This window comes from Mixophyes fleayi, chromosome 6 (assembly GCF_038048845.1).
Source record: "Mixophyes fleayi isolate aMixFle1 chromosome 6, aMixFle1.hap1, whole genome shotgun sequence".
NCBI lineage: Eukaryota > Metazoa > Chordata > Amphibia > Anura > Limnodynastidae > Mixophyes > Mixophyes fleayi.
In genome coordinates, this window is record NC_134407.1 from 62,959,550 (window position 1) to 63,103,728 (window position 144,179).

General features: G+C 40.7%; 2 protein-coding genes across 2 annotated transcripts; one reads left to right on the forward strand and one right to left on the reverse strand.

Annotated features, from left to right (window-relative positions):
* Nucleotides 1-5,554: 5,554 nt before the first annotated feature.
* Nucleotides 5,555-26,275, reverse strand: DGKE (diacylglycerol kinase epsilon). The gene is made up of 12 exons (XM_075216742.1): nt 25,717-26,275; nt 24,156-24,318; nt 23,067-23,186; nt 20,619-20,762; nt 18,483-18,640; nt 18,127-18,175; nt 17,829-17,942; nt 15,380-15,451; nt 12,339-12,466; nt 11,275-11,386; nt 7,713-7,912; nt 5,555-7,042 (listed from the first exon to the last, which is right to left on the reverse strand). Exons 1-12 carry the CDS (start codon nt 26,142-26,144, stop codon nt 6,958-6,960), a joined length of 1,773 nt encoding a protein of 590 aa, XP_075072843.1. The 5' UTR covers nt 26,145-26,275; the 3' UTR covers nt 5,555-6,957.
* Nucleotides 26,276-42,626: 16,351 nt separating this feature from the next.
* C6H17orf67 (chromosome 6 C17orf67 homolog) lies at nt 42,627-108,454 on the forward strand. The gene is made up of 4 exons (XM_075215213.1): nt 42,627-42,960; nt 64,738-64,838; nt 95,956-96,100; nt 107,720-108,454. Exons 1-3 carry the CDS (start codon nt 42,906-42,908, stop codon nt 96,070-96,072), a joined length of 273 nt encoding a protein of 90 aa, XP_075071314.1. The 5' UTR covers nt 42,627-42,905; the 3' UTR covers nt 96,073-96,100; nt 107,720-108,454.
* Nucleotides 108,455-144,179: the final 35,725 nt, after the last annotated feature.

Here is a 144,179-nt window from a genome sequence, read left to right on the forward strand (position 1 = left end):
TGACTGCAAGAGAAAACTTGATCAAAGGATTGTTGGCGAACGTACCTTAATCAACTGCCAGATTCAAGATGACCTTCAGACACAAGGTATGACAGCTTGAACTGGCACTGTTTGTTGCCAACTCAGCGAAAGCGGGTTATATGGTTGCAGTCCCAGGAGGCCCCAATGCTGAGAGAGACAAACAAAAGAAAGCGGACTGGAGTTTGCCAAAGCACACCTGAACAAGCCCAATTTCTTCTGGGAGAATGCCCTGTAGGACAGATGAGACCAAATTAGAGCTTTATGATAAAGAACATCATTCTTATGGTTACAGAAAGCAAACTGAAGAGGTTTTGGACTGCTGTGCTGCATTTCACACTGGGTGGCTTGTGCCATTTTGGAGCGTAATGTAGAACCCAGTATCAGTAAGCTGGGTCCCCATCAAAGGTCATGGGTCTTTCAGCAGGACAATGACCCCAAACACACTTCAAAAACCATCCATAAATAGTTTGAGACAAGATGCTGGACGGTTCTGCAGTGGTCAGCAATGAGTCCAGATCCAAATCTCATTGCCTAGTATATGTGTTGGAATCTCTTGGTTGTAAAGATGAAGGAAAGTCATAAGGCTTACATTTGTGATAAAATGTTTTTCCAATACCAAGTATAGATACTTTCTGTAACCAGTCTCGCAAAGATATCAAGTGTGCCACATGACTATAGTAAGTTATATTTTGGAAAGTTGATACCCTTAAGAGCCTTAGGTTGTAGCAATTTCACAAAATTATTATCAATGTGTTTTCACCCAAAATAATATAGTATGGAATAAACTGTTATTAGTTGGAACATCATAGAAACCATCAGAGGTGGTAGAGGCTAATACAGTAGAGCAGTTTAAACATGCTTGTGGTAGACATAAGAATATCCTTATAAAGGATCAAATAGGGTTTGAGGTTACCATAGGTTAATAAAACAATGGGCAGACTAGATGGGCCAAGCAGTTGTTATCTGCCGTCAAACTCTATGACAATGTTAAGTTTATAGAGTTTGGCCTTGTTGTTGGGCAGTTGAATCCCCAAGTATTGAATTGATTTAGTAGCCCAATTCAGTGGAAGGTTGGAGACCCATGACTGTCTAGTATGACCTCTCTTTACAGATAATACAGTCTAGTTGTCAAAATTTATTTTGACTGGTGATACGAAGTTAAATTATTAATTTGCTTTCATCATGGGATCCCGAGGGGACTTTGGATTAAAATTATACAGTAAAACATAATCTTCAAAATGTGTTAACAGACTTTCCCTATCCAAATGCCCCTCAGCAATGTCTGTTTTTGTAGAACCTGTACCATGGGGTCCAAAGAAAAAACAAATAGTAGGGTGGATATCAGGCACCTTTTATCAAGCTCTTGTCATTTCCAAGGGTATTACAAGTATATTAATTGAAGAATAGTTAAGGCTCTATTATGGAAATATTTAATTAAGGCTAGAGATAATTGAATTTTAATCTTAATAACAATTTTGTTTAATTTGCATTTTTTTTTATAAGGTAAGTCAAATGGGAATATTGTTTCTTAATCTTCAACTAAAAGGTAATGATTAGTCAAGTAGAACTGGAATGAGCATGTTTCAAAACAATTGACATGAACACATATTTACTGTCAGGGAGCAGAGAGCCATACACAAATTAGATGAATTTGCATGACTCTAGATAAATACCATGAACAATAAGATTTCATATTCAAGAGATTTAGAAATAAATAATATAAAACACAAAGAACTGCAGAAGCAGAAAGGAAGTAGAACAAATGGACACGAATCAACTTATAACATCTAGGACCACAGCGAATAAAGAAATATATGCAAGAAGCTACATTTTTATGCGTTACAACAAACAATAAATAAATAGAACATATTTGTATATTTTGAATTCTGATATGATATTCAAAAGGAAAAATTAAGTCATCTGTAATAGAGCATAGAACTTCAAGCAGCAACTAAGCCCCCACTATACTAATATGTGGCAAAATGATATACCATACTACAATATAAAGAAAAAAATAAGTGCATAGTTAATGCCTCTTGATCATTGGACGGCACACATTTAAATACAGAAACGGCTTCCAGTTTTTTACCTTTCTGAAGAAAGTGTCAATTCTGCACTGAAATTAGACAACTAAGCTCTAATCAGTTACTTGCAACCTGTATCCAGGCAGCTATCCAGACTTCCCCACTCTCGAATTCCGGGTAGGACTCTCGGGAGATCAGGCAATTCTCCCACATTCTGCCTGATGGGAGCCCCAATGACGCGATTTTCCGATAATCGTCATTTTCGCCCCGCCATCCGTGAAAAAAACAATTTTGTCACAGGGGCAGGACCAAAATGACGTGATTAGCTACACCCCCTCCCCCTCTCCAGGACCTCCCGAAGGCCAACAATACAAAGTTGTAAGTTTGAGCTATCCATACTTTTGGGACCGGTCTGTGGTTTTCAACTTTGGTGGATATTCCAACCTTTCATTTTGAAGCATTTGTAGAGCAGGACATTCGTAAAGCTAGACTGAGAACTGAACGCCAGCTACAACTAAAAGCTATTAGACCAGAGGAAATAATTTTATGTTGAAAGTACTTATTGCACTCCTAAATTAGCCAGGCAATCTACTGATATACCTACATCATTTTGGGAAAGTTTTTGATGGATACAATTCACTTATACCCAACGAGCCATCTTTATTTCATACGATCAATGTTACTGTCAGAGATATAATGTGCACATTGCATTTTATTATATGTAATAAATATTTTTTACTTGTTTTCTGCAATATATTTCTTTTAGTACAAATTAAAGTTTTTTACATTTGAGGTAGTGAGTGCAGTCAATTCTTTTTCTTTTCGATTTAGTTTCTCGTGTGTGTGTGTGTGTGTGTGTATATATATATATATATATATATATATATATAATATATATATACACACACACACACACTGTATGAACAAAAGTATTTAGCCACACCTGTTAAATATTGAATTGAGTGGTTTCAATCAGACCCTTTGCTAGAGGTGTATAAAATCAAGCACCTAGCCATGCAGTCTCCATTTGCAAACATTTGTGATACAAAATGGGTTGTTCTGAAGAGCTCAGTGACTTCAAGCGTGGTACTGTGATAGGATGCCACCTTTGCAATAAGATGGTTTGTGAATTATCATCCCTGCTGGATATTCATCAGTCAACTGTAAGTGCTATTATTAGAAAGTGGAACCGTTTAGGAATAACAGCCACGAAACGGAAGACCACGTAAAATCACAGAGCGGGGTCAATGACTGCTAAGGTGCATGGTGCATAACAGTTGCCAACACTCTGCTGATTCCATAGCTGAAGCGTTCCAAACTTCCACTGGTATTAATGTAAGCACAAAAACTGCGACAGGAGCTTAATGGAATGGGTTTCCATGGCGAAGCAGCTGCATGCAAGCCTCACATCACCATGACCAGTGCCAAGCATCAGATGGACTGGTGTGAAGCACACTTACACTGGACTGTGGAAATGTGTTCTGTGGAGTGACGAATCGCGCTTTTGTTTGGCAGTAAGATGGGCGAGTCTGGGATTAGCAAATGCCAGAACGTTACCTGTCTGACTGCATTATACCAACTGTGAAGTTTGATGGATGGATAATGGTATGGGGCTGTTTTTGGGATAGGCCCCTTATCTCCAGTGCACAAAGCAAGGACTCCAAAGACATGGTTTGATCAGTTAGGTGTGAAAGAACTTGATTGGCCCGCACAGAGCCCTTGACCTCAACCCCATCGAACACCTTTGGGATGAACTGGAACGGAGATTGCCTTTTCGTTCAACATCAGTGCCTGACCTCATAAATGCTCTACAGAATGAATAGGCACAAATTCCCACAGAAACACTCCAACAACTTGTGTAAAGCCTTCCAAGAAGTTATTTGGGTGTAGCTCTGGGTCCATTGCCTTTATAGAGGGCCAAACAAAAGCCAGTGGATTCCTGTATAAATTACAAACAACCCTTGTGTGGTGATAGCTAGGGAACTAGGAAACCTTAAAGTGGAAACTATACCATCTCTAAAGGGTTCTTCTGTATTGGACAAGATTTCCATAAATCAGCTGAACATACAATGACAAAAAATAATATACTCATCACAACCTCATTTTAAAACATAATCTTTAGTTTAATCTTTTTTTCTTCATGTTTCTTCTTCCCATCCTCTTACTGTCCTTTTTCTTCTATCTCTTGCTGCTTTCATCACCATTTTTGTATGTGGCTGCACATGAATGCATTTAGCCCTAGCTCCCGATCTACATAGGTTCTCCAATCAGATGTGTTTTAAATGGCAGTTACTATAGCTTATTGAATTAAGCTTTATATTGTTTTAAAATAGAACTGTTTTATATATGCCTTCACATTTAAATATGGTGCATCAGTGCAGTCTAAATATGCAACTAAAGATTGAAAAACATTATTTGGACAGCCAACATAAGAAGCTGGCACTCATCTCATTTAGTTGCACTATTTCTTGTATAATTGCACTAATACACTTATTTTATAAACATTTCATTACAGTCAAACATTTTCAAATCACTTCAGATGCTATATTTGTACAACTAAAGAAGAAGACTCTTGGATGTAGCTTTTTTTTTTTTTTGCAGAAAATTCACAACAGTGGGTATAAACAAATGCCAAGCCTGCTTGAAATAGGTTGTGTTGTAAGAAGACAGAGCAGAGAGGAGTTGGACTATTAGAGTCACTGGGAAGAACAAAGGGGTCTGCAAATATAAAGTTAAATGGCAACAAAAACAAGTAACATTTTTTTTTTTTTTAGTTATTTACACCATAAGGTTTCTTCAGTGCCGAACAAAAAAACTCCAGATTGGAATCAGGTGCTAAGCAGGGGTCATCTGAACCCACCTCAAGTTCCTGTATTATATAAATGCCAAATAAATTAAAAAAAGAAACAGATACCCACTGCCAAGACCTTTGGAGAGGCCCATACTGCTGGCATTCTAGGAAAGTGTTGTCCCCCTTGCCTGTGTCCTAATGTTTGGCTGAAAGGACTTTAATTACAGTTGTGTTCTCATGTGCATCTTGGGCCTCAGTTTGGTCAAATATCTGAACACGCAAAGAGGTACATGTGACAAATAGCAAATGTTTGTTTTTTACTAAAGTGGGTCGCTTGGAGATGATGATGAGGAGCTACTTTCCTGATTGCCATCATTTATTTATAGAGCACCCCTAATTCCACAGCGCTGCACAAAGGATATTTGTCACTCACATCAGTCCCTGCCCCATTGGAACTTCTGGTCTAAATTCCCTAATAGATACACACAGACTAGGGTCAATTTCATAGCAGCTATAATTAACCTACTAGTATGTGTTTTGGTGTGTGGGAGGAAACCAGGGCACCCGGAGGAAACCCACGCAAACACAGGGAGAACATACAAACTCCACACAAATAATCAAACTCATGATCCCAGCGCTGTGAGGCAAAGGTGCTAACCACTAATTCACCATGTGGTATTTCTCACAACTAATAATGAACAGAAAAAGGAATTACACATCTTGTCAGTAGCCATTTTTATTTTGTTGTAAACTTGCAGCACATTTGAATATTTTTGTTAAAAACAAAAATTTCACAGTTGAAACATGATTTTTACAATTTGCTTGATAAATGAAAATGTAAACTGTTCTCACTAGGATACTCAACATGAAATATAACTTGGAAGCATAGACTTTTATAGCTCATGTTACTATTTCACGTTGCAAGATTCACATCTTACTATTATTCACCAAAAGATAGCAAGTGAACAAGTTAAATACAATAGTTATTTCATAAATATCTACTTGTGAGCTGAAGATTTCAAGTGAAATATCAATTTTATTTGAAGAGACTTGGCTGAGTTCACTTTTCTCTTGCAAAACAGGGAAGATGTAGTTTCTCTATAGTCATTAATTCCGTTTCTTCGTTATAGATAGATATTGGTGCACACAGGGGTTGTAATAAAGTGGATGACATTCACCTTGCTACAACCCCTGGGTGCAATGCACCATCATCTCAGAGTTCATAAAAATCTATGGCCCAAATACTCACCCATTAAAAGGACATTAGTTATACATTATAGATAAAACCTTCAACTTGTTCTCTCATTCAAAACACTATCACACCTGCAGCACTGTGTGTGGTCAGAAGCAGGTAAGACATTTCCTGACAAGCACTTGCCAAGTGCTAAAGGAGAATTCCTATAAAGCTCTATTGCACTTTTTATGCTTGTTTCAGGTGCCTGAGCAATGCATACACTGTCATCACTGATGTACAGTAAGAGAACGTAAAACAATTGTATTTTGAAAGGTGTGTGCACATACCGGTCCATGCCGCTTGTTTTTTACTTTTTGTGCCAGTGCCTATAATGAACTTTGACAATGTGCTTTAAACACCTAAAGAACCACAAAAACAAACATCTGTATGCAGTGGGCTAGTATACAGTGATATGCCATACCGCCACTTCTCCTACTGCTTTGATTCCAAATCTATCAAATTCTATTCACTTCCATTTTCCATCCTGCCACTTCTAAATTTCCACTTCAACCACTGCCTGAATATAAAAGACCTATTTGAACTAGTCTATTTTTCTCTTGAGCTGTTAAAAACTGAATGGAGGAGAAATAACATTAACAGTGTACACAGCCTACGTGATACTTTGTTGCAACAACATGAGCATCTTTGCAAAACAGTTAGCCTTACTGCCGAGAACCTGAGAACCATTTTTCGGTCCGAGATCGGCAGGGTGGAGCTTGCAATGAGTATAAATGTCTGGCGTGATTTTACTTTATATTTTTGTTTAGCGATTGGTCTACAGTTGTGCACATACAAAAGCAAAATCTATTACAGAGAGCAATTTCAGTAGTTTCAGAACAAATTGCTACATGCAAGTCCAAAATGACCACCAATCTTCATCAACCAGATTAATGAGACCTCTCAACTGGGAAGGACTTAAAATCTGGTCCGATGAGGTCAGTGTATGAAGTCTTTGGCCCGTTATCACCTAACCTAAAATACCAAGTAACATGTGAGCGAGTCTTGTTACTTGGCCTGATCTCCCTGGGAAACTAGTCATTTATTTGCAAAACTAATCTAAGTGGTCTTCAAATATGGCTTGTTTCTTGAAAAGTACTTAATACTTCCTTAAACATAAAATATTCTCAAATATGGGAATGTATAAATGTACAACCTATAATGTAATCAGTATTAATAGGAAAAAGCACAGTTTTCAACCTGAATTCATCTTAATTTATATACATGGCATCCTATCAGGAACATATGATCATTTAGCCATTAATGTCCAAATGTACATAATTACTAAATATAAAACATCTGATCTTCTAATGAGATCCCATTACTGCAGCCATGTCTGTTCTATGTATAAATTCCCCTATGACATCACTGCACATTGACCTTCTTGTAGCAGAGATTTACTAAGACTATGGCAATACAACATTTAAAGTGTAATTACAGTGTTATGAAGTCCCACTCAGTCGTGAGGGATGTAAACTAATTAGACAGGTCATATAAAAATGAGGCATAATCTCTCGCATCACAAAGGATTATAGATAAAAAAATAAAATAAAGTATAAATAAATAAATAAATGGTGCTCCTCACAGGGATTTTCTGTATATGATAGCATCCAAAAAATAATTTTATGTTGTTTTGATTGCCTACATTTCCCCATCACTAAGATTCCCAGCATCCTGCGGGTCTTGGTCTGATTCACTGGAAAGATCGTCGTCCTCATCAGTTTGCTCTCCTGAATTATACAACATGAGTGCATGTGTTTTGTGAGTTATGGTGACTATGCATGGCCCCTGAGCCCACGGCTCTCCGTCCACCTGCATTGGCATTCTAGAACTCTTCAAAATCAGCTGCAATAAAAAAACAAGATTAAAAGGAAAAAGGTTTAGTAGTGCCAGTGCACAACAAGGTCTTAAAATAATAAAATAATAAATAATAATAATAAAAAAAATAAAATAATAATGTATTATTCATATAGGACTAAAATTGCATTTGGGGTACAATTGTTATAACGGTCACCAACATATTGAATCTCAAAAGGATAAAACCAGTGTCAACCTCTACCACCCCCCCCCCCCTCTTCATTTACCTGTCACTTATTCTTGCTTTGCACCTGATAACTCAGTAGCATCTTACCGGACCACAAAAAGCCCTAGAATAATAGGGGAACAGCAGCGCTCTGTGGTGAGCTTAACCCTGGCAGGATTCAGCAATCAGCAGGAAAAACTGATGGTTGCTATGAAAACCCATCAAACTTAAGTCTCTTACTAAATCATGATGATACTGTAGTCCAACTACTGAGTCTGCTAAGTCCATCTGGTGCTGTGTGGGCCCAGGTTAATACTAAGCACACATATCCCCTTCATGCAAAGGCATGGGTGTCTTCCAGCCCTCTAGTGCAGTGAAGGGCAGGTTAATAAAGATGACCCACCCTAATAGGGCATTGTAGCAGCACCAAGCCTAGTACTGGGGTTCCTTTCTGTTTTCCTCCGATTCCAAGTGTGGGGCAGAATTATGTACCACGAGGTGCCACTAAGGGATAGGTGGATTTAACGTTGCTGTGGAACTGTAAGTCCAGTGTTTACTTACAAGAAAAGGGAAATATATTGTATTGCATTTATTGTACTATACTAAGTGATGAGGATTCTGCTTCAGAGAGCTTACATTCTAATTGAGGTTTAGAATACATACTGAAGGTGGAGGAGTGCAGTAGATGGCTGTGCTTGGATACTATTTGAATGCTTCAATCATTGTATGACTTTAGCATGGACTTAAAGTTGAGGAGAGAAGGTGCTTCAGGTATTCCCAGCGAGAGCATTTCATAGGAAAAATGCAGAGATGAAGAAGTGCTTAAGGCGGGAGAGAGCAGAAGAAGTGAATGGGGAGGTTGACAAGCAGAGAATTCTACAGAGAGCACAGGAGACTGTTGGGGACATAATGAGAAATGAAAGCAGATATGTAAGCACAAGCAGTTACACCTGTTCGTAGCAGCTGCAGTGTCCCAGTGATAGATTCTATTGGTGGCCATTGAGACTAAGACAGAGGGGGGTGTTTATGGAAACAAGTTTACCAGTAAGAAATAAAATGCAATGTCAGTGCTTATTGGCCTAAAATTGCATTTTACTAAAAGGGACAAAAAGGTTTTAGCAAAACGACGCCTCAATCTCATAACACAAAGGTATAGAAAATCCATTTAAGTCCGGTCTGTTTTTGAGCTGGTCCTTTTGGTATTTTCAAAACAAATACATTTTAGTTGTAGCTAAAATGTATGGAATCCCCCCACAGCCTGATGCTTACCCATCCTACCCTAGGGCTGACTGACACACTTGTCACTTCCCCAGGACCAGGTATCCTATTACCTGTTGGTGTGTATTGTAAAGATCCATTCCTCTTGTATGCTAACCTCATCACACATTGGATGTGCACCACAAGACATGCACACTGTCCCACGTGTGCAGGCAGCAAGAGAAAAGGACAAGACTTTGCAGCACCAGATGGAAAAAAAGTTAAGTGTGGGGAGAGGGGGATATTAATGTAATGTTGGTGAGGGCGTGGGCTATTAATTTAATGGTGATGGTGGGGACTAATATTAGCAGGTGGGAGATATTATTTTATTGGTGTTGTGATATTTAATAGTGGTGTATTTATTTAAAGTGGGGTGATGGGACTAATGCTGGGGCAGTTTGGGAACTTATAATTGAATGTGAACCTGAGTTTGGGGAGAAGTAGGGCTATTTATTGAATATGAATACTAATTAATGGCATAATTATTAAATGTGAGTGCAATGGTTTAAACATTGGGCCTGGATGGGAGGGGGGTGTTCTCTCATGTCTAGGCTTTCCATAGATCATTTACCTATCCCTTTTTCCAAACAGAAACAAGCAGCTACTGAGCTTAAGACATGAGTAGCAGCATCAGGTAGCAAAAGCTCCAAAAACAGGTGGAACAGACAAGAACAGTCTGACAACTTCTCTGATTCCGGTGTAGCAGTCCAGATTTTGCATTTTTCCCACCTCTTTCAAATACCATGCTTAAAATATACAATAAGTTATATATACACCTTAGACATACCTAACTAGATGTACAATAAACTGACCTGTAGATTCCAGAACATTACCGGCTTCAATGTGCTTTATATTTTCCCTTAAAGTTAAACATTTTTTGAGCATCGGAACCATATTTAAAGTCTAACATTGGATCTTAAAAATACCAATATTTCATGGTCTTACAGGGAGAGTTACAGTGTTCTCTTAGCTGTGTTGCATCTTTTTTCTATTACGATCCAACTTCTCATTGCAATGGGTTTCTTTACCCATCTATCGTTATATGTGCGGAGCCAGGATCTGGTGCTCAAATTTATTATTGGTGCCCAGATGCTACATACTTACATTGACTGATTCTGTTATAAGAAGTTGTCAGATCATTTAATGCTTCAAATGCCAGAAGCAAGCAAGGACAGGAACACAGGAGCAGGAAAGGAGCCTCCAATGCACCTCAACCTCCATAAGCCTCCTGACTCGCCTCAACTGACCTAGTCTTGCAGGAGTTTACTACGCCCTGAGCATGACACACAGGCAGTGCAGACAGAAGGCAGTAATTTATCACTATACATTCAGGAGAGTCTACCAGCTTGTGTAATTACAGGCTAAAATAGGTCAGTTTCTTTACTGCACTGAACTCCAATTGCCTGTCAGAATTAAGTGCATGACAATAATTCTTTTAGCCTATAAAAGCCACAAATTGGTGGCAGCTTTAGAACAGCAAAGTAGGAAAGGGGAGGGCGAAGGGCTAGGTGGAACATAGCTGCACATACACCAGATTAGCTCACGTCATATTTGTTACCATGTATCTCTCAACTTCACTAAATTGCAATTCACTTTATATACTGGTTGCTTCATTCAACATGTGATAATTACAAGGAGAGAGAGAAAAAAGAAGGAAGTTAGAAGCACTCCAGGTCTTGCAGTCTGCAATGTTTACTGGTCCAACCTCCTTATATTTCACAATTTTAAAATGATGCCAGTAAATAGAGCTTTCCTGGATTATACCGTTTATCACACGGACAACAGTTGATCATTTCATGTCCCCCATTTGTAAAAATAAGTGCCCCCCCTACTCTGCAGGCAGAATTTGAAAAAGAAAAACATACTGCTCTTACACAATGGCAGGTACTACAGAAGCAGCTGTATACTGGACCAATAGGGCACTTACCCTTACAGTGTGCGCTTGGCCAAGACGGACAGGATTCGCCAACTTAACCTGAATCTGAGCACAGTGGAAAGACCCATACACTCCTACAACTTCCAGCAGCCCATCATCGTGTCTTCAGTGCAAAAAACAAACAAAAAAAACACTTTTATATTAATCTATGCAATACTCAAACAGTTCAAGGCAGCTGGTGTTTCAGCAGTTTATTGGGCACCTCACAGCCACCATTAGAAAATAAATTCAAAAATACTGGCATATATACTTGTGTTTTTAACCCCATAATATATTTTAATATCAATTAAAAGTTTGTCTCAACATACACAACAACATAGTTTAATATTTATGTGCTTAAGTAAACTGTAAAGCAATTACAATGATACGGTATTTAAGTCTGCAGGTTAAACATCCTCACACAGAAAGAAATTAACAGGGGAATACCCAGACTGATTTCAGGGTGTTGAAGGTCATTTGTCTGGTTTAAGAAAAGTAAATTCTTGATCTTTAAGTGTTCATCTAAAATACCTGCCAAATGGAATGGACTATGAAATCACATAAATTCAAGAAAATACACTAGGAGATTTATTGTGCAATCACCAAAATGCTGTAATGTATTTATTTATCTTGTAATACACTATGCTGATGTTTGGAGATGAAAAATTGATACAATTGTCACCACAGAGAAAATTATACCTTTACTTTTACAGAGACGTAGAATGATAAATTAAAACTGAAGAAACATGAGCAACTCCAGGGGGTAATTTAACAAGCTGCGTGTTTGAAAAAGTGGAGATGTTGCCTATATCAAGCAATCAGATTCTAGCTGTCATTTTGTAGAATGTACTAAATAAATGATAACTAGAATCCGATTGGTTGTTATGGGCAACATCTCCACTTTTTCAAACATGCAGCGTGATAAATTTACCCCCAGGAGTCTTCGTACTTGGGTAGACACAAAATGAGTATCTATAAAACTAATGCACATTCAAAATTAGAGATTAATACAACAATGGTTTCTCATGGATAGAATAAACATTTATTCTGAGATAATAGGTTACGCAGTCACCCACCTTGATAAAGGATATGGCTCGTCGCCCATCCCTTCCCACAGTCGGCAGCCACCACCCCAGTAGCCAATGTTCAGCACAACAATTCCTTCTAGGTTAGGCAAGGTTATTCTCTCTCCATCCAACTCAAGCTGCAGTTACAAAGTACAATAGGTCAGCACACACAGTTGGCTGCATACCTAGATGAGAATGAACATAGGACATTTGTAAATCTATTTGCTACTTCAGAGGTTTTAAAAGATAATGGCAGTTATCATGCTGAAAATGTTTCAATAAGTAATTTAAGTAGTTGTTCACATTTAAGTTCTTTCAATGTGGCATTTAAGCCATGGAAGTGCATTAACAATTATTTATAAAGCGCCAACATATTACATAACGCTGTGCATTGAGGGGATCATGATACAAACAAACATCATAGGGTAAAGATGGTCCTGCCCAAGAGCTTACAATATAAGAGGCATGTGGAACACTTGATACAAAAAGTAGTGAAACAACAATTGTAGCTGTTGTTGGTGATACATTTTCATGGATACAGGCACCGAGTTAGTTCCCAACATCAGTCACTTGATAACAGATACAGTGCTAGTTACTGGCTCTGGGTAGTTGGTAATACAGCCAGATAGAGACCAAATTCACTGGGCCAGCACCTGGCAAATCAGTAAGTACCGTACTAGATCCTGACTCTAGGCAACTGTTGATTACAGGCACTGTGCTAGTTCCTGGCTCCAGGCATGGGCAATCACAGGCACTGCGCTAGCTCGAGAATCTAGACGGCTGATTACTGGCACTGTGCTAGTTCCTGGCTCCAGGCATGGGCAATCACAGGCACTGCCCTAGCTCGAGAATCTAGACGGCTGATTACTGGCACTGTGCTAGTTCCTGGCTCCAGGCATGGGCAATCACAGGCACTGCCCTAGCTCGAGAATCTAGACAGCTGATTACTGGCACTGTGCTAGTTCCTGGCTCCAGGCATGGGCAATCACAGGCACTGTCCTAGCTCGAGAATCTAGACGGCTGATTACTGGCACTATGCTAGTTCCTGGCTCCAGGCATGGGCAATCACAGGCACTGCCCTAGCTCGAGAATCTAGACGGCTGATTACTGGCACTGTGCTAGTTCCTGGCTCCAGGCATGGGCAATCACAGGCACTGCCCTAGCTCGAGAATCTAGACGGCTGATTACTGGCACTGTGCTAGTTCCTGGCTCCAGGCATGGGCAATCACAGGCACTGCCCTAGCTCGAGAATCTAGACGGCCGATTACTGGCACTGTGCTAGTTCCTGGCTCCAGGCATGGGCAATCACAGGCACTGTCCTAGCTCGAGAATCTAGACGGCTGATTACTGGCACTGTGCTTGTGCCTGGCTCCAGGCATGGGCAATCACAGGCACTGCCCTAGCTCGAGAATCTCGGCAGTTGTTGATTACTGGCATTGTGCTAGTTCATGGCTCTGGGCAGTTGGTAATTGCAAATACTGTACTAGATCATGGATCCAGTGTCATTACAGGCACTACACACACCACTGTGTTCTGGATAGGACATTGGGGCACTCAGACAGCCTGAACACCAGACCACAGGTAAGAAAGCTTTCGGTGGTACTATCCTTTAACACTGCAATGAAGAAGATTTCAGAATATAGCATAGTCTATTTCTGATGCATTAGCACAGGCTATTATATCAATTCATCTGGATTCATACTTAGAGCATTCAGAGAGTATCGAAAGCACATATACCTGAACATAGTCACAACATCAAGTACATACTATGTTATTGAGCAGTTCCTCAGATTTACCCATTACATTAAGCAACTCAATGTATTGATGTATTGAGTAGCCCTCTCATTACAGATTTTCAATTACTTATGATAGGAACACTTTACATTAGGGCAGTTGGCAATGGGTTAAAGCAGGGGTGCAACTATTATGGTAGATCAGCTACAGAGCCGGTCAGGGCCCCTTCAGCTGCGGGGCCCCCTGTAGCTGCTGTACTACTGCAGCCCCTACACCCTTCTGCAGTATCCACAGACTGCAAGGCATTTGAAGAGCTCCCTGATTTGTTACCGCTGACAACACAAGGAATTATCCTGCTTAGAGGGGAAAGAATTTGTGTGTCTCCTTCCTTTCCGAGTAGGAAACTAAATGCAGAGCGGGTACAGCCAGCTTGTTGAAGGGCCTATGAATCCTTGGCAATCCCTTCAAAATATTGCTATGGGACCCGAAAAGTTCTAGCTAACACCCCTGGGTTAAAGCAATATGATGGATAACAATGCTGCAATGCAATACAAAGGGTGAAAAACAATAGTCAAAGTCACTAGTTGATCAACTTACAATTACAAGCTATAAGTGACCATACAATAATAAATAATAGATGTAAGCATAGAAGAAGCATCCTATTCCTGATGTTTAATGGATTTCCTTGAGCATGAGTTGATGTGCCCATTCCATAAAGTATCATAAGTTGACCATATGTGGGCTGAATCGGTCGCTCATTGCAAGCTTTAGGATGTGTTTTCTAATGTCACCTTAGATGTGGGTGACCAAAATGGATCAATGCAGCCATCAGACACTCCGACTAAGTGGCTGGACTACTTGAAGACCTGTTAGTGCAGATGATTACTATGTGGATTTATGGGCATTTACATAATTGAGGGGTCACACACGGAAATATTTGGTCAATTTATTGATATTACGGTATGGCTGGATACCAGTGTTTTGGATAAGAAAATATCTGTTGCTCATTTACAGATGTGAGCACTAGTATATTACTATATAGCTTAAGTGCTTAATCTGCATCCATAAAAGGGCCCTAAGCATATATGTCCTGTGTGCACATGTTTACTGCATACAATTTTCAGTATGCTTACTTCAATTAGAAATCCTTTGCGAGTGAATGAAACATAATTTTCATTCAGGAATACCAAACAATGACAGGACAGACATGGCCTGAATCTGACATTGATTTATTCACTCCATTCTTACTTGTTGGGAGACTTACTGTATTTAGTTCTGTATGTTCTGGATATTACTGTATAATACTCAACCCTCACCTCAACTTTTTTGTCGAGATCTTTACATTCCTGTATTAAGCAATCCTTAGTTCCATAAAACAAATATACTGCCTGAAAAAAAAAAACATATTAAAAATAAATACAAATACTGTATAAAGTCAGATTTTGAACTCAAAGTGCAGTCTGCTAAACCCCATAACAAGTATCAATGACATAGCAAAGCATGCCACAAAACACTTTTACAACAGGAGCTTGATAACAACAGACCGTCAAACCAAACGTAATGGAAGATGAGAGTTTCACAATTTACAATTTTTTTTTTTATAAACATGTTTAATTCATTTTCAAAATGGAAATGAAGACAAATAAAACACGCAATACATTACAGACAGGATCAGACCAAAAAAGAGAATATAATTGGCAGGATACAGACATAAAAGGAATGACATAGTAGCTTTTATATCAAATGAAAACATTCCATTGTGTCCAAACTCTCTCGTGCACAATGCTCCAAGTTCTTGTAGACAGTAATTCTTTTTACATACACAATATAACAGAGGGAGGCTGAAGGGTGATCTGGGGCCTTCCACCATCTGGCCACTGTTAGCACAATTTACTAATCTTTCCATTCTTCATTTTAGAGACAGACACTGTATAAGTAGATGAATGAATCAGGTGGTATGGTGGCCTACAGTATAAGTTTAAAAATGAAGACATTTTAGGGCCAGAATATATGATTTTCCCATTTTGCTTCCCCTCCGATACAATGGATACATTATAATGAATTTAAATAAAATCCGTTTAAAATATCACACACATTCCCATATATAGTCACCGTTGAAGACTGCAGTTTTTAAAGGAGAGCTCCCTCTGAAAAGTATTTCCCAATTCAAAGTCTGATTGGCTTGCTATCAATAGAATATATAAATCTGAACTTATAAATACTTTCAAGCTTAAGGGCAACAAGTGGAGAAGTTAGCAACAGCACTGGAAGAAGTTGCAAAAAAAATAATTTTCAACAAAGCCTAGTCAAATTCAATACCCATAAAATATTTAGTCTAAACTGGTTATTTTCCAAACATATAAGCAAAGTGCTATCATTGTACTATAAATAAATCCATCAGCATTGAATCTACAGTGTACCAACTTTGGAGAATTTGTCAATTGTGATACGTTCTAGTGCCAGAATAGAAGAACACATACATAACAAATTTAAAACACAAAGTCTCTAAACATTTTAAGGAAATACACTTTCCTTGGAGCACTGAAAAAAATATATCCCTACTACAGAGGGAAAACTAAATTGAATGCCTTATTTAGAAGAGAATTACATTGGATTTTAACATTAAAAACAGTACATCCAGAGTATGAATATAGATTTAGATTTTTACATGATTTATATAATTCATCACATAAATTGTATGCACATACCCCATTTCGCTTTTCACCCCTATAGCTATCCATCTCTCTGCGCATAATGGAACCATTATATATTTTTTTAAATTTATTACTTTTAATTACAAGTCATTATTACACTTTCTATACTATTTTTGTACTATTTGTATGAAATGATATATTGTTTTCTTGTTCTAGTAATTGATTCATCTAATATTCCATCACATAGAATTATTAATCTATACAATGGTTAATTTACATTTTAAACCATTGCTTTATGTTCATAATGCAGCTGAATCATCACAGAGGAACTAAATATACATGACATGACGGATAGTACAATGAGGTAACATGACAGATATGGAGCAGCTTGTGAAGACTAGGGATATTATATTTGCAATTACTTTCAACGCTATGATTTATCTCCCCACTGCAAATATACAACAATAAACACGTTTGCACTATGTACCTTTCTCTGCTTCCTTGAACACCAGTGCCATTCAAAAAAAGCCACTAAGGCAGGCCTGGGCAACTTGTGGCTCTCAAGGTGTTGTGAAATTACAAGTCCCAGCATACCTTGTCAGCTACCTGCTGGCAAAGCATGATGGGGCTTGTAGTCTCAACACATGGCGAGCCACATGTTGGCTAGGCCTGCACTAAGGGATCATCACTGGTGGCTGGAGCACTGTGAGAGAGAATGATAATTATACGTAGTCTACACTTTTGAATACAGCAGCGCATTCCTGGGAGTATATTTACTAAACCGTGGGTTTGAAAAAGTGTAGATTTTGTCTATAGCAAACAATCAGATTCTAGTTATCATTCGTTTAATAATTCTACAAAATGACAGTTTGAATCAGATTGGTTGCTATAGGCAACACCTCTACTTTTTCAAACCAGCAGTTTAGTAAGTATACCCCTTGGTACCTTGAAGACACTGCTGAGTATTAACTTATCGTTGATTAGAAAAGCAAGCCCAAGAGCAATCAGAAACATTTTAGTATTGAAGTGCCCAGTTGCATTTTGTATTTGCAGATGTTATTTAAAGATGGAAATATAATTTAAGCTTTGGCAGGCCACTGTGTAAACCTACCTTATTAACAAGTCTGCTTGAAAACAGTGAAGGTGTCTTCTCTCGATGTGTATGGAAATTTAAAGCCATTAGGGCATCGGGTCCTATTGAGAAGTAATTATTCATTGACAGCACCTACAAGAACAATTACAATAAGTTTACAATATGCTTTATCCCAACATTTTGTGCAGGATACATACAAGTTAAACTGGATTTAGTGAAAAAACAGACGTAACAATAAACAATGGAAATATATTGTTTGTGCTTAACTGCAGTATAGTACCCACAAACTAACACTCAAAATAAGAAATATTTTTACCTTTGGTTTCCTTAGACTGTAGCCCTTGTTAGTAACCTGCACTTTCCATCTGAAAAACAGAGATTAAGCCAATGTATGGCTAGGTGTGACTTTTTTTTTGTGCTTACGAACCCTTAAATTGAAAATGACTTAAGTAGCATCTGTAGAACCTAAACTTTATTTGGCAGGTGTCTGATTGTTTTTAACGAGTGAAAAATTTTGGTTTAAAAGAAGGACACACAGGAAAAGGTTCAGCACTATTAGAATGGGAATATTGGCAAGTTGCTGATGGAACCACACCTTTGCATTTTGCTAGAAATCTGTGGGGTATTGTTAATCCAACTACACAACAGATTGTATACAGTTTTCTTGCCCACCTGTCAAGCTTAACACTGTCTGCTTCCATCACATTCCGCAGTATTTGCTCCACAGGCACCTCTCCAGCGTAGCCTGCTCCCCATCCTAATGTATTTGCCAGGTCATTGCCAGTTCCCAGGGGTAATACTGCTACTTGTGGAGCAAAGCGTTCTTGGCCCTGTATACACAAATACACAGGTTCAAAGAAGAAGCTAATAAACATCCGCTCAAATATATAGAGGTGTGTCTGTATTTATCATCAAATACATTTCTAAAAAGTTAGATACACAGTACAGAAAATTCAAACTAAGAAAAGAAATGTGTACAGAGGAGAAAGGTTGCATGTTTTAAAGGTACTGATCTTGTAACTTAGTGTTTGAAAGGTATAAAGAGGACGTGTATATGTGACACATGTTTTAGAATTCTCAGTATTGATAAAGATAATTTATTGTGTATAATATGCAGTGACATATTTATCTCTACCTGTTCATCATACCCTATCCTAAATGTGGGCACAATTGGAGGTGCACTTATGCACCTAGCCTACATTTATCTGCTTAGCCTTTTCAATAAGAAAAGGTTTGCAATATAAATACTTCTGAACCCAAGGAAGACTTCTGCTGATATCACTGCATGCGTCGTCAGCATATTGATGAATCACATTTTCTCTTACATCATGTGGACGGCCGGGTGTGTCGTTTATCTGGGGAAGGGATGCCACTAGGATGCACTATGTGAAGGAGGCAAGCCGGCGGAGGCAGTGTGATACTCTGGGCAACTTTCTGCTGGGAAACCTTGGATCCTGGAGCTCACGTGGATGTTACACGTGCCACCTACCTAAACATTGTTGCAGATCAAGTACCGCCTTCATGGCAACGGTATTTCCCGATTGCAGTGGCCTCTTCAGCAGGATAATGTGCCCTGTCACCCAGCAAAAATTATTCAAGAATGGTTTAAAAGGTACAGAGCTCAAGGTTTTGCATTGACCTCAAAATTCCCCAGATCTCAATCCGATCGAGCATCTGTGGGATGTGCTGGAAAAACAAGTCCGAGACATGGAGGTCCCACCTCGCAACTTACAGGCCTTAAAGGATCTGCTGCTAGCGTCTTGGTGCCAGATATCACAGGACACCATCAGAGGTCTTGTGGAGTCCATGCCTCGACAGGTCAGAGCTGGTCGGGCGGCTCGAGGGAGAACCTACACAATATTAGGCAGGTGGTTTTAACGTTGTGGCCGATTGGTGTATATCCACCGTACCTTTCCATTTAAGCTAAAAACTTTAAGACACTTTGGGGTAAATATATCAAGCTGTGGGTTTGAAAAAGTGGAGATGTTGCCTACAGCAAACAATCAGAATCTAGCTGTCAATTTGTAGAATGTAATAAATAAATGATAACTTAGAGAATAACTATTATTTGACTGTGTTAACATTATGTCTGCTGCATTGCCATTTGCTACAGCAGTAGATGACTGACAGCAGTCTTCCTAGCCACTCAGCTAGGGGAGCAAGGAGGACTTCCAAGAGCTGGTAACTATGCCACCTCTCATGTGTCTGTGTATTGACAAGGCCTCCACAATTATATACAATAAAAACACTCCACACATCACTTGTTTTAAAACATATTTAATTTGTCCGTAATATGTTTCTATTCTAATCCTCCTAATTCATCCCTTTCTATCCTATTACCGCCTTCTTTATCACTGCCCTAACACACATTGAGAGATTTTTACAAGAGATTCTGTAACACACAATCTCTCTGAGCTTTGATTGAAATTGTCAGTTGTGCTAAAATTTAATATATATTACACACTAGTCCAAGTGCAGCGGACTGGTTGACTATGAACTAACCCAATACATGAGAAGTGGTGGAAAACACATTTAAAAGTTCCCATTACACTGATCGCTTAAAGCTATATATTGGAAAATAAAATGTGACATCTGCTACTTTTCTAGAGAGCTCCATAAACCTATACAGTAATAATTTGCTCTTCTTTACTAAGTGTTTTGTGACAAACACTGGAAGATTTTGTTGCCCTAAATCATGATATTTGGCGAAAAGAAATCTCCAAAGCACTAGATGTTTCCCCCATGCATCCCTACCCTCTTACCCTCTGCAAATTACAAAAATCGAACAGCATGGTGGACTATTTTTACCTTTATCTTCATCTCATCCACAGCATCGAGGACCCAACCCACAGTGCCATCCCCACCACAGACAAGCACCTTGGCAGAATTAGCAGGAAGAAGTGTGCAGAGTTGAAATGCTTTTGCTGGAGAGGTTTTGCTCAAGTCAAACACCTACAAAAAGTATTTCCAAAACTGTGAGTAACGGGACAGCACGCACAGAAAATTATTTTCAACGTCAGGTCATTCACAGTTATACACGGATTCATATTGGAGCCTTGCACGGTTAAAGTATTTCACACAGCAAGCCAAAACAATATTCTACAAAAACATTAGTGGTCATAATGGCAGATACACGCTCCCAATTACGTTTCGCATCTTTTTCATGGAGAAAATAAATCGTTTCTGATGCTATACATGACAATAAGAATAACTGACAAGATCAACCATCACAATTACTCTATTAGCGCCATAAAAGTCATTTCCTGTAAGAGCAGCATACAATCAATTTTAAATTAGAATAGTGAATTTGCCATTGAGATGGTTGGGAATTCAGGAGCTCGACTATCCCACAGTGAAGAACTATGTTAGTTGTGTCTTCAGCAAAGGTCTCCTTGTCATTTGCACAGATATGGTATGAACACTCTCCTACACTAATCTACTTACTGATCTTTAATATAATTGTACAGGGGCACATCTTACACACCTTTTTCTAAAAAAAAAAAACCAAAACAAAACAAAAACCAACCAAATTTGTCTACCCTCTAAGTAGTACAACGCCATGCATTCATTTTGTTTATAAAGGTAGATAACCTCTAAACCAGGCCTGTCCAACTTGCGGCCCTACAGATGTTGTGAAACTACAAGCCCCAGCATGCTTTGCCAGTACACAATCAGTTGATAGCTGGAAGAGCATGCTGGGACTTGTAGTTTCACAACATCTGGAGGGCCGCAGGTTGGACAGGCCTGCTCTAAACCCAGTTCTCTTATGTTGTTAAAGGCAGATGCTCCAAAACATATTCAAATTTGAGGTCTCACCAATGAAATGTTGAGGAGGAGTAAAACTATATTTACACTTCTGGCATCTACTTCTCTTTTCATGCATTGCGAAGTTTAATAGCTCTTTCGGAGGCTACCTGGCACAGAGTGCTGTAACTCAGCTCACAGTCTGCTTGTATTTATAAATACTTTTCCATCTCTTATTTCCACAATTGTATGCCACTTACGGCCTCAATCATCAAGGAGCACAAATGTAGATGTGTGCCGTATTTTGCATAAAATTGCACTGCGTATGCGCAGAATACGGACCAGTCCTCAGGGCCCCCAACAGCGCATGCTTTCCAGGTGACAAGGGAAATAATTATACCACCTGTGGATCTGTTAGAATGTGTCAGTCAGTAATGAATACACCTGTGCTTAAGCAAGGAGATATGGATAACTTGCACTGTTAGGGGTCCTGAGGACTGGAGTTGAGGAAACACTGCTCTAGAGCAGGCCTGTCCAACCTGCGGCCCTCCAGGTGTTGTAAAACTACAAGCCCCAGCATGCTTTGCCAGTAGACAACCTGTTGATAGCTGGAAGGGCATGCTGGGACTTGTAGTTTCACAACATCTGGAGGGCCGCAGGTTGGACAGGCCTGCTCTAGAGCATACAGCAGCGTCCGATTCAAGATTTGGGCATCTCACAGGTACGTGTTTTTGGATATCACTTGCACCAGCTAAAGTTAGAGATGATGGTCTTGTATGCTACCTAGAACATGTGTTTGCAATCAGGACCAACTGTAAAAATGTACTTTATGTACAATAAATATTAATAACATCCTAATAAATGTATTTTAGTGGAGGTAAAAAAAAATAAAAAAATCTTTTTTCTATGTTTTGACAATGACTAGAATATTAACCGGTGACAATCGATGAATAGTTTCTTTTTTTTTCTGTGCGTTATTTTGGGACTTCGTATTCCATATATATATTGGAAATATCCTGCAGAGCGCACTTAGACCCGTATTCATCAACAGACGTAATGTTACATCTGCTCCTCGTTGAATACGGAGGTGCATATGCCCAATGTACGAGCATTTTTAAAAAGGCACATTGCTTTCGTTTTGTGTTTATTGATGATTCAGGTCCTTAACGTTTAAGTAACAGACTTGTTACCATGGCCTAGGCCTGTAAACTTAAGCTTAACGTCATGCGACACTCTGTCTCAGCATTTCCCTAGTAAAGTTGTTTAGTCCTTTTGTACTCCTTGTTAGTAACTACATATTGTAGTGTCATATACCAAGGTAATTAAAAAGGTAATAAAAATGTCCCAGTACTGATCCCTGCAGTAGCCCACAAATATAGTTAGTACAGTCTCAATATGTTCTGTTTACTACTACCCTAGTCTTTCTATCCTTAAGTTATCTGCCCATGTGCATATTTGTCTCCACCTCAGAACTAGTAATAAGGTAAGATTAGAACATTCATATACACCCACCTGTACAGGATTTAGAAGACCCTTTAATTCGCTAACTAGAACTTCGCCCATATTGTTCCCACTTCGTGTGTTAGCCAAAACAATCAATGGAGTCCAGTGGCTTCCCATAGAAGACATTAACTAGAAGAAAACAAGATGTGGTTAATTCTAATATAGAGGTAGATTTAATTCCCCTTCGCTGTTCTTTAGAACGTGGCCTGCGCATTACTACCCTTACTAAAGTTATTTTTCTCCGCTGATGTTTGCTCGGAGCTCTGTGAGCCACCAAAAAAAAAATCTGCGTTTAAATTACCTTAATAACGGTAATAGTGCGCAGGCCACGCTGTTCTAAAGAACAACACGAGGAATTGAATATACCCCACAGAAAGCAAAATGTGAATTAGCAGATTCATCTAACACAATTGTTAACTTATTACTTAACAAAATAGTGATGTTTACACTCTTGAGGCAAAAAACTGTTCATTTACAAAACTGGGCCTTATATGAGATAATGTACCATCACCACTGTGAATTATAAAGATTTTAGAAGTCAATGAAGAGTAAAATAATTCTTCCTCAAATTTCCCCAAAACCTACCCGCTCCAGTTTTACTGCGTCTCTTGTTCGACAGTTTATTTTCCTTAATAAGTGGTTTATAGAAACAAAAACCCAAACCCAAACAAAAATATAGTAACATCACAGACATTTAATAAAAATATTTGTGTTGTCTTTTCCCTGCTGTGCACAAACTACTCATCTGGTTCACTTCAATCTTGTGCTGCTGTGAGCACTCCTCACACTGAGCTGACTGCAAGCAGCTGTGTGTTAGTAACACTTCCATGAGGGACACCCATCAGCTGTCAGCAGAGGGTCACAGGACTGGTAGTATTACTACCATGCTTGGGGGGCAAGTAGTATGTAATCGGTGTGATCCGACATCAGAACACGTCAATTGTATAAACATTATTTAGATAAACATCAACAGACAACTGATGTGTATTCTATATGTAACTTTGTAATAAACTCAATCCACTGGATAAATCATTTCCATTGTATTCAAAATTTGGAAAGATCACAAATTTGTTTTTAATTTACTACATATTTCAGTACCTCTTTCATATAATCTGTAGTTTTGCCCTTTTTCATCTGTTTAACAGCCAACAGATAATTTGGTGGAATAATGAGATTTCTAAATTCACCAAGGTCACAGTCCTCGGTCTTCAAATGGCTTTGTATGCAGTCATCATGGACAGTTCGCTGACACCAGATGCATCTATTTGAAAAAGCAAAAACATACTGTCTGTGCTGGAGTAATAATAAATAAAAACACACAATATATATATATATATATATATTTAAAGATAGATTAAAATCTAAAGAGAACATGTTTGTTTCAAAGTCTGATTTACTCATCATCATGTGACATTTTCTAATATAACAGAAAACATTTAAGTCTTAGCGCAGAAATGAATGTACCACTTCAAACACTATAAAAGACACATACAAGTCTGTCTTTCGAAAAGTAAGATCACAGCACTGAAATTAATCTCCCAGCACCATGTCAAACAAGCAAACTACACAAATGTTCTTGCTTTGTGAGAAGTATATTAAGAGCTTGCCAATTCTCTCCATTTAGTGCATTATTTGTTTCAATGGAGACAAAAATCCCTGATGTATGTAAAATGATAACATTTGACAAAAATATATACGTATCAGAACATCTAAAGTATTTTTCTCTGTTTCAGGAGATTATGTTTTATATTTACTATGAATTTTGAACACTATTGTTATTACTATAATGATAGACACTACATATAAAATATTGATATACGCAGTTCAACAGAATACGTTTGCTAAATTACAAATTATAGAGAAAATGCACAACTTTTTAAAAAGGAAAACATGTCAGCTAATTAAGAAGTCCAACTCTAGATAGGAAGGACATCTCTCTTTTTAATCACACAACTATTCCTTTTCAAATACACAAACCTCTTCATTTTAAATGGTATAATGGAATAAGCATCCACAGTAAGACCTAACAGACCATACATTACAAAACCTGCAGTCAATCACTCTCCCCAATAGATCACATGGACTGCGACTTACTGTAGATGGTCTATAATCTGGCTACATTAAAATGGGGCTAACTTCATCCAGGCCACACTATACAGCGCAACCAAGTGCACCATATAACAGTACATAGGTAAATCACTGCAGTCTATAAAGCACACACTAAAGTATGCAATATACACAGAGGAGGGCTTGCAAATTTTAGCCCAGGGGGGCAAGATTCAATTCAGCAGCCTATTAGGAACAAAAAGGGGAAAAAATGAAGGTAGCCCAGTGACCGAGCCCAAGGTAGCCCACAATGGGCCCAAATGCTCCCCTGTGCCTGAATATACTGCCCCTCTCACGCTGTCTCCCCCTCCACTGCCCCTCTCACGATGTCCTCCACTGCCCCTCTCATAGTGAGCACACACTATATAAGTATATAATATACAGCAGTCTATAGAGCACACACTATATAAGTATAGAATATACAGCAGTCTATAGAGCACACACTATATAAGTATATAATATACAGCAGTCTATAAAGAATGCGCTATAGAGCAGTATCTAGTTAGTCTATAATGCACATTCTCCCCGGGAATATAGGAGGGATATGAAGCACCTATAGTCACACAGCTTGGGCTGGCTCCCGCACTGCTGGCCACACACCGCACATTGGCTGCAGAGTGGAACGTTCCCCCGGATCCAGTGATGACTCCGGCCGGCAGCTCCTTGTCCCTCGCTCCTTCCCATCCCGTCCTTGCAGGAGAAGCGCTTGTTGGCCTTCCACACGCAGTTCTCATCTGCGTACAAGCCGCAGCACAGGCAGTAGGACCCCCGCAGGATGTGCAGGCCGCACACCGAACAGTACGTGGGCCGTCCGAACAAATCTGTGTTCTGCCAACAGTGTTTCCCGGCCGGAGACAGGTACCTGCGCCGGGACCGCCGCATACTGCACCACAGTGTGATCAGCACCGGTAACGCCACTGCGCATACCGTCCACACCACCAGGCTCAGCCCGCGCTCACCGATAACCTCCTCCATGTCCATCCTGCCTGTCACACCGACATTACCATACCGGTCAACACCGGAAAACACAACATCCGACTGTCAGTGAGTGCGTCACGGCGACTGTCAGTGAGCTTACATGACGCGTTACCGAGGAAGGCTGGAGACGCCTCTGTTACTGCATCAGAGCTACAGTGTTACATCCTGATGTGCGGGACTTGTCTTACTCTGCCTGAGCGCATCTTACCAGACATTTCTGCTGCAAAGGCTGATCTGCCTGTTGTTTTATTTAATATAAAGTTTATTAGTATTAGGGTAGCGGTGTCACTGGGTAATATGGGAAACTTCGGGTTTTGGTATTGCGCTTGTGGTAGTTTTCTTGGAGTGGAGGGTTTGGGTCTAGTTTAGTCTATTGATAGTTGGTACTCCCTTCCTAAAGTCATAGTAGCCCATGGGGCATATTTAACAATAACTGTTTTTGTTAGCACAATCTTATTGTCGTTCCTTATCCACAACGATAAGGAATGAAAGATCATTTCCATTTATTAAAAGTGTTCTGCTGTCACAATAAACGTCTGTCCCGTTGAACACCTGTCTCCTATCTCTTTTATGGTCACCGTTGCAAAGTGGCAACCTTTGTGATAGTCTCCGGAGGAGAGCAGGGACGCACGCAGTATTGTTGGGGGGGGGGGGTGGTTTCCCCCCCTCCGAAAAAAACCCCCAAAAAAACCAGCGAGAGAGTTGCTGTAGCACCGCCGCGGACGCTTCTTTGACAGCGCCGCGGCTGCTGTATAGTACAGTTCCGTATGTAGGAGCACTTTGTTAGCGGAGGGGAGGGGTTTCTGCGTGCGCCGCTGGAGAGAGCATGTAAGATACAGTGAGGGATCCGAAGATCCTTGTACCGTAATGCAGTGGTTCCCAAACGTTTGCAGTTTAGGGGGGTATTCAATTGTCGCGGAAACGCCGAAAATATTGCGGTCCGCGCACTATTACCGTTATTACGGTAATAGTGCACGGAAAAACCGTTACTGCGGTAATTTTCTCGCTAGGTTTTCAGCTCGCGGCTCAGGGAGTTGCGAGCTGCAATCCTGCTAACTATTACCGTAATAACGGTAATAGTTTTAACACGCAGCAGAAACAGGACAATTGAATACCCCCTTAAAGTCTCCATAATTTTTTCAAGGCACCCCTCCAAAATAATTACTGAGCAGTCCTATTTTAGAAATAGTTGGGTCAAAAAATTGTAATAAGTATTTAGGTCAGGACAGAAATACTCAGTTGTATGCAAAAATGCCCCCTCTGCATCCAGACACTCTGCCCTCAGACACTCTGCCCCCTCTGCATCCAGACACTCTGCCCTCTCTCACGCTGCCCCCTCTCCCCTCTCTCACGCTGTCCCCCTCCTCTGACCCTCTCACGCTGTCCTCCACTGCCCCTCTCACGTTGTCCTCCACTGCCCCTCTCACTCTGTATCTCCCTCCACTGCCCCTCTCACGCTGTCCTCCACTGCCCCTCTCACGCTGTGTCCCCCTCCACTGCCCCTCTCACGCTGTGTCCCCCTCCGCTGCCCCTCTCACGCTGTGTCCCCCTCCACTGCCCCTCTCACGCTGTGTCCCCCTCCACTGCCCCTCTCACGCTGTGTCCCCCTCCACTGCCCCTCTCACGCTGTGTCCCCCTCCACTGCCCCTCTCACGCTGTGTCCCCCTCCACTGCCCCTCTCACGCTGTGTCCCCCTCCACTGTCCCTCTCACGCTGTGTCCCCCTCCACTGCCCCTCTCATGCTGTCCTCCACTGCCCCTCTCACGCTGTCTCCCCCTCCACTGCCCCTCTCACGCTGTCTCCCCCTCCACTGCCCCTCCACTGCCCCTCTCATGCTGTGTCCCCCTCCACTGCCCCTCTCACGCTGTCCTCCACTGCCCCTCACGCTGTGTCCCCCTCCACTGCCCCTCTCACGCTGTGTCCCCCTCCACTGCCCCTCTCACGCTGTGTCCCCCTCCACTGCCCCTCTCACGCTGTGTCCCCCTTCACTGTCCCTCTCACGCTGTGTCCCCCTCCACTGCCCCTCTCACGCTGTCCTCCACTGCCCCTCTCACGCTGTGTCCCCCTCCACTGCCCCTCTCACGCTGTCTCCCCCTCCACTGCCCCTCTCACGATGTCCACTGCCCCTCTCATGCTGTGTCCCCTTCCACTGCCCCTCTCACGCTGTCCTCCTCTGTCACGCTGTACCCCTCTGCCGTGCGCCAGTCATAGAAAGAACAAACAACACAAAAACTTACCAGTCCATGTGGCACCGGGACCCAGCATTCTCCTCTCTCAGCGTAAGAAAGGTGTAAGCTGAGTCCTGGCGCCGCACGGATTGGTAAGTTTTTGTGTTGTTTGTTTTTTGTATGGCTGGCCCGCGGCACCCCTGTGACAGCTCCGCGGTAATGCATTCCCCATAGGCTTCAATGGATAACGCCATCTTCAGATGGTATAAAACAAAGGGCCTGTGCTCAGGCATGTATGTCCTTGAAATCTGATCTCCTTAATCGGGTGTCCTTCTTCTGGATGATGGGGGTGACTAGTTGGAGCAGTTCCTGGAATGTGGGTTCATTCATTCTCAGGAAATTGCCGAAGTCATTGGGGTTGTTGTCCCGTATCTCATGTAGCCGGGGCATATGAGAGAATGAGTCTCTCCTCTTGAAACACTCTTTGGTCCAACAAGATCTATTCTTTCTTCTTATTTCTCTTTGGGTCTGTACTTGCATGGTAGTAATACTACCAGTCCTGTGACCCTTCTTGCCACAGTGAGCAGGAAAAGAGCAGCTGCTTGTTGTTCTTCAACAGTATCCATATTGGTAAAAAAATTTGTTGATGTGCGGTTGCGAATGAACGTACACTGTACACAATTATGCGCTAACGAAGGAATGAATAAAGAAAATGTGTTCCCATCTCTATTTTACGAGGTTTTGGGTGGTTACTATTGAACATACTCTACCCTTTATTTAAATTTATTGGGGATATCATTACATGGACCTCATATGTTGTTTTAGTGTGTACAAAATTCACTCCCTGGACGGTCGGTCTTTCGTTAATCATCTAAAACGTGACTAGTATGTACTAAAAAATCGTCAGAGCGTTTGGACCTCCAGTTTTGGGTAAATCCGTTGTAGATAACATGTCGGTTGGAAAATTCTCCAATGTGTACCTAGCCTTATTCCGTGTGTCTTCCCTCCAATATCTATATAAGATTATGCAATGTCCTTTCAAATGGAAAAAGAAGGAAAGGTGGAACTGTGCTTGTTTTGCTTGTAAGAAGTTTTAAAGCATTTGTAGGAGGTTCATGTCATGGACACTAGTCTTCAGAAATTTTGGTAGTTTTAAACTTGAAAGGTAATAGTGAAAAATATAGACTGTTTTAATACTTTATTGAGAATCTGTGTCCCTTCTTAATAGGTGTGATTTGGTAGTCATTGGACTGGTACCCCACAAGGCTGAAGCAGTGAATATTCTTGGATCACAGACAATTGCAGTACCAATACTTAAAACAAAATTAGGAACAGAAGTGGCGCTATTGATAAACTCAAATTAATAATTGTTGAATCTAAATCAGATTGTTCACCTGTGTCAGTTTATCAGTTTATGAGCTCATCAGTTGGAGAGAGAATTAAATACACAGCAAGTTCTGCATGTACAATTAGCTCTGCTTTATTAGTTATAAGTCCATATCTATATAGCACAAAATCACGTATTACAGAAAACTACGCCCCAAAAGGTTTTAACCACTCAAGCTTTCTTTACACAGATCTTGCTACATTCTCACATTTTCACATGGGAATACTCCCCAGGGGGTCATGGGTATAGTTTCTTGCATATAATAAATAACTCCTACAAGCTAGCTGTATCTAATCTGTCTTTAAGCTATAAGAGAACAAAATGGCTATAAGGCAACAAGATTCGTCGTAAGTTGCTTCCAAGGGAACAAAAATATGCCACTGTGGAGAAAGAATGTCTCGCCATAAAATGGGCTACAGAAGCTCTGCGCTATTATCTCCTAGGCAGAGAGTTCACCTTAATAACAGATCATGCACCATTGAGATGGATGCAGAACAACCGGGAGGTAAATGCCAAGGTAACCCGCTGGTTCTTGGCACTGCAACCTTTCAAGTTCTCAGTAGAACATAGACTTGGGATTCTGCACAAGAATGCATATGCATTGTCACAAAATTATGCGCTCCTCGCGAAGTCCGCGTCCCCCTATTTGGAGACGCTAGGGGGAGGGAAATGTAACAAAGGAAGGCATTTATCTGACAAGATGCAGAGAAAACATACAAGCAGAGTAAACCACTGGCGCAGTTATCCACCTAGATTGAGGTTAAACCAGGTAAAGACTTATCTATAGTTTAAAGTTTGGTTAACTTACATGATTTGAAAGCTCCTTCCTCTCAGCAAACAGACAGGTTGTGTCTGTTAGTGCAAACAGAGCCAGTGATAGGCGTTTCCTCTTAAAAGGAAGGTGGGTGTGTCACCTGCCCATCAAGCTAAGGCTGGCGGAGGAGTATCATGTATAAAAGTTTGCGTCATTTGTTCACTGAGACCAACGCTGGGGAAGCTGGATGGTCTTGAGAGAGCTGGTCTGTGTCTAGCTAGCGTTTAGGGTCTGCAGAATTGCTGTGAAATTCATACGATGGCAAATACATTTTAACCATCCTGACAATAAAGCTGCATAAAAAGAAGAAGTTATTCGGGTGTGCTTCAGCAGTAGCGGGCTCTTGACACAATATATATATATTGTACCAAAATCGCACACCTCTCATGGTACTTTTGTCATCATCAGTTGCAAGAATACCCAGTAGACATCAGCAACATGAAAACTTATTTTATAAATCAAATATATTTATTGTTTTCATCACAATAAATTGCACAACTACCATCAGGATGACACCAGCAAGCAACTACCTTTTACTTGCACCTTCTGGTGACCCTAAACACTAACTAGACACAGTACAGCTCCCTACTGACTGGCCAACTGGTTCAGCTTCAGTCACCCCTAACAATAGCACAACTCAGGATTAAATACACATGTCTCCTCCCACAGGCTTGGATGACTGACAGGCGACACTCCCACCTTGTCTTTAAAGGATGGCTCCTCAGGTGTTCTGTAACGCCTAATCAGCACAGCCACCCCTATCAGCTCTGTGGATACAAACAAGTTTAAGCATGCAAGTAAATCACTTTTTACATTTACTTTACCACATGTCTCTGACCTGTACATTACTTAACATAAGCACAGTGCTACACCCATGTATGACTTGGTCTGCAGCCTTTTACCTGCAGACTGTAAGCTCCATAGCTAATTCCACTATTAGAGGCCTGTGGAAAACCACTCCCATTGCCACAATATATATAATAATAAGGACTAGTAACAGTCCATGAAGTACAACATGTATAAAACCTGATATCCATCCTCCTATACCTTTGACCCAATCGGCCAGGTACAGCCATGAAAACTATCCTAGATAAGCATCTCCAGTGTGTTCCTTTAAAAATGTATATTTCATGTCTTATTTTTTTGTGAGTGTTCATCAATTATTTTCTCTGGGTTATCTGTGTCATTAGTTAAAAAGGTACAAACCCGGGCTTCAACTTGAATATTTAGGGTCGGGCAGTACCCTCCAGACTAAGCTGTCAGGTAGTCCAATATAAACCTATTGTCTTGTGTAAATGTAATAATGTGTTGGGCCACAATACTCGCATATACATTTCAGTGTTGGATGTAAACCCCTACAGTCATGGGTTGCTCTTTTCTTTATTTGGTTGGGTTAAACTTTCATATTAGAATTTTTCTTATTATGTATAATGATCTCTACATTACTATTGGCATGAGTCTGGTTCTTCCAGACCTAGCTTTCCTTTCTAGACTAGTACAGATCTACAGCCTACAGCAAAGGAAAATAACGTGCAATCAATATTCCTCCTGCTAATATCAATGAACACCACTCTCTGGTGTCCCTTGGACCTTTAAATAACTTGTAAAATACATTTTACTCAGACTCCCCTTGTCTGAAGATCTTGCAGTGGGATGCATGTATTTAGGTGTTATTTCCCTGTACTTCCACTGCCATGGGACTTGTCAATAAGACCTGGAAATGACTCTCATATCTGGGTTCAAGACTCTTCCTGACATGATTTTTCACGATCACCCAGGCCCCTGGTTGCAGTTTATGAGTACCTGCATCAAAATTAGGGCAATGGAAGAGATCACTTGACCATGTATTTCAGTTAGTTGTTTCTATAATAAAGCAACATAGTTCAACAAATCATCATGTACATGCTGTAGTTGCTATGGAAAATGGCAGCCTGTTCTGTATGATGTGCCAAACATTTGGTGCTAAACCTGTGTCTTTCCTAGCAGTGTTTCTTAATGAGTGCAGGGCCATAGGTAAGCATGAGATCCATGGCAAGCCTGTTTCAGCCATTATTTTCTGCATTTTCAATTTCAGAGTACCATTAAGGCTCTTAACACATCCCGAACTTTGGGGTCTGTAAGGGGTGTGATGGGCAGATATGATTCCCATGTCTTTTAACAGTTCCTGGAATCCTTGCACCATAAAGTGTGTGCCTCTCTCACTTTCAATGACATCTGGTACCCCATATCTGCAGATTAGCTCACTCATAATTTTCTTGGCTACTGTTTAAGTATTTGCTTTCCTGTACAGCCATGCCTCCAGCCAGTTATTAAAGAGGTTGAAACAGGCTATCACATTCTCAAAGCCCGAACATTTGGGAGGTTGAATAAAGTCTATCTGTATCCTCTCATAGGGATACTGTGTCTGGGGTCTGCTTTTCCGTGGAGTTGGGACAGACTTACCTGGGTTATTCTATGCATAGATCAGGCATCCTGCCACTAATGCCTGTGCTGCTTGTATGACTGGGTCTAATTGTGCAGAATAGTATGCAAGTGACCTTAGCTTGCGACCATGTATCTGTATTAGTACTCCTTGTGCGTGTGCACTGACTTCATGACAAAATAATGTGAAAGGCTTGTCATACTCTGGCAAAATCAGTTCTGGCGCAGAAGTTACTTCATCTTAAAATTGGTTAAACATTTGCTTCTGCTCAGAGGAGAGTATAAATGGCTTGCTATCATCCAGAAGTGCTAATGTATAAGCACAGATAATAGCTCATAAAGTCTTAAGGCTTTTTCATTTATGTACAAACATTGACTTCCCATCAATGCATTACCATATCCATGATACAAAGAGGTATTTACAGTATATGATGATTATAGCACAGTAAATAAGGGCAGTGAATGTCTTTACAACAATGATTGACTCAAAACTATTATGAGGATAAAAATAAAAACCTCTTGTTATCTACCATAATTTGACATTACATTACTTTCTTTCAAACCATCTAATATAAAATTTGGTATAAAACAAAACAAAAACAAACCCAAACACTATTTCATATTCAACTACGTTAGTCCATTTCTCCTTTTCTTTTCAAAGACATACCTTAGGACATACTTAAAAACCACCTAGTTCATGCATTTGCTATGCAAATAGCCCATAAAGGCTAATATCTCTTTCCAAAACACAGTGATCATTACTCAGCAGAGTCTACGTTATTTAAATCCTTCATTAGTTTCTACTTATGTTTGTTGTGGCTGTGGACCAAAACATATTGCAAACTTATATTCATTGGAAGTTGGATAAATTCAGTCTGGACTTCTCTGTAGCTGGAGACCTTCTGTGAAGAAAAAAACTTTTGCATAAGATTAACATTTATTCATTAGGGATTACAGTAACTATCATTAATTCACATATCCCAATTAGTGTGTGTTATTGCATGTAATACGCTTGTACACCATTATCAGATAACCAGTAAACATTTTTGTGCAGTGAACAGCTGCTAATAAGACACTCGTTTAAATGTTTCTCTGTGTAACTTAACTGTGACGCTATGCGTTTCATGACATGAAAATATGATTTCCTCAAAGGGGCAGTCCCTAATCTCACAAACAGGGAATTTGAAAGTGACGTGTCCTGGGCAAGTGTTCAAAGCCACTCCTTTCTCATAATCACCTAGTACAGCCCCCTTGAATGGCTCTAATATGTTTTCCGGGTTTACAAACAATAAATCTGTAATCTTGGTTCCAGGCTTTCAGCCATTTGAAAGCAAAACTGCTTCTCTCATAAATCAGAGTACTCTTGTTAGACACCTCACATTGTGTCTGTAAATCACTTAACATTTTCTCAACAAAATCTCCCATCACTAAATATTCACACATTTCCAGATTCTGTGATTTCCATGTTGAAATTACAAATATATTCACTTAAACAAGTCTCGCTCACAGACGGCATTTTATCTCGTAACATTTCTTTATGGACATAACAAACCCTCCCGATTTCTGAAAACATTCATCAGCGCCATTTTTACACAGATTAAAACCGCTTGTTATATCTACATATAAAAGCTCACTCCCACATTTCTCAACTTCATTAAAGAGAAAGCTATTTTTCTCAACTTCAGAAACAAAATGATTTTGTTCAAATACAGAAACAGCTTGTTGGACCTCAGCCAGCTGAAGGTCACTAACACTATCTGTACATTATTTACAGTCTTGTCCATCCACTGAATTGTGCAGTGACGAACCAAAGATTTTAAAACTTCTTTTGCATCTCTTCAAAAGCTTACAATTAAGCAATGCAGGCATTACATTTACAAATATACAACTTTTCCGACCTTGAAACATGTCTGTAAAATGGTCAAGACAGACAGACATGGATCTCTCTCACACGCAGTAAGACGGAGCATACAGAGAGAAAAAAATTAACTGATATCTTCAAGCCTACTGCTGTGGAACTACAAGTCCCAGCATTAGACTAAATACAAGTTAGCACAACATGTTATTACCAAATTATTGAAGCATATTTGAAGGACCTTTTTATCAATGTTGCATACATTGTCAAATAGCAAAATACAGAGTCCTTCTTATCCCAGCACACTGAAATCTTTTACACAGAATAAGGGAGGGGGACAGTTCACTCTTTCAGCTGCGAAGCATCAAACATACAGTTAGCATATCCACATATATTGCGACTTTCCAGATCTCTTAACTTTCCTATGCCACCTCAAACTATCTCTTGGTGTTTGGGCTCAATAACCCTTTTATTCTTGTCACATTACCACTTGCAACACCCTCGTTTCTCCATGTTTCTCCCTCCGTTTCTACATGTCAATTCCTTCTTTGGCTATCCCCGCTTTCTTGAAAAATTACTTGCAGACCTTCTGCTCCCCCCACATCCTAGAAATCTGCGCATCATTTCTATGGGGGGGGGGGGCGGTTGCTGTCATCAATTTGCTTACTGTCTATATTCCCCTATATTGACATTACTTTTGAGTCCCAATAGAGACTCTGGTCTAGTTTCTGTGGGTTGTCCCAACAGTGGACGTTCCATTCTGTGGACACCTTGGGGTGGATGTCCGGTTCTGTGGGCTCCAAACATTGGATGCCCCTTTTGGACTCCTTACACAGGATGTCCAGTTCTTTGGGCTCTTTGCACTGGATGCCCCTTTTGCAGAATAGCCTGACAGCATCTGGGACGAAGGTCTGCCAAACTCATCTAACTTCTTGACAAAGTTTTGGGGATGGTGTTGGTGTATCACACATGCACTCAAAATTCACTCATCTTTCAGAAATCTGATTACCAATGCAATTGCAGTAAACAAATTGAGTTAGTAATTACTGTATAAATCTGAGACAGATCTGCGTGCCTGATACCTTAGACGGACATGAGGAAGCTCTAAACAGAGGAGCCTGACGAGTAGAAAACTCTACTCACCTGTGTTATAGTCAGAATCCTGTGTCCAGGGCGACCTCCAGTTCTGTCTGTCCCTTAGCTCAGGTCAGCAGTCTCGGTGTGGACCTCCAATGCTGTCGAATCTAAATCAGATTGTTCACCTGTGTCAGTTTATCAGTTTATGAGCTCATCAGCTGGAGAGAATTAAATACACAGCAAGTTCTGCGTGTACAATTAGCTCTGCTTTATTACAAGTCCATATCTATATAGCACAAAATCACGTATTAAAGAAAACTACGCCCCAAAAGGTTTTAACCACTCATGCTTCCTCTACACAGCTCTTGCTACATTCTCACATTTTCACATGGGAATACTCCCCAGGGGGGAGTTGTTTAATCTGCTGTTATGCCATATTCAAGGTCATGGGCATAGTTTCTTGCAAATAATGAATAACTCCTACAAACTAGCTGTATCTAATTTGTCTTTAAGCTATAAGAGAAGAAAATGGCTATAAGGCAACAAGATGGCGTCAGCTTAGCAAAATCACATTTCTCAATAATACATCCCAAAATAAAATAGTAATTAATTCAAAGGGGGGAAATTCAATTCGGCCAGGAGTAATGCGGTGCTAATATTACTACCATTAATACAGTAATTTTGACTCAGATTTCAGGATTAAAGATTACCGTACTAACAGTAATAATGCGCACTATTACCGTATGACCGGTAATAGTGCAGGCTGCAATACTTTCGTGATTAACGCGGCCAATTGAATTCTCCCAAAAGAGTGTATATACTTTTTTCTTTCTTTTTTCCAAGTCCCACAAGTGGACCTCACAGAGAATACACAAAAGTCACAGCACTTGATACAAATGATGTTCCTCAAGTTCCTATTTCTTTCCTTATTGAGCTCATAATGATACGATTATATTTGTACCAAAATCCCAAAACAAGTCATTCAGGAGTATGTTTTTTCAGATTTCCTCCCAGAAATATATGTAAAAAAGCAAAAAACATCATAGTGCAATACAGCATAAATAAACTTATTAAGGTGTTTGTAACCAATTTAATGAATAAGTATACAATTAATGTAATCCGCATGCAATACCCAGCAAGTTAGAGAGATCTGCAGCACACCCCTAAGTGGACACACAAGATATTTTTCCAAGAACAGTATATATATTATAGTGGAATTCTCCATGCTTCTTTTTCATTTCACAATGTGCTTCTCAAGCTTTCTACTATAATTCGTCTCTGTATGAAATAAGCAAATAAAAAATAGCACTAAAAGTGCATTATCTTTTATTAAAACTTTAAAGACATTTTATTTGTAGATATACTCACAAAAAAATTGCTGCGGTACTTTGAATGAATTCATAAGGGTGGGCTGAAAAGTATGACTCGAAAATAGGGACTCTCGTTGATTTGAGTTAGGACTGTTAGCAGATGCGCGCATGACGTGGCGGGTGACTTACACACATTTGCAAATGTGTGTAACTAAGAATTTTATATACAAGTAGAAATAGCAGCTCTGTTACTGGTTAACTGCATTGGATTTGACTGCTGTTAACCTATATTACAATTGTGTATCATTGATATTCAAAATGTTTCATTATACGGCGCTATTAAAATCAAACCCTGGAAAACACAGTTTGTAAAAACAATTCAAAATTTGTAGGGGTTAACAATAAACTTTTTAATAATACAATTTCTTATTATGTATGTAGGGCAAAAATGGGATTACAATAAAGAATTATTGTAAAAAATGAGTATCTAATAGCCACGCGTTTCCATGTGGCCTTGTACCTCCTTGCCTCTGTTCTGATCTGTACCACATGTCTGATTACCTGAAGGCAAAAGAATCATGGTTGCTTCCATGCCATTTAGCAATCAGGCATTGAATCTGGAGAGATGCATCACGTATATTGAGTGAAAATGCTTTCTGTTCCTAATAGCTTCATTTCCACCCATTGGGATCAGGGCTATATGTGTATCCTCTACTGTCCCTGTAATGTACAGTAGTACTGCTGTAGGGATGTTGTACAGAGGCTAACACATTGGCCTGAAGACATGCTCCCTGGGCCGGCACAGGGGTACCAGTTGCTGGTTTTAGAGGAGATGACGTCTGCAATACAGCCACCAGATAGTCATAGTGTTGACATTTTAACCTTGTAGACACACTGCACCTGTCGTCATTTCTGACTGTCGACATTATGGTGTTGACAGGTTAAATGTCGACAGATTGACTACTTCACATAAATTCAAAGCAGAAAGCACAGAAAAAAAGAAGTAATTTTTGTCACCTGTTAATAAGGTGCAAGTGATATGACAGAAAAACACACATACCTTAGAGAATGTGAATTGGACGTTGCAGCGTGTGGTTGAGCTTTGCATGCCCTTACTGTAAATTAATTGTGTGTATATGATTGTTTCTCTCTCTGCTTCCCTGAAATTGTAGGCTGTAGTAAGTGTCCTTTACGCTCAAAGATAAATTGGATGTTCTTGAGGTCACTGGCATATAATCCATTTCTGGGCATGCGCTGAGTAATTTTACACAAAATACGACGCGTATCTACATGTACATTCCTTAATTAATCAGGCCAGAAACCTTTTTGACTTTAACTATTACCACCTTATTAGGTATATGTATTAATCTCGTTGTTTAAAACAATTAGATTAAATTAAATCCTCATTAGATTAAATTCATCCATTGTATGTTCATTAAAACAAAGCTTTACTATTTTGTTTTGTCATTATGTTTTTATTATATGGATAATTGGCTTTGTGATTATGTATCCTTAATTTATATGCCCAGACACAAAAGAACAATTATACACAATTATACCTAGCTCTACTTTATAGAGAATGTATCAAGTGTGTTTATTAGTATTCTATCATGGTAAAATATGCTGAAAAATAAAAAGTATTCTATATAATTGTAGATATTATTATTCATTTATAATGAGCCACGAACAAACAACAATGCTGTATAGTGGGGAAGTTTATGACATAGAGGAAGAAATAAGTAAATTGGGTGGATGAGTTGGGTGCATTCTGGTTTGGTTAAAGTGTGTAAGGATTTACTAAGGAAGTTAAGGTTTGTTTGTCACCTGTTATTAAATGTGCAGAATGTCTGACCGCAGACGACTTTCAATCCAATTTTAACTCTACTGTAAATTCATCCTTTTGTTAGGAACCCCTCAGCCAGTACAGCAAAACCCGGAGTCTGCTCCGAATGTCTGGTGTTCACTGTTGCCCCTAGTGGTGGGGACAGGCTTGGCTGTACACAAACAGAGGGTCGTGAGATGTGCACTGGCTGGGGAGAACCCAGGAATAGAGTACCATGGCCGTAGAGTAGGAAGTGCAGGAGGGAGCCAGGAGAGACACCGAGTGGATGGTGTCAAGACTGATATATCACTTGTGGCCACTGGAATGAATAAAGGAACAGCTGATAGAGAAGTCCCCTGATACGCAGCAACCTCTGTACCGGTGCTTGTCCGGAAAGGAACGGAACCTGCAGTGATACAGATGATGGAACTGAACATAGGCAGTTGCCAGGGGTAACTGCAACCTACAGTACCAGTGAGAGTCCAGAGATTTGAGGAAAACAGTTATTGGGCAGTTGCCAGGGGTAACTGCAACCCACAGTACTGGTGAGAGTCTGGAGATTTAGGGGAAACAGTTCTTAGACGGTTGCCAGGGGTAACTCTAATTACAGGCACACAGTGATATATGTAACAGTCAAAAGTACCTGTGGCAAGGTTGAGTCCGGGGGCAGAGGAAGATGCAGTGATGCTGCAGGGGCTGCGTCTCCGAATACAGGTAGGATGAGCGGAGGAGTTGCAGATCACGCCGGAGCCATGCCTGGGAGCACGACTTTACTGGGGTCCAGGAGATAGCAGATTGGAAGTGGTGAGTAGATAGTAGAATAGTCAGGAACCAAATCAGGTCTGGTACACAGGAAATCCACACAGGAGAAGAGTCAAAGCAGAGCCGAGTCAGTACACAGAGAAATCCAATGAAGAGTAGTCAGGAACGGAAACGGTCTGGTACACGGGAATACACTAAGCCAACAGGAACAGGTCACAAGGGCACAGGACACTATAAAACATATTACCAGCAATCCTGCAGAGGATTAGCCGGCTATTTAAGGAGAGCAGAACCAATAGGCTGCAGGTGATAAAGAGGAGGCCAGGTGAGTGAGCTAGGAGAAACAGGCTGGCCAGGTGAGGCATAATATAGAAATGAAAGCATGAATTGAGGGCAGAGTCTGACAGAGAACAGACCTAACTGACCCTATCTAATCTATCTGTCTATCTGATCTACCTAAACCAGTGTTGGCTAACCTGTGACACTCCAGGTGTTGTGAAACTACAAGTCCCAGGATGCTTTGCCAATATATCGCAGCTTATTGCTGGAAGGGTATGCTGGGACTTGTAGTTTCGTAACACCTGGAGTGCCACAGGTTAGCCAACACTGACCTAAACTAATCTATCTAAGAACTAAACTACCTATCTAAACACCCAGTGGCTATCTAACTTACCTATCTATCCCTAACTATCTATCTATCTACTCTGACAGAGAGCCCGACGAGTCATAACACCTTTGAGTAAAACTGCTGATATTATAAACTCTAAAATTAAATGGGGGGAGGCTGCACAATTAACACAAATAATAAGCTCATGTAGAGTTAGGCGTAAAGCAAAAATAAAAGGGAGCAATAATTCACCTTGGAAAAACCATTAAAATGTGCAGAGTTTGGAGTGTCCTAGTTCAACTTTAAATTGCAGTGCAAAAATAAAGATATTTAGTATTTACGCCTTACAAATCTACGATAATAATAATAACTACATGCAAAATCAGCCAGTATTTGCCCTGCAAAAATAAAATAAGTGCATTTGTACCTCTTGCATTGCAATGTGGTTTGTTCAGGACCAAATTTTGCTCCTTTTTTTGTTTTGCTCACATAGTATAACCATACTTGCAAACTCTCCTGGAATTTCCAGGAGGTTCCCAAATTTCGGGAAGTCATCCCAAACCCCTGGAAGAGTAGGCATCCTCCCGGATCTTGGTGACGCGACTCATGTCATTAAGCCCCGTTCCTGCTATGCAATGCTGTAAATTTCTGTATTTCATAGCAGGGGTCGGGGTCATAGTGACGCAATATGGCAAGTATGAGCACAACTAACAGCAACCATTATTTACATAGACAAAGTGTCAGCAATGTGAGATGCACATCAGATTTAAGAGGATAAATGCAAAAGACACATCAGCTATTAAATTTTCATTTTCTTTTTTATTGAAAACAACCTGTAAAGTACAGCAGGGACAATCTTTCTTGTGTGTAGATGAAAGTAACTAATAAGTCCCGCTAACAAATATAAAATGAGGATGAGCAACGAATGAAGCAGTATGAGTTTGAGAGGTGAATTCACAATCATAAGCAAACAGCTAGTGCTGGTGACAGTCATCGTCATCAGTGCGTGTGTTTTGCACTAGCCCTCAGCCACCTGCAACAGTGTCTCTTTGCAGATCTACATCAGTCACAATTACGTGAACACACTTACTGGTACTTGGCCCATGTTTGATCATTCCTTCTCTCCCCTGTTCTACCTTTCCAATTGAAAAGAGGTGCAACTGTCAGATATGAACAAATCTGCATATGTATGCTTTTGTTTGTGGATATGCATAGTACAAATTTATTGTGTAGCAAAAAAAATTATTTTTTAAAATGTTTTTATTGCAGTACCGTGTTAGCCAGAAAAATCTATGTGATGTAAAATACTTTTGTGTCAAAAAAGTACACAAAAGTATTTAAAATCACATTTATTGTACGGTAAAAAACAGGCATGCATCCAACTCAACATAAGCCCCACAGAATGTAAAAAAATAATTTTCAGTATATGTAAAAAAAACACGTTTTAAAATCCTCCCTTATTATTCTCAAAACCTCCTGACGATTTGTTGAGGTTCATGTTACCAGGATGCAGAAAAATTCAGGGAAGTTTGAAACTCATATCTTAAAGTGGGTAGATGTGCACTGGCAGGTGCATAGAAATGGCCCTACTCACCATCTAAATCTTGCATCAGCTTGAATGGAGAAAATGATGTCCATTTTGCACAAGAAAACCCAGGATTTTGATAGCGTCTGGGATCCTTGTTTCTTTTATATTGAAAAGCCTTAAATAGGAACGTAATCTCTACTTTAGATTTAATAGAATTTATATTGGTACGCGAATGTGAGTGCCTGGGTCCTATGGGTTTGGGGTTGTGTTCTTAGGCGGTTCATCCCTTCCCACTACTCACCACCACACCTATTCTTTTCTTTCTCAACCCGTCCTTCCAACTAACACTTTCTCAGTCCTTTTGTAAGTGTACAATTGGTGTACAGTTGTGACTTTGTAATTCACAGTGGTGCAGTGGGGATTTGGCAGAATAGTAAACATTCCCCCCTTGTCTTTCTTCCCAGGTTCTGCTGCTGCCATGAGAAATCTGTACCTTCCTAACTGAAGTCCCATCTACAAGACTACTGACCAATATATATAATACTCCGCTCTTGAGTGGAACAAAACCTGCACGTCCAGCATTATCCTTTACTGTTTGCCTGTGATGGCTAAAGTGATCACCCTTAGACATCCAAACAGAGTAAATGGGGATATTTAATGGAAAATAATTGTGGCACATTAATAACACTGCTATCCATTGTGTTTGAAGATCCTACATTATCGCTTTTAGAAAGGAAAGGCTAGGTGACTCTACGGTGCGGAATGAAGTGATCCTGCTATTACCATAGAATATATTTTATTTTCTAATTTTTGCTTGTGGGGTGGGGGATGTCACACATATAAATTCCTGGAATGATCACATCTTTGTGTATAAACCAACCTGCTGCAGACCATAAAAAGACTCCAGGGAAGAGGGAAAAAAGTCAGTTGTAGCTGACGTCGAACCTTTAAGAGGTCTGTTTCTTCATACGTGGTGTTCATTTCTGGAACAGCAAGCAGACGGGAGAAACAAAATGAAGACCTTTGTTGCACTGATTATTTTTGTGGTCCTTCTGACAGTTTTCACTGGTAAGCGGCTATAAGATTGGCTTTTATTTAAAATTGCAGCTGCATACATTTCTCTACACTAAGGATATTTTAGTAACTTAAATTGTGCACTAACAAACTGAATCTTTTATTTTGATGTATTTCATATCTATGTAACAAGAAGATGTTATGAGTATTTTTGTGCATGTGTAAACAGATAAGTGACATGCAAATATATTCAATAATGATAGATTTTGTTTACAAATCAGCATTCTTCCTGTGTACATACATACGTAGTAATGCTCCAATTTAATATACTGTGAATAAATATATTCAAACATATACCTACACCAAAAGATGACAATTTAGTGAGTTCTTTATATACAAATATTGTCTAGTTTCTTAACAGTTTATTCATGTCACAGGATGCACAATGACATAGAAACTTTACTTAAGAACACTGCAATTGGATGTTTGATAGCCCATCTTATTCTGTTGCAAACTAAAACATTGTGAGCAGCATCAACATGTTAAATAGTTTGAAAATTCCACTCATGTCTGATATCCCAGGAGGATGGCACTCCACTGAAAGAAGACTTTTGTCCATTCATTTTTCAACAGACTTAATATTACCCTGTAGGTTTACTGATTCTAGAAGCTCAGGATAGTTCCTATGCATGTTGAAGAGTTAAGACCTGATTGATTTCCTTATATAAATGTTTTTGAAATGAAAGCGTTAAATAGGTATTGTTATAACAAATTATAAGTACTGAAGTGCATGTGAACTTCGTGATAATTTAAAATATTTATTTAGATATATTTCACTACAGCCACAGATTTGCATGAAGCATTTGACTGTAAAATCTCTAAATGCGTTAAAAAAAACTACCATCTCAGCCAGTTTAGACACCTTCACTGAATAATTTAAATATTTAATTTGCTAATCTCTTTTAAAGGAAGTGATTATCTAAATATGGAATCGGACGGTTTATGTGGACAGCTCACTGTTCATCATCAACATTCTAACTATTTAAAAACAAAAAAACAGGACTGTGTGTTACAGTGAAGGGGGTATGAGCAGAAAGACCAATCAGTGGCTGCAGTCAAGATATCACCCCCCCCCCCTCTGCCATTTTAAATTGGCATGTGAAATATATTTGCTGGTTCTGTATTATAGAACCAGAGGAGCCCCAGGAAAAACGGCTGCATGGAGCAGCTCCTGGGGCTCTGGTTCAGGGAGGAGGATACTAAAATTTAGGAGGTGAATGGTAGTGCAGCTAAGACAAACCCATTTATAAACACAAACACAACAATTTTGTTGATTGTTTGTTTCGACATCCAATCTTATTCTTTTGCACTATAAATCTTCTTGTAATATCATAATTCTCTTTTTCATATTTTAATAGCCAGTTTTTAGTCAACAATATTTATCTCATCTTATCAACTTTATAAAAGTTTATGAATGTGCTCAGAATGCATAGTGACATATATAATTGCCTTCAATGTCATTCTCTTGCACACTAAACCGGTGTGTAAGCAACACCCAGATGCGAAACAGACTGAAAATTCCACTCAAGTCTTGTGGAATCTGATTTCCCATGAGGATGGTGCTTCTCTGAAGGAAGACTTTTGTCCATTCATTTTTTATGCAGTTTTAAATCCTGTACAAACAAACATCCCTCTGTTGATACACTGTACAGATATACTTTTAAAAGCTCAAGACAAGACCTTCAGAGGTTAAGAGCTAGGAAGGATTGTGTTTTTGGTGTGTAATGGGTTAATGAAAAATGAAACATCATCAAAATGCTAATTTATTCTAATAGGTGGTAAAATATAAACTGGTCTTTATGATATAGTTAAACATGCATATTTTTGACATATAGATCACTGAAAGTGTTGCTTTATATGATATATGATACATTTTGGCTTTCACAAAAATCTCTAAGCCTCTCTGAATGGCATCAATAGTAAAACCATCACTCAAAAGTTATTACAATGTAAATAGTTCATACAAATACATTTGATTTGTTAATCACACTTAAATGACTACTAAACCTAAATACAAGATGGCTTATATAAAAAAATTACTAATATCTACAAATATATATCTGGATGTGTAAGAGTGAAAGAAGTGAATAACAGAAAACAATAACAGACATACAATTACATTGTAAATGTACACAGAATATCAGTATCTATCAGTCTTGATAATGTTTAAGTGCCCATTACAGTATAGCTTCCTATTTTCACATATTATTAACTTTGGAATAATTGAACCTATATCTATACATACACAAATTTTGTCAAGTTCACACTTCTTTTTGAATGGGGGGTGGAGGAGGGTTTAAGGGAAGTCTAATAAGCAGTTCTGTGTTAAATTAGCATAGTGGGTCCAAGCCATTTTGCTCATTGTAAATAACCTCCTATGTTTTGATAAAATATGGTTTCTTATATAAGGTGGCCACCAGACGAGTGTGTCTAAAGGAGCTCCTTGATCAAGTCCTTTAAATCCATCTCAATCCATCTAACATCCTATCAAAAATCACCTTGTTAAGTTACCAGAAGTGTTGATGATATTCATCTATGACAACCCCGATTCCCATGGAACTTGATATGTTCGCCTGTACTTGGTTTTCCCCAGGACTTATTCTCAAGTTGTAGTAACTTAACACAGACAGGTTGGCACAATAGGATACCAACAAAGAGAATAGACTGACTGGCGAGCAACACTGTGGGTTCAATGACAGCTGGGATAGAAGATGCATCAATAGGCTACTGATGTAGCAGGTATAAATGAAGGAACAAGAAAGATGCAGTACACACGTTCAACCAGTACTCCTTTTGGCAGTAGAGAGTCTATACATGTGACTTTGTACTGAATTGGCCTGTGTTTTGGCCTTTGCCTGTCTGATTTGAGTTTCCCATACCTATATTTTCCCTAGGCAAGCATTTCAGCTTTAAGGAAAAAGATATAGATAAAACTACACTTGCCTTTTCCCAGTTGTTGACAAATGTGTTTCTGTCTGAGATGGGATAGATTCATGATGAATAAATGCAAGATAATGTTTTCGGTAACCTAAATATTCATGCAGTTTATACCCTAGATGGGACGTTAGTGGGTAAATCCATGATGCAGTAGAATTTAGACAATTGTCTGGACTACAGCTGGCTCTATTGCAGGCTGTTACCGTAGTTGGAAGATGACAGCCCACACAAGCTGACAGTATTTTCCCTCTTGCCCAATAAAATTTGAGAGGATCATTATTGGGGATTGTGGTCTTCTTCAGCCCTCACGTGCTTATTAGGGTGGCCCTAAGAGGACCATGCCTGAAGAATGAATCACTAGATCAGGGATAACACATGTTTATTTTAATTACATGCAAGAAGCAAGTGCTTGCTGTCTTCTAACTTAAGGTCAGATACAAATTCACATTATTAAATTGTGCACATGTAGCAGTCCTTTCTTTCTTATAGATAAGAAAAAAATCTACCATACAGGGGCCATGTAGAGTTTGACATACATCCTAAATGGAAGCACAGTGACCTTTTCTGGATTGCGCATGTACAGTAAAATGGAGTAACATGGTCTGCATACAAACTGGGATGTATCTGCCTGTTGTGCCTCTTGTGTTGAGAGGCGGAATGTGGTAGGGAAAGTGTGGGCTAGCATAGCTTGAGTACAGTAAGGGTGTGTTATACACCTTATGTTGTATGTAGGGGTGGATGCAGGCACATATAAAAAGAAAAGAAAAAGAAAAAAATGAAGGCCCCCACCCCCAAAAGTAAAGCCAGATCTAGTGCTGCCAGCCTAGACTATTGGCAAAATCGGGGGGACGAAAAGTAGGGGGGTCCCTCCAAAACTGCAGATACCTGTACTGGGCTATACCAGTCAGGGCTGCTGGCACTATAGCAGTGTGGTGTACACTGTATTAGTAGCAACTAGTCCCTTTGGGGACTGGGCCCGCAAAATAATGCAGCCTACCACCTAGGACAAACCAGCCCAATGCTGATAGCACTAGGACTTTTCCCACAACCCTAGGTGATGGGTGTGGATTAATAACTATAATTACAGGATTAAATATTAATTTTTGCATAGTGCCCTAAAGATTGCAGCATGTCCTGGCTGACTTTAAGTGGTTGGGCATGTTGGCACTTTTAGTACTACAAGCTCCAGCATACTCATACTCATGGCTGCCAGGGGATGTTGGCACTTGAGGAAGCACAATATGCATCCAGGGCTTGCTGGAACCTTCAGTTAACCGTGAAAGAAAATCTAAATAAAACACATACACACCACATTAAAACATGCACTGAAATAAATACACCCCACACTACCCCATTTAGAATGCTTTATTTTCTCACCTAAGTATCAAGGATGGCACCTCACACACTTGACTTTTGTAAATTAAAATAATAACTTACCTCCTCCTGGCAGGCAGGTGAGGATGCAGTTCAGATACACTGATATCTGATGCAGATTTCTAGAGGGGGGGATCGAAATGAAAGATTTCGAAACAAAGGCAAAAAAACCCTTTGTACCAATTAGTCAGCAACAATCCCACCCATTACACCAATACCATAACCAACCCTCTCCTCACAATTTACACCAATACCACCGCCACCGCTCTCCCCACACATTAAACCAATACAACAGCCACTCCTCTCCATACATTACACCAAATCTGCCGCCACCCCTCTCTCCACACATTACACCAATACCATCCCAACCCTCTACCTACTCACTATATCAATACCACCACTAACTAACCCTCTCCCCACACATTACACCAATACCACCACCACCCCTCTCCACACACATTACAATAATAACACCCCCACCCCTCTTCCCACATGCAGGGACTGGCTGACAAATTGTAGTCTGGGGTGCAAGCACACAGCAGTAACCTCCAAATCCTCATAAATAGCCCCTTGTGATAATTAATCCCCTCATAGTAATCCCTAACCCCCTTATCAGTCAGTCCCATCATCCTGTCACTAACCTTCTCAAAATCATTTAACCTCTTATCATAATAATCTCTTTATCAACATTAACCTCCCTATCATTAATTTACCCCCAACATAACAAATTAACCCTCTTTCACATTACCTTGGAGGCCTACGTGAGTAATTTACCTAGATCCCTGTTATAGGTGATAGTAAGATTGTGAGGTAGAAGTGCATAGGTGGACTTGCCTTCTAATTGTCTGACTATTTTGTCTTCATAGTCTGGTTATGTCCCCTCTCTTATCAGCTGGTTTGATCGTAATCTCCCTGTGTGTTAAACTGCCTGGAAATTGCCTACAGAACAGCCAAACAAAAGAGGTGGTTGCGAGAGGCGAGAACAGCGCGTTATCAGTTTCTTAGAGTCGTTAAGGGCTGACAGGACTCTTAAGGCAGTGCCAGAAGCCAGGAACTAGGAGACCAGTTTCCTTATCACAGAAAATGAGAGCCCTCACCTCCCCACCTATCCCCAGACTTGAAGGGTTTGGGAGAAGTTACACTGGTAGATTCTAATTTCTAGGGTGGATACTTTTGAGATATGTACTGTATTTTTGAAGAAGGGCTTAGGATTTGGTAAAGGCACTTGTCCAGAAGGGTAAAAAGGGCATATGGTAGTGAAAGACTTCAGTAAATTAGTGTCAGGTCTAAAAGGCAAAGTTGGTATGGATTTATGGATGTAGATTTTAACTTTGAGAACTTATATCTACGGGGGAACACACCTGAAGATGTATTGATGCAATACAATAGAGAGGTTGTTTGACTGGAATACATTGAAATATTTCACACTGTAGGCAAAATTCTGAGGGTACAGTTGAGTGCATGAAGTGTGGGGGTTTGGTAACGTGCAATGTAGTACACAGAGTATGTAGGCACTGCCTGGGCAAAGCGTAACATGTACTGCAGTGCACCGATGACTTGACACTGTTTGTGCGTACTGTGCAATAAGTTACACCGATGTGTTGGCACTGGTTGGATAGTGCACAGCATGTAATGAAGTACACTGAGGTGTTTGCACTATTTAAACAGCACGTAGTATGCAATAAGATACATGGATTTGTTGACACTGTTTGAACAGTGTGTAGTGCGCAATAAGCAGTACGGTTATGTTGGCGCTGTTCGAACAGCGCTTAGTGTGCAATAAACAAATTAATAAAACTGAATATATCACAGTGACCCTGTAGAACAGAGATAGATAGCAAGTGCAGCCGAGTACACACACACACAGATGACAATAGCTATCAGGCGGGATTGGCACAACCAAATACAGTGGCAGGCACGGAGTATTAGACCCCCACTGGACTTCACCAGGGATCCCTGCAAGAAGGTGTGGTCTTCACTTAGTGAGGACCCAGGTCGCTACTCAGTGTAGTAGGTTCACTCCGTGAAAGCAGCAGAGAACTTAGCTGGTATAAGGACTCTGCCGAAAACATCACATGTGGAAATGCAGGTAAGGGTGTGATACTGACTGGGATACTGGACACAGGAGTGTTCTGAGCAGGTTGAGGAGTGCACTGAGCAGGTTCTTATAGTAGTTGGTTGATTGGTGATTCCCCACATGTATCATCAGTACTGGAGGTTAGTGGTGACACCTGAGAGAGGTGTTATGTCATCTCTAGCCTGAGGGTGAGCCTAGCTGAGTTCTGTTAATTCAAATTGGCAATGTTAGCAATCAGTGGGCCTGTTGAGTGTTGGAGGCAGGCCAGTGATGTCTAAGACTGCTGGTACTGACAGAACCTTCACTCAAAATGGTGGCCATCTGACACCCAAAACTACTTTTATAGAGGAATTTTCTCAGGAAACTTTTGATTGCCCGTGGAGACTGCATACCTGATGCCCCCACCCAGTTTTGTTCCTCCGGGCTAAATCCCTTCCAGTCTACCAGATATTGAAGGGTACTTCTGTATCTGTGGACATCTAAAACCTGCTTGATTTTGTACTGAGATGACACTACAACTGATGGTGGTGACTTGTCCTCAGAGGAGTACCTATTGATGTTAAACAGTTTTTGCAGTGAGATGTGGGACACATTGGGAATCCGCAGAGAGTCTGGTAGTTTTAGCCTAAATGCCACAGGATTGATGACTTGGGTGATTTGAAAAAGTCCAATGTATCTTGGGGCAAATTTCATGTAAGGTACCAGAAGTCGAATGTTCCTGGTTGACAACTGCCATCCAAATGCGGGCCCTTCCATTTTCTTTTATCGGCCACCGTTTTGTATGCGGCCAAAGATTTGGCCAGCAATGTCTTGAAATTCGTTCAAATGTCCTGGAATTGTTTGTGTACATTGTCCACTGCTTGTACTTCCAATGACACAATAACTGGGGGTTCGGAAAGTCGGAGGTGGTACCCATGGAGTGCAAAGAATGGTGTGGAGCCTGTACTCGAGTGGTAGTGCAGATTGTGGGCAAATTCTGCCCACAGGAGGAAGTACACCCAGTCTTCCTGGTTGCCTGAGATGTACATGTGCTTGAAGGTTTAGAGATTATGGTTCACCCTCTCTGTCTGATCATTAGAATGAGGGTGATATGCAGAGGAAAAGTTCAGTTCTATGCTAGCCTATAGAAGGCCCTCCAGAACCGGGATGTGAATTTGGTGTCCCTATGTGATGTAATGTCCCTGGGGCAGCCGTAGAGTCGGAATATGTCATGAATGAAGATTCGTGACAATTCTGCAAGGGTACAAAGTGGACTGTTTTAGTGAACCGGTCCACTAGAACCCAGAAGATGTTACATCCTTTACATGTTGGTAGGTCACTGATAAAATCCATGGATATATTAGACCAGTGTTGACATGGCATGAAGAGTGGACACAGGGGCCCTTGGGGCTTCATCCTCAGAATCTTGTGTTGGGCACAATTGTTATAGGTGTACATGCATTCCTGCACATCTTTCGTGTTAGTTGCCCACCAGTAAGATCTGGAGGTTTTGGGGTATCCCAAAAATTATAATACGTGTTCCCAGCAGATTAATCTGATTCTCAACCCTGCTGGTATGAACGATCTGCAAGGGTAAATGCCTGTCAGGATGGTATTCTTGGCTGCTAGGATAGTAGCTAGGTCTAGGAGTGGTTTGGGGGTCACCTCCTTCTCTTTGTCCATGTTGTTGAAAGAGCGGGAGAAACCATCTGCTTTGGTGTTCCAATGACCAGGCCGAATGGTGATAGTGAGTTGGAACCTGGAAAAGAACAGTGATCAGTGTGCTTGTCTTGGGTTTAGTCTGCTGGCCGACTACAGATATGCCAGGCTCATGTGATCATTGAATACTGTCACCAGGTGTAGGCCCCTTCAAACAGATGTCTCCACTGCCTGATTGCCAGCAAGATGGCTAGGATTTTTTTGTCCCCAATGTTGTAGTTCCTCTCTGCGGGCAGCATCTTGTGGGAATGGTAGCCACAGGGGTGAAGCTTCCCCATGGTATCCTGCTTTGATAGTACAGCCCCTGTGCTGATGGCAGAGACATCCACTTCAAGTATGCAGGGTTTCAGGCTGTTAGAGGATGGTGCTCATGTGAAGGCCTCTTTCATGGTATTGAAAGCCTGAAAAGCTTCTGATGGCCATTGTTTATGATTGCTACCTTTCCTGGTGAGGGCCTTTATTGGGACTACAAGCATGGAGTTAATTTTATGAACTTCAGGTAGTAGTTCGAAAACCACCAGGAATCGTTGAGTGGCTCAGAGGCCAATGGGCAGTGGCTACTATTTGATGGCCTGGAGTTTTACTGGATACATTTCCATCCTGTGCCTGAAATGATGTACCCAAAGAAAGGTTGGCTTGTAGTCATTTGAACACATACTTCATTTGTTGCTAGTGGGTCGTGAGGAAAGAAGGGAATATTAAAATATCCAGGGAGACTACAACACATGAGCACAGGAAGTCTCTGAATATAATATTCAAAAATCCCTGGAAGACAGTTGGGCACTGCAGAACCCGAAGGACACATCACCAAGTATTCAAAGTGGCCATCCCTTAATGTGTTAAAGGTGGTCTTCCACTCATCTCCTTGTCGAATCGGGATAAGGTTGAATGCCCCATAAGCTCTAACTTGGTAAATAGAGTGGCCCATTTCAGGCTATCAAATAGTTCATAATGGTTATGGCGTTAAGACCCCTGTAGTCATTGCAGGGGTGGAGTAACCCATCCTTTTTGTTTATGAAGAAGAACCCGGCTCTGGCGGGTGATTTGAACCTTCATGTAAATCCCTTCGTCAGATTCTCCTGGATGTACTATGACATCGCTTGGGTCTGGCAATGAAAGTGGGTATACCCAATGCTGAGGTGGGGACTCCCCTGGGATTAGTTTGATCTTGCAGTCAAAAGCTCAGTGGGGTGGCATCTGCTCCGCTCTCCATGTGTTGAAGATGTCAGAGAATTAAGAGTAGTGGGAGGGAAGGGCTATGGTGACCTCAGATTGGCATGGTACCACGAGGCTTTCTTTGACCACTTTGGTGAAACAATGTAGTGGACATTCGATCCCCCATGGCTTGACCTCTTAAGAGGTGCAGTCCAGCATGGGAGAGAGTAGAAGTAGTCATAGGACCAGAAAGGGGAGGAGTTTGGAGTGATAGATTCCAATTTTCATGTAGGTAGTAGTGATACACTGTGTGATGGAGATATGTGGTATCTTAACCCTATACACTGAGAACAGAGAGAATGGATGAGGTAGTTTGCAGTTCAAGGCCCCTGTTTTTGGCAAATTTAGTGGAAATAAAGTTGCCGGCCACACAAAAATTGATAAATGCCTGTACCCCGGATTTTCCCCTGGGGACACTGAGGGTGATGGGTACCATAGATAGTTTGGGTTCAGGGAACATTTTTACTGAATAACTGCCTGGTCCAGCTTCCCTGGTAATGACTAGGCTTGGCCTTTCCCTTTTTCTTGGGGAATTTCTCCAGCTAGTGATCCGGGGTGGCACAGAACAACTTATTCTTAGAGTGCTCGCTCTTGTGGGGTAAGCTGTTTTTGCACAGCTGAATGGGTTCCTTATACTGGTATTAAGGTGGTTGGTACTGGGGTGCCCGTTTGTGTGAGGGGTCCTGGGACCCTCCTCTTTTGGGTGTGCTTTCAGTCAGCTGGATGCTAGGAAGTCCTTGATGTGATTTGCCAATCCTTTACAGAAGATGGCTAGGAAATCTCCCACTGAGGAGGATCCTTGGTATAGCGAGGAGGATGCCGCTGATACGACATTTCCCGAGTCATCAAAGACCCTCTGGAAGGCATTGATGAACACTGTAGTCCTGAAGTAGAGGGCCTTCCTCATCCCAGAAAGGAGAATCCTACGCCGGGGCCTAGCCAGATATCAGCGAGATGACGTGCACTACCCTAGCCCTCCCAGAAAAACAATCACCAGGCAATAGTTCAAAGTGAATAAAGAACTCATTGAGAAATCCACGACAGCCACTGAGGTCCCCTCTGTATATCAAAGGTGGTTGGACCCTGCCCTGGGTACCATAGGCATGGGGCTGGCAGCTATGACAGTGAGATTCCCTGAGGGTATGGATAGAAGCTTATTCAGGCATTATGACAAGGCATTATCAGCACTTGGTTAATTTGTTTGATTGCCCTCCTTTCAACTGATGTCTTGCAGGAGATCCATCGCAAATGGAATTCTGGCTGTATTCATGGCCTGAGTATTCTGGGAGATCTTGGGCTTTTGTATCTATGGGGGACCACACCAGGAGGTGGATAGATGCAATACAAAATAGAGGTGTTTCACGCTGTAGGCAAAATGCTGAGGGTACAGGTGAGTACATGAAGTTTGGGAGTTTGGTAATATGGAATGGAGCAAAAAGAGTTTGTATCGGCAGCAGGGCCCTCTTAAGAACCTCTTGGGCCCCCGGGCACAGCAGTGCACCGGGGCCCTTATATATACAAAAAAAATAAAAAAAAATATTATATATATGGGCCATGCAGCCCAGGGGGGCCCTCCAGACATCCGCAATGGATGTCGGGCGGGCGTGATGACGTCACGCCCGACATGCACTGCCAGCGCGACGGAGGAGGAGACCAGGGAGGGAGCCGGATCGCCAGCTGATAGCACGGTAAGTATTTTCTTCTTTTTTTGCAGGGTTTTTTTTTTCCCTGCCTCCGGAGGGCCCCCCTGGGCTGCAGGGCCCCCGGGCACCTGCCCAGCGTGCCCAATAGGAAAGACGGCCCTGCTTGACAGCATGCAGCATGTACTGGGGTACAAGGATGTCTTGGCACTGGTTAAAGAGCGCGTAGCATGCAATAAGGTACACAATGTGTAGCATGCAATAGTGTACATGGATGTGTTGGCAGTATTTGTCAAGTGCAAAGCATGTAATGAGGTACATAGCATGCAGCATGCAATAAACAAATGGATACAATGGAGTCTAAGGCCTCCATCGGACTTCACCAGGGATCCCTGCAAGAGGATATGAAATTCGCTCATTAAGGACCCAGGTCGTGGCCGAGTGTATCACTCCGTGAAAGCAGAAGCATACATATCTGGTATGAAGAATCTGCTGACAACACAGCAGATGGAAATGCAGGTATGGGTGTGCTGCTGTTGGGGAGAATTGACAACAAACATGAATAGAATGATGTTAAGTTTTAAGATACTACAGTGGCTATAGAACTGTCCCACTGGGGTGACTTCCTCATATTCAGGGGCAGAAATTTGGATGTAACCAGGGCATCAACTGGATTCTGGTGACCTGGTAGTGAGCCCTTACTGGTGTGAGAAGCATATTACCAGGACTTTTTCCTCTCTGACCGTTACAGCTGTTGTTAAGTAGCATATGCACTGACCTTTCCGATCGTGGTTGTAGGGGAGAGGTGCAGATTAACTTGACTATGGAGCTAAGTACCTGATTTCATACCATGAGCTAGTTCATCAATAGCTGGAGTCTGGGCAGCTTTCACTTGTTCCTGAAATAAACTAAGAATATTTGTAAGCTGCAAACACTAATGTTATGTAGTGTGTAGGGCCTCCTTAGGTCAAGAATGGCGGAAACTTGTATTGGCATTCAAATTTTTGAACTGTTTCAAATTATTCTAGTATCCCCCAATGTGAGAGTATTTTTTTGCATTGGGTGGGCCTCAACACAGTCACTGAGTTAGTCCATATTTGTATCCATTAGGTAAAGGCATTTGAATATAGAACAGATGTAGCTGGACAAATGTTGACTATAGTGGTAGAACTCTGCTGGGAGGGGGGAGGGTTGATGTTGGTGTCCTAACATTATATTGCTGACATATAGAGCAGTTGAGTACAATGGGCCTGATTCATTAAGAAAAGTTAGGCAAATTAGTAGGTTTTCTCCTGGACAAAACCATGTTACAATGCAAGGGGTGCAAATTAGTTTATTACTTTGCACATAAGATAACTACTGGATGTTTTTTCATGTATCACACAAATACTTGTTGTTTGTACACTGAAATTCAAAGCTTTATTTGTACACTGAAATTCAAAGTTGATCTGGAACATGCCTTACCCCAACTTTAAATCTGCCATCACATTTTAAATTTGCCTCCCCCTCCAATGCAACATGGTTTTGCCAAAGTGCAAAGTTACTAATTTTTTTGCTTTACTTTCCTTAATGAATCAGACCCAATATGTTTATAATTTTTCGAAAAACCTTTTTACCAGAATTGTTTTTTTTAGAAATCTATACCATGCTCCTTTGAATACATGTGACATTGAACAGGACATGTAACTCAAATAGTGATTAAAGGCATTTGAAATCATGTTGTGACCATTAACTTTTAACCAGATACCATTATCACATAATTTGCAGCTATCATCAATCCACTACAATTTTACTTTTATTATACTTTTAATTTTACTTTTCTATTAAAGGCTGCAGTGTGCATGTCTATAACACATTGTGTTGCGTAGGGAGTGATTGTTTAACAATAGCAGAATACCAAGGCAGTAAAGTAGTAAAGTAGCATGAAAGAGCTGAACTATTAGATCTACATGTTTAATGGGTCTGCATGTAGACATGAGGCAGCCTCTTCTTAGTCAAGTCCCAAAATTATGGAGGACACCTACGGATATGTGGAGATGTTGCCCATAGGAGCCAATTACATTTTATCTATATTTTATCAAGTACATTCTAGAGAATGATAGCTAGAATCTAATTGGTTGCTATGGGCAACACCTCCAATATTCCTTTTTAGAAAGTTTGATACATTTAGCCCCTAGAGTCTGTGTAAATATTAGCAATTACACTCTGAGCAAGTGTAAAAGCCCTAGTTAGCACATCTGTGCAGAATTGAGAAGTTCAAATGGTTAGTATAAATAAACATCACAACCAAAGGCAGGGGCGGATCCAGAAAAAATAATAATACAAATAATACAAATATATTGCTACCAATGGACCAATTTCCAATATAGTATATTGATAGTTATATCATTAGACTACAGTAGATATTACCGTGTAGATATTACCAACTCTCCCTCCTTCATCACACTGCTCCCCTTCATCACTGTGCCCCCTTCTTCCTCACCACACTGTGCCTCCTTCATCATCACTGCACTGTGCCTCATTCATTATCAACACACTGTGCCCCCTTCTTCTTCACCACACTTTTCCCCCTTCTTTACTACATTGTGCCCTCTTATTCATCAGCACACTGTGCCCTCTTCTTCGCTACACTGTGCCCCCTTCCTCATCCAATTCTCCGCTTAGCTTCCTATGGTTTTTTTTCTTCTGTCTTCTTTCTTCTATCTTCTTTTCTTCTGGCAACTGCTCCTCTCTGTGTGACTCTTCACTGCCAGCGTCATGACGTGATGATGACATCATGCCTGACAATCCGTGAGGAGGGATGAGATAGCATGGTGACGGAAGGTAATGACAGGGAATCTGAACCCGCTATTGGTCAGAGGTGTTAACATAGTCAGAACCGTGTGTGCTATTTACAATGTAAAAGAATGTAAGAGGATCAAACAGCTTAAGTTCAGCATTTGGAATGGATTATAAAATTCAGGGCATGACAATGATGGAACAGTTAAGAAGTCAATCATGTTCATTGATAGATCATCTGAGGGAACAGAGAGAGTGGTGTAACTGAGTGAGGGACATCTGACTAAATTGATGCAATGGTCTAACAATGCTATTTCCCATTTGTAGAGAGAACAGTGTACTGCTGATGTCCTACCTTGGGTGATGATAGTCTTGCACAGCATGGTGGACTTGGACTGAAAATGAGTGTTGTATCACTATGTTGCATGTGGCCCTCATAGCTAGTATATTAGCAGGCAATGCACACAAACATGTAGGCATGGCTGCTGACACAGTATCAAGTTTGGAGGACAAGTAGTCTAACGTGTTTGGGAATTTTGTTTTACATTTAATATTTAGTGAAATGGTGAGTGAGGATTTTTTGGAGTCTTTTATTTTTACTTTTTTGGTTTAATGATCATGGGTTTTTAGAAACCTCTTTCCATTGTGCTGAGACCACTGGGATGGCATAATAAGGAATCAGCAGTATCTATGATCTGAGTGAAGGTAACGGCCAGTCAATCGCAGAAGATAACACCCACAGCAGGGGCGCACAGAGGATTTTTTAGGGGGGGTTTCCTCCGCCCCCGAAAAAAAAAAAAATCCTAGAGACCTGCCGCGGACGCTTCTTAGACAGTGCCGCGGCTGCTGTATACTACAGTGCCGATATGTAGGGCACTTTTTAGCGGAGGAAGGGGGGTTTCTGGAGACTCAGAAACCCCCCCTGCGTGCGCCACTGCACAGCATTTGACATCTTTGGCTAGGTCCCACCACATTTTTTATCTTTAGCAAGATTAAAGGTACCTTCAAGGCATAGTAGTGCACATCAGGTGTGCCTGGTGTGGGCAGGCACACCCTAACGCACAGCCGCATTTCAACAGCACTGCGGCCAAATCCGGATTAATGGCACCGTATTGTTCTTGATGACTGGACCCTCCTACAGGACCAGCCACCTTCATGTGGCCCTAGATCGTATGATCAGATCCTCCCTACCTTCCTTCCCCTAAGTGTGTAATATGATCTGGGGGCACTTCTAGAAACCTCCCCCTTAGGTGGTGCTAGACACACCCTTTCGCAAGGTGAGCTGTGGTGCAGAGTATCCCTCTTTGATTCCCTTTTCCCACACCCTAATGAAATGTGCTGCACATGCCTATGCTTCAAGGGGACAAATTTATTGACACATAAAGTATACATAATCACAGAATAATTAAAATGGGGTAATTTCCCTTTTCTCCTCTCTGTTTTTCAGCATAGTTACACATTTTATTTGTACAGTCACTTTCTCCCTAGGTACCTTAATTCAAATGCAAAAATCTTTTATTTTGTATTTTTCTCAACCTGTTCCAGGGTTTGAGGGACAAGGTGGCACGTGATAAATGGGGCACCAAAATGATTGCAAGAGTAAAACTAACCCATCACAATGCACAACAGTTATGAATCTAGTGATTTCCCGCCCATGGGAGTGAGCTGGAGAGATTAAGGATAAGAAAAATTAGAAAGCACTGTCCTTTACCAGGATAGAGGCTCATAATATGAAACATATGGTAGAGATTATGAGCCTAGGTAGGTATGTGGTAGTATATTATTATAAATTACTGTAATGGTCCAGGCTTAGGAAAATCCCAAGAACATTTAAAGTGCAACAATCAAAGCAATAACTGCAAGTGAAACCACCATTATTGTGAAACACTGCATGAATGAGAGTGACATATTACATTGTTATTCAAACCACTAAAGCAGTATTTCTTAACTCCAGTCCTCACAAACCCCAACAGCTCATGTTTTCAGAAGAAATTCAACACTAACTACTAGCCTGAACCCTCTACTTTACCCTCTCGCAGCTGGTCTGTGCCGCACCAAGTGGTTACTTAAGGCAAGGTGTTAAGCCCCAAATACATTCATAAGCGGCTCCTTCCACAAGCCTTTTGCCTCTTGAAACATGCCCAAGCTACCCATGTTCATAGCGTGATCGCATTGGGTCCCTCTATCCATGTCACCCTAACTGCTAACCTCTGACTCAAACATCTTCAATATCAACTGTGCAAAACTAATGCTATCCTATCAACATATCACTTAATATCTTACACACTTCTGTGTAGCAGGTGTCTGAGATAGCCTTATTTCTCATTGCTGCTCCATTTGACCGCGTTCGGAATGGCTGCAAAAAAATAATGTGACAGTCCCTATGTCTGCATCACCAGTTCATTTCTTCAAACCACAGGTTACTACTCCAGATACTGGTGCCTCCAAGGGGTCAGAAATACCTCTGCTACTCCAACCACCCATTCAGCAGCTCAACATGTGGTTTCCACTGATAACTTGGATCCAGATGGCCCCATCACAGTCAAAACCATGCAGAACATGTTCTCCATGTTTAAATCTGAAATATTATCAGAAATGAGATCGTCGATTAGGGAGATACAGTGAGAAGTTTTAGAAATGGGTGGTTGAACCAGCCATATTGAAGATAAAATGGAAGAGCTGACAGCTTTGCATAATGACCTCATAATGGAGCATGAAAACTTGAAAGTAGAAGTCCACTCACTTCAGGTCAAAATCGCAGACATGGAGGATAGGTCTAGATGGAATAACATTAAGATTCGGGGTATTCCAGATTCAGTCACCTCAGCTGAAATGCTCCCCTATGTAACGGACCTTTTCCGCAAACTATTGCCTGGAGCGACTGAACAAGACTTGATGATAAAGCGCCTTCATAGGCTTCCTAGACCAAGAGCTGCGTCTGATGATCTACCTAAAGATACACTTATGAGAATCCATTTCTTCCAAGCCAAGGAACGCATACTGAGAGCAGCTAGATTAGAGGATAACGCTGTTCTCCTTCAGAACCTTTCAGATATTTCAAGATTTTTCTGCAGCTATGATATCTAAACGGAGATCTTTTCAGGCAATAACTAAAGATCAATACGTTATATACAGGTGGGGATTTCCTGTCAAACTAATTATCCTGAGGAATAACTTCGCTTATATAATTTCCTCGGTCGAGGACGGAATAATGCTATTGAAATAATGGAGTGTCCCTGTTCAGGAGCCTGCCTCCAGGTCTCCCATCAGACAAGATTGGTCGAAATGAGTCTTTAAGTGGGCTTAAATAGTCTTGAACTCTTTCCATCTGAGTAAATATTCTGGAAGCACCTATAATGTTACGACCTTTGAGTCACTGACTATACAGTTATTTCAGCAAGTTCTCAAGTTTCCATTAGAGGTTACCTAGGATTTTTTGAGCATTACAGTGAAAACGTTACTGCTATTTGCATTAAGTGATGCTATACTCAGGTGTGTCTTCGTCTCGGGTTCTGTTATTTATTGTAGGTGTCGAAGGGTGCTGGAGGGCATCATGCTTCATCTCTGGACGCAAAATAGACTATTACCCACTTATTTATGAGTTACGTTTCATGGTTAAGGTACTATTTCTGTAATGTGCCAAAGTCTTATTGTAATGTTGTGTTAGGATAGCTGAAATTTAGTCTTTTATACCTTTGCATTTTGGTTGTATTCTCTTTAACATGGTTGAATTTCATATTTCAATTTACCAAAAATTTATTGGGTTGACGTGGATGAGGAGAGCCGCTACTGGCTCAACCCGCCCCTAGTTAGTTACTTATTTTGCTGGTTTCTCTCCCTTACCAGCAAATACTGTAGCCCAATGCTTTGGGTTATTTCAGTTTTTATCCCCTTGCTTTTTCTTATACTTCCCTCTCCCACCTTAGCTCCCCCCCCGAAATGGAACACCCGATTACATACTAAAATCGCCACTCTCAAACCTTTCCTACTGGTTACCGCAGTCTCGCATATGGACCATTCTCCCTATCGCAGAATACATTGCATTTGGAAGCCCTTCTCTGGGAAAGGCCACATAACACCAGCTTTCCATTGCTTATTCCACCAGACATACTTATTATTGTAAATGATTAAATTCCTTACCCAAAATGTTAGGGGTTTGAACGCTGCAAATAAATGGAGACTAGCCCTAACTTCTTTTCATAGATATAATGCTGACATAGTAGCTCTGCAAGAAACACACTTTAAGGCAGCAACCACCCCCACTCTTCGGGATAACCACTATTCGACTTGGTTCACAGCGAATGGTGCATTAAAACGTAATGGAGTAGCTATATTATTTAGTAGTAGAGTTACCTATGTGCATAAGACTATCATAGCAGATAAAGCAGGTAGATATTTGATTTTAATCTGTCTATTAGAAAATAAGCCAGTGACCTTGGTCTCACTTTATGCCCCAAATTCCCGTCAGATCCCCTTCTTGAAAGGAGTGTTTTCTGGGAATTAGAGAAACACAAAGAGGGCAATTTGATCATCATGGGGGCTTTAATATAATTGCAGACCCTAGGCTAGATAGGTCCTCGCCTTCTTCATCCTCTCCCCCTGCCCCCACCCTTCCTATTATACCAGGATCCTCATTAGCTTTCTCTAAATAACTGGCAGAATATGACCTGTACGATGTCTGGAGAACATCAGAACCGAGTGGCAGGGATTACACTTATTTCTCTTCAGTCCATAATTCATACTCCCATATAGACCTGAACCTCACCGATAAGTGGACACTACAGGCCACTAAGCAAATTAAAATCTTACCAATGTCTTGATCTGATCATGCCCCAGTATTGTGGACATGGCATAGAGAAAGAGCATATAAACCTCCTTGGCAATAGCGTATGTCTCCATACCTATTGACACTTCTGGAAGCCAAATTAGACCTTAAGAATGCTCTTCATCAATATTGTCAAAATAATTCCCCTGGGGATACCAATATTTTTAATTTTTTGGTGTGCTTTGAAGGCAGTTTTAAGAGGAGTGGCAATTCAGACAGGATCCCATTTAAAAAAGAGCCAATGAACAATGTACTAGTCTTCTATTACTAGGAGATACGAAACAAGTTTCCCCCATATGCTTCTGAACTGTAGTCCAGATACTAGAGATGGGCGGGCTCGGTTCCCCGAGAACCGAACCCACCCGAACTTTGGGTATCTGACTCGGCTCGGTACTCTCCCGCCCGTTCGGAATCCAAATCGAGGCCGAACATCATCGTAACGTCGTCGGATCTCGGGGCTCGGTTCTCGCGATACTTGAAGATTATAAATACCACAGCAATCTATCGCCATTTGACAGAGGGAGAGAGCAGGGTGTAGTCACAGGCTGATTAGAGCAGGGACAGAGAATACAATATTCTGAATCCAATGGTGCTAACAAAAATCGGAGAGGAGGATAGAGGAGCTTTTTTTTCCCCAATATTTGGCACTCAAAGTGCTTTTGGGGTGTCCCCCATAATTGTGCATAAATATTTCTGGCTGTCAAAATTACTATCTGTCAGCAGTATCTACCAAATAATTTTTAGCACTCCCCAGTGCTTTTGGGGTGTCCCCCATAATTGTGCATAAATATTTCTGGCTGTCAAAATTACTATCTGTCAGCAGTATCTACCAAATAATTTTTAGCACTCCCCAGTGCTTTTGGGGTGTCCCCCATAATTGTGCATAAATATTTATGGCTGTCAAAATTACTATCTGTCAGCAGTATCTACCAAATAATTTTTAGCACTACAAGTTCTTTGGGCTGAGAATGGATTCAAAGCAGTCCACATATGAGCAGAATGAGCAACCAGGTTCTGTCACCAGTCCTGATGTTAGTGTTCCCAGTATGTCATCTGGGCAAGGCGATGTCAAACTACACAGTGTTTCGAAATCAGTCCAAAAAACAAAAACAATTTTTTTTTTACTGTGTTGAAGCGAAAAAGAAGTGTTACTGAGCAAAAGTTAAGTGCCGATAAAAAAAAAAAATTGCCAACATGCCATTCTACACACGCAGTGGCAAAGAGAGAATGAGGCCTTCACCTTTGGCTATTAGTGGCAGATCCCAAAAAGTTACCGAGCCTACAATTGGTGCACAACTACTGTTACGCGTCAAAGGCGAGCTGCAAGATAACAGTAAGGCATTAGAGGATAATGTTTGCTCTGATTCACAAATGACACCAATCCCTGTGGAGAGTCCATCCAACAGTGGTATGTCTAATCGTGAGCATTCTGTTAGTGTACCCATAAAGAAGGGCCCTTTCAGCAGTTCTGCTGATGTGTACCTGAACAGCCCGAGTGTAGCCGGTGATACACAAATTGAGGATGCCACTTTGGAAATAGAAGAGGATGAGGGGGAGATTTGTGGAGGTGACGAGGGCGCTAATGAGGATGTTGATGATTATGATGCAGACAGATACAAAATTGCCTTTCTCAATTTCTATTTATATTCTAGATTATATAACGGCTGAATAGTTTTCTATTTTACTCCTAGTGGAGAGGGGATCTGATGCAGACAGATACCAAACTGCCTTTGTCCATTTCTTTGTATATTCGAATTTCTAGTTCTACAGTCTATGCAGGCTGCTTTTATTTCTATTTTACTACAAGTGGATGGGGGGGGGGTCTGATGCAGGCAGATACCAAACTGCCTTTGTCCATTTCTTTGTATGTTCGAATTTCTAGTTCCACAGTCTGTGCAGGCTGCTTTTTTTGTATTCAACTACAAGTGTAGGGCGGGGGGGGGGGGGCATAGATAGCCACCAAACTAACGTGGTCCATTTAATTTTACTTTCTAGTTCCACAGTCTGAGCAGGCTGCTTTTTTTATATTCAACTACAAGTGGAGGGCAGGCGGGGGGAGGGGGGCATTGATAGCCACCAAACTACTGTGGTCCATTTAATTTTACTTTCTAGTTCCACAGTCTGTGCAGGCTGCTTTTTTTTATATTCAACTACAAGTGGAGGGTTGGGGGGGGGGGGCATAGATAGCCACCAAACTACCGTGGTCCATTTAATTTTACTTTCTAGTTCCACAGTCTGTGCAGGCTGCTTTTTTATATTCAACTACAAGTGGAGAGCGGGGGGGGGGGGGGGGCATAGATAGCCACCAAGCTACCGTGGTCCATTTAATTTTACTTTCTAGTTCCACAGTCTGTGCAGGCTGTTTTTTTTATATTCAACTACAAGTGGAGGGTGTAATATACACCCAAAGACGATAGCTACATTGCCAATAATCAAAGATGGAAGAGGTAGACAACCAGGTTTGTCTGTATAATTTGCAGACAAGTGTTCGAATTAAGGGTGGCCTACCACGGATTAAACTATTTTTTTCATAATTTATTAGCTTTAAAATTACCTTACTTATCTAAGAAGCTGGTGGAGCACTAAATTAGGTTATTTTAGACCAAAAAAATTGTATTTTTTTCAAAAATAGCAAAACAAAACCAACCAAAACCAAAACACGAAGGTAATCCAGATCCAAAACCAAAAACCAAAACCAAAACACGGGGGTCAGTGACCATCTCTACCAGATACTACTCTATACACTACTCTACATCAGCCCTGGCCAACTGTACTGAACTGTCCAGGGGTACTTAAACTAGAACCCCTAGCATGCTTATCCTGTCCCAGTATGCCATAGCCAGTAGCTGGTAGGGCATACTGGGACTTGTAGTTTTACAACATCTGGAGAACAGGTTTGCCAGGCCTGCTCTACATATCCTCAGAGAATGAAATGTAGCTGTCTGCTGAACATTGTGTCCCTATTTTAACTAAGCTTCATCTTCCAACAGCTGATATATGAGACCAATTGCCCAGTATTTACTGTGATATTGAGGTGTGTGGGCACCCTTACAGTTAGCAGCTATATTACTCTGTATTGAATGATTGCTCAAATGTTATGCTTATTTACTCATTAGTAACTAGGTTTGCATTTGCATATGTGCTTTAATGTAATTATGTAAATAAACTATTCCACAAGTGTACAGTATATGAAACATAACTAAACTAATTGGTCTGTATGTTTGCAGATGGCTCACCAATTCTACCAGAAAAACAAGCCAAACAAATTCTAAGGACGAAGCGTTCAGAAAGAGAAAGGAAAGCCGGGCACTCTGATGAACCAATGAGGGTAATTTCCTTTGGTATTTTACAATTTACACATAAAATTGATTTTATATGACATATGAGTTAAACAATTGAGGAAAATTGTACTCATTTTAGTGATTTAATCTTACCAAATTATTTGCAAATTTGTTACTATTAAAGTAATTCTATCCTATCGTTTTCAAATAAGCATTGCCCAAGCGATTGTGTATGTGTTTCCAAGGCACAAAGTAATTTATTTTAGCAAATGCAAAAGTTAACAATTGAAAACATGATTATAATACAGTACAGCCAATACCAAAAGATAAATACATACCGCGCTCGCTGCGCTCCCACTGGCACCAGCCAACAGTATTTCCCTCCAGAATACTGTGGTCAGAAGAGACTGAGGACAGTGCCAGTGAGAGCTGTTATTATATACACTCAGTGTTACAGTGAGAACAATGCAGATGGTGTGGCTTGCTTCTATTGGTCCAGGTATCAGGAAGGTCCAGTGTGCTGCAGGTCATAGGCCAGTTCAAACCAAAATATCCAAAGGTGGGTCATCTCTCCAGGGGTTGTGCTCTGACTTTTCCCACCAAGACTCCAGTTTCAACTAGTCTATTAGCATTTTATAGTCAGTATCACTTTAAGTATTTATTCCCTAACATCACTAACTAGAGTATGCAATGTGCGATCTCTTGGCGAATGAACCGGAAAACTGCTGATGAATAGGGGATTAAAATGATACCAGACATGACACATTTCCTATAACCTGAACATTAAATAACATTAAAGTGTACATATAATCATAATATATAAACTGATAATAAACTAAATACTATCTGCTCATAAATCAATGTGGAATGGAATCAATATAATATAAAATATATATCAATAACTAAATGTTGTAGTGCGAGTGTGTGCGTGCGTATTTTACCGTGCGATCGCAGTATGCCACCATACTAATCGCAATTGAACGGTAAAACAATATTATACATTACATTACAACTTACTACCTCATTGACCATTTGCAGGCTGGGGAATAACATTCTGACTCAGTAGACTGAAGGAAATAAGAAAGACACAATGAACAGATATTAACAGATATTAGTGAGGCCTCTGGAAATTGTGTATTGGATATTAATAAGTTTTGTTCTCAAGTTACCCTTAACCATTGTTAATATATTTATAGATATATTTTTTATATAAAATCTACAAAAATTTTAGAGTCCACACCTCACTAATAAATGTGCTGATGTGACTTCTAAAGACCAGTCTTGTGTAGTAATATTTCCTTTGTGTGTGCCTGTGGTCCAGTATAGGGGGGCCAGAGTTTTCCCTGGATCTCTCTCTGGTGTTGTTAACTCCAGAACAACTACGCCACGAAGAACCTGCAGTACTTAGATCAAGATGGAGTCACTGCATCACACTAAATACATGGTATAGAGTCCATTTGCAGACAGGACACACAAAGATTCGTATACACACCCAAGAAGAGGAAAGGGGGTGTTACATACAAGTCTCCTGATAACTTTCCTGCCAGGTTCCCCCACTTTTTATCCTTAAACCTTCCACCCCTCCCTCCCTCACCCTGGGAGATCTCAAAATCCTTACTGATAAACTCACAGATGCTGCTACTGACAAAGTCTCTCCTGTTATTCTTTCTTTCTTTCTTCTTCCTTTGTCCTCTCCCAGTTGACTTCCTCTCCTACCCACTGTAATGGTCAATCCCTTGATGTCGTCTTCTCTCACTTCTACTCCTTCTGTGACATATCCAATTTTTGTTTGTTGCCTCCTTCATGCTCTTTACAACACCTGGTTTTTGCACTGCCTATTATGTCTTATGCACAATGTTATGCTGTGTATGTAACAACTTTGCCTGGTGGGTCTCTATGTCTTGCATCATATGCTGGTTCAAATTTTTGTGGTGCCTTATAAACTAAAATAATAAGTTAAAACAGTACATTTAATCACACACCTCCTCCTCTCTTTTTTTCTAATGCCTTCTTGTCACCTTTTTCTGTTGAAGGCTGATGGAAATTGGGTCTTGTTCTATGCTTTTAATGAGGCCTACTCGATAGAGAAGCTCACACAAAATTAGCACTTTTAATAAATACCCAATGCACAGTGTACAGGTAGCTTCTGATGAGATGTGGGTGAGCAAGCAATTTTGTGTGTCCTCCCCCCAAATCCTCATGCAGTCCCTGCACTAGTTAACCTGAACTGTTTTTACACTATAACAAGGAGACCATGTGCGTGTGATTCCCGTGCCATAGTAAAAGCTATCCCCAGGCTGGTCAACACAGGGCTGGTGCCTTTATTGCGGGACAGTGTGGACCCATCCAAGCGAGGCTGCCGACTTAAGCTTTAAATATTACAGTGTGAAACTTCTTATCAGGGATAATAAATTAGTATTTATGAGTGAATCGAAAGATTATCCATCTTGCTTGGACTGACAGCAACGGAGGACAGAGAAACTAACATATTTTTTCCAGAAATGGCTCCACTTTAGATTAGCTTTGTGTCCTACAACATAATCATCTTCTCACAAATATAAAACAGTTAATAATTTGTTAAGGCAGGGGGCGTGGCTTGGCTTTGAAGAGATCTGGCTACTTTTCCTGAAATTTGAGCAAAACTCCCCTCTAAACAGCCTTTCTGTGGACAACTGAGTGTACGGCGCACCAGGGACACACTACGGACCCTCCGACCGGCATTATTGGGGTGACTCCTCCTGTATCACACAGGAGACGATCTATGGCCTGGTCCCTCTGGGATATTACTCCCACACGGCCCCTCCACTCATTTCCGCGGGAGTTACACATACCAGCACGGACTCCATTTATTATTGGAGCCGTCACGGGGCAGTGTGTTGCCGGAAACCACTCTGCTCTATGTTCCGGATTGATTGGACTGCAGCGCTGCTGTTCCGCTTTGGGTGTATAGTGGCTGGTGCCATTTTGCAGCCACTCCTGCAGTCCCTGTGGGCATCTGGGGACCTCCTGTTTTTTTAGAATTGCAGGTGCCTCCTGGTTTCCTGTCTGGTCGGGCCACTCCTCTCATGTTCCTGTTCTGCAGCTACATCGAGGGTCCTATGGCTGAGGTAGTCTATGCCTCTGAACTGTAGCCCTATCTTGAGACCTTGCACTGGTCCCACGTGCATCCTGTTACCGCACTGTATGGGCCTGGCTCCTATATTTATGGGCCTGGCTCTGCCTCATGCTATATATGGCATTTACCCAGCCACAACCACTACCTTAACCTTTGCCACAGTGTACTGACGTTACAGGGCTTAAACTTCCTCACAACATTGAGCTAACTTCACAAACTGCTGTACAGTATCCCATTCAGAGATTGGCCATCATTACCTCAATGGAATATTATCAGCTTTTTCACTGTCCACACGTTGCTGCAGCATTATCTGCAGTGAATTACTTCAGGGCTATTACTGTTCTGACTATTCTGGACTTGGATTCTGCTGCTGCCTTGTGGCTGTTTTATGTACTGCAGCTCCCCTACTCTATAGTGATCTTGATTTGTACTGACTTACACGTAGGACTACAGTACCCAGTCCTGTCCTGTTAATTGAGAAGTTATTTGCAGGTATACTGTCCTGGATATTTGTCTCTGCCCTACCACAGTACTAAGGTGTTGCACTACTTAGTGTCCCTGTCACGATCTGCCTGAAGCTGCACTGCAGCATCTTCTATGTTGATGCTGCTTTGCCTTCTGCAGCTCTTGCCTACAAGGGAGTATGTCTGGTCTCTGCCATTATTTTGTATCTGGCTTGCAGTACCTCTTAGTCACCAGGGGGGCTGCTGTTGTTCCTTTGAAAATTCCACCTCAGTGGCAGATGTTAACCTCCTTCCCTTGCTTATCAACCGCACCTGCCTCGCTGAGTATTTATGCCTTTTCCTCCCCATGCACCTTGCTGGTCATTGAATGGTTTCCCTTAGACTCCCTGCATTGCTACATTCTGTTCCTATGAATCCTTGGTACTGGCTGTTACTATTGTTCAGTTATGTGCCTGCTGTTCAGTATTCATTTCTTATTCACCTGTACCCAGCCACACCTAGATGTTATCCTGATACTGTCTCATGCTTTGTGCATACTGTAAACTAGAGATGGGCGAGCTCGGTTCCCTGAGAACCGAACCCGGCCGAACTTCACCTATCTGAGTACCGAGCCGAGCAAAACGTAATCGGGACGTCGTTGGATCTCGGAGCTCGGTTCTCGCAATATTTGAAATCCATTAATACCTGTCTCCATAGCAATCTATCGCCATTTGACAGAGGGAGAGAGAAGGGTTAGGTCGCAGGCAGCATTAGAGCAGGGACAGAGCAATTATTCTTGCAATTCTTCTAGCAATTAATCTAGCAATTATTCTATCAATTAATCTAGCAATTCTTCTAGCAATTGTTATACCAGGAAGAGAGGAGGCTAGAGGAGGCATTTTTGCAAATATTACCAACTGTTTGGGGTGTCATAATCCCTCCTCCAGAAACTATTTTCTGGCTGCAGAAATAAAAATATACCAGCAGTCTAAAGTTTAGATTTTGCACTACAAGTGTTTTGGGGTGTCCCATATTCCCCAGTGTGAATCAACAATTTTTCTGGTGTTGAAAGTATTATCTAGCAGCACTATCTATAGAATATTTTGCACAAGTGCTTTGGGGTGTCCCATATTCTCCAGTGTGAAACAACAATTTTTCTGGTGTTGAAAGTGTTATTTAGCAGCACTATCTATTTAATATTTTGCACTACAAGTGCTTTGGGGTGTCCCATATTCCCCAGTGTAAAACAACAATTTTTCTGGTGCTGAAAGTATTATCTAGCAGCACTAAGTATTTTATATTTTGCACTACAAGTGCTTTGGGGTCATTAAAATGGATTCAAATCAGTCCACTTATGAGCAGGATAAGCAAGCAGGTGCTGGCACCAGTCCTGATGGTAGTCTTCCCTGTACGTCATCTGGTAAAGCCTATGTAAAAGTACATAGTCTTTTTAAATCAGGAAAAAAACACACCCAAAAATTATTTGACTGTGTTGAAGCGAAAAAGAACTGTAAATGAGGAAAAGTTAACTGCCGATAAAAAAGAAATTGCCAACATGCCATTCTACACAAGCAGTGGCAAAGAAAGAATAAGGCCTTCGCCTTTCTCTATTAGTGGCAGATCGAAAAATGTAACTGAGCCTTCTTTTTGTACGGTCACTCGTGACCAAGCAAGGCCAAGTAATTTGGAGTCCAAAAGTGGTGCACAACTACTGTTACGCATGAAAGCCGAGCTGCAAGAAAACAGGAAGGCATTAGAGGAAAATATATGCTCAGAATCAGAAATGACACCAATCCCTGTGGAGAGTCCATCCACCAGTGGTATGTGTAATCGTGAGCATTCTGTTAGTGTACCCATAAAGAAGGGCCCTTTCAGCATTTCTGCTGATGTGTGCCTGAACAGCCCGAGTGTAGCCGGTGATACACCAATTGAGAATGCCACTTTTGAATTGGAAGAGGGTGAGGAAGAGATTTGTGTAGGCGACGAGGGCGCTAATGAGGATGTTGATGAGGATGAGGTTGTTTGTTTAAGTCCAGCACCAGTGGCAGCAGTTCTGGCACGTGACAAGAAAAAGGCCATTGTCATGCCTGGGCATAAAACAAAAAAATTCACTTCTTATGTGTGGAATTATTTCTACCCAAATCCAGACAACACTTGTAAAGCCATTTGTAGTGTAAGTCAAGCCACAGTCAGTCGAGGGAGGGACCTTATCCATATTGGAACCTCATCCATGTTATGCCATTTGACGAGAGTTCATGGCAAGGTGTTGGGAAAAGCTGAAAGTTCTTCCCAAAAAATTACAAGCACTCCATCATTAGCTAGGACCCTTCTGTCACCAACATCCCGACGGCTACAAAATACACCCACAACACCATCCTCATCAATATCCTCAGTAGCGCTCAGAGTTAGCCCTGCATCCCACTTAGAAAGGCTGGATGACTCCTGCACTATAATAGATTCCTCTGAAGAAAGCGTTATTAGTCCCACTGCTGCTGCTGTTGGTGCTGCTGGGGGTGAATCTTCATCCCAGAGGAAGGCCAAGAAAAAGAGCAGTCCTACATTACAACAATTAACTGTGAAACAATCATTTGCTAGGGAAAGCAAATATGACAGCAGTCACCCAGTCGCCAGGCGAATCACAGACCCCATGGCTACTATGTTAGTGTTAGATCTGCGTCCAATATCCATAATAAACGCAGGTGGTTTTTCACAGTTAATTGAGGTTTTGTGCCCGCGTTACAAAATTCTATTGCGACACCATTTTTCCCGTAAAGCTATTCCACAACTATACCAAAAAGTGTGTAAAAATGTAGTGATTACGCTGAAAAATGCCATTCTGCCAACTGCCCACTTAACCACAGATATGTGGACAAGTGGAAGTGGGCAAACCAAAGACTATATGACTGTGCAGCCCACTGGGTTGGTCATTCACCTTCACCAGCAGGAACAGCAGTAGCATGTACACCACTACGTAACATTTGTCACAGGCAGGCCACTCTTTGTATCACCGGCTTCACTAACAGGCATACAGCTGATATTTTGTTACGAAAACTAAAAGATGTGATTGATACATGGCTTATACCACTTGGACTCTCCCCAGGATATGTCATTTCTGATAACGCCAACAATATTGTGCGAGCATTACAGCTGGGTGAATTCCATCACATTCACTGTTTTGCTCACACTATAAACTTGGTGGTGCGGAGCTTCCTAAAAAATAACTGTGCGGTGCTGGAGATGCTTTCTGTGGCCCGTAAAATTTCAGGGCATTTCAGGCATTCTGCCACAGCATGAAGGATATTGCAGCAGCTCCAAGAACAGTTTAACTTGCCCTGACACCAACTAAAGCAATAGTGTTAAATAGGTGGAATTCCACCCTGTACATGCTTCAGAGGATGCAGGAACAGCGCAAAGCCATCCAAGCGAATTACACAAGCCATGACATTGGGAAAGGAGGGGGGAAGTATTTCACTCTTGCACAGTGGGAAATCCTTTCTGTGCTGTGCAAGGTGCTGAAACCTTTTGAAGTTGTGATGTGTGAAGTGAGTGCAGACTCTGCTAGCTTGAGCTAAGTAATTCCCTTAATTCGACTATTGGAAAAGCAGCTTGAGAAACTGAAGGAGAAGATGAAAGAAAGCAATTCCGCAAAGTATGTTGGCCTTGTAGATCAAGTGCTTAATTTGCTTCGCAATGATCCTCGAGTAATTAAAATATTGAACTCGGATCACTACGTTTTGGCCACTGTGCTTGATCCAAGGTTTAAGACCTACATTGATTCTTTGCTTCAAAATGAGTGAGATGTGAACCTTTGCAAGGAGCTATTGGTCAGCAAGTTGTCCGTTGAACTGAGCATTGGCTTGACGACGTGTCCTCCTTCAGTTTCTCAAGCAGCTGCTGCTCGGAAAAAATTACATTTTACAAAGCGAAGCAGGGAAGACGCAGGAGGCAGACCAGAACAGTTTAACATCTGGGCTGGTTTGAAAGAATTTTAAAAAAAATGTGTGACCTTGCCCATAACTCCATCCAATGGATTATTAACATGCAAAGGATGGTGGAGGATTATTTTCAAGAGGTAATTGATATGGAAATGTCAGATAGTCCCTTTCCTTACTGGGAAGAAAAGCAGTCCATTTGGAAACCCATGTACAAACTTGCTTTGCAATACCTAAGCTGCCCACCCTCCAGTGTGTACTCTGAAAGAGTATTCAGCACAGCCGGGAACCTAGTCAGTGATCGACGTAGGAGGTTACTTCCAAAAAATGTGGAGAAGATGATGTTCATAAAAAAATGAACTACATCTTCCACGAGGAAGGCCTTCACCATCAAAGACATCCAAGCACTGACAGTCTCTAATGGTGGATTAAAGCGGAGATGAATTGATAGTCTGTGATGATGACGTGCACACTGATGAGAGTGAGGATGATGCTGAAGATGATCACGACAACATCTTTTTAAAACTTTCTATATAAGTGTAGGGTGTAATCTACCCCTAAATGGGAAAGGGACTTGGGGCATTTCTATATCAAGTACAGTCTTGAAAGGCTGCTGTTTTGTCAATTTCACGATATGGGTAGGGTGTCGGACACAGATAGAAACCAAACTGCCTTTGTCCATTTCTATTTATATTCTACAGTCTATACCAGCTGAATTTTTTTATATTTTACTACAAGTAGAGAGGGGGTCTTTTACAGACAGAAACCAAACTGCCTTTGTCCATTTCTATTAATATTGTACAGTCTATACCGGCTGAATTTTTTTATATTTTACTACAAGTAGAGAGGGGGTCTTTTACAGACAGAAACCAAACTGCCTTTGTCCATTTCTATTTATATTGTACAGTCTATATCGGCTAATTTTTTTTATATTTTACTACTAGTGGAGAGGGGATCTGATACAGACTGACACCAAACTGCCTTTGTCCATTTCTATTTAATGTACAGTCTGTGCAGGCTGATTTTTTTCTATTTAAGTACAAGTGGAGGGGGGTTGGGGGCTGATGCAGACAGATACCAAACTACCTTTATCCATTTAAATTTTATTGTTCAGTCTATGCAGGCTGCTTTTTCTATTTAACTACAAGTTGAGGGGAGGTCTGATACAGACAGATACCAAACTACCTTTGTCCTTTTTTTTATATTGTTCAGTTCATGCAGGCTGCTTTTTTTCTATTTAACTACAAGTGGAGGGGGGGAGGCTGATGCAGACAGAAACCAAACTGCTTTTGTCCATTTCTATTTATATTCTACAGTCTAGACCGGCTGAATTTGTTTTCTATTTTACTACTAGTGGAGAAGGCGGTCTGATACAGACCGAAACCAAACTGCCTTTGTCCATTTCTATTTAACATACAGTCTATGCAGGCTGATTTTTTTCTATTTAACTACAAGTGGTGGGGGTTGCCTATACAGACTGACACCAAACTGCCTTTGTCCATTTCTATTTAACGAACAGTCAATGCAGGCTGATTTTTTTCTATTTAACTACAAGTGGAGGGTGTAATATACACCCAAAGACGATGGCTACATTGCCAGTAGTCAAAGATGGAGAGGAAGATAACCAGGCTTCTCTGTATAATTTGCAGGAAAGTGTTAGAATTAAGGACGGCCTACCAGGGATTAAACTGTTTTTTTCATAATTTATTAGGTTTAGAATTACCTCATTTATTAGGTTACTTTAGACCAAAAAAATGGTATTCTATACAAAAATTGCAAACCAAAACCATACACGCAAGGGCGGTTTTGCCAAAACCAAAACCAAAACACGAAGGTAATCCAGATCCAAAACCAAAACCAAAACACGGGGGTTAAGTGACCATCTCTACTGTAAACTTACTTTCTGTTCCTGTGTATCCTTGGTCTTGGCTGTTTACAATTGTTCAGCTTAGTTTACCTGCACCTGCTGTTTAGTATTCATACTTGTTATCCTGCTACACACAAATGTTTGTTTATTATACTCAGTTTTGCCTGGTCTGTGTTTACCCTGCATTACCTGGATTGAGTTCCTGCTACAATAAAATTATTTTATGTTTTCATCATACTCCTGACTCCATGGTTGTCATTACAAGGCTCTAGTTATTGGAACAGAATTGTAACAGTTGGCAGCACAGTGGCTAAGTGGTTAGCACTTCTGCCCACAGAAAGAACGGCAGAGCAGGTTTATCTGAGTAAGTATAGTCTGGTTGGGCTCACTAATTCAACTCACATCAGTCCCTGCCCCATTGGAGCTTACAGTCTAAATTCCCTAACACACACACACACAGACAGACTAGGGTCAATTTTGTTAGCAGCCAATTAACCTACCAGTATGTTTTTTGGAGTGTGGGAGAAAACCAGAGCACCCGGAGGAAACCCACGCAAACATGGGGAGAACATACAAACTCCTCACAGATAAGTCCATGGTCAGGAATTGAACTCATGACTCCAGTGCTGGATATCAGAAGTTCTGAAAGGCAGAAGTGCTAACCGCTAACCACTACGCCACCGTGCTGCCCATGTTCTTGTTGCTCCTCCTGCTTCCAATCATCAACTACTAGTGTACCGACGTCGGCTTGCCCTTGACTTCGCCTCTTCCTGAATCCTTGGACCTCTTGCCTCACTGTGTACCGAACCCGACTACGTTTGACCATTCTTACCATCTATCTCTTTGTTGTGGCCTGCTTTCCTTCATGCCACTGGGTTCCTTTTCAGTCTCTGGACCATTACAGGTAGCTTATAGCCACAATGGCACTCTATCTTCTTGTATTGCTCTAGGGCAGGCCTGACCAAAGCCATTAGTGCATCGACCATTGCAGTGCATAGCATTAATTTATATAGGCTGGGACTTTCCCACACCTTGAACTCAGTGCATGAGGTCCTAGATGGCAGGAACCTACTAGCTATTTCTTTTATCCACTTTATAACCACTACATGTTTACTTTTAAACACTGTTTAGCTTTTACTTGCTTTGTGTTACATTGCCTGCTTGTCCTAATGCTGGTAATTGGCAGATAAGAAGTGGACGGGACATAATTGAGCTGGCAGGTAATGGATCAAAGTGAAATGCAGCCAAAATTGCAGCAAAAGCAATTTATGGCTCTTCATACAACATTTATTGTGATATTAACTTATGCGATTTTTTAAAACTCTACCAGAGGAGAAAACACAATTTTTTTTGCTGTATCAGAAAGGGAATCAAGAAATGCAAACTCTTCAGTCAGCAAGACAGGTGCTTATGTTAGAGAGAATATGTCCGTGTATTCACAATAACTTCATGTCAGTAGTAATGAATGTATTTATGAAATTCACCAAACTGTCACCAAAACTTCCTCTCAGGGAAAAAGAAAATCAACTTCTTTTTTTTCTTTAAATTAAAAAATATTTTTAACTTGGGCTGGGTCACCAGCATTTTTTTTTTCCTTTAAAATGTTCCTAAAAAGTTGCATTTTGCCTCCCAAGCTAACATTTGCAAGCCCTCCCCTGTATGCCATACTGCCACTTTTCCCACTGCAGCTCCACTGTGACCTGGCCTAATTCTTTAACACTGGGGCGTCACCAAAACTTTTCCTCTGATTCTGCATTCAGAATAGATAAAAAGAAAAGTGGACTTGAAACTCCAACATCCTGATGTCTACTCCTGGCTCAATTCTGAATCCAATCTTTCAGCAGTCTGAATCTCTGGGACTTAGTTGTCCTGCATTATACTACCTATTGTATTAGCCTACTCAACTTATTGAATGACTGAGCGGAGATGAACACTGAGATCACCACCCGGCTTCTTACCAGTCATCAGCCTGGATACTGGTGATGTTCTGCCACCTGCAGAACCTACTGCTGCTAACCTGTTTCAGTGCTGTTATAGCAGGAGTGCTTGTTGGATCCGATTTCTGTTACATATCTTCATTTCTACATTCCAAGCAAAGGGGAAAGTCTGAGGAACCAGAGGACGTTTCTATGTAAAGGGGGAATACAGCAGGAATGAGGGGTGCGTGGAAATTCACAGACATAGATTGTGGGGAGATTCCTTTGGGGAAGGGAGGTGGGGTTAAAAACCTAAAATTGAACTCTTGCACACCTGGCTTTGCGTAAATGTGCCTAGATTTTCACAGGTGCGCAGAGATTTTGGAGAAGCATTAGTCTGCACAAATAAAGGGGAGGAGTTTGGAGTGTAATGATGGCATTCCCAGTATAGTTGGCACACCGGTGCAATGTAAGGAGTGAACTTATTATAATGAGATAAAAGTGTTAGAGATGGGGAGCATTTGTAATACCCTGTTTTGGTGAGGGTGTAGAGAATATAGGATTAACTTCTGTGGCAGATCAACTTGACAAACCACAGCAGAGAACCAAGGGTCACCCAAACAGATTTTATATGAGAAAAATGCAGATGAGGTGAGAAGCTTAATGATCCTAATATTTATTAAATAGCACATGGTTGATGATACTGGTCACGACTATAGGGAAAAGGGGTAACATTGACCTCATACCCTTTAGGACCAAATGCAACTTTTGCTGCTTTGGTAATGTTAAATACACATATAAGATCACTTTCCAACATTCCTAGTTCAAAAATACGAATGATACAATTAAAATGCTATCCTGAATTAGCAACACACACAATATCAATAAGTATTGTAACCGGGTTAGGTGAACAGGTGTCATCTCCAGGGGTAGATGGTGTAGAGCAGCCAAGAAATCAAACAAGTCTACGGTTTTGGTACAACTGGCCTTAGCCAGTTTTGTTAAGCAGAAAAATTGAAGAAAAACTTCAAAATCAACAGCTTGCCTGTCTGACACTAACTAAACACATGTCATTTCTGACTGTCAAACTATAAAAAAAAAAACATTAGAAGTTCTGGCAGGTATAGTTTTCTCACAACAAATATAAGGCTTTCTCTTATAGAGACTCTGCAGTCCCTTCTCCCAGACAGAGCAGCTATGATGTCTAGCCTGACTGCTTTTTAACACCCTTCCACAGGTGCAAGTGCTAATTAGCCTATTCTTACAATGGAGGCCCAAAAAAACCAAAATGGGCCTAATGGATGGAGCCTGCCATTACTCCATCCAAGAACCCTTTACCGGTTTTTACCAAAGGACATAAGCCCTTAGCAAGCTGTTTAAATGCAAACAAATATTTTTCTGGAGTTTTAAAGCATGTAGGTCAGAAACTTGGGACAAACATACCTGCCCAACAATACCATTCCAATGTTTTTGTCACACATTCCCCTCCCCTGTTTCGACATAGGGGGCAGAAAACTTGTAGCCTCTAAACAGAAGATACGAGACAATGCATCTGCATTGACTAGTTGTCTCTCGGGCCTATGTTCAACTGTAAACTTAAAATTTTGAAATGCTAAAAACTGTCTTGTACCTCGACATTCTGGCTTTTATTTGCACACATAAATTTTAACGGGGCATGATCTGTCACCAGTTTAAGATATTACTTCTTGGGCCGACAGTTTAGAGTGTCTAAAGCCCGCTTAATGGCAAATGCTTTTCCTTTTCTTTGACTTTTCATGTTCGTTCAGTTTTCTACTAAAATAACTCATAGGGTGTTCCTCCTCATCTCTGTTTTCAGACAATACAGCACTTACCCTTACATCTGAGGCATCTGTATGTCAAATTGTTTTGAAAAATCTAGCGTTATCAACAAAAGCTATTTCTGCCTCAGGGTTCCACTTCACCATATTAGACTGCCTTCCTTTGGTAAGGTCTGATAATGGATCCACTGTGGTGGCAAAATTAGAAATGAATCGCCGGTAATATCATGTGATCTCCAAAAAGGCTCTTACCTGTATTTTTATTCACAGGACAGGGCCAGTTTTGGATAGTCTAAATTTGATTTAATTAGGGCTTAACCATAACTTGATTTATGGTGAACCCCAAGTCCTTAACCTCTTCCAATGCTAATCAAAATTTCTTTATGTTGGCTGTTAGTCCTGGCTTCCTTTTCCAACATTGCTTGAACTCTAACTAATTGAGACTCACAGTCCGGACTGTGAATCACAGCATCATCCAGATAGGCAGCTGCATACTGTCTGTGGGGCTTCAGAATTTTATTCATCGCACGCTGGAAGGTTGCTGGTGTCCCATGTAACACAAACGGCAACATACTGACAGAGCTCTTCTGGAACAGAGGAGGCTGTTGTTTTCTTTTGTGCTGTCAGTCAATGGTACTTGCCAATAACCTTTTGTCAGATCCGGTGTGGTGAGATATCGGGCTGCTCCTAGCCTTTCTCTCAGCTCATATACACAGGGCATGGAGTGTGCATAAAACTTGAATACTGTGTTCAGCTTATGGAAATCGTTATAGAAGCATAGGTTTCCATCTGGTTTTGGGATTAGAACATAGATGTCTAACATTTGTTTTAACCTCCTTGGAAAGCCTCTCGCTGGGCTTCAGGTGTGCTATATGGTTTTAGGTTGACCTTGACCCCCTGGCTCTGTGACAGTATCCTACTTTATTATGGTTGTTCAGCAGTGTAGCTCTGAAAATATATCTCCATTTCTTATGTGGAACATATTAGCCTCATTCTTCTGTGCAGCTGACAGTGTCTCTGACACATTTTGCTTCTGGTACACAAGGGAGTTTGGTTACTGGTGGGCCAGGTTCAGCTGATAGGGCTAGCCTATTCTTTCACTATTTTATTAGGTTAACATAGTAAATTTGTTTGAGCTTTTTTTTCCCTGGCTGGTACACTGTATAGTTAACCTCATTCACTTTCTCCCTGATGACAAAGAGATCCTGCAATTTAGTAAAAAACTTGTTTTCTACAGTGGGTACCAAAATAAGAACTCTGTCCCTTGGAGCAAACGTTCATACCTGGGCGTTCTGATTATACACCCTCTGTTGAGCTTGTTGGGCCTGTTCCATGTGCTCCCCAACAATGGGCACCAGCTCCATTTTGGCGATGCTGTACTGTACAGCAGCCGCGGTGCTGTCAAAGAAGCGTCCGTAGCAGTGCTGTATTGTAGTACAATACAGCACCGCCGCAGACGCTTCTGTGACAGCACCGCGGTTGCTGTACAGTACAGTGCTGCTGTGTAGGGGCAATCTTTACTGCCCATTCGTTTGCGGAGGGGAGGGGTTTCTGGAGAACCAGAAACCCCCCTCCGTGCGCCCATGGGTCACTGGTCCGGTAAGTTGATTCTTATTTTCTTCACCCTCTTCACTGACTTAGCTTCAGGGAAACACACTGTCACACTATGATAAATAATGATAGAAATGCAATTGGCAATTGGCAAGATTAAGATCATGGAGATGCTGCCTAGAGAACTGATGCAGAGTAGAGCAAAGTGTATCTTGTGTGAAATCGCTCTGAGCATTCCCAGAAAGTGGTTGAATGCATATGCCCTAATGTAGATATGCCACTTATACCAGCCTGCCCTGGAAGAGTGAATGGGGGTGGTCTAGTGTAGGCAAGTAGTAAGTTAAGGGTGTGAATGTAGAATTGCATACTGGAAAAAAGACATATACGTTTGTGAAAGCAGTATTATTTGCAAGGGGTCTGGGGCAGGTGTAAATAGCAAATGATTGTCTTCGGGACTAGTGACCACTAGTGATTGGCTGTTTGCTATGTTATGTTTTGTTATGCTGATTTGTGCTTTCGTCGTCACTCTGGCATATATTATGATTTTATGGTGTGTTTAAGCAAGTTTTTTCCCTACCATGATGGGGAGTTGATTTTACTGTAATAGAGAGGTTTTTGAAGTTTTTGGATGCTTAATAACGAATGTGTTTATTACACATAAACATAATGGGTAAAAATATGGGAGCAAGTTGGAAATAAATGTCTGTGGCAAGTGTCTAGTGTAAACTGGGTATATTTTGCGGCCAACTCTGCCTCAGGCCACCAGGTGTAAAAGCAGAGTACATTTTAGGAAAGGGTTTTCTGATAACCTGTTTATTACAGTGACATACTGCAACATATCTTTAGTTACTCTACAGCATATCCTGGATGTAATGATCAATATCTGATTTTATACTTTAATTTAAGGTAATATGCAATGATGGTGAACAAAACACAGTCAACGCTCCCCATACCTAGATTCACCATAATAGCATTCCTGAAAATTATCACAACTTTATTTGACCAGTAACATTACTCGATCAATTTTGGGTAAATCACAAAAAAGACAACAAGCACATCAATGTCCACTAGATGGCAGTGCAGCTTAATAATGAAAGTAGCTTTAATGTCTGCTAAAATGATGACTAAAATATATGTAGCTTGTTACAATTATTTTTTTTAAATAATTTGCCTTTTTTAAGCTATTAATACAATTAGTATTTATTAAATCTGTTTTTATCAATTAAAAAATGTCAATATGAATCAGTGGTTAGGACACGCAAAAATGTGGGTACAAAACCTGTTACTATGTGCATTGTGTCTATTTTTATAGTGTTTTGTCTGTTTCTAGGGACACTTGCATGGATTAGCATAATGATAAAGGGTCTGGCATTGATGAGCAATTATGTCACAAATGAGCAATTATTTACACAGGTAATAGGTGGCCATAGGCAGATGAAGGTATTTAGTGCAGAATGTAGGGTAACCACAATGATATGCCTGTCACTGCACCAGAAAATAAAAAACAATAGTTTGTTTTACTGATCAAGATATTGAAATGACAGCGTCTGCATATACTTGGAGGCATATTGATTTAGCCAGAGTAAAAATCTGATAGATTTTTTTTGCAACATCTGTGGGGATAATTGGAATATAACTACTACATTCAATGGAAAATCCTTTAGAGATAAAAGGTCCAATTCCAGTCTGAAAGCAACTTGTATGTAAGTTGCGTTTTAAAAAATAGCACGGAACTCGTGCATAGTTACGACAATATTCAAATCCAAGCATATCTCAAGAAACATTTCCATTTGAATCTGGGTATAAGTATGCCCTGCCTAAACTTTACTTGCTATATGTAGACAGACTGACAGAACAGACTGCAGTATACGTACAATCGTATATGCACTATAAGGTCACATCAGAATGCATTAATAAAATGTTATATTATAAAATAAATGATCAAATCGTAACAGTATAATCATTGATAAAAAATATGGATTAAAAAAAGGTTTAAATTTTGCTTACATTAAATAGATAAGTAAAGATGCTTTTAATGCGATCGGTAAATACAATGCCTTTTTGTAGTCTAGTTTTCTGCATATATGTTCTGTGATAGCAAGTGGCACACATAAGTGTAGTTTTGAAATCAAAGATTATACCATGTCAGTCATCACTATTCAGAGTGTAATGCAGGAATCATGCAGTAATATAACATAGATATAAAAGTATCTCTAAAGAAATACTGGTGCTGGTTTACACAGTCTGAGACAATGCAAAAATGTGAACAATGTCTCTGAAGAACTGATGGTGTAGGTTAATACAGTCTGAGGTAATGCAACATAATAAACAACGTATCTGAAGGAATGCTTGTGCTGATTTACACAGTCCAGTAATCAATGTGAAGCCCCACAAGAGAACAATAGATAGAATCTCCAGACATGGACTGGGGTAACTGGGTAGAACTATATATGAATAGCTTGTAGACGCAGACCAGAACACAGGAACCAAGTTACAAATATAAGCAGATTTGTATGATGCAATTCAGGTATTAGAAGACATATATAAGTAGAGCCAGGAACCAGCAGACTTGAACAATGGAATCCAGGTATCAGAATATAAATGATTGCAGAGCCAGGAACAACAGATGTAAGGTCAGGAACAAATAGAACACAGGTACAGGAACCAAGAAGCTAGTGTGTCCAGTGCTATCACTGGCAATGACTACATGACAAGTGAGGGTTTGAATAGTGGAGTCTTCCAATCAGTTCACAAAGGAAGACACAGCTGAAATGTAAAGCAGATTTAAGTATCCAGCAGGATGCAAGACAAATTTAACCCTAACACCTGTGATACTTACGAGAAATTCAGGACTTCTGTACACAAGTTGTAGGAAGTCCCAAGTGGCATTTGCATTTAGACATGAATTGCATGCAATTATGTTCATTGGTGTAATGTCAGTCTCTGAACATGAGCAGAGCTATTTCATGCAAGATAGCTTTAACAAATGGACGTAAGTCCGAACATGAATCAGGCTCAAAGTGCACAGCTTCTGCATAGGTGCACACATGTGATGGGTCCAATCTTCCAGTATTTTGTAATATGAAACAAAAAACAAGTAGTAAACTTCTAGGAAGGTCTGAATTTTGAGTTTGATCAATTGTCCCTCTCAAGCAAGAAAAACTTTTCTGGGAAGGAATCTCTTAGGAGGAATTAGTTACTTTTTCTTCATTCTTATTTGTCAGATTTAATCTATTTCACAACCAATTTCATCTGTTTTGCTACAATTTTCAAGTTTTGTGAGCCAAACTTCACATTCTGTTAATGTTGGAAATATTATTAGGCAATACTTCTGCTGGGCATATCATTACATCTATTCAGTACCTTACCGGGCATTATGTTGGCTGTGCATATTACTGGCATATTTCTATTACAACTGTGAGGCATATAAATGGGTATTATTACTGTTGGACATATTACTTATCATTAATGCTGCAGGATATATTACTGGGCAGATTATCTACTTGGAAAAACTGTAATGTTGTAAGTATCCCTGCTCCTGGGTAGGCTACTTTAATACTGAATATTATTTTGCACATTACTACTGCTGAACATATCAGTATTAATGAAAATATTGCTGATCTTTTCTACATTTGTGTATTGTATGGGACATTTTTGTAGCATATTACTAATGTTATATTTTTTACTGGGTACATTACTGATAGTAGACTTATACAAATAGAAATGTTGGTGCAATATATCAAATTGTTTAGCAAACTAAATCACATAATATTTAGTTATCTGTACTTAGAGACTGGCATATTATTGTGCAATGCAAATTACTTGTATACTCATATTGTTAAGTATATTGCTAAGCATTTTGACTTATGAATTTATTAATGGGCAAAGTATTACTGCTGGAAATTTTGGGCACTACTGCTACTACTAAGCATGTTGCTGGATATAAATATTTCATGGCTACAAAAGCAAATACAATTCTGGGATGCATAAAATGTCATGCAAACATAGTATACCCAGAGCCGGATTTACACCTCATGGGGCCCTAGGCAAGATCTCGGTTTGGGCCCCCCCCTTCACACATACACAGTGGCCCCTTGCACACACATAATACACGCATGCAGTGGCCCCTCACACACACATAATACATGCACGCAGTGGCCCCTCACACACACATAATACACGCACGCAGTGGCCCCTCACACACACGCACACACATAATACACGCACGCAGTGGCCCCTCACACACACAGACATAATACACACATACATAATACACGCACGCAGTGGCCCCTAACACACACATAATACATGCACACAGTGGCCCCTCACACACACACACACACACACACACATAATACACGCACGCAGTGGCCCCTCACACACACAATACACGCACGCAGTGGCCCCTCACACATACACACAATACACGCACACAGTGGCCCCTCACGCACACACATAATACACACAGACAGTGGCCACAAACACACACACACACAATACACACACACACACAGGGCCTGATTAAGGGTTCTGGCCGCCCTAGGCTAATACGGCCGCAGCGCCCCCCCCCCCCCCCCTTCCCCCGAATATATAAGTGTATAGGAACACTCCTGAATATGAATGTTCAGGTGTATTCTCCAGCATTCAAATTTAGACAGAATGTGCCATTGTCTCTTACCTGTTCTTGCTCTTGTCTCTTGCAATTCTGTTATCCTCTCGCTGGCTTCTGAAAAGTTGGTGTCCTGTTTTGAAAATGCAAAAATTTATTATAATGCAAAATGTTAACAAACCCTGAATGATTAGGCCCTTTAGTTAAAACAAAACACTCCATTATGGCCAGCTAAAAGTACCTCATTGTACAGGCATATATAAGCAATATCTAAATATTTGTGGTCAATCAAATACAAACCTCTACCAGCCCCATCTCACTAATATTTAGTATTCTAGTGATTGCTGAGACCACAGAGAGCATCCATGTGACCAACACACAATCATGAAATTATGCCACCCAAAGCTGCTCTATTTTTTAAATAACCATTTTCCTTAACCCCTGCTGCAGCCGTTTTCTTTAACCACCCTACAGCCATTTTCCTTACGTCCCACCCTGCATCCATCCCCGTTGCAGCTATATTCCTTACCTCCAGTCGGTAGCTATCCCCCCGTCACATCAAAACTCCCCCATTCACATATATCAGCCCCCCTCCTCTGCCCTCCTTCACACATATCAACCTCTCTCCCTCCCTATAGATTTTCATGGCAGCCCCCCCTCCCACTCTATAGATTTGTATGACAGTCCCCCCTCTCCCTCCCTATAGATATGCATGACAGCCCCCCTCTCCCTCCCTATAGATATGCATGACAGTCCCCCCTCTCCCTCCCTATAGATATGCAGGGCAGTTCCCCCCCTCCCTATAGATATGGAGGGCATTCCCCCCACTCTCTATAGATATGCAGGGCAGTTCCCCCCCTCCCTATAGATATGCAGGGCAGTTCCCCTACCCTCCCTATAGATATGCAGGGCAGTTCCCCCCCTCCCTATAGATATGCAGGGCAGTTCCCCCCCTCCCTATAGATATGCAGGGCAGTTCCCCCCTCCCTATAGATATGCAGGGCAGTTCCCCCCCCTCCCTATAGATATGCAGGGCAGTTCCCCCCCTCCCTATAGATATGCAGGGCAGTTCCCCCCCCTCCCTATAGATATGCAGGGCAGTTCCCCCCCTCCCTATAGATATGCAGGGCAGTTCCCCCCCCTCCCTATAGATATGCAGCGCAGTTTCCCCCCCCTCCCTATAGATATGCAGGGCAGTTCCCCCCCTCCCTATAGATATGCAGGGCAGTTCCCCCCCCTATAGATATGCAGGGCAGTTCCCCCCCTCCCTATAGATATGCAGGGCAGTTCCCCCCCCTCCCTATAGACATGCAGGGCAGTTCCCCCCCTCCCTATAGATATGCAGGGCAGTTCCCCCCCCCTCCCTATAGATATGCAGGGCAGTTCCCCCCCTCCCTATAGATATGAAGGGCAGTTCCCCCCCTATAGATATGCAGGGCAGTTCCCCCCCTCCCTATAGATATGCAGGGCAGTTCCCCCCCTCCCTATAGATATGCAGGGCAGTCCCCCCCCTCCCTATAGATATGCAGGGCAGTCCCCCCCTCCCTATAAATATGCAGGGCAGTTCCACCCTCCCTATAGATATGCAGGGCAGTTCCCCCCCCCTCCCTATAGATATGCAGGGCAGTCCCCCCCTCCCTATAGATATTCAGGGCAGTTTTCCCCTCTCCCTATAGATATGCAGGGCAGTTCCCCCCCTCCCTATAGATATACAGGGCAGTTCCCTCCCCTCCCTATAGATATGCAGGGCATTTCCCCCCTCTCCCTATAGATATGCAGGGTAGTTCCCCCCCCTCCCTATAGACATGCAGGGCAGTTCCCCCCCCTCCTCCCTATAGATATGCAGGGCAGTTCCCCCCCCTCCCTATAGATATGCAGGCAGGGCCGGATTAACCATAGGGCTAACTGGGCTACAGCTCAGGGGCCTATGGCATCCAGGGGGCCCTTGAAAGTGCTCAGCAGCAGTATTGATCGGTCGGGGGCGCCCCCGGCGCGATCAGTGCTGCTGAGCACTTTCACTACGGTCCTTCTCCGGCGCGCTGTAGTCTCCTTACTGAGGAGATCTCGTGAGTCTCACTCTCACGAGATCTCCTCAGTAAAGAGCGTACAGAGCGCCGGAGAAGGAGGTAAGTGCTGGGGGGGAGGCGCTGGCAGCTCGGATCACTGGGGGGAAGCCGGGGCAGCTCGGATCACGGGGGGCCTCACGGGGGAATGGAGGCCCCCTTAGCCCAGGGGCCTCCATTCCCTTAATCCGGCCCTGTATGCAGGGCAGTTCCCCCCCTCCCTATAGATATGCAAGTCAGGTTCCCCCCTTCACTTACCTGTAGTTGTACCGGCGTCGCTCCTCGCTCCTCAGATCAGCAGACAAGAAGTGAAGATGTCCTGCGATTGGCTGCCTGTTGCTAACCACTGACCACCAATGCTTTTGATCGTGGAGCACCAGAACCCCCTCCCCTTACTCGCGGCCCCCTCCCCCTTGCGGGGGGGGGGTTGCCGCGAGTCGGGTGATGGGCCGAATTTTTTTTTTAAACTGCTCTTGTCCCCCCCAGCTGGGCCCCCCGAGAGCCGCTAGGCCCTAGGCAGGTGCCTAGGTTGCCTAGCGGTAAATCCGGCCCTGAGTATACCAATGTTTAAGTCAGTTCAACCAGTGGTTGAAGTGGAAATTTTAAGTGAATGGAAATTGATAGTTTTACAATGAAAGCAGTAGAAGTACTACTGTATACCAGCCTACTTTGACCATTGAATTAGACTATATTGAATATGGGGTACAGTTTTGGGGGGCATCTCACTCTAAAAAAGACCTAGGAGAGCTGAAAAGGGTTCAGAGGTGGGCAACCTCATTAATAAAGAAAATTATGATCATCATTATCGACACATATTTATATAGCGCCAGCAAATTATGTAGCGCTTTACAATTGGGAACACAGTAATAAAACAATATTGGGTAATAAAGACAGACAGAGAGGTAAGAAGGGCTTGCTCACAAACGTACTATCTATAGGACAATGGGAGTCTGATACATGAGGTCAAGTTCCACACTCTGCATATTGGTCCAGCCAGAATGCAGAGTTAAAGAGTGCCTAGTGGGCCATATGATTCAGTTATACAGCAATGTTGGTCAGGGGCTCAGAGGGTTATAGTCCTGTGTGAACTGTATAAAGGGTGGTAATAGGGTAACCTAGGGAGGTTAAAAGGGTGGTTGAGGAATATTATAAGTTTACCTGAAGAAGTGGGTTACAGAGAACGCTTGAAGGTTTGACAACAGAAGGGAAGTGTTACTGTGCAAGGAAGTGAATTTTACAAAGTGGTTGCAGGTGGAAAAGAGTCCTGTAACCGGGAATGGGAGCCTTTAATGAGAATGGATGAGAGACACAGATCTTGTGTAGAATGGAGGTGTCTAGTTGGTAGATATTTTGAGACAATTGAGGAGATGTACACTATATGGACAAAAGTATTCGGACGCTTGACCATTACACTAATAGGGACTGTAATCCCATTGTTTTGAAATACATATACTTTAATATGAAGTTGGTCCCCCCTTTGCAGAGATAATAGCTTCCACTCTTCTTGGAAGGCTTTCCACAACATGTTGGAGTGTTTCTGTGGGAATTTGTGCCCATTCATTCTGTAGGGCATTTATGAGGCCAGGAACTGATGTTGGATGAGAAGGCCTGGCTCGCAATCCCCATTCCAGTTAATCCCAGAGGTGTTTTATGGAGTTGAGGTCTCTGTGCAGGCCAGTCAAGTTCTACCACACCGAACTCATCAAACCATGTCTCTGTAATTCTTGCTTTGTACAATGTGGAAAATTCATCTTGGAATAGAAAAGGGCCTTCCCCAAACTGTTGCCACAAAGTTGGAAGCATAGCATTGTCCAAAATGACTTGGTATGCTGAAGCCTTAAGATTGCCCTTCACTCAAGATACGGGGCCTAGCCCAAACCCTAAAACCCCTATCAACTCGATACCATTATCCCTCATCCACCAAACTTCAAAGTTGGCATAATGCAGTAAGGCAGGTAATGTTCTCTCGGCATCCGTCAAACCCAGACTCGCCCATCTGACTGTCAAACAGAGAAGCGTGAGTCATCATTTCACAAAACACGTTTCCACTGCTTTACACCACTCCATCCGACATTTGGCATAGGTCTTGGTGATGTGATGCTTGCATGCAGCTGCTCAGCCATGGAAACTCATTCCATTAAGCTCCCGCTACACAGTTTTTGTGATTGCATTAATGCTATTAGAAGCTCAGAACTCTTCAGCTATGGAATCAGCAGAGTGTTGGTGACCTCTATGCACCATGCACCTTAGCAGTCGTTGACCCTGCTCTGTGATGTTAAGTGGTCTTCTACTTCGTGGCTGAGTTGCTGTTGTTCCTATACGCTTCCACTTACTAATTGTATCACTTACAGTTGACCGTGGAATATCCAGCAGGGATGAAATTTCACGAACCGTCTTATTGCAAGAGTGGCATCCTATCACAGTACCATGCATGAAGTCACTGAACTCTTCAGAACTACCCATTTTGTATCACAAATATTTGCAAATGGAGATTGCATGACTAGGTGTTTGATTTTATACTCCTCTGGCAACGGGTCTGATTGAAACACCTCAATTCAATAATTAACAGGTGTGGCTAAATACTTTTGTCCAGATAGTGTATGTTGGTGCAATTTTGTTGATTGTCTTGTATGATAGTAGAAGTATTTTACATAGGATTCTGTAAAAAACAGGCATCCAATGTAGAGATTGACAGAGTGGCTCAGCAGAGGAAGAACGATTTGCAAGGAAATCAATCTAGCTGCTGCATGCAAAATAGATCGTAGGGATGAGAGTCAACACAGATGGTGAGATATCTGGAGAGGTTAGATAAATTTGTATATCATCGGCATAGAGATCCCAAAGGAGCTTATTAACTTTCCAAGAGACGTGGTATAGATCGAGAACAAATGGAAGGGTTAAACTATGGTGAGGTTAAAAACAGTAGTTTGTTTACTTATGAATAGAAAAATATAGAGAACTAAATCATTTGGATTTTGATCACTCTTCAAGTAACCAAACATTATAAATTATTATTGAGCAAATAATTATATTTTCTCTAACTTCTGACACTGATGACATTTATTTCCCAATAAATTGTTTTTAAAAATTAGATATGAACCTGAAAAGAAATTATTTCCCATTAAAGACTTTTCTCCCATCAGCAAAAAATAAATGTATATTGAGGGATTAAGCAGAAGTTTTAGAAGAAAGTAAAATTTTATATGTAGGAAAAAACTTTAATGAATAATGTGATTTAAAAACTAAACATAAAAAAAATAAAAATAGGTACTTGGTAAAGTTTCATAAAAAGGTTTAGAAAGATACACGACCAAACTAAAAATACGGTAACAAGTGATTCAACCGAGAATTTAACCAGGAAAAAAAGCCTCTTTTATTTACAACTTTAAAATTATTATGAATGAGAATGTGATAATTAAAATATCTATTATATATTATTGATGGCAAATGAAAATAATGTGAATCTTTGTTTAAGATTGGTATAAGAAATTACTTATCTCATTGAAGTTATTATTACTTATATCTCATATACAACTATTTTCTCCAACATGACAATAATTGATTATGTTATTTGTTTTACCTGAATGTACTCAGATCCTGCTCACCAACACACAAAGAACAGTCAGGTACAGGAACCTGAGACTATCTGCTATTTTGCTAGACAGGGACATCCTTTTAGAGAGTGTATTTTACCAAAGAGAATAAATATGGGTTTATTTGCCATTACATTTGAGCAAAACAAAATGTCCACAAAGGTAGACTTTTAAACCCATTGATTAAAGTGTTCCGCAAACAAAACCTGGACTAGTTTACTGTTGTCGCACAAGGGGGCTGACTGAGGTTTAAATTTGAACATCATTATTCTAAAAATCAAGTATGGAATGCAATGCCGTCCGGAAAAACATATAGGGCTAGATTTACTAAAGGGCCGGTTTGAACATTGGAGATGTTGCCTATAGCAACCAATCAGATTTTAGTTATCATTTATTTGGTACATTCTACAAAATGACAGCTAGAATCTGATTGGTTGCTGTTGGCAACATCTCCACTTTTTCAAACCCGCCGTTTAGTAAATATACCCCATTGTCTTAAACATATTCATCTTATTTTATGTGTTAAAGTAAAAATTATTTCTCTTTTTAACATTAATTTAATGTCAAGGTTTCAAAATCATATGATTTTCATCAAAAAAAGCACCTGATACTTTTGATATTACAGCACCAAATACAAATATTGTGTGACTTAACTGGGCTAAAAAAATGGAAACAGTGATGCAGTTAATGATAGATCCTAATGTACAGGCTGACATTTCAGTGTAATCACTAAAAGACGCACATTGCCACAGTCCTGTCAACACCATGTCATGTAAAGGTACCAGCATGGGAGCATTTCATTGGATTATGTTCTTTTTATACATGAGATGATGTATGTGAGATCAGCAATTACAGCAGCAATGAGCAATGTGAAAATGCAACTTGATTGAATGTGACTTCTGGATGTGCGTAATGCTATGACTTTTTTCCCAGAGTAGCCATAGCTGTCCCTGGGGATGCTTATTGGTGCCGCTTAGCAGCTAGATTGTCACTGTGTAATGTGAGAGGAAATTCGATTTAAATGGCAACGTACGTGAGAAATTAGATCTGCACTAATAGATGAGTAGGTTTTAAAATGCTAATGAAAAGCTGTAAGGATGGAAATCTATGACTCAGGCTGTAAATGGCAACTTTTCCAGAGCAACTTGCATAAATCTGTACATAATATAAACAAGTATCACAGATAATCTCACATCCAGATCTTACTGGCTATAAACATTTCCTGATTATAGTATAAGATGCATGACTATAAATTCAGGATTCCTCTTGTCCCCTCTATCACTAAAGCTGGGTACACACGACAGGGTTTTCGTGCAATAATCGGCTCAACTAGCCGACATACAACCGCTCGTTCAAAAGTCGGGTCAGTGTGTGTAGTGACACAATGGTCGAAAGTCTGCCCAAATGGACGATTGTCGCCTCATTTGGTTGGTCGTACCGGTAAATATTTTCGTTCCAATCTCGTTTCCGTTGTGTAGTGTGTAGAAACTTCCGACCGATCCACGTCAATCATCCGATACTTCCTCGACCTGGGGGGCGTGTGTATGTTACTTTGTGATGTCTGTACCAGTCCCACGTGGTGCAGTATCCGCACATCACAGACTTGTGTTTTGTATAAATGCATATTGCACCTGTCTGGCTGCAGACCATTACACGTGTATAAAGCACGTGTGTTATTACCCTTTGCATCTATGTTGGCAATCTATTCACATTTAAGCTTTATAAACTATTAAAGTTATAAAGTCATATTAACCTTTATGAACTAATATTTGTAAAATACCATGAATAAACCACACAGTGTTCATGCAACAGTTTTATTGCAGGAAAAAAGTAAATTTTTTTTTACAATATGACAGGTGAAAAAAATAGTATTACACTTTAAAGGTGCTACTGGTTTGTGGCAGAACAGGTCTTGATGTCACTTGGGTTTCTATTCCCTTTGATTTCTTTACCTACGAAACAAGGAAATAAAAAATGTTTACCATTAAACTTCTATATCTTTATATATCCAACGCCAGAAATACTCTCATTTTCTCACCTTGCACACTGTTCAAGATCACTTTATGCTTTGGTCCATGTGGCGCAATCGCAATAATAGCGGGCTTAACCTCCATATATTCTGGAAAACAGGCGCCATTTTGATTATTATAATGGTACAGGTATGTGCCCAAAGCATTTAGTTGTCTATACATGTTCACTGAAATACCTTTGTGTAGAACTTCTTTCACATCTTTTTCTTTTTCAATTTTTTCTTGTTTGATAACAGGTGTTACATTAGTGGTAAACTGGCCTTCTCACCGTTAATTCTTCGTTCTGACAAACAAAAAATCTATGTTACAAATTAGGCGTTTACATTGCTTCATGTGAAACTAGAATGAAATAAAGTCCTTCAAGCAGGTACACTACATGTGCTACTGACCTTTTTTAATGTCGTAGTCGTCCTGGTTCAATACTTTGACCATCATCTCCACCTCTCTTGGGCTTATTGGATTTGCTCTTTGCTATTCTTGAGTATCTCCATCCCCCACCTTAACTTTTTCAAAAAATTTTGGCCCTTCCAGCATCATCTCTGACTCTGTCTCTGCAACCCCCACTGACACCTTCTCCTCAACCGCAACACCCAGTGACACTTTCTCCTCACTTGCCATCGTCTCACGCTCCTCTGCACCAGACAGCTTCCTTTGTCATTTTATACACTCAGACATGGGCGTTCGTTTCTGCTGTGGACCAATCAGCAATGATGCCCGCAGAGAATGGAGCATTCCATTACATACGAAGGGATTTTATTATTAGGGAATATTCATTGCATTGCACTTTACCACTTAAATGTTTTTCTAAATTTTATGTATGGTAATAAACTTCTATTTTATAGGAATGAATGAAGAGACAGTGTTGCCTTCTCTTTTTATGTGGCTTTGGATGTTAACTATAGTGAAAGCTCTGCCCCTTTATGCTAATGTCTTTGTTATATCGTTACATGCCCTGCAAATGATGCTTCAGTGTGTACAAAATTAAAATTATTGGTCACGACAACATGGCTGTAAAAAGTCGCTAAAGGGAAGTCCGCTCTTCCCTTTACCGTCTTAAACAAGGCTTGTGTGTATGCAGTCCATGGACCGAGCGATCAGACCATCGATCGCATGTAAAATCGATCGGCATAAAAAGTTGATGAAAAATTCTGTAGTGTGTACCCAGCTTAAGCAATGAGGACCAGCTCAACTAAACTAAACAAAAGCCACATGACACAGTGTTGTGAGAAGAAAATGGTCACAGCCTTATATACAATATTATATGGAGAGTTATAACAGGCAACTCAGTGCCACAGTGGTTATGGACACCATGCCTAGCACAGTGGCACAGTGGTTAGCATTGCTACCTTAGACTGCTGGGATCATGAGTATAATTATGACTAAAGCCCTAACTAGAAGAAGTTTTTATGTTCTCATGTTTGCGTGGGTTTCTCTAGGTGCTCCGGTTTCCTCTGGCTCACAGTCTAAAAACATAGTTATATGTTACTTGGCTTCTGACTAAATGGATCCTAGTCTGTGTGTGTGTGTGTGTGTGTGTGTGTTAGGGAATTTAGACTGTAAGCTCCAATGGGGCAAGAATTGATGTCAGTGATTACATATAATCTATACAGCGCTGCTTAATATGATTGGTGCTTTAGAAGTGATAATAAAAAAATAATAATTACATACCACAGTGTCACCTGCCCAATACACATGCCATATAGGGTCACAGATGCAACCTGATGTTTAGTCCCAGTGGTCACTACAAATGGGATTAACAACCAACCTAAGAGCACTGCTATTAAGCAGAGATCTCAATCAATAAACATTGGACAAAGTTCCCATTGTTTGCTATTAACATCACATCTACAGGGGATTACCACCAAGCCCACTCGCTTAAACCACACCACAGGCTATACAAAGAGAAACCAACATGCTACAAAAGCACAAACAATAATTACATATGTACACAACTGTATACATTTCAAAACTTACATGTATTTTATAAATTACATTTTTGTTATCTAAATATAATAATTACAATAGCTATAAAACCAACATTGCTATGCCCATAAAATAGGATAAATGATCAGGAAGGGTGGGTTTTCCTCCCCTGGTAGCCTGGAAAGAGGATGGGTAGCATGTGACCCCTGGCTATATAGTCCCAATACCTGCGAATGGATCAGTGAGGCTTTCATGAATTATCAGTAGCTGATAAAATACTGGGATTCTTTAGCATTTAATGTAAATAAAATCATATTGTGCCTTGCTAAATATTTATTTTTTTAACTATTTATCAATAATGACTCTAAGGGTAATGTTATAAGGTTCTATGAGGCCACCAGATAGATGTTTATGGGCCATTTATGTGTAAAATCACTTAGAACTTATCTATATAAATTCACTATTCCACCACTCTTATCAGACTGTTTCATTACAATAATTAGTTTGTTTGTGAATTATTTAATTGCTACAATCTTTTTAACGCTAAGGATGTAATGGTGGGGTTTTGTTGTGGAATAATCCTTATGCTAACCGGAACCATGGAACCTGAAGTCAATAACTAGAAAAATCTGGTTATCAAAGGTACATCTCTAGACAATGTATTTTTTTTTGCTTCCTGTTTTTGTATTATTCTTCCCGTATGTTTATGTATGTTACTAACAAGTCATGATGTTATAGCCATCTAGTGTACACTATGTACAGTTCACTATTTTTCCGCAAGTGTGTCCATCTGTCCTCGTTTGCAACAGCTTCAACTTATAGATCAGTATTCTACAATCATATGGATAAAGAGTTGAAATAGCAACAGGGAAGTATTCCTTGGTATTGCTTCAATGTATTGCTGGGCGATTCACCTATGTGTACAGGTGTTACAGAGGATCCTGTATGTCAGTCACAGGTAAATGTAGGGCTTCTGTGCACAGGCCTCCTCTCCTCACCTATTTCATAATCATTTACTAATGTATTGTTATAGTAGATCTGCCACTGTGACGCTTTTTAACAGCATTAAGAGAGCGAATAATGGAAAATATCTAGTTGGAACGATGTACACAGTAAAAACACTTTTGGGCTCATGCTGAGTTGGATAAGATAAACATATATGGTGCTTGCACTCATAAGCTGAGTCTTGCACATCTCAAGATGCATCCAGCTCTGGACCAGCTGCATATGCACACTTACACCCAACTAGGTCATAAGCAAAATACATTCTTTTTTAACATTTGTTTTAATAGTGAAAATCACAATCACTTTTAGGTTTGACATAAATTAAAAAAAAGCTGCTCTATAATACAGGAGGTATAAATCTTTCTTTTCATGTATGAATTAAATAATCAGTTACTTCTAAAATACTCCCACACAGTCATGTAACATAGCCATGAGCAATGCAGAAGCAATCTATTAGCTTCGATGGTGAATCCGCAATCAACCAATCAGAAGCGGCAAGCTAGTATTGATGACCGTCATCACTAGCGTGTATTTGCACAAGCTCTCTGGCTTATTGAAAGGCATATATGAGTGCCTCAGATCAGGGGTGGATCTAGAAAACTACTGTACCCGGGGCGATTTAGGGGGGGGGGCGATTTAAGCCCAGCCCCTTTCTAAAATCTTAGGCTGCCGACGGCTGCACACTATATGTGCAGGTCCGTCCAGCCGTGACAGTCAGGGGCAGTGTGCTGCCTGGCTGCTCTGATTGTGTTTTAAACACAATCAGAGCAGCCAGGCAGCACACTGTCCCTGCCTGTCACGGCTGGACGGACCTGCACATACTGTGCAGCCGTCGGCAGCAAGTGTCTGCTAGGGGGGGCGATCGCCCCGATCGCCCCCCCCCTGGATCCGCCACTGCCTCAGTTTGCAATTACTCCAACATGCCCTTACTGTACTGACCTGTGTTTGCATGCCCCTTCCCTCCACCATTCCACATCTCCAAGCGTAAAGAGGTGCAAGTACAAATCTGCAAATGCATGTACTTTTTTCTGGCCATGTGCAGTACAACTGTGCATGTTTTATGCTAAACAAATGGGCTTACACTTAGCTCATCATGAGCCCATTTATGTATGAATTTAATGTATATTATTTTGTTAAGTAATTCACATATTTTTCCAGGTTGAAGCCAGACAGTTGCCCTAGTCACTAAACATTGAGACTGCCCTGAGTTCCTGTCAGATTTCAGTTCATCTACCATATGTTATTTCAAAGAATATGGAGTTTTATAATTAAGTCAAAAGCATTAAAGCATAACTTGTCCCTTATGTATTTTTTATAGGAGTACATGCTGTACCTGCAGAGACTGGAGCAGAGATCAGAGGAACAATTCTATGAGCACTGGTGGAATCCTCACTGTCAGCCTCACTGCAATCGCAATATTGTGAATCCTGTTTAAGATCTACAATGTATCTGCGCTGATAAAGGTATACATACATAAATAGGTCTCCCTCTCTCTCTCTCTCTCTCTCTCTCTCTCTCTCTCTCTCTCTCTCTCGCATGGCTGCTGCATGAACTTGGACATTATATTGATGTTAGTAACTATTTTATGATTATTAAGTGGATTTTATATCTAAAGCATTTCTTAGATATATATGCCCATTGTGACTTATGATTGTGTCTATTTTAGATCAGTAATGTACCATGTATTTATACTATGCTTTAAATATTTAATGTATATAAAGTATTGTAAGCTATTGTAGGCATTTAGTAGTTTCTCAATTCATTTTTGTACATCTTTTATAAAAAGCAAATACATTGAGAGGTGTAACAGTTCTTCATTAAATAAAAGACATTTAATCTTACAGGACAAACAAGATATTTAAAACTTTGGATATAAATATACACACTTAAGTGCGCTATAGGTCCTCTTCTGGGGCCCCACAGCAAAGTTAGGGTGATGCAGTTGGAAACTCACAGGCCCCCTGCCCTGCTCTGAAAAGAGCAGAGAGGGATCCTTTTCTGAGCATGTGCAACCGGCACTTTCACCCATGGGCCTTTCAGAAGAGGACTTTGGAGAAGAGTCGGCCAGAGAGGAACCAGCTAAAAGGGGAGCTCATTTAGTATTCTGCTCTCATCCTAAGCTCTTTTACGGTGATGGGGATAAAGAACATATTTTATGGATAGATAACAATTTTGGAGGTGAAAATGGTTTTAAAATACTCAGGAAAAAGTGTAAAATGAATCTTGTAGTACAAAATGTGTTCTTTGTCTGTCTTATACATGGATGTCTCTGCCCCTTGGAAGCAGGTTTACATTGTCTGTCACATGGTTTTGTAAGCTCTGCTTTACATAAGTACGTTAGTTTTTGCTCCTGTGGCTCTCCTGTGGCCAATCAGGGGAATTTTCTGCTGCATTTGACACTGTTGACCACTCACTTTTCATGCTTCTTCTTCAGTGTTTATTTAGTTGGATCTACCTCCCTCATCTTACTCTATCAGTTACAGTATCACAAAGGTCATTCTTCAGTCATCTTCTCTGCCTAAACCACTTCTCTTGGAAAACTAATAAACTACTTTGGGTTTCAGTATCATCTGTAGGTGGATGATATCCAAATGAATCTATCCTCTCTGGTTCTATCATCATCAGTGTTGGCTTTCATTACTGAAGGTAATTCTGTCCTTACATCTTGGTTGTCTTACCACCACCTCAAACACAGTATTTCAAAAATTAAGCTATCAATGTTTCCACCAGTCAAGAGAAGTTAAATCTCTCTTTCTGTTGATAACAATTATTATTATTAATTCATTGATTGCAGCATTCCTACTGGCAAGGCGATCAATGCTGGACAAACTGGCCAATCTAATAGTGATTGGAACTATGTTAGATTAGTGCTAGAGATTGCGAAGGAGAAATTTTCTGTTTTTGTGTAAGTTGTCTGCCATCCTGACAAATTAAGCAGCTGACTGTTATATCAAAATCTCCTTGTGAGCGTCATCTTGAATGAGTCAGTGTCACAGGTAGGGTCATCATGAGATTTTTAGGAAAGCCAGGTTCCGCTTCCCACACGGCCAAACAGACAAAATGAAAGAAATGTGAAGGGCCGCAGGCTACTGCTACAAAGCAAGCAAAAGTGGTGCAAGTAGCTTCTGCTCTGGAAAAGACTACTCGGCTAGTGCAAGCACAGCAGGAAAAGGCAGTATAGCCTTACACCTGTCAGAAAAATACATTTCTCAGAAAGATTGCATACAGGTGTGTCAAAGTAATGAAATGGACTATGTAACAATGAAAGAAAAAAGAGTGTGAAATGATGGCTCTTAAAGAGAGTTCTATAGAGCCAATCAAGAAGCAGCTGTCACTACGAGCTTTCATGGGAACTTTTTACCCCAAGGACCATACACAGGACACGTGGTCATCCCCTAAGGTTAGAGGAGAGGAAATTTCACAACCAGCAAAGGAAGGGGTTCTTTACAGTAAGGGCAGTCAAGATATGGAATTCGTTGCCAGGGAAGGTCCTGATGGCAGATTCAATAGATATGTTTAAGAAAGGGTTAGACAAATTTTTAGCGGAAAGGTGTATCCAGGGATACGACCGTTAATTTAAAATGAAGGATAGTAGTGGATATAGGGTAAAAATAGGACTGCAATATTGAGTCTGGGGGGATTTTTTTACAATTGAAACAGATTGGCGGTTGCTTACTCTGGATTAATTTCAAATATAAGTGCAGGATCGCAGGAGATCCAAAATAGGTTGAACTTGATGGACTGGTGTCTTTTTTCAACCTCATCAACTATGTTACTATGTTACTATGTTACCTGTAAGAAGACAGGCATGCAACTGGCAGTTATGACTAAGTACCTTGAGGAATGTGAATCAGTGAAAAAGACTGCTCTGAAAGAGAACATAAAAGAAATTTGATTGCCGCAGAGCGATAGCAAGAAATTGGTGGTTTGAGCTTTCAAGAAATTCAAACTTTAGGAGAATATATAAAGGGACATCAGAGGGGCACATCAAACTCTAATGTTGAAAGAAATATACTCTGTAATTGAATCTTCGATAATAATAATAACTTAATCCTTACAAGTGAGAAAAATTTAAATAAACCGATTAATGGCGTAAAATGTATTAGAAGTATTAGAGATGTCCTTTAGAAACTCCACTGAAGTTGGTAATTAGGGAGAGTTCCCCATATTAATCCAGATAACGAGTCCCATGCAGTTTTTACTGTTAAGAAAAATAATGCAATTACTTTTCCTTTCCATTGGTGTTTAAGGGAGAGAAGTGTTGTCAATCTCAATGAGGATTTTTGATTACTCTCGATGTCTGAATGTCCCAACATCCTTCTTTTATTGCTCCTTTTAGTATGCCACTTGACCACTGAACAAGAGAAACTTCTCCCGGTCAGGTACACTATACAGATAAGCTTTGTTCCGCTTACACTCTATACGAGTCATCAGTCAGTGGTTCAATAGCTGCCGACTTGCTATGTCTAGATCACAAACCTTTTTCGAAGCTGAATGTAAACTGGGCTTACTGTTATTTAAATAGACCTTGAGAGGAAGCTGCCATATTCCCAGCACTGTGTGTATCTCTTACTAGTGATACAAAAGTTCCAAATCTTACTGTTAGGAATTACAGTTTTGCTCTGGCTATGGGTTCTGCTGATATTTCTTTGCTTTTGTCTTCATATTCAATCCTGTTACTGCCCGGAGAGAGGTCATTTACATTCAGGGCTCTATTTATGTCTGTATTTGTCAGAGATAAAAAAAAGATATCAAAGAATCACTGTTGGCAATAACAGTTCTATCTTCAGTGGTAAAATATTTGCCGGGTTTCGCTGTTTGAAAGCTTCCCTATTTAAAGCAAAAGGAAACCTATTTAACAAGGATCGCAGAGGTACAGGTATTGCCACAATCCTTCTTCTGCTATTGTCATCTCAGGAGAAAAAATTCAATGCAAAAATGCTCTTCTACTGTCTGGGCTCCGCATGAGCAATCCATCTACCTAGGTCATACATGTGCCCATCACTGGCCTGTGAAGCGTTAAGTTAAGCCGGCAAGTCTTGCCCAGCTACCTTGCAGAGATTTTATTGATAAATCATGTGATAGGTGGATTTCTGTCGCTGTGGTAAGAGGCGATACAATCCAGCCCTATCTCTGATGACTGAGATGACACGTAGTGACGCCATTCTTCAAAGGCCCATTTGATGTCCAAAAGCTCCTGATTGCCTACATCATAGTTAGGCTCCGTAGCAGAAAATTTGCAGGAGAATAAAGCACAGGGATACAGTTGAAGATTACAAGGGTCCTTCTGAGACAGAACAGTGCCAGCACCTATATCAGAAGCCTCAACTTCCAGAACATAGGGTAAATCAGGATTAGGATGCCTCAAGACAGGAGCAGAGATACATGCTCTTTTAAGAGCTTCAAAGGAACTAATAGCCTCTAGAAACCAATTTCCAGGGTCTCTCCCCTTCTGGGTATGGGCAACAATAGGAGTCACCAAATCAGAAAAAGCATGGATAAATCTTCGGTAGTAATTAGAAAAGCCCAGAAACCTTTGGACGGCATTCAGATTAATGGGTCGCACCCAATCCAGGATGATCTGAACTTTGCTGGGATCTATAGATAATCTGGTAGAGAAGATTATATATCCCAGGAATGAACTTCAAACATTTTTCAAGTTTGGCAAAGAGGTGATTGACTCGCAACTTGTGGAGAACCTGCTGGACATGACATTGGTTTTGTGGCAAGGAGTGGGAGTATATTAATATGTTCAAGTATACAACGACGAATTGATCAAGGAACTCCTGAAGAACTTCATTAATAAGGTTTTGAAAGACAGCGGGCGCGTTACAAAGGCCGAACGGCATGACCAAATACTTGTAGTGGCCAGAATGGGTGTTGAAAGCCATTTTCCACTCATCACCTTCTCTGATGCGGATGAGATTATATACAACGTGAAGATCAATGTTGGTGAAGATAGTAGCACCTTTTAAGTTGTTCAAACAAGACTGAGATGAGGGGAAGTGGATAGGTGTTTTTTATTGATTGTAATCTTGGTAAGGCCTCTGAAATTGATACAATGACGTAGCCGACCATCCCACTGGAGACATTGAAAGCCTAATAAAGCCTTTTTACAAATTCTTCTCCACATATTCCTGCATAGCCTTGGTTTCAGGACCAGAGAGCGAATACAACTTTCCTTTAGGCAATTTGGAACTCGGAATTAACTCGATGGCACAATCGAAATCCCGAAGTGGAAGCAGAAAGTCAGTCTTTTTTAGAGAATATGTCACGGAATTCATGGTACTGGGGGGAAAATTTTTGGAAACAGGTTGTAGAATCCGGAAGGGCAAGGTCAAAAAGGTTTGCGAATAGTAGGAGCTCCACTGAGTAATTTACTGATTTAGCCTAATCCACTACAGGGTTATGGAGATAGAGCCAGGGATGGCCTAATATTAACGACACAGTTGAACAATTGATAAGGTAGAAGGACAGGGTTAGGGTTAGGGTTAGCGCTCCCACTGTTAAATTTCTTATGTTATGATGCATAAGAAATTTTGCTGCCAGACAATGGACCTCAATCCAGGCCACAGACAGTGATAGCAGAATGAAGTCTTATAAAGGAATTCCAGAGGAATGAGCGAATCTGATGTCCAAAAAGTTACAAGCGGCACCAATATCCATAAAGGCTGAAACAGCAACAGAACGTGAATCATGAGTGATGTGTGCAGGAACTAAGACCGCATTTTTGGAGCAGATGATCTGCAGACCTAGGTGAACTCCTCCCTTATTCCCTAGGCTTGCTCTTTACCCAATTTGTTAGGGCAGGAGCAGGAAAGGTGACCCTTGATGCCACAGTACAGACAAAGGCCCTGAGTCCGTCTTCTGGTTTTTACCTCTGGAAAAAACCATATGGCTTCTAATTTGTTTAACATGTTCACCCAATCTTCTCATCTAGGCGCAAGAACATGGTCTATAATATTATACTTCAAAGCTGAGAAGTTGCACATTGTTTAAGCAAAATACCTGGCTTCTGGTTGGTGGGAAGATTTGCCTTCCAGGACTGACCTAATGGTTGTCTTATGTAATGCCATATTTTCTTTAATTTGTCTGGTGTCTCATCTGGTGGTCTTACCCACATAGCAAAGTCCAAAGGGACATCTAATACTGTAGATTACAAAATTACTAGAAAATGTTAGAAAATGTTTAATAGGGATTACTTTGCTTCAGTGTAAGGGCCTGAGTCATTAAGGCATGCATACTGAGCACAGCATGTGTTTGTATTAAACTGCACGTAACTGTCACGAACTGCGGCGATACGCCACATTCTGCCGTGATCTAGCAGCTGGGCGCGTGCTCTAGTTTCTACGCTCTGTTATTATTCTTTGGGATTATCCTTGTGGCATAGATGTAGGAGGGTGTAGGGGCATCCTCCAACTCCAGGGGGGACCTCTCATATGATTTAAACTGGTTCATTTATATTTTTATACATGCTTCCTGGTTATGTTATTACCTATGGTAGTTCTAACTATAATTAATTAGCTGCCTCCAGAGGCTGATTGTCAGCCCTGTCCTCCTCTGTCCTGATTGGCTCTTAGTACTATTTAAGGCAGTGAGGTCACTGCCCTTTATAGTGTTCTATTCCAGTACTGCTGCCTGCTCCTGTTCCTGTCTTTGGTGTTGAAACCTGTGATTGATTACCCGTGTATGACCTTTGACTGTTCCTGGATTCTGAACCTGTGCTTCTGACCCTGATCTATTGCCTGTACCCAGATTCTGAACCTCTGCTAGTGACCCTGACCTATTGCCTGTCCCTGGATCCTAAACCTGTGCCTGTGACCTTGACCCTTCTGCCTGTACCTGACATACTCTCTGGTGCTCTATCCAGTCCGCTGATCTCTGGCCTGCCGCTACTCTGTGTGCTACCTCCTGTACCTGTGCGCTGCCGTGTTAGCATAAACTCATACTACTCTGAGCATAAGACCTGGGGGCATCCGAGTACCTATGAGCATAACCAGTCTCTATATGAAAGGCAGCTGCTAAAAGTGAAGACCTCTTCTACCTGTTCTATGAGTTTATGCCGCACTGGTGGCCATAACAGTAACTCGACTCTTCATGCTCCCAAACAAGGAACAGATCTCAAGATACGTTTGGTGATGGCTGCATTTGTAGGTTTACTCTGCTCTACTAGACCAGACACTGCAGGATACGGACAATACCTATGTGAAATAAAAAATCTCAAAAGAGCCCACAGAGAAATATATATATATATATATATATATATATATATATATATATATATGTATATATATATATATATTCATGCTACATGTCAATATTATAGTAATTTATGATTATACATGGAATTTTTTTTCCAATATTTTGTAGGGTTTTTTTTTTCTTGGAAAACATTTATTAGGTTGTACTTAATGTCTTCTGTAAGTAACTTACATTTTACAGTTGCTCTTGATTGCAAAGACATGTTACAGCATGCATACGAAACTGACATAACTAGGACTCAGGACGTAGACTACACCTTAAGCTGGTGCAAGAGATACGGCAGAAGACCAGCATACTTCTTTGTCCGGTTTGACTGGGAAGTGGCTGCACGGGAATGGCCTTACTGTACATTGTCTATGTGCATCTGACCATTCACTAACCCGTTCCCTCCCCAAAATCGTAAGCTATAGTAAGTGATGTTTACACTCAAAGATTACTTGGACTTGGCTACATTCTGTTGTGTATCTTCCAGTTTTGAGCATGCGCAGAGTGATTTTGCGGACGATACGTACAAAATTGGCAAATACATTCCTTAGTGACTCATGCCCTAGGTTTTTAAACGTAGCTCCAGACTATAGATATCTGCATATGATGCAGTTTGCAACTGGATTTTGTATGTCACAAAAAGTGAGATCACATTGGAACATTGTAGTTAGTAATCAACTCAAATTTAGATGAAAGTTGACTTTAAAAATGTAAACTGTAGACACATTGAGCGATTGGCCCAAGATCACATTATATTAGGTGGTGAATTTAATGTTGTCTTAGACCCACACGATAAGTCCTCCCTGTTCCCTTGTGAACTCTCTATGCCTCTTTCTAAGAACTCCTCCGCCTTGTTTGCCTTGTTGCAACAACACTCTGCGTGACACCTGGGCCTCAAAAATTCCACCGCGCGAGACTCCACCCATTGCTCAGCTACCCATCAGATATACTCCCGCATTGATATGCTCCATGTACCCCAGTCCTTGATACCCTTAACCACTCAAGCAGGCATCATCCAATTTTCATGGTCTGATCATGTAGGTTTATACATCCTTCTTTTTCTCCTACACCAATATCCATGGGCATTTAGGTGGTGCCTAGATGACTTCCTGCTTTTAAACAGTTCCACCTTTACTGACATCAAAACAGCTATCTCTGAATATTTCCAGGCGAACACCTCACAGGAGTTAGCTCCGGGTGTTATCTGGGAAGCTCATAAAGCCACCATCCCTTATTGACTCATTAGTCCTGCCTCGCAGGCAAAGTGGAAGGCTGCTCTAGAGGTCCCCTCCTTAGAGCAACGTATTTATGCTCTTCTGACCTAACAACTGTCTGAAGGGTCAGCTTAATACCCTTTAGTCCTGAAGAGCGGCCTCCCTTTTTCATAAACTCCAACAACGCTTCTATGATAAGGTAGACAAGGCGCACTCTCTCTACTTGTTCAGAAACTTCTTTAGAGGTGTGCCCGAGGAGCTATCAACAAACTCCACAAGAAATCCACCAATTCTGTAACATACGATCCGCTAGACATTGTCAAGGAATTTAGAGACTTTTATACCTCCTTATATAATCTTCCTAGCTCTCAGCCATGAGAGGGCTCTTGTCGGATACTCTGGAGTCGTACCCAGCTGATACCCCTCTCCCACACCTCTCTCAGTCCCAGCTCTCTTGCTTAAATGCGGACATCACTGCAGATGAAGTTAAAATAGTGATAAAATCTCTCAAGTCCTCCTCAGCCCCTGGCCCAGATGGTTTTTCGGGCAAAATATTATAAAAAGTTTGCTACAGCTAACGGCCTTTTATAACCAAATTCTGGAGAGGGCCTCCTTTGACTCCGCCACTACTCTTGCCAACATTGCGATCATCCCAAAACCTGGGAAGGACCTCCTACATTGCGAAGGCTATAGGCCCATCTCCCTTCTCAATGTAGACTTCAAACTTTACATTAAAATTCTAGCCACTAGACTCAACCCTCTACTTCCAGGCCTGATCCACACGGACCAGGTTGGCTTCATTCCAGGGAAACAGGCCCTGACAACACTAGGAGGACCATCGATCTGATCCACTCTATTCATAGCGGCAGGTTGCCCTGTCATATAATGGCCCTGGATGCGGAAAAGGCATTTGACCGCATCTCTTGGCCGTTTGTGTGTGGTGTGCATGGATCAATGGGTTTCTCTGGCAGGTTTCTGACAGGCATTTCATCTCTCTACCGAACTCCCTCTGCTATTGTTTCGGCTAATGGCCTAACCTCCAAGCCCTTTACAATTTTCAACGGCACTCGTCAGGGATGCTCCCTCTCCCCATTGATTTTTGCACTCATAATTGAGCCACTAGGTGCCAGAATGTGCTCCAACTAATCCATTTCAAGTATTTAGGTTGGGTCTATGGAAAATAAGATAGCGTTATATGCAGATGATGTACTCATTAGAATATCCTACTTAATCCCCTCCCTTCCCCCTCTTCGCTCTGAATTAGATACATATGGACACTTCTTGGGCTAAAGGATCAACCTTACCAAAACTGAGACTCTAGACTTTTATATTCCTCAAGCAGACAAACTAATTCTAGATCATACCATTCACCATTGTCACAAAATAAAATGGGCATCTTCCTAACCAAAATTCTTTTCCACCTCTTCCAAGCTAACTTCCCCCACAACCTATCCCAAATAAAAAAATATTTTAACACCTGGTCCCTGGATAGGCCGTATTAATGCTGTTAAAATGAATTTTCTCCTTAGACTATTATACCTCTTCCTAACTCTTCCCATTCAAATTCCTCCTTAGGTATTTAAATTCCTTCAATACGAATCATACAAATTTATTTGGGCAGGTAGACATCCACGTATACGACTCAAAATTCTGCAGAGGTCCTCACAGGGTGGTCGTATCGCAATACCTAATTTCAAAAGATATTACATATTGGCCCAGCTAAATCAGTGTGTCTTATGGAATGGTCCAACATCTGCCAGGGTTTGGATAACTCTTGAGGCTGAGAGTCTGGGACTGCTTACACCTGCTTCCCTTCTATGGCTCCCAAGGGCGTGTTGTCCCAAAAACTCATCCACCAAAATCCATCCAAAGGACTCATCCACCAAAATGTATGGTCTCTCCCCACATCCCTACCCATTAGTCCACCTTTTCAACTATCCCGATTTCCCTTCAGGTCTGCACCACTCCTCGTTCTCTCCATGGCGTACCCGAGGGATACGTTTTTTAAACAACATCACCTGCAGTGTATTATTCCCCCAATTTGCAGACTTTCAAGAGAAATTTGGCCTGCCTACACGGAACTTCTACCAATACATACAAATTTGCAACCTTCACTCTACCAACAAATCTCGTCTTACCTCTCGTTTACTCACTACCATCGAGGCATTGTTTCTGCGCCGAGCATCAACTTCAGGTCTCATCTCCTCTATCTATTCCGTATTAACCTCCCCTTCTATACCTCCTCAAGACTCTCACGAGGTGGCATTGGAGCGAGACCTGGGCTACCCACTTGATGACAAGGAATGGTCGGAAACACAGGACAATGCCACCTCTAGTTCAATTTGTGTCCAAATAAAAGAAAATGTATATATAGACTCCTCTATCGATGGTATTATGTCCCTACATACCTCCATAAGATATTACCTGATTCCTCCGACAGATGTTGACGTTTATTTTCTGGCGTAGGCTCATTTCTACATATATGGCGGGACTGCCCAAAATTGATCCCCTTTTGGCTTGAGGTTAAATTCCTGATAGAAACTTTGATCCAAAATTCCCTACCCCTCGACCCTAAATTTTTTCTTCTAACCCTTGTGTACCCCTCGGCCACTAGGCACCAAAATAAATTAGCTCGCCTCATTATTTCTGCTGCCACATATCAAATCGCCATTGAATGGAGGCAGTTCGCTCCCCCCTCCCTCACCGCTGTGACTAACATGATATGGCAAACTCACCGAATGGAGTACATGACTAGCATTATATATAACTCCTCCAAAACCTTTAACAAAGTCTGGGATCCATGGATGTCCTACTTCCATTACTGATCCCCTTTACTTAGGTTACACCCTCCTCCCATTCACCCCCCTTCCCATTTTTATTCTCTGCCCCTTTAACCTTGGGATGGTTCCTGCCACACCACCCTTCTACCTATCTTCATTTATATCCTTCCTCTCTATTTCTCTCTTTCTCTCTTCTTTTCTTTTTCTGGCTCTATTTCTTTCTTAATCTAAATAAAAACTACTGGTCGTTCTTTTTCCATATCTTAATAGTATCTGACATCTACCCTTTCCGGCATACGGAGAGCTCTTCAACTAATGTACTCTACATGATGTAAAATGTACTTGATTCTCAGTGTGTATGCTATCTGACCGTCAATAAACATTTGTTTGAAAAAATGTAAACTGTAAATGAAACAAAAACTATTTCAACTGCAACATTGTTTTCCTTATTGCATAGCACATTTATATGTCAGTGCTGGTTGTCAGATAAGCACACAGTTGTAAACACATTTGTAAGAGGGTACGATTAGTTTATTAGTAGTTTATTAATTTTCTTCCAATCACTTTGTGCAATTGTGTGGATATCCATAAATAGCTTGATAATAAGAGGAGGGTTTATATTTTATATACTACTTCATATACGCAAATTGTTTCAAATGTAAACTTGTGTATTATAAATTATAAATAGTAATATACCCCCTTAAATTAAAATAATATTAGTAGTCACTTGAATATGATCTTGGAATCATTGTTGGCTTATCTCTCTATCTGTCTATTTATCTATTTTAGATTTGGACCCCTTTGGTTTTATAAAATTAAAATTATGTCATCTCTCTTTTAGATATGGACATGGAATGAAGACATTTCTCACCAAAACCCAAGAAGAGTCTGTTTATCTACAGTATATAAATATTTCTTAGAAAGCGTGATGCTCCACTAATGGAAACAGCTATAGATTATTGATAATTGTGCTCCACCTTTTGTCAGACCATTTAAAGGCACATGCTAGGGATTAGGTCACAAGCTTTGTTATATTACATAGTAAATATAGTAGTAGCAACCAATTAACCTCTGGTGTAACACGTAATGAAATCACGTATGCATTTATAAACCAAATATTGCCAACATGTAAACAAACAGAAAGGAGGGGAATTTCATCTAATTTCTTTATGATAGGTATGGTATTTAAATAATTCAGCTACATGAATCTTACTGTAGATGGATATAGTGCAAGAACACAACTATTACTAACACAGAAAATTTTAAGATCTGGTAGTTCTTACTATTAATGACTATTTAATGACTTATTGGTATGTATAAAAACTAAAAGGCTAAAAGCCTTTAACCATTGTATTCCATTGTATATATGCATGAATTACCGTATGCTCATGTAAGCTATTAATTTGTCAGCTACAATAAAATCATTGCAAGTGAAAGACTGCATTTTCATTTTGTATTATCATTGGAGAGACTTATGAATTGTACCTATTTTCTATTGATCACAATGCAACATTGTGCTATTGTCACAAACTGCCTGCAGTTTGCTGCTTTGTATTGGCAGCTCCTGTGTCCAGGACTATTAGGCTTTATTGTGTGTTTGTACCTCTGATCACCAAAGGTGCTGCTATTGTGCTGCTTCTAGTCCCTTAGGAGTTAACCCTGCTGCACAAATTATCCCTGGCACCTGGGTGTCCCCTATGTATACCTGTCTCTCCCAGCATTCATTGCTAGTTATTGTTGTCACATCCTGTTGTTACTTGTTGTTCCTGCCTTCTGATATGCTTCTGGTTACTTACTGCTTGGGATCTGTCCATACCTCCTGCTTCCCTGCATTAGCTGTGTACCTGGTGATATCTGCAAATTCATATTACCTACTGCTTCCTGCATCAGCTTGCACCTGGTATTTACTACAAACTCATGATTACCTGCTATTTGTACATTTCTGCAAATAAACATAGAGTGTTTTCACCATATTCGTGGCTCCTAGCTGTATTCCTGTATTTAACCGTGACAGCTATTTTGCATGTAATGCTGTCACAAACTGAACACATTAGTTTTCTGCATTTTGTGTGTTTATTGGCAGACAAGTGGGAATAAAGTACACTGTATATTGTGATAGTAGTCATTGCCACATTAGGATGAGCTCTCTTTTTGTTTTTTAATCGAAAAAAACTTTGACTTTCTACAAAAATCTGGGTTTCTCTGCAAGTGGAACATTTTGTGAAATTCAAAATAAAGAAAACGATCTGAAATGCATGAATTCATAACATGGACTTATATATTACTCCTATATCCTTTAAGATAGTATAGTGTACAGTAGTGAGAAAGAGACCAGTGTTGCTTCTACACAGCTTAGTAATATTGGCATTTGACCTCTCATAAACTAGTTTAGAGAATAAATGTGATGCCTAAGGGAAGAAGGGGCAAAGTCAAGGGTGTAAAATTGAAAAGGTTCTTCTTTTTATCTGCAGACACCCCCAGAGACCTAATTAAGCCATCATCTTTGTCCATGTTTTCATCCTTTTAGCTTTAACTTTTTACATTTTGAAACAAATATTCACAATAAATGAGTTGTTCTCAATAATTTTATAGCATATATAAAAATATACCTAATGTAAACCTAAAATTCATGAGATAATGAAAATTTGAATCTAAAAAATAAACTGAAATACGCTAAAGCAAATCATTGATGATTCCTGTTCGTGAAGTAAAAATGTTGTTTTACCAAGTGAATCAAATTTTGGTCAATCACTATTCTATGTTCCATCAAATAAATTGGTTGGGTAGGTATTACGGGTGCTGAAAAATCTGACACGCTTTATTCCTACAAAAAAAATCCGACATGTGAGAAAAACGACTAGAAAATAAAGAGACTTACCTGAAAACCGAAGGTCCACATCTCCGATGGAAGCGACAGGCAGTGATTCCGAACACACAGGACTCTGGCAGTTCACTTTCACGTCAGCCCGACTTAGAAAAAGGTTAATGCAAAGCGGCAATGTGTGGACCCTGCGGGCTAAGTGTTTAAAGTAGAGTCGCTGACAGAGCGAGTCGTCCCATCAAGTCATCTGCATCGTGGTAAGTAGTTTTTTTTGCAGGTCGCTGTAGTATGTAATCGGACTCCTTATGTCGTTTTCTTTGGTAGTCAGTACCGTTAACAAGTAATAGGTACTACACCCCTAATTTCAGGTGATAATAATAGTCAAGCCAATCTAATGACAATGACATGCTGAGAAATATTGGAGAAATCCCAGGTGAATCCATTCAGCCAACCTTGGGTTAGGACGTTTTTTTTTCTGAACATTTCTCATCTTGTACTGTATCTAATGACTGGCTAAACAATTATTCATGAAACTTGGCCCCTCTCATCCTCCCTACCAATCTGTAAATACAATAATAGTGTGGCATGGTGGTACAGTGGTTGGAATTGCTTTGGTTAAGGTGTTACATAAGTTCAGTTTGTATCTTCTCCCCAAGCTTGTGTGGTGCTCTGAATTCCTCCCATGGTCAAAACAATACTTTTTATGTCTAACTGAATTGACCCTAGTGTGAGTGGAATAGGGAAATTAGACTGCAAAGTACATACAAATACCTATAGCAACCAATCATATTCTAGTTATCAATTATATAGTACAGTCTACAAAATGACAGCTAGAAATTGATTGGTTGCTATAGGCAACATCTCCACTTTTTCAAACCCGCTGATTAGTAAATATACCCCATGGTGTTTATTTATAGATACACCCATTTTTGAAAAGTGTTTAATTAAAAATAAGCCTCAATACTTATTGCTATTCAAAGCAAGCTCATTCAAAGACTTTATCCTCATTTTTCATTTAAAAAAAATCTAATTCCTTAATCAAAGCTCTTGGGCCTTAATCAACACCAGATGTAGAAACCATATTTAAAAACAATCTTAATTGAATCCATTAATTCCCAGATCTTGATCTGCCATAGGCATAATAAGAAGATGCGAAAATAATAATACAATCTTCACATCTGGAGTGTTGGTACAACAAGCACAAAACTCTCCTCTGAATGTTTTAACCAATCAGAAAGATGTAGAGAAACATATTTAATTATCTGATTTCCAATTTTTTTAAACTACCAATTGATATATAAAAAAATTGCAACTTAAAGTTAACAATTGTAATTAAACACTAAGCCAGCAAAGAACAATATAGACTATTTAAGTTTAAATCTCTCCATGGAACCTGACGCCTATCATTGAGCTGTTTAGTCTGCAAATTGTATTATATATTATATTTTGCAAATTATACATAGCATATCGTGCACCACAACCAGTTGGAAAATGATGAGTTTGTTCGACTACCAGCTAAATGTAACATGTAAGAACTGCACAAAATGAAAAAGTTACTCATATTGAAATCCCTGAGCTGACTGCCTCTTAAACCCATTACTGATAATTCAAACCAGATTACTAAGTAATACCTAAAGCCCTGGATGCAATTTGTATATCATATATTTGTTGAGTATCCTTGTTTTCTATCACATTCCTATCTCGATAACACTGCAATTTACCAACTGCATTCAAACCCATCTACCAACCATCAACTCAGTACACACTACTTAGCCACATCACTATAGTAATTGTATTTATCTTGATCAACACACATGTATATAGCCCTTAACCTATGCCCTCTTTAACCCCTAATGTTCCCATTACAGTGCAACTCTAGTTGTATACATGTATGTTAAAGGAATATTTATCTGAAAGTAGTCTATAGATTTCACTTTCCATTTGCAATGCTCTACAGCGCAATCGTGATAAATGTTTGTTCATTATTTCAGATTCTTTAAGCAGAGTATACCCTCTCTGACAATCCAAACACTACCTCTCATTTTTAAATGCATTCTTGTGGAGTTGACAAAGGTAAGTACAAACTGGCTACTGTGGAGATATACTGGCAAAGAGCATGCATAACTGTTGAGATGCAACATGACAGTAACAAATTCAAAGAGAGATCACCCAGCACACTGCTATAGCCAGCAACAGATCTGCCATTTCTACTGTAGATAAAAATGCAAAAGTCTTAGTTGCACACATTTGCAAATGTATGTTATAGCCACCCGCCACTCCACTGCACTTTTGCCAATAGGGTGGTCCCAACTCTAAACAATGAGAGTCCCATATATTTGGGCCATACATAAGTGTTTTTAAATTGAGAGCTAACTTACCAAAGAGGTACCCCAGAAGCCTCCAAATAGCAATCCAATGTCAGCACTCCCCCTCAGCTACTGACATCAACATGCCTCTCAGACAAATAAAGAACTGGAAGTTGCTCAATCAATTTATAGGCTATAGCAGGTGCATGAATGGGTGGGGGTATCCTAAAAGGAACAAACACACATAGAAATCCCCCAGCACACTGCTATAGCCGGCAACAGATCTGTCATTTATACTGTAGATAAAAATGCAAAAGTCTTAGTTGCACACATTTGCAAATGTATGTTAAAGCCACCCGCCACTCCACAGCGCTTTTGCTAATAGGGTGGTCCTAACTCTAAACAATGAGAGTCCCATATATTTGGGCCATACATATGTTGTTTTAAATTGAGAGCTAACTTACCAAAGAGGTACCCCAGAAGCCTCCAAATAGCAATCCAATGTCAGCACTCCCCCTCAGCTACTGACATCAACATGCCTCTCAGACAAATAAAGAACTGGAAGTTGCTCAATCAATTTATAGGCTATAGCAGGTGCGTGAATGGGTGGGGGTATCTTTAAAAGAACAAACACACAGAGAAATCCCCAAGCACACTGCTATAGCCGGCAACAGATCTGCCATTTCTACTGTAGATAAAAATGCAAAAGTCTTAGTTGCACACATTTGCAAATGTATGTTAAAGCCACCCGCCACTCCACCTGCTATAGCCTATAAATTGATTGAGCAGCTTCCAGTTCTTTATTAGCAACAAATTCAAAATAAGGCTACATGTTTTTTTTAAGGGCATATTTCTACACTTCCACTAGCAAACTATAGACATTTGTTCATATAGCTATCAGTCACCCAGCTTTTTTCTGCCACAATCAGCGTAGCCAAATTTGATCCCTAGATATGTAATGATTTATTGGGCACAAATTACCATAGGGTATATTTACTGAACTGTGGGTTTGAAAAAGTGGAGATGTTGCCTATAGCAACCAATCAGATTCTAGCTGTCATTTTGTAGAATGATCTAAATAAATGAAAACTGTAATCTGATTGGTTGCCACTTGCAACATCGCCACTTTTTTTAAACCCGCAGTTTAGTAAATATACCCCCATGTTTTCCCAGTAAACCCTAAAGATATTTGTCATTGACACCACCAAAATCCTTTGACTCCTCTGCATCAGTTAACTGTTTCTTGGATTGCAATCAGAAAAAGATTAAAGAGGCAAAATCAAGAGACGACTAGGAACAGTGTAAAACGGCCATTGATACAGAGTTAACAGCTCTGTATGACAATCATACATGGACTGTAGTTGACAGGTTGAGTAACCAAAAAACAAGGAACAAGTGAGTCTTTTGTAATAAAGTGAATGCGGACGGTACCATTGGACGCTATAAAGCCCGCCTTGATGCCAAGGGCTTCACACAAAAGTCCTGGATCGACTACGGAGAGATCTTCTTGCCTGTTGCCAGATACAGTACCCTGAGGTTTGTGATTGCCATCTCCATTATCCATGATTTGTTGCTGTATAAGCTTGACTTTGACTCTGCATTCTTGAATGGAGAATTGTTAGAGGAGATTTACATGGAGCCACCTGAACAATACAAAGAGGGTGTCTACCAAGAAGATAAAGTCTGCCTCCTTAACAAAACAATACTTACCAAGTATGGGATGTTTGACGCAAAACCAGCAAACACACCTGTGGATAAAAGCTTTTAAATGACAAAGGAAATGTCACAAACAAGCAGTGAAGAGATAGCAGAAATAAGTAAAATCCCTTACAGAAATGCTGTTGGAAGCTTAATGTAAGTAATGGATCTCGCCCCGACATAACACATGCAGGGAGTCGTGTGTACTAGTTCTTTAAAGTTAGGATTTACTAAAACCAAGAATTCAACTTTAGAGACTTTCTGTGATGCTGATTGGGAATCTGATGAGGATGATGGTCGTTCCTACACAGGGTACCTGTTTGTCCTAACAGGCGCAATCGTCAGCTGGTCAAGCAGAAAACAACCAGCTGTTGCCCTATCCACCACTTAGGCAGAGTACATAGCACTCACAGAAACAGCAATAGAAGCCTTATGACTAAAGGAGACTTTATGCAAAATCGGTCTTCTTAACCAGAGTGAGACCATGAACATTGAGTGTGATAACTGTAGAGCAATTGATTTGTCTTCAAGTACAAAGCACCATGGATGGTCCAAACACATTGCCATAAGACACCACTTCATCCGAGAGTTAGTGAAGAAGTCTGTAAGTGTGAGTTATATAGCCAGTAAGGATAATCCTGCTGACATGTTAACGAAGGGATTAACACCACACTTCCTATTTATATTCCTGAAAAACTGTGGACTGGTATATATCTGAGTAATGTTAACATTATTAAAATGTTTGAGTAAGTAGAAATGTTTTTTCGTTGTGACAGGAGACGTTATTAAGTGAGGGGGAGTGCTAGCATATAAGAGCGCTTTTCTCCGTCTCCTGCGTTACCATGGCAACCCTGCTGTAATCTCCGGTGGTCTAGGAGGAAACTGGAAGTGGGGCAGGACGCCTATGACTGTTTTGTGCTACTGCGCAACCTCAAAACCCTGAAACCGGATGTTCGGCTTTCACACCATTACTTCCACTCAGACAATGTACGGGACCAGTCGCAGCATTAGTAGCTGCGTACGTACAACAGTATACAAAAGTACCCAAAAGTACTTTAGAAAGGTGACTAGAGATTCCCTCATTACTAATAAGAGGAGTCTGTATGCCCACAAGTGATTTCTGCATGGATGTGCAGAGGTATAGAGACACAGTGCATTTTACCATTCTGCCTACATCTGTATAAGTGCATAAACCTGTATTGCCGGATTGCCTGCTGCACTAAAAGCAACTGTGAGTACCTGCATTCTACTGTTGTTATCATATTTAATAAACAGCAACCTGTTTAAAATACAGAAGCGTTGTGGCTTAACATCCACATTAACACCGCTGAACACCTTTATCAACATCAAAGGGTATAACCAAAAATGTGTAGTGTATCCTGTGTGAAATCTCTCTGCGCATACCACGAGCATGCGTAAGGTGAGGATATGTACATGAACTAGAGATGTTCACTGACCCCCGTGTTCTGGTTTTGGTTTAGGATCTGGATTAACTTTGTGTTTTGGTTTTGGCTTTGGTTTTGGCAAAATCGTCCTTGCGTGTCTTGGTTTTGGATTTGGATCCCAATTTTTTCCTAAAATCCCTATTTTTTTTTGCTAAAATCACATATTTTGCTTTTTCCCCCCCTACATTATTATTAACCTCAATAGCATTAATTTCAAGTCATTTGCAGTCAATTTTGACCACCTCACAGATCACAATATTATTTGGACAGCACGATGGCTTAGTGGTTAGCACCTCTGCCTCACAGCACTGGGGTCATGAGTTCGATTCCCGACCATGGCCTTATCTGTGTTTGCGTGGGTTTCCTCCGGGTGCTCCGGTTTCCTCCCACACTCCAAAAACATACTGGTAGGTTAATTGGCTGCTATCAATTTTGACCCTAGTCTGTGTTTCTGTCTGTCTGTGTGTATTTTAGGGAATTTAGACTGTAATGGGGCAGGGACTGATGTGAGTGAGTTCTCTGTACAGCGCTGCGGAACCAGTGGCGCTATATAAGTAAATGATCATGATGATTATTTACATACACTTTCAAACAAAGACTGCATCAGTTCTTGCCAGTGATAAGAAGAAGGCCATTGTCATGCCTGGGCATAAGACCAAAAAATCCACCTCTTATGTGTGGAATTATTTTTACCCAAATTCTGACTACAGTTGTCTAGCTATATGTAGCATTGTAAGGCACAGTCAATAGAGGTAGGGACCTTAACCGTCTAGGAACCTCATTCATGTTACGCCATTTGAAGCGAGTTCATGGAAAGCTTTTGTGAAAATCAAAAACTTATGCTAAAATATAACAACAAGCAGTCCAGCATCAGCTACCTCCCTTGTCTCAGCTAGATCCCAGCACCTGCAATCTACACCTTCAACACCTTCATCATCAATATCCTCACAAGTGATCAGAGTTAGTCCGGCATCCAAGTTTCTAAGGCGAGATGACTCCTCCCCTATCCAGAACTCCTCAGACGAATCCTTGAGTGTTAGGCCCACTGCTGCTGCTCCTGCTGCTGGGGGTGGATCTTCAACCCAGAAGCAGACCAAGAAGAAGACTATTAGTAGTTTGCAACAATTGACTGTTAAACAATCCTTTGCAAGAGGAAGTAAGTATGAAAGCTGTCAGCCAGTCGCAAAGCGGATCACAGACGCCATGGCGACTATGCTAGTATTAGATTTGTGTCCAATATCCACTATGAATGCAGCTGGTTTTAGACAGTTACTTGACGTCTTCTGTCCCCGTTACCAAATTCTATCACGACACCATCTTACTAGAAAAGCTATTGACCACCTAATGGAATTATTGTGCTAGATAATGCCATTCTACCCACTGTACACTTAACCACAGATATGTGGACAAGCAGAACTTAGCAAACAAAAGATTATATGATTGTGACAGCCCACTGGGTTGGTGATTCGACTTCACCAGCAGGGACAGCAGCAGCATGTACCCAAGAACTTCACATTTTTCAGAGGCAGGCTATTCTATGTGTCATCTGCTTCACTAAGAGGCATATTATTATTATTATTATTATTATTATTATTATTATTATTATTATCCTAAATTTGTAAGGCTCTACAGTGCTGTACAGTAGGGAAGACAAGGACATACATAAAACAAGACATACGTAAAACAAGAACAGACAAGGCAGAAAAAATAAATGGAGACATGAAAACAAAGGCTATGGAAAGACTTAATTAGCATGGGATTTCCTTTCTTCTTACCTTACACAAACAAATTTCCTACAACATATGCCAATACATTTCCAATACAAAAATCAGTACATTTGCACTGACATACATTGGCGCACTATGCTACTAATTTAAATAAATTTATACAATACATTAATTATAAGTGATCCAGCCACAGACCCAAATGCGTTTCATCCATAAGACTTCCTTAGGTGGTATAAGACACTTCCACATTATACAGTTTGTAGAGCACTTCTGCCCAGATATCAATTAACACAATTTATGATCCCACATCCAGCCGCCAAATGTTTTGGAGTCCTAGTTTTAAAAATGGGTGCTGGCATTTTCCTGTATATTAGATTTGAAGATCATATCTTATGCACCATTGTAAGGAATTTCGTCAATTCAAAATAGAAGCCACTAATGACTCGTAGAATATGATAGTAATATATAAATGAGTTTCCATCAAACGGCTAATAAAAAAGGGGGGTGGCATATTCAAACTAAAGTACATAGTTAATACACATCATAGAAAAACATAATAAAAGAATAGCCTAAATATCAGTGAACACAATTCTTATAAAGAATATTTAGGGGGGTATTCAATTGTTAGCGAGATTCCCGGAAAACGAGCGCTCTAAAAATATTAGCGTTAATACGGTAATCACTCGCTGAATTTCATCTCGCAGCTCCCTGAAATAGATAGGTTTGATAATTTGTGCACTCAATTTAAAAGAGTTTGTTTATGAAGCATCCATAAAAGTGATGTAGCTGTTAAAATGAAGTAGTCAGAAGGTCTGATATTTTTAAATAGTGTCAAGTTTATTAAGCTAAGTGAACACGGACCATCTGACTAAGCAGATCACAATGGTAACAATAATACATTTGTCCATATGTTTTAAGCAATAATCTTGGCACCCTTACGCAGATCGGCGTTTAGCTTTGCATTTGCAATATTTGGATAACTATTAATTGCGTGCACCTCTGCTGAAAGAATGAGACTCCTTACCTACAATGTGTTAGAATATGAGGCCTTGCCTTGGAGATTTGTAGACACTAATTCTCTTATAACTGTTTTTCTAAATAAGCATAAAGACGAAACAATATCGCCTTGCAAAGTGTACATTGCATGAACTATGAAAGTTATAAACATTTTCATTTCTTGCAAATATTAGTTTCATTAAAGCTGTAGAAAATACATACAATCATGGTTGCCAGACTCCATTTTGTTATCCAGACTCTATTTTGTAAGCCAGGCTGAATATTCAAACAATTCTACATCATACTTCAGTCACCAAACTTACACATATTAGAGTGAGAACATTTATTAAACCAAATATTGTAAAAAGTATTAGCATTTGGCTTAGTTTGTTTAATTCACAACATTCTAAGTACCACCATGTCTTTAATACTTTTAGCTTTCTACAAAATGATATCTGTTTTTTTCTTGGAATTATGGGACCTAGAATGAGAATCATTGTTACAATGTTCCAATGTTTTATGAGGGACTTTGTAATCCTTTTCTAATTTTAATTGAACTATGTAATGAATGGTACCATACTCTGTTGTGGTTCCTTCACTTTATACTCTAGGGGCTTTGGAGTGTTGAGCAATTGTACTCTGAAGCCATTACCATGTGGTCCATCTGCTGATTGACTAAGGTGCACTAAATAGCGGTGTAATGCTGATGGAGCCATTGTATGCTGATGCTCTCTAGTTCTATGGGCTTTCTTGACATTTTTATTATCAGTCACCTTGAGGTGGATAAGCTACAGTTATAGAATACTTGGAAATGTACCACCTGGAAGTTTCAAGTATGAAATGTGGTATCTCACAACAAGGGATGTTTCCTTGTCACTCCATAATGAAATACAATTTTTTAAAAAATCTCCTTCTCTGAATTAAATATCTTTATTTCATGTAGGGGTAGGAGGGAATGAAAAGCTAAAGTCCAGCCCACATATTGCTTTTATAATTGTGTCTCTGTGTGGTCTAGTTTTAACAGACCTCTTTGATGCACACAATCTCTTGGGCTGGATGTTCTAGGTATACAACATGACTGGGCCATACACTAGATCAGGAGAAGCTTTCTTAAACATAGCAAAAGTGTTGTAAGCATAGCATTTCAGGTAGGGTACATAATTCCGACAGTGTAATTGTCGGCACTTAGCCTGCCAACATGAAAATGTCGGTAGGCTAAATGCCGACACATCTATTATGCTGATTGTTTGTCAATATCTACAGTGCGATTGGCGACATGCACAATGTCACCAATGACAATGCCAACATAAAAAGAGCAATGGCGGCTGTTCAACTGCAAAAGTACACGATTTTACAAATGATGAAACAAAGACATCATATTGCACAGTCATTTGTGGAATGAAATGTGGAAATTAACTATCTTGGGCAAATCACCTCCTCCCATCTTCCGCCCCCCCCCATGCTTCCTCCCTCCCCCTCCCGCCCCCTCTTCTCCTTCCGCCCCACTACAGGCGAAGAAGTACACTCTCTTATTTCATCCTCCCCTCCGTCCTCCTGTCCCCTGGACCCCATCCCCTCCCACCTCCTTCGCTCCCTTTCCCCCGCCACCTGCTCCCACCTCGCCCACTCTTTAATCTCTCCCTCTCCGCCGGCATCTTCCCCTCCTCCTTCAAACACGCCCTTGTATCCCCCATTCTTAAGAAACCCAACCTTGACCCCACCTCTTTCTCTAACTATCGCCCCATCTCTCTTCTCCCCTTTGCCTCCAAACTTCTTGAGAGGCTCGTCTGCAGCCGTCTCTCCACCCACCTCTCTGACCACTCCCTCCTTGACCCTCTCCAATCTGGCTTCCGCCCCCTCCACTCCACTGAAACTGCCCTGGCCACAGTCACTAACGATCTCCTCTCTGCGAAAGCCAGGGGCCACTTCTCCCTTCTTATTCTTTTGGATCTCTCAGCGGCCTTCGACACCGTTGACCACCCGCTCCTGCTCCTCACCCTTCAATCCTTTGGCCTCTCCGGCCCGGTCCTGTCATGGTTCACCTCCTACCTTGCTGACCGTTCCTTCTCTGTCTCCATCTCTGGATATCTCTCCCCCCCCTCTTCCCTTCCAGTAGGGGTCCCCCAAGGCTCTGTTCTCGGACCCCTACTCTTCTCTCTTTACACCTCTTCCCTGGGGAAACTCATCAGCTCTTTTGGTCTCCAGTACCACCTTTATGCCGATGACACCCAACTCTACCTTTCCTCTCCCGATCTCTCTTCCTCCCTCCTCTCCAGGGTGTCTGCCTGCCTCTCTGCCATCTCCTCCTGGATGTCCTCTAGATTCCTCAAACTTAATCTCGCTAAAGCCGAACTTATTGTTTTTCCTCCAGCTCATTCCCCCTCCCCTTCCGACCTTTCTATCTCTGTTCTCAACTCCTCTATTTCCCCTGTTCCTCAACTTCGCTGCCTCGGTGTCATCCTTGACTCCTCTCTCTCCTTTGCTCCTCACATTCTCTCTCTCGCCAAATCCTGTCGCTTCCAGCTGCGGAATATCGCACGCATTCGGCCCTTCCTCTCCCAAGATGCCACTAAGGCTCTTGTCCACGCTCTTATCATCTCCCGCTTGGACTACTGCAACCTCCTCCTTACCGGCCTCCCCCGCACTCATCTCGCTCCCCTTCGCTCTGTACTCAATGCAGCCGCTCGGCTCATTTTCCTTTCTCGCCGCTCCTCTTCTGTCTCCCCCTATACCAATCCCTTCACTGGCTCCCCTTCCCCTACAGAATAGTGTTCAAGCTCCTCACACTTACTTTCAAGGCCCTCTCCAACTCCACTGCTCCCTACATCTCCAACCTCATTTCCATCCACGCTCCATCCCGCCCTGTGCGTTCGGCTACTGACCGTCGCCTCACCTCCCCCCTGGTTACCTCTTCCCATGCTCGCATCCAAGACTTCTCCCGTGCTGCCCCCCTCCACTGGAACCAGCTCCCCGGCTCCATCAGAACATCCCCCAACTTGTCCAGCTTCAAACGGGCCTTAAAAACCCACCTCTTCCTCAAAGCCTTCCAGTCCCCCACCTAACCGACCTCCTTCCAGCCTCCCACCTACTGCCCTCCCTATCCTGCCCTCCTCCTGCCTCCCTCCTCGTTATTCCCCTCTCCCCCTCTCCCTCTCTGCGTTCTCCCCCTTTCCTCCTCCTACCCTTGTGTCTCTGTCCGTCCTTCCCTCCCCTTAGATTGTACGCTCCTTCGAGCAGGGCCTCCTCTCCTACTGTTCTCCACCACCTTAACTCTGCTCTCCAGCTCCTTGTCTCCTCCGTGAGGTCCTCCTGCCCTTCTGCCCCTCTAGCTTCACCGCTGGGGGCTCTCACCTTTCATCTAGCTGTACTTTGAGCTACTGAGTTACTGTGCTTTTTGTTAACTGTACCGTGCTGTCTCACCCTGTATCGTGTTTCTGTATGTCCCTGTATGGCGCTACGGATACCTAGTGGGGCCTTATAAATAAAAATTAATAATAGTAATAATAATAATATCTTTTTACAGCCAAAAAGATAATGAATTTAATTGTAGTGACTGAATTAAAGGGAAATGTTTTAGTTCTCTCTCTTTCTCTTTCTATTATTATTTTTATTTTTTTTATTAATTTACATAATGTTAATGTATAAAGGCAACTGCACCTCCCATCTGTAATTATACTGAAAGAAAATATATAAATAATACAACTAATCTCCATTGACCCAGAATTTATTTGTGGTTTTACCGCCTGTCTTGGGATTTCCTTTTAACATCATTGACTTGAAGTTAGTGACTACTCCTACTGATGTTACTTGGCCACCAAACACTCACTGACTGTGCCAACTCTGCACTAGTTGTAGGAGAGTAGTCACTGCCACCATCAGGTTCATAAACTGGCACTGGGAGCCACTTACTTCTAGGTGTTGTGTGCTGTTGCTGCAGCACCTCTCTGCTGGTGATGGGATGGTTCCTCCTGGTTGCTTACTTTGGATCAGGACTGCTGGGTAATAGGCAGAGCGTTGACTCAGGTCACTGGGTTGGTTTCCTTATTAATTGTAAGAAATCACAGAGGGACCCCTTGGTGTGCATTCAAAGTGCTAGTGGTAATAGCATTCTGGTCTCAAACCAAATAATTAACATGGGAATTCAAAATGTTAGATAAAAAGTCTCTCAAAAATATCTGTAACAAGAATACACTTACTGCATTTACAATAGGCGCACTGCACTATTAATAAAAATAAATGCATATAATAATAATTATGTGTCCAGCCACAGTTTCCCTTCAGCCATTTATCTTTGCATCAGTAAGTAAATGTTTTGTATATTTCATGTTTCACTTGAACCACAGTGAGCTTGTCCTAAGTTATCCTGAGGAGATATTTGCCTCAGTACAGATTGTCTACACAGTTTCTCAGCTTGAGTTCTGATGTGTGTAAATCTAAAAGAGTTTGTGATTAGTTGATGAACAGTTTCTCAGGAACATGACTGTGAAATGTAAATTTTAACATGACCTTTTAATGGTGAGAATGTGGGCTGTTATATCAGGGGTAGTCATTCTAATCTTGTCTCTAGCTTGTGTCTACTGTTAACCCTTGTGGTGTCAGTTGTATTGAGAAAATAATATTCTCACTATTGGTACCATGTAATTTAGCAATATTTTTATATACTCATTGGATATACTAATGTAAGCATTGTTTATGTGAATAAATTATATAGAGGTTGAAAAAAAATATTATTTATATAAAATATAGTTTAAATTAGAAAATTGGTTTTGAAATAATACTTTTACAGTTTTACAATTTTCTATTTGGAAAAAAAAGAAGGAAACTAAAACAAATCTGCTAAAAAGTTAAGATGCTATACTAATCTTACAAATGCACAGGAAATTGGTTTGTTAAGGCTGCAAACAACATCATTCATAAAACCATTTAAAAAATGGTGTCATAATAATGTCACCAATGACATCACCCTCCTGCTTTTTGGCAAATTCTAGAGGTGCTTTTTTACATGGCTCATTTTGACTAATGGCTGCTTTTGTATCAGACCTCTTGATATGATTAACTGATGCTCCTTTACCACAAACCCAGCTACTGAACTCGGTGTCTCTTTCAAAGTCGTTATTTGCCTCTCTGTTGCTTCTCTCACAATTCCTTTTGGCACATAGAGTTTTTAGGGTTAACCTATTACTTTTCCAGGCCAGTCTGAGCTGGCTTCACAGATTTGGGCTTTTATTTTAACTAAAGTGGGATTTGTTTTTTTTTAAAACAGATTATAATTTATTTTTAAAAAATAAAAATGATGTAAAAATATTTAAACATTCAAGGAAAAAAGCATTTTTTAAATGACTAAATGATTTTAATTAATTAGATATCTATTAGGAGATATTTATTGCACGTGCAAGTACTACCATAGTCTAGTTCGCATGCGGAAGCCTTCTCTGGTGAAAGTAGGTGAATCTTACCTCCGCCAGGTCTCTAATTGGCGCAGGACAAAAATGATAAAAATCAGAAGGTTGTGTTAACCTGCCATCCTCAGGTTCATCCACATTGCTTCTGGTCGGCAGCCAGCAGGACTCCATGTACTTCAGCAGAAAAGGAGGAAGAAGATATGGGGTTGAGGAGGGGAGAGGTGGAAGAAGGATGTGGCAGGAGAAGGTGCAAGGCAGGAGGAAAAGTTGGTTGTCAGGGTCACAGGGAAAAAATGGTTGGTGGGACAAATGGTAGAAGAGGATGGGGGGATAGATATGATGAGGGGTAAATGGAGACACACTAAGGGGGAAAGGACAGGCCCTCACAATACAGAGACAGAGACACACAAACACAAAGTGGGACAAATAGAAAGATGGAGAGACAGAGGTGAACACACAGAATTAGAGACAGACACACAAAGAGGGGTAAAGACACAGGCATACACAGAGAGAAGACACAGATGCGCATCCACAAAAGTTTTGGGCAGAGACCCCCCTGGGGGGGAAAAAGGTAGACATACAAAATTGGAGACACATAGGCAAGCACAAAGGGGGAGAAAGAGACAAGGGTGATAGAATCATATACACTGGGGTGGGGACTGGAGAGGGAAGACTGTAGGAAATCTAACAATGAGGTAAGCAGCAGGAGGAGCACAGGTGCTCATGATCCAAGCACCAGGTTTAGGAGGTGGAAAGAGGTCAGGGGGTGCGCACATGCATTGTAAACAGGATGAGGCTGCGCCCCCCTGGGTAATCAGTGGCTGCATGCCGCTAGTCATCAGGATTGGGGACCGTCCCGCTCTTGTCAGTAGAAACCATAAGACGCTCATGCTACGGCCCTTTTCCTAGTGGTTCCATAGACATAGGGCTTGATTCCTCAAATTGAATGAAATTGCACTCATGTAAGCCCGTATTCAAGTTTAAGCAGATTTCAAGAAACGTTTCAAGTTTAATACAGGTCTAAGAACACTCTGCCTATATTCAGACAGACAAAACGTATTGCAGGATACACACAATGCATATGTGCAATATAAAGTCCCATCAGAAAATACAGAAAAGAAAGATATTACATTAACATCTGTTAATACTATACTCATTAATATAATACATTAAAAAAATTTTGTTTTTTTATATGAAGTACATATATCAGGAAGTCATTAATGCCTACTGTACATAAAATTAGGGATGTTTATGTTAGGTTTTCTAAAAACCAAGCCCTCCCCAGATGTTCATTAAAAAATGTAAAATCACCACTGCAGACTTAGGTTTGCACCACAGGGAGAAAGACAATTAGTCTGAAAGCGCCTTCCACACGGCATCCCATGGAGAAACCCCTTGGAAAGACCGCTATATCATGAGCGGGGGTCGCTGCAGCGCGGCTATTTGGGAAGTGCGGCTGGTATGGAGCTTGGAGACTGTGTGGCAGAGGAGTCTCTGGTGAGTGGGATGAAGGTCCTGTTTACCATGAATTTTTGAACTGAAATGGCCTGACACCCAATTTAATTTGCATTTCACCAAACAAGTGCACTAGAGTCTGCCCACATGTGATTGCGTTAAACAACCGTGTACATTAGGAGTGTCCACTGGTATTGGTTGCCTGTACCCACCAGCTTGCCGGGGTCGAAAGTACCAAATGTTATTAAAGTGATGGCCTCCAGGGGCACCCTTCACATACTCCTTCCTCCAAATAATGGTAATTGTCTGCAGTGTTAGCATTTGTATCGGTAAAGAACTCCTCGGCACTGTGATAATGTGATGTACAAATGTTTGGATTTTATTCTGTACAATAAACACAGATGGTTCTGGTCACAACATAAATATAATTACCAATCGGACATAAATCACAATAGTATATATATAAATAAAAATCTCAAAATCTGTGGCAGCGTAAATGGTTCCCATTAAAATTCAAGCAAAGTCCTTTGTAAAAACAATGCAAATGGGACAGAGACTATCACAGCCAGACTGGCAAAATAAAATGTTCCAGAAATGTCCAGAGAATCGCAAAGTGGCTGATAGCATGAGTACATCTTGTGTACCTTGTGAGTACATCTATCCTTTGCAAGCATCCATTATTGAAGCTTTGAGAACTGTCTTACACTTTATTGCAGACTCCACTTATGGTAGAAATTTATCTACCACTCTTATATGGTGTGCTTATTTACATGTATGTAACATTTTCAAGTACTTTTGTACATTTTATTAAGTGTACAGTGATTCACATTTGTGCTGCATCTAGCACATCCATGGCACCTGTTGAATCTGTCAATCAAAAGCTTCACATGTAATTGCTCACTCATAACATCGATCATCTATTTAAGGAACATCTGTAACACCCTCTCATATCCCTGATGAAGTCCGCCAAGTGCGGGGGAAACGCTTTGAATAATCTCTCTTTTGACATACTACCTAACTTTGCCTATTCATCCTACTATCAGCTATACGCGGCATTCTGTTTTTCAACATTGCCAGTTCACTTTAACATTATTTATAGTTCCCGGACCGTGAACCAATCCTCACAAACGTAAGTCCTCCTTCAACTATACCTTGTCGGCTGTTTGGACTTCGTTATCTGCCCGCTGCCGCGAGCACAAACTTCCACATTAGAAGTGGAGAACTTAAAGACTTAAAGTATCCAATAGACTCCTCTCAGGCTATCAGCCACTTTGCGATTCTCTGGACATTTCTGGAACATTTTACTGTGCCAGTCTGGCTGTGATAGTCTCTGTTCCATTTGCGTTGTTTTTACAAAGGACTTTACTTGAATATTATTGGGAACCTTTCCCACTGCCGCAGATTTGGGGATTTTAATTTATGGTATACCTACTATTGTGATTTATGTCTGATTGGTAATTGTATTTATGTTCTGGCCAGAACCATCTGTGCTTATTGTACAGAATAAAATCAATAAAACATTTGTACACCACATTATCACAGCACCGAGGAATTCTTTATCTATACACTTGTCTTTAGGGATAGGGGTTTCCCTAATTTCCTCTGGCAGCTTTATCCACACTACATTGCATTCTAACCTATATTTCTACTTTGTGTTAGCATTTGCTCATGGTCTCTAGTCAACATGTAAATGGCAGCCTCTGCCATATTCCCTCTAAATGGTAGTACCTGAAGCCAATTGTGATACCTGCAATACTTGCTGGGAAGCAAAAACATGCCCATTTTGGGTAATACAATATACTGATAAATCCAATGCTAAAACAACACCACAGATTTTTTATAGATACACAAACTTTTCTGCATAAACACAGTTACATTTTACACTAACACTAAATATTCAGCAACAATTTTTCCTGCTTGTATGATTACTATGCACCTCTTAAAGTAGTCAAATAGATCTTGCTATCGCACTAGACATATGCTGCAGCCCAGTTGGAGCCAGAAAAGAGAGCCATTGGTACTTAGTGAAAAAAGAAGGTACTTAGAAGGAAAAGAAAAAAGTAAGCCAATTGAAAGAGAAATAAAGACTTTCTGTCACTTTCTGGTTCTCAGACCTTTCTTTTGAGACAACTCCACCTCCTTGGACTTTAGAACTGTCCCGAATGACTGCTGACAGGTGAATAGCTCTAGTTTGCATTTGAACAGAATATTAGCAAGCTGTCTCTGAAATTCTATGTACCTAAGAGCAGTTAAATACAAGGTTGTATTATATTACAATCTCATGTATGTAGATAACTGTGTAACGGATTTGCAAAGTGTTGTGTAAAACCTGGAAAGGTCTTTTCTTTTACATCATGTGGATGTGAAGTTTTACTATAAAGGCTTTGAGCAAATCTCCTCAATAATATACAAAGGCTACTTTTATTCTGTGGTCTGGAGATGAACATTGTCTATTGTATACCCTCCTTTCTTAGACAACTGGATACAATCTTCTATCTCCCTTCTGAGACAACAAACACATTTGGAGACACTAAGTCTGCATTGGCTTTCTCCTTGTAAAGTAACAGTTGTATTGAAAAAGAGCAAGTTATCTCACCCCAATAAACTCCTTCAAATGTCTTCAACCTACTTAAAGACAAATTACTTTACCAGTTATTAACAGCTGAATGACTGAGCCTGCTCCGACTTTCAACATGTAGGGTTTTAATACATGTCTAATATAAATAATGTCAACAAGTCTGAATAATCTCTTACCTTAATCAATACTTTTTTTTAGAAAATGGCAGTGGATGCATGGAACACATTTCCAGAAGTAATTAAAGGGACAGAGGGTTGCAAAATTATAGTTAAGACAGGTTTGGAATAATATGCAATAACTGGACACTTGTCTACTTTTCATTCCTTGCTGAAGCAGGATATAATAATAAGATGGGCATGACTTAATGACTTTATATTGGGCTAATCAACTTAATATGAAAATAGTTTTTTACTAGATTGTCAAATGTTCACGTGTATGATAGGTTTCAACATGACATATATAATTCAGGCCAGAACAATTTACATTTAAACAATTGGTTATACGCATGCAATGATCTTATTCTTAAAAAAACATTGTGTGTCAAGTAAAATGACAACAGTTTCTTTCCACTTTACAGTGCTAAAATCAGATACATAACTAGGTAGGTACCATTAGAGAACATTATAGTCCTTTTCACAAGTAATGTCCCATCTAGTCGTTCCCTCTGAACGTTCCTTCTGATAAATCCTGAATAGTAATGATAAATGGATGGTTTCCAGAAATAATAGAAATAATAACTTACAGGCAGTTGAAATATATTTTTTCCAGATCCTATAAGTAGACCTTATTACCTCTCCATTCACGATTAGAGGGCACTGTACAAGCAATGTGATTTGTTATGGTCTGCTTCCTGTGCATGCGCAGTGGGTCCGTTTTCCTCCTGCTTTGCTCTTCTGACGTGTTTGCTCTATTCTCAGCTATAAATACTTTATAGGTATTTATTGTTAGCAGTGATGGATCCTTATAGGTCACCGTTCTGCACCAGTTCTTAGAAAAAAAGACAACTAACAGAGAAGAAAGACAAATGGCAGGAACAGAAGAGTCATATACCACCAATAAGAAAAGAAGCTATGCAGAAATAGCAAGACAGGGATATAGACAAGGGATAAAGACAGAAACAGAGCTGTCCCAAAAGCAACAGAGAATTCTAAAAAGGTTTGAACCCACCCATCTGTCCCTTACACAATCTTCTCTGACTGATCAAAATGCGGACCGGAACATAAATTATTTTTTGGAACCAGCATGGGGAAATACAGGTCCTCCTGAAGCAAGCTCCCGTGACATAGAGTCCACCAAGTTTAAAAAGAAAAGAGAAATCAGACTCCCTAGAGACACATGAGGAGGGGTTAAGACTAGGAATAAGAACAAAATTCAGAAAATAAACCATGCATCAGACCAACCAGATAAGGGGATATTTGATATAAGCCACACTACCCTCACCACATCTCAAATTAATCTGCTCAATATGGGCCTCCAATTTACCCCTGACAAAAGGTTGAACAAATTTTAGACCTTTATTGATTTTCATAAATTTATTAGAAAGCTCACCCTTAAAAAAATCTTTATGAACAATCAAAAACTCTCAGGACCGGAAAACATTAACAAAACCGAAACAACAACCCATGACATACATACGACCTTTAAAAATAGGTTTACTTTTTATCCAAGCTTGCAAAAAAGACCCTTCATTGAGACCTTCCAGAAACTAATTGAAGGTGGTTTGGAGAAACTACCTAAAAACAGTACCCTGAGAAAATCCAACATTACCAAATTTGAAACATTGGCTATGAAGGAACTGGCAAAAAAGCAGGATATAATTATCAAACCTGCTGACAAGGGAGGTGGGATAACTATCCTAACCAACATGATTACCTCCAATAACTTAAAAATCAACTAGCGGATAGATCCACATACGAACCATTACCAAGTGACCCTACAACAATGTATAATCAAGAATTAAATCTTCTTCTAAAGAAGGCCCTGGAAAAAGGCATCTTAAATAAAACAGAATACAAATACCTTGATACAAAGAATTTAAGAATTCCCGTAATATATTGCTTGCCAAAAATCCATAAATCCCTAGAGTACTCACAAGGGAAACCCATCATCTCATAGATAAATTCCCAAACATCAAATTTATCCAGTAATATAGATTCATTCTTACAACCCTTAGTCTCTAAACAAAAAAATAGTGTTAAAGACATAGGACATGACCTTAATATTTTAAACAATACCAAATGCATACATGATTATGTTATGATGACTTGCAATGTGACAGCGCTATATACCATAATTGATTACAATAAGGGGTGCACATTCATCAAAAACATTCTCAGAAAAGAATCAGACATCTATGAAGACCAAATTGTGTTCATTAGAGACAGTATTTTGTTTATTTTACAACAAAATTATTTCTGGTTTGACGATGGATAAAATAAACAGGTTCGCAGGATGGCTATGGGGACTAAGTTCGCACCAACTTACTCAAGCCTGTTTATGACCCACATATGGAATCATAACCCATACCATAGAAATATCGTTGGTTGGCACAGATTTATAGATGATTCCTCAGTCCAATATATCGACACCCATGATCTTAATTTATAGTCAATTGAAATATATTGTTTCCACCATGTTTCACTGTTGCCTGCAGACACTCATTATTGTACTGCTCTCCAGCCCTTCGTCTCAGAACTGGAAAAAAAACAGTGGGACCCAAATACATCCATCTACTGTGCAGAGAAGTCTGGCCATAAGTGGACTTTATGAAAGAATTGCGGCCAAAAAGCTAACCTTCGTCGTGGAACAAAGCCAAGCGACTCAAGCAACTGTGCACGAAAACATAGGAACTGGGGTGCAGAAAAATATCAGCAGCAGGTGCTGTGGAGTGATGAAATTAAAATTTTTAAATATTTGGCTGCAACAGAAGACAGTTTGTTTCCTGAAGGGCTGAAGAGTGGTACAATAATGAGTGTCTGCAGGCAACAGTGAAGCATGGTGGAAGTTGCTTGCAAGTTGGGGCTGCATTTCAGCAAATGGTGTTAGGGATTTGGTCAGGATTAATGGTGTTCTCAATGCCGAGAAATACAGGCAGGTACTTATCCATCATGCAATACAATCAGGAAGGCGTCTGATTGGAATTCAGCTATATTCTGCAGCAGGATAACAGTCCCAAACATACAGCCAATGTTTTTAAGAACTATCTTCATTGTAAATAAGAACAAGGAGACCTGGAAGTTATGATATGGCCCCCACAGAGCCCTGATCTCAACATCATCGAGTCTGTCTGGAATTACATGAAGAGACAGAAGGTGTCACATGCCGGGCAGTCAGGCTGCCTACCCGATGCCCGGCGCACTTACCTGGTCCCCGTTGACAGCTCACTCCGTCCCGGCTGCCGCCATCTGCATGTGCAGACCCGATCTATTCATCTCCTCTGCTTGTTTCATATTGGCCAGGGCCTGATCAACCACTAGGCTGATCAGGCTGCAGCCTGGGGCGCTGAGTCCTGGGGGGTGCAGCGTTGCACACTAACAAGCTGGGTTTTTTTGTTTAGCTTTTTTTCTTCAAGTGCCGGCGATCGGCTTCTTTCTCCTCTAATGGGGCCGCCTCTGGCCTCAATGGGTGGTCCCGCATGTTTCTGTACCCAATCACGCAGCTAACAGCATCCGACGCTGTTAGCTGCCCTATCAGTGTATTCCTTAGTGTGGTCACGTGAGATCTTACATCTCATGTGACTACACTAATCACGCAGAGCGCGCCTGCAGTGATAGTGCAGCTAACAGCGTCGGATGCTGTTAGCTGCGTGTGAAGATAACAGAACCGCCGGCGTCTGGAGAGAGGAGGAACAAAAGACAGCAAGGCAAGTGCAGCTTGTTAAATATCAGGAGGGGGGGGGTGACACATCGGATGTGGAGGGGGGGAGATGACTGGGGGGATTAATGAACTGGCTAATTGGGAGGGAGTTTATAAATTGGATATGGGGGATTAATGATCTGGCTATTATGGATTGGATAGGGGGCATTAATGGAGTGAAAATGGGAAGGTAATGAACTGGCTAAAGGGGGGGGGGGTTATGAATTGGATGGGGGGATTAATGAAATGGCCAAAAGGATGTTTGAAGAAGTGAAAATGGGGATTAATGAACTGGTTAGGGGGGGGTTTATGAATTGGATAGGGGGGGCATATGAATTGGATGGGGGGTTTAAGGAAATGGCTAGAGGGGGGGATTAATGACGTGAAAATGGGATTAATGAACCTGCTAGAGGGGGGGCTTATGAAATGGATAGGGGGGCATATGAATTGGATGGGGGGGTTAATGAAATGGCTAGAAGGGGGGGATTAATGAAGTGAAGATGGGGAGGTAATGAACTGGCTAGAGGGGGGGTTAATGAATTGAATGGGGGGGATTAAGGAAAAAGCAATGGGGAAGTAATGAACTGGCTACAGGGGGGGAAGTTAATGAATTGGATAGAGGGGGGTCATAAACTCTCTGGTGCGGGTTGAAAAAAATGACAGGAGGGATGAATTGGCTGGTGGGGGAGGTGATGAAATAGCTTGTAGGGGGCAGGATCTCTGTATTGTGTGGTGGTGATGTGGATGCTGACTGTGGTTTCAGTGGTCACTAGAATAATAAATACTAGATAGACAGGGCTGGTAGATATTACAATAGTAGTGTAAATAATTTTCATATATTTTATTGTCTGTCTGTACTAGGGGGTTGTTTTGTATCATTCAGGGTTTGTTAAAATTTTGCACTATAATACAATTTTTGCAATTTTAAATACATGACTCCCAGAGTTTCCAGAAGCCAGCCAACGGACAACACTCCAAGAACAAGCAAAAGGGAACATCAGGCAGTCTATGCTGCAAGATCAGGTAAGAGAGGAAGTGCATAATGAAGTGTGTTTTATGTATTAATTAATGTTTTACAATTTTATTTACATATATCTATATCTATATCTATATATCTATCTATCTATATATATACATATATATATATATATATATAATTTACACATTGGTGGGGCGGCAACCAGTGTAGTAGCCTAGGACGGCTGTGACCCTTAATCAGGCACTGATATTGGCTGACTTATTTTGCTTCCAAATTGTTATGGCCACCAGTGCGGCATAAACTCATAGAACAGGTAGAAGAGGTCTTCACCTTTAGCAGCCACCTTTCCCGTAGAGACTGGTTATGCTCACAGGTACTCGGATGCCCCCAGGGTCTTAAGCTCAGAGTAGTATGAGTTTATGATAACACGGCAGCGCACAGGTAGAGGAGGTACCAGAGAGTATGTCAGGTACAGGCAGAAGGGTCAGGGTCACAGGCACAGGTTCAGGATCCAGGGACAGGCGATAGGTCAGGGTCACTAGCAGAGGTTCAGAATCTGGGTACAGGCAATAGATCAGGGTCAGAAGCACAGGTTCAGAATCCAGGAACAGGCAAAGGTCATACACGGGTAATCAATCACAGGTTTCAACACCAAAGACAAGAACAGGAGCAGGCAGCAGTACTGGAACAGAACGCTATAACTGGCAGTGAGGCGGAGACCTCACTGCCTTAAATATTACTAAGAGCCAATCAGGACAGAGGAGGACAGGGCTGACAATCAGCCTCAGGAGGCTGCTAATTAATTACTGGCTAGAACTGGCATAGGTAATAACATAAACCAGGAAGCATGTATAAAAATATAAATGAACCAGTTTAAATCATATGAGAGCTCCCCCTGGAGTTGGAAGATGTCCTTACACTCTCCAGCATCTATGCCACAAGGATAATAACAGAGCATAGAAACTAAAGCATGCGCCCGGCTGCGGCGTAACGCAGCGGCCCAGATGCGGCGTACTGCCGCGGCTCGTGACACAAATGCAAAAGGCACCTCCTCCTGGCGTCTCATGCCTTTTCTTCAAGATACCTGATAGTTATTAGACGTGGCTCCATTGCTCCTGCTGGGTGTTTTCTCTTCTTTGGATTGTATCCTGAAGTACCCTCTTGACCGCAGAGCTGACACTCATACATGAACTCCGCCACTATCCCATGGTAATCTATTGTCCACTGAGCAGAATCTTCATCATTCCTAGAATAACCTGTCATCTGCAGAGCTGACACTCATCTGCGAACTCCGCCACTATCCCAGTGGTAATCATTTGTCTACTGAGCTGGCTCTTCATCATTCCTGCAGTAACCTGTTATCCACAGAGCTGACCCTCATCCGTGAACTCCACCACTATCCCAGTGGTAATCTGTTGTCCGCTGAGCTGACACTTCATCATTCCTGCACTAACCTGTTGTCCACCGAGCCGTGATATCCTCCCTCATACTAGACCTTCATTCCTTTGTTACCTGCTGCCCGCAGTCTCTTATCGTCTAGTGAGTCCTCCTCTCCTGTGCTATTTGCTATCGCTGACCTCTCTTGTATATTCCCCTATAAGGTTTCGCCTGGTACTCTCAGTGAGGGCTGCAACTTGCGGGATAGACGCAGCTAAGACCAAACCGCCTTGCGGCGGCCCTGGTAACAACCGACTCCCTGACTCCGCGCCTCACTGGAGTAGTGATAATCTAGGCAAACCTAGGATCCAAATTCCTAATCCGTGACAGCAAGAACAGGCCATGTTGAATCCGGCTGCGGAACCATCAGCTAAAGATATGCTTCAGCACTTGGTCAACCGAGTTGAAAAGTAAGATGCAGTTCAACGTCAACTCTTACAGTGTATCCAGACTCTTGCAGAGCACATTGACCCTTTGCAGGTGCCACCTGCTGCTCCAGCGGGAGATCCTCCTGTGCTGGTGGCGTCCTCAGCCTCCACCTCCACTCTACGGATTCCCACTTCTTCTAAGTTTTATGGGGATCCTAAATCTTGCCATGGTTTCCTGAACCAATGCTCCATACAGTTTGAGTTGCAGCCACTAGAAGGAGTCAACTCCGGATGTCCCGGTCCTTCGGTGGTCCTCTCATTCTGATGCCGCACAGTGTATAAGTCCACCCGAAATGGTAAATTGCAGTCGGCGAGTGGATGGAATTCTATAGCGCATGCGTGTTTGCAGTAGCGAGTGTGGAACGCCGCAAATGTAGAGCCGGACGCTGTGTAGATGATATCGATATCAGCAAGTGAAGAAATGTTTAAACCTACGCGTTTCACCCCAGGGGGGGCTTCCTGATTGCCGATCCCTGAGGATCGAAGGACCGGGATATCCGGAGTTGACTCCTTATAGTAGGGTAAGTGCACTGCCCTTTCCTCCTTCTAAGACCATACACTCCAGACTCTGGATCTCCTGCTATCAGCTTCTTTACATAGAAGCCATCAGTCCGGTTAATGGATTTACACAGCAAATATTATTAGGACTGTTTTCTCACCAGCCTCCGATACCTGCTTGTTGAATATCCACCCTCTGTTTTCATGGACTTTTAGTGGGCAATATTTATCTTATCCACAAGATTGTTCTGTATATCATTTACACAGAAGCTGCTAGTCCGGTTCACGGACTTCATTGACACGGCAGAAATTTTAGTCCTATCCGCCTCTGATTCCTGCCCGTCCAATATTGACCCTCTGTTTCATGAACTTTAAGCGGACATATTATATCCTATCCACAAGATACTTTTATATACCTAGCTGTAAGGATTATTCGTGGATTTTCATTTAACCATCTGTTGATACCGCTCTACGGAAACAGAGAGCTCATATAGTGTAATGACCTATGTATAAGGACCTAAAGTGTAATAACTGTTTATCTTTCCATACCCTGTGAACACAGTCTACAGACTGTTCCCACTGCCTCTACACTACACCCTGCGGGACTTATACTTCATGCTTTCACTGTGTTTATTATTTAAAATAAGCTGGCTGGCTTAAACAATAGAAGCCATCTATTCTGTCCACAGACTAACGGCTCTCAATACCGTGTTCAGATATCTCTATTCCAAATATGCATGATGTTTTTTCCTGTTTGATTCAGTGTTTCTGATCCATTCGACATATTAGGTTTTTACCTTTATTGAATAACTAGGCCGGCTGGCCTACTTGTCTATACACACTTATTGCCTTCCAATCACTTATGTTGTTTGGCTCTTCATATTCTCATTCCTCATCCCCTCCCGCGCCGTGGAATCCATGTATTGTTCAAGTAAGGTCTTGTCTAAAGAAATCCACCAGTCGTTACAAGCTGTCGGCAGATAAGAAGCGAAGGGTACTTCCAGCCTTTAAGGTCGGAGATAGGGTGTGGTTGTCCACCAAAAATATATACGTCTCAAGGTTCCTTGTATGAAGTTGGCTCCTCGGTTCATTGGTCCTTACACTATTTGCTGAGTTATCAATCCTGTCTGTTTAAAATTATGATTACCTGCCTCTCTCCATATTTCCAATTCCTTCCATGGTTCCCTGTTGAAACCTCTCATTATTAATCGCTTCTCATCGGTATCCTCCTCCACCATTACAAAAGTTGATCAAGAAGAGGAGTTTGAACTCAAGCAAATCTTGGACCCCATGCACTATAAGGGTGGCCTAAAGTATCTGGTAGACTGGAAGGGTTTCGGATCTGAAGAGCCCTCCTGGTTACGTACCTCTGACATTTATGCACATTTATTATTGAAGAGATTTCAATAAGAAGTTTACCACTTTTAAAGAGTGAGTACTGTCATATGCCGGGCAGTAGGGTTGCTTACCTGATACCTAGCGCACTTAACTGGTCCCCGCTGACAACTCACTCTGTCTTGGCCGCCGCCATCTTCGTTTCGGGTCTGTGCATGCGCAGACCGATCTATTCAGCTCTTCTGCTTGCTTCCTACTGGCTGACTCATTTTGACTCCAAATTCAAAAGGCACCTCCTCCTGGCATCTGATGCTTGTTCTTCAAGATACCTGATAGGTATTAGACGTGGCTCCATTGCTCCTGCTGGGTGTTTTCTCTTCTTTGGATTGATTCCTGCAGTAACCTCTTGACCGCAGAGCTGACACTCATCTGTTAACTCCACTATCCCAGTGGTAATCTGTTGTCCGCTAAGCTGACTCTTCATCATTCCTGCAGTATTCTGAGGTCCTCAGAGCTGACACTCATCCGAGAACTCCGCCACTATCCCAGGCGTAATCTGTTGTCCGCTGAGCTGACTCTTCATGATTCCTGTAGTACCCTGTTGTCCGCAGAGCTAACACTCATCCGTGAACTCCGCCACTATCCCAGTGGTAATCTGTTGTCCGCTTAGCTGACACTTCATCATTCCTGCACTAACCTATTGTCCACCGAACCATGACATCCTCCCTCAAACTGGACCTTCATTCCTATGTTACCTTCTGCCCACAGTCTCTTATCGTCTAGTGAGTTTTCCTCTCCTGTGCTATCTGCTATCACTGACCTCTCTTGTATATTCCCCTATAGGGTTTCACCTGGTACTCTCAGTGAGGGCAGCGACCTGTGGGATAGACGCAGCTAAGACCAAACCGCCTTGCAGCGGTCCCTGGTGAAAACCATCCCCCCGTTAGACTCCGTGCCTCACTAGAGTAGTGCTAATCTAAGCAAACCTAGGATCCAAATTCCTAAACAGTGACAGAAGGATTTGAGCAAGCCTACATCCACTGAAGATCTGTGGTTAATTCTCCAAGATGTTTGGAATAACCTCACTGCTGAGTTCCTTCAAAAACTGTGTTCAAGTGTACCTAGAAGAATTGATGCATTGATGCATTCTTTTCTGTTCATTCACTTTGCATTTTGTTAATTGCTAAAAATAAACTATTAACACTTCTATTTTTGAAAGCATTCTTACTTTGCAACATTTTTTCCACACCTGCCTAAAACTTTTGCACAGTATTGTACATATATTGGATTCATACTTGGGTGCTAACACATTATCATCATCATCATCATCAGCTTAATCTATTTATTTATATAGCACCACTATTTCCACAGCACTGTACAGAGAACTCATTCACATCAGTCCCTGCTCCATTGGAATTTACAATCTAAATCCCCTAACTTACACATACACAGACCTAGAGAGACTAAGGGCAAATTAATAGCAGACAATTAACCTACTAGTATATTTTTGGAGTGTGGGAGGAAACCGGAGCACCCAGAGGAAACCCACGCAAACACGGGGAGAACATACAAACTCCACACAGATAAGGCCATGGTCGGGAATTGAACTCATGACCCCAGTGCTGTGAGGCAGAAGTGCTAACCACTAAGCCAGCGTGCTCTGAGCTGCGTTTATCATTTTAAGGGTAATGAATAGGGCTTGGACAGAAGTAAAAATAGGAATCATGTATATGTACAATAAAAACTGACCATTTTGTATTATCACATTTTAGTTCTGTGTGTAATTCAGTAATCTTTACTTTATTAGACAGATATTGAAGGTGATATTCTTAACAGATATTAAAGGGGAAATTTGAAGAACTTTAAGGAACTGACTAATAATTCTGTGTATATTTAACTAAGCCCTCTATTTTCAAAGACTAATACTAAATCAATAATCAAATCATCACATCTCAATTGTACATTTGGGAGACAATGTACTCAGATAAGTTTGTAACCTACTCAATTCCCAATGGGAGAGTGTAGCACAGTCTTGACATATTTTATAAGAAAGTAAAAACAGAAAAGCAGATTTTCCATCTGGAAATGATCTACTTTGAGCTGGATGAAGGATTCTGTTTTACAAGAGGACATCAAACAGTAAACGAAACAGTCCACGTGCCATTAATCTTTAAGTTGTGTTTTTTGTTTTACAACTACTTAGAAGCAGACTGAAGTTTGCTGACCTGCTTCAAGAAGAAATGTGATATATTTGTTTATGCTTCCTGTAGTGGTACTATTTTATGCACCCAAATTCCCAGACCTTCCTTTTCTTTTTACACATAATTTAACTACTCATATCTAAATAAATATATACAGTACCACATATTTTAACTTGTCTACCAATAAAGTGGTTAAGGCAGTTTCAATTCCTGTTCTTCAAATGGACTGGATGGCTTTTTTACTAATTATTTTTATTACAACCTACAATAACTAGTTAACGTTATTGGCCTAACTAATGAGTGGAATTAATCCACTTATCATTTACAGTAAAAGGTGCACACATTTGGGCCAGTCCTGCCACTACACCCCAGAGTCGAGTGACAGGATCACTATTAATTCGACCACACATGTGGCTGGCAAATTGGATGAGACCATTCAATTCTGGAGTAAAGATTTTTTTTAAAATGCACACCTCGTATTATCCACCGTTAATTGCCAAAATTAAAAAGTTAGAACAGAAGATTATTATTATTATTTGTAGTTCAGTGTTCTGCATGGGTAGGACAGTGGTGAAAGCCGAACATATAACAGGGAGATACAAGTAATCAAAATACATATTTACATGTAAAATAAAGGGTAGAGAGGACTCTGCTTACGAAAGAGGGTGCAATCTGGAAGATTAATCTATATTCTTACATACAATAGATGTCTCTACTGAGGAACAAGTGTTATGCTTAGTCCAATAGGATCAGAACAAGAGTCCCAATATCGACTTGAACAGTTTGTATATATGACAATAATCCATACCAGAGCGAGACTGTATAAGCAGTATACATTGTATAAACTATATACTGTATAAGCAGTATATGTTGTATAAACTGTATACTGTGTAAGCAGCACCAACAATATTTAGCAAATTCCTACATGTCAATGCCACATAGGTGATCTTCATGTATATGTATGGATGCATTAAAGCGTAAATGAAATATGTCACTCTCTGTGTTCTTAAATCTAATTTATGTCTAATATGCTGGTATTGCTGCACTATGCTTGTGTATTTTTTTATGCTTATTATGAAAGGAAGAGGGTGGGAATGGTGCTTTAATTAGGAATGTTATACTCTTTACAGATAAAATGAGGCATTGAGATCTTCAATGTAGGTAAACTTTAGGTGACCTTACTTAAACTTTATTTCCCTGTTCCGTCCCATTCAATGCTGCCAGCCCATGCTTCATGCCTCCACACAACCAACATTTCTTGGAATGCAGTTGGAACACAAGTGCATAGAAGTCTATAAAGACCACTTCCAATGGCAATGGCAAAGAGATTTTTTTTCTCATCTTGCAAGCATATATATATCTACTCAAAGAGATGTGTGTCTCCTCCAATGTGTTTCACCCTTTGCAGACATTGGAGGTGTCTGGTTCCAACTACTGCTCTGAATTATTGCTGTGGTACAATCCTGCCTTGACTGTGTCCTGGTCCACCTGCTGCTATTTAACATTGAATTATTGCTGTGCTCCATTCCTACACTGGCTGTGTCCTATTTCACCTGCTGCTATCTAGCTCTGAATTATTGCTATGCTTCATTCCCACATTGGCTATGTCCACTTCCACCTGCTGCTGTCTAGCATTTAACTATTGCTGTGCTCTGTTCTTGCATTTGCTGTGTCCAGTTCCACTTGCTGCTTTGTTTCCGCTAATTGTTGATCTGATTGTGAGTACATCTCCCTGTAAGCAATTGTAGTTTCATTGCAGCTTATCCATTTTGCAGTCAGTGATTTCCTATTCAGTGATGGATTTATTCTATTGCAAGTATGGGTAGTGGACCTTCATGCAGCCTGTCAACTTCCATATGTATTGGGTCTTATAATTACCATTCATGGTCTATTGGGATATTTTGTTGGATCCAGTGCTAACATTAACTTATGTGGTGTCCAGCGTGAACTTCTTAGACTTAAGTGCTGCGAGTTACATGAAATCCAAATATTGATATTTTTTGATTTATCTAATACTGAATATTGAATACATAAAAAATGCCAACTGTGGATATATATATATATATATATATATATGGAAAGTCAAACAAGGATACGGCGCACAATGGTGTGTTACTAGGAATTTATCCCAGGTTCAGTGGGGAAATAATATAGTCAATGAATCAAAGTTCCACGTTTGCTGGACGGTCTTATAGGACCAAGGGTATAAGTCCAGTTTGCACATATAAAAGACAGAATGATATAGGCATAGGATTAGTAGAAGCAGTGTGTTAGTGATAGCCCATCACCATAGTATTACACACCCAAAGGAAATTATATCGCTTATCTGTATGATTAATCCAAAGACTGGAACACAGCTTAACAACCACTTCACTTTCAATATTATGTGGTCAGCATACTCAGCAACTGCAAGTCTGGTCTCCAGTCAGAAACATCAGCATACTGTAAACATATCTTTCTTCCACTCAATGGGTAAGAAAAAAGGAAATAATACACTATATGGTGTAGTATTTCAAGGTAACAGTATTTAATCAGGATATTAACATATAAAATGCACACTCACAAAGAGTAATAATAATGCAAGCTTATCTGAAATTCAGGTATCAGATATACCATGTCCTCAGGTACAGCAGGAACCTCCCACAGTCTTCCGCACAGGAGCGACTAATGGTGTGGTGACCCAGATACACAGGAACAGTTGGAAAGAAGCCTCTACGCGTTTCGTCCTCAAACAGGACTTCCTCAGGAGGTAATAAGTGTGGCCTGAAACCAGGGATTATTTATAGTAATGCGCATCGCCATTTTGCGCATGCGCATTGCGCTAGACGAACTGCGCATGCGCATTGCGCTAGACGAACTGCGCATGCGCGACCCATCGGTCTTACTGCGCATGCGCGGCTACGATACTGTCGTGATTTACTAATCACAGACAGTCTCTTATTCTGCTGTTTCAAGGTGTAGTTAAGGGATGTAGTGTAAGGATGAGGGGGAGGATTTAGCAGTGATTGTGACAAAGGTTGCATACAATACATGGCGGTGGCCATCTTGGTAAAGGGGAATTCTAGTGGGATGACCTTTTTGTCGGCCATATTGGTACAGGTGATGGCGGTGGCCATCTTTGTAAAGGAATTATAAATAGATGGCTCCAGAAAACGGCCATCTTAGTGCAGGTGCTAAAGTGCTGGAAATAGTGGTAGATAACGGGATCTAAGGATCTCATGTAGGTGAACACAATATAATATATAAGACATTTAAAAATACACAGTAAATTTATATAGGATAATGCATAAATAAGATAGATTACATATAATATATGCAGGTGAGTCCTTATAAATATATCCTAATCGTAATAGGGTAGTGGCTCAGATATGTATTACAATCATAGAGTATGCCATTATAAAATGTTAACTTAAAACAACATGTAACACGAGAATAGTTCAGGTAAAATAACCATAAAACATATAAAAATACATAGAAATACGTATAAAAATACATATGAAAATACATAAGAGTCATAAAAGATCATAAAAAAGGTGCAATCTCATAGCCTTCATTAAAACCAGCAGGGGCCAAAGTACCTAGTTGGAAAATCCAGAACATCTCACGTCTAGACAACTTCGTCTGGATATCTCCCCCTCTTGGACCTAATCGAACATTTTCAATTCCTTTAAACGTGAGGGAACTAGGGTCTGAGTTGTGTATGTTAATAAAATGTTTAGATACTGAATGTGATTCTATTCGGTTTTTTATATTGCGGACATGCTCTTGTATCCGCAATTTCAGTGGTCTTTTAGTTTTGCCCACATACTTCAATCCACATGAGCACTCTAATAAGTAAATCACGGATGATGTTTGACAATTCATGAATTGTTTAATGTCATATTTTATGCTGTTGTCATGATTATAGAATATTTTCTTGTCTGGATGTGCATATTTGCACATATTACAGTGATTACATTTATTAAATCCCTTGATTTCCAGGAATGTTTTTTTAGTGGTGTTCAGGGTACTTTCTGGTATCATACTGGGAGCTAGAGTGTCTTTGAGGTTTCTGCTCTTGCGGAAAACAATGTCAGGTTTAGTAGGTAGGATACTAGCTAGAATGGGATCCATTCTCAATACTTCCCAATGTTTGATTAGTGTTGACCTGATCCTACGTTCCCCTACGCTATAATTGGTGATGAACGGAACATATCCAGTTTTTGGTTCCTTATTCTTATACTGCATTAATTCATTCCTATTTGTCTCCTCTGTTTTTTTCAGAGCATCTAGTAGTAGATGTTTAGGATATCCTCTATCTTGAAAGCGTTGTGCATATATGGAAAGTTGGGTTTTGCATTGGGAATCGTTACTACAATTTCGCTTGATTCTAGAGAATTGTGAGAAGGGGATATTTGTTTTCCATCTATTAACATGGCTGCTCTTGAAGTGTAGATAGCTGTTAGTATCAACAGTCTTGATGAAATTTTGTGTTTCAACTTTATTGTCTGAGCCCGTCAAGACTAGATCTAGAAACTCAATATTGTGTTTATTGCGATTTGCAGTGAATCTAAGATTGTGGTCATTATTATCAATGTATGTTAAAAATGAATTAATGGAATCATCATCTCCTTCCCAGACCATTAGAATGTCATCTATGTATCTCTTATAAAATTTAATGTGTTTCGAGAAAGGGTTAGGATTATAGATATATGTTTTCTCCCAACTTCCCATAAACAAATTCGCGAAGCTTGGCGCAAAAATTGTCCCCATCGCAGTTCCACAGGTCTGGAGGTAAAAACTGTCTAAAAATTTGAAATAATTATGAGTAAGGATAAAATCAATTAACTCACAAATAAAATCTTTATGGTCTTGGGATAGATCGGGGTCAGAATTTAAAAACTCCCTGCATGCGTTGATACCTCTATCATGTTCAATTGCTGTGTAGAGAGATTGCACATCTATGGTGAGCCATGTATATTCTGGACACCATTTGAAATTTTCAAATAGGTTAAGTACACTAGTTGTGTCTTTCAAATAGGACTCTAATTTGGTTACATATTTGCTCAAAAAAACATTTACGTATTCTGAGGAATGAGAAGTTAAAGAATCTATACCAGCGATTATAGGTCTCCCTGGAGGTTTATCAAGTGATTTATGTATCTTCGGGAGATAGTAAAATATAGGAATGATAGGGTTCAAAACTAGGAGATATTGATATTCTTCTTTAGTTAGAACATATTTTCGTAGACCCTTCAAGATGGTGTCCCTTAAAGTGGATATAAAGTCAGGCGTTGGGTCCTTTTGTAATTTTGTGTATGATGTTTCATCACTTAGAAGTCTCTCGGCTTCCTCAATATATGCTTGTCTATCCAGCAACACAATGCCCCCCCCTTTGTCCGCTTGCTTAATGATTAGGTCTTTGTTATTAGTTAGGGTTTCTATAGCTGTTAATTCTTGTTTAGATAGATTGGGGTACCTTGGATTCTTATAATCCATGTAGCATAAATCCTTCACTACCAATTCCTGGAAAAGGTCTATATGACTACTTCTAGATTCTAATGGATAAAATTTTGAAGTAGGCTTTAAGCCTGATTTAGAAGCATTCTCATAGTTAGAAATTATTGCCGTCTCTTTCCTAGCAAAGTGTCTTTTTAATGTTAATTTCCTTGTAAATTTATTGATGTCTATAAACATTTGGAACTTGTTAGGTTTTGTGGTAGGGGCAAATGAAAGGCCTTTACTAAGGACTGAAAATTCTGATGTGCTCAGTTGGTGTTTGGACAGGTTAAAGATCCCATTAGTTCTTAACGTTCCATTGTCGATGTGGTGTATTTTCTCCTTATCTTTCTGAATGCCCCCTCGTTTTCCCCTTCTTCCGTGTGCCTGCGTTTCAGTGGCGAGGCTATTCTTATATTCTCTCTTACGTGTTTCCTGTCTCCCCCCCTTTCGTGTAACATACGAACTGGAGACAAAAAATCATCACTGTCGCTAGCATCCACCCTATCTAATGTAGTAAATCTATTTCTGAGAGGCAGGTGCTCAGCAGGGCGATTCTGCTGGGGACTAGTTCTAAATCTTTTCTGTCCATGTTGGACTGTTTGCCAGTTAGTATCCATTTTCGGGGCACTATTCGGATAGGGGGTATTTTTATAGTTGTG

Bases quoted from the DNA above. Each gene is read 5' to 3' on its own strand.
- DGKE (XM_075216742.1), bottom strand. From the start codon at position 26,144: ATGGACATGGAGGAGGTTATCGGTGAGCGCGGGCTGAGCCTGGTGGTG. The intron at 17,943-18,126 runs GTAAAAATATTT...TTGTTCTTGTAG, and splicing joins ACAGTCTAAGGAAACCAAAG to GTGCTGTCAATGAATAATTA. The intron at 15,452-17,828 runs GTAGGTTTACAC...TTTTTTTTTCAG, and splicing joins CAAGCAGACTTGTTAATAAG to GCAGTATATTTGTTTTATGG.
- C6H17orf67 (XM_075215213.1), top strand. From the start codon at position 42,906: ATGAAGACCTTTGTTGCACTGATTATTTTTGTGGTCCTTCTGACAGTT. The intron at 42,961-64,737 runs GTAAGCGGCTAT...GTATGTTTGCAG, and splicing joins CCTTCTGACAGTTTTCACTG to ATGGCTCACCAATTCTACCA. The intron at 64,839-95,955 runs GTAATTTCCTTT...TATTTTTTATAG, and splicing joins ACTCTGATGAACCAATGAGG to GAGTACATGCTGTACCTGCA.